General features: G+C 38.5%; 1 non-coding gene and 1 pseudogene across 1 annotated transcript; one reads left to right on the top strand and one right to left on the bottom strand.

Annotated features, from left to right (window-relative positions):
* The first annotated feature begins 56,956 nt into the window (after positions 1-56,956).
* LOC139002692 (mixed lineage kinase domain-like protein pseudogene) lies at positions 56,957-116,925 on the top strand (annotated as a pseudogene).
* LOC139004674 (small nucleolar RNA SNORA8) lies at positions 88,969-89,105 on the bottom strand. The gene has a single exon (XR_011470523.1). It is a non-coding gene; the product is annotated as a small nucleolar RNA SNORA8 (small nucleolar RNA).
* Positions 116,926-144,179: the final 27,254 nt, after the last annotated feature.

Here is a 144,179-nt window from a genome sequence, read left to right on the forward strand (position 1 = left end):
GCTTTTGAAATTGTGGAGATAATTATATTCTTATATTCCTAACCCCTGATTTTAACCATATTTCAATGATCAAACGTTGTGCAAACAGGATTAAAACATAACCGTGTTCTAATCATAATCATTTTCTCTGCTGGAGTGATTGTTTGCATCAAGGACAAATGTTTGAACTCAGTTTGAAAACAGCTCAAGAGAACAGAATAACTAGGCAAAACATTTAGCCAGGATTCTACAAAATCTGCCCAAGACAACTGTGGCCTTGACTCCTTTAGGGGATTTATTAACAGGCTCCCTGATTCATGTTCTGGAGATAAGTGTTGGTAACAGACGACTTCCTAAAGCCCTGTTGAGACATGACTCAGTAAATTGAGAGGAGTTGTCCCTGTTAGAAAACCTAGCCTTTCATGACCATGGAAACTCTTGCTTTGTCCTTTAAACCTTCTGTTTGGTTTGCTGAAGAGCCCTACCTGCATTGTTGTCTCAGCTGTGAGGCATACCAAATATAAGTGACTGAAACACCACGCATGTGGAACAGAGAGTAGATCTTTGAGTTAGTGGATCAACCAACCCTAAATGTAGCTGCTCTGCTCCCTGATCTTGAAAAAGAGAAGAACTATTAGACATGAAACTATGTTCCCTGAGGGTATACTTTAGGAATATAGCCTGAGTCAATCCAATCATTTTGGAAATTTTTTGGTTTCTTGGGGGGAAATATTTTATCAGTAGATAGAACATGAGTTTTAGTTAAGATTACAAAACATGTGTATGAGTTTTTTCACTTAACAGCTTTTTGATAGTGGGCAAATTATGTAATTTCTTAAACATTAGTTCTTCATTACAGAATTAAAATAATAAAACTACCCAGGTTTATAGATGTAATTAAATGAGACAAAGCTTATAATTGCCTAACACAGCAAGTTGCACAAATTAGGCACCAAAGTAATACAGCTTTCCTCCTCTAGAAGTGTAAGAAAAGAGAGGTCTGCATTCTAAAAGTAGGCTGACTTTTATAATCTATATATATAAAAGCTTAAATGACCGAACAACTGAACGACAGGTCAACCAGTCACTATGATGTGCACTGACCACCAGGGGGCAGGTGCTCAATGCAGGAGCTTCCCCCTGGTGGTCAGTGCACTCCCACAGCCAACCTCCCGTAGCCCCTCCTCCTAGCCAACCTCCCATGGCACCAATCAGCCCCGATTGCCAGCTAGGCCAAGAGAGCCCACCCATGCATGAATTTGTGCATCGGGCCTCTAATGATGAAATAAATAACAATACAAGACTGGTAAAATAAAAACAATATTAAACTAAAATGTAATAGAATCACCTGTCCAGCTCTGACCCACTTTCTCTTGGTTTTTCTCACTCCTCTGGAGGATGGTATGCTCTTCTCTTCAGCCTACCCATTTGACTATTATTTTAGGAAATAGTTTCAAGCAAATATATGAAGTTTAGATCAAAATATACACATGATTATGTATAGATATTTTGGAATGTATTTTTATACCCAGTGGTAATGAAAAAAATATGATAAATTAAGAAAATTAGGAATTACCTTCACATTCCTGACTTATCTAAAAGCACATATTCGTGTATTCATATTTTGTACATAAACACATCACCGCACTGTTTCAAAGTGGAAGTGTGACTGCCATGGCAGTCCCAGAAGGAGCAAATTAGTGAAATGATGACCAATGGACCTATTATGAGACTCCATTAGACATTTTAATATAGCTACTATTGAACTTATTTGCTTAATAATATGCATTTTTCTCTTAGAAAAAATTTGACTCAAGAATATTATTAGATTTATCCTGTTTTTTTATAGATATTGGCATGAACTCACTCACTTTCCTGGAAACTTTGGCTCAAAATAACTTGAAAATGGTTGCTTTAAAAGAAATTTTGGCCTTGGCTGATATGGCTCAGTTAGTTGGAGTGTTATCCAGTATACCGAAAGGTTGTGGGTTCTATTCCCAGTCAGGGCACATACCTGGGTTAGGGGTTCAATTCCCAGTAAGGGAGCATGCAGAAGGCAACCAGCCAATGTTCTTTCTCCTGCATTGACCTCTCTCTCTCTCTCTCCCTCTCTCTCTCTCTCTTCCTTCCCCTCTCTCTCAAATCAATGAGCATGTACTCAGATGAAGATTTTTTAAAAAGAAAGTTTGTTGAAATAGAAGATTTTGGCACGCATTTCCCCATTTCATGTTTATAATGTTCCCTGTATAAAGACTTCTAGCACTCCAAATCGCAAGCCCTTGAGAATTTTAATTAGTATTAACTGTTCAGCTCTATACTATGTTTCATATACCAATCATGATTGTAATGTTTTAATTGTAGTCTCAATCCTTAGATATCTATTATTTTGATTGACCTTAATTTTATTTTTAAAAGTATTGAATATCAGTTTTTAAATGGTCATTTCAAAATGTTTCATTCTAAATATGAGAAAAACATCAGAAAAAATCCAATTTAGGGACATTCTGTGAATACCTGACTAGTATTCTTCAAAATGATGAAGGTCATCAAAAACAAGAAAAGTCTAAGAAGAAACTGTCATAGTCAAGGCAGCGCGGCTACTTAATATAATGTGATATCATGTATGGGATACTGGAACAGAAAAATATTATGTAAAAATACAAATCAAAGTATGAATTTTAGTTGATAATATATCAATATTATCTAATTGATTGCAACAAATCTACCATACTAATATCAGATATTAGCAATAGGGGAAACTGGATGTGGAGTATATGGAAATTCTCTGTACTATCATTTCAAGTTTACTAAATCTAAAACTATTCTAAAATAAAGATTGAATTTTAAAAAAATGCTTCCTTTCTGCATTTTATGTTGAGTATGTGATATAAATTTAAAATCTTATAATAATGTTCAAATTCAAACCAATAAGATATTAGTCATCATGCAACAGAGAATTTCCTTGATCTTAATAAAATGAACTATCTTGTACAGATTTATATATATACTAGAGTCCTGGTGCACAAAATTCGTGCATGGGGAGGGGGTCCCTCAGCCCAGCTTGTACCCTCTCGCAATACTGGACCCCTCAGGGGATGTCTAATTGCTGGTTTAGGCCCGATCCCGCAGGGGACTGCTAGCTCCAACCACTTGCCTGCCTGCCTGCCTGATTGGCCCTAATCACTCTGATTGCCTGCCTGATGCACCTAACTGCTCACCTGCCTGCCTGATCACCCCTAACTGCCTCTGCCTCAGCCCCCACTCTGCCTCAGCCCCCACCACCATGGTTTAGTCAGGAAGGACATCCAGAATGAGGTCTGGAAGGTTGTTTGGCTGTCCGCTCTAATTAGCATATCATGCTTTATATATATATATATATATATATATATATATATATATATATATATTTGAAATATTTAAAAGGACAACCCACATGCAATATACAATTAAAGAAAAAAATGAGACAATAAAGCAAAAAAAGCTCTAAGCATTGAGAGATAAAAGTGCAAAAAAAGAGTATGCAGTTTCAAAAAGTATCTTATTTCAGGGAAGTAGAGCAGCAATGTCCAACAGAATTTTCTATGATGATGGAAGTGATTCTGTGTGTTCTATAATATGCAACCACAAACCATATGTGGCTGTCAAGCACTTGAAATATGGTTTATGAGAGTGAAGAACTGAATGTTTTATTTTACTAAATTTAAAATAGTCAGTTCAGAGTTAGCATACGAGATGAACACAAAAGCCAAAGTAAAAGTTGGGTAGACATTCCATTTCAGTGCAAGGATTCCGTATAGTTAAGTGAAAGACACTAACTATACTTGTGAAACAGTGAATAGTTTTTGGAGATATTGGATCAACCAATCCTAAATCCTGTCCAACTTTGTACTTCTTATTTGAACCAACTCATTTACTATGTAACCATCTTTTAGTTGGGATTTCTATTACTTGTAGCCAAAATCACCCAGCAAGGAAGAGATTTTTGTCTTTTTTTGTTCACTACTATCTCCCAAGTGGAACACTGTCTAGCACATAAACAAATGAATGATTCAACTGCCATTAAGTAGCTTAGGAAGCCAAATGTGTGAGTAGAGCAGTAAGTTCAATAGGTTGTTGGCATTATTCAACATACTTTACAGAGAGAATGGAGACTGCTAATTAATCTGGTAAGTAGGTTAAATGGAAATGTGTTAAGAACCTCAATTATAACATACTATAGGTCCAGTGCATGAATTCGTGCCCGGGTGGGGTCTGGCCAGCCCTCCTGATTAGGGCTGATCCGGCCAGGCCGGCCGGGGGAGGGGATGCAGGAGGTTGGCCTGCCAGCCCCGCCCCCAATGGGGGTGGGGAGGCCAATCTCAGGGCCAGCCTGAGGGAGGGGCCGTGGGCGGTTGGCCGGCTGGCCCTGCCCCCTTGTCAAACTCCCAGTCCAACATCTGGTCAAGGGGACAATTTGCATATTAGCCTTTTATTATATAAGATACTTCAAATACCATAATGCCATGCTGCCAAGTTATGCCAAGTATCCTAGAACCAAAGATAAAGAAGAATACTCTTTCATGCCTTTGGAAAGTTTATAGTCAGGTGGATAGACAAGTATATATAAAAAGTATGATCACCTTGTGATAAGTATTACAATAAAGGTTTGCATAATATTCCAGAGAGTTGAGAGAAACAAGATTATAAAAGTAAATGGTATATTTGATCCATGAGGTGGAACACGGAAAACGTTTTTTTCTGTCTCTGATTTTCTGATCTGATTTTATGACTGGTATCATGGGTACGTAGTAAATGCTAATTAATCCCATTAGGCTAAGCTATCTTTCTACCAATGCCTTGATAATCACAGTTTTTAGATTTGTGACTTAAAGTATTTTATCAAAAATACCACATTTATTATTCTTTACAACTCTTATCCACTTAAATGAATAAATCCTGAAGAACAGGAGTTGGCTATGAGGCAAGGGTTCTGAAGGGTGCCAGCATTCAACAATCGGTGCGATAATCTAAAGAAAGATGAATCAGGCGAGGATTATTCTATCTTGCCATTTTCCATTAACTCCTCTAAACTGCCTAGAGGACAAGGCCTAAGAAACAGATCATAATCAATATTGAATATCCATTTTACCATAATAAACCATTGGGAATAATATTAAGCAAACATCCATGTTTCTATTACTGACTCTTCAAAAGCTCACTCATCAAAGGTCATTCATCATCATCATCTGAACACTTACACCTAATGTCTCTCTATATTCCCCCACTAGTCTGACCCAATATTTCACTGCTCCCAAATGTTGCAAACACTTCCATTAAGTTCCTAAGAATGCCCTTTCAGTCATCAGAAAATGTGCCTATGCCCACAACATCTTCCCAAGCATTCTCTCGACTTGCTTTCTTGCTCTAATTGAAAGTTTGTTATTTCTGAGGTCACTGCATTCCGTGAAGATCTCTCAAATAGAGAAAGGTTTTCCTCCAGCATCCCACAGATGAGATCACCTCGCAGTGGTATCCTTCTTATTTCCCATTGCGAATTCCAGAATATCTATCTTTGTCCCTCAATCAGCCCAGCTGCTTTGAAGCAGATGCCATCAGCTACCCCAACTGCTGTCCCTCTTTGTGTAGGCATTTTTCAAATTCCCAGTCACTCCCTCGCACTCCTGGAAAATTTTAGCAACTGATTCATGTTTTTCGTTCCCAAACTACTTCTGTTATAATTCTCTAAAATATCAAATTTCATATATAAAATCAATCTCACATCTAAGCTGCTTAGTTTCTTGACCTCATTTTCAGTAATCTTTTGCCAGTATCCATCTCAGCCACGCAATTTTGTGGTCATAGCCTGAAGCTTCCCATTAACTATAAGAATATTTGCAGTTTCAGCCACGACTCACTGACCACATGTTTTTATCATTCCAGGTCTCTCTTGCATTCTCTTCTATCAACGTTTTGAGCTCATTAGAACTGCTAGTCCATCAACCATTCCATCACTTTTTCATTGTGCACCAAACATGCCATGCCAGTACTCCTCTTTATTCAATTTAAGTCAATGGTGAATCATTTACAATCACTACCTAGTTCCCACCCTCAACTCCCTTACACATACTTTCCTCCATGATACTAGTTGGGAAAATCCCAAAGTTATATTCAACTTTCTGCTATAACACACCTGCACTTAGAAGTGGAAAAAAATCACACAACTGCACTGATTGGTCTCTTTTAATTTATATCTAACTACCCTAAGGTCGTTTTTTCTTTAAAGCCTAGAAATCAGGTAACTCTCACTTTTCCTATATCTTAAATGATTCTTTCAAACTCTTTGTTTTCTCTTTAAATCACAAACACTGGCTTTTTATTTAAGTGGAAAACTTTAATTCCTGTTTCTTTGAATACGGAAACAGCCAGGAGAAAACACTTTCATTTCTCTAAGACCAAATCTGGCCACTTCCCCTACCTGTGCACACTCTTGTCTCTGTGGTACATGACCTGCCCTGTTCCTGTCTGAGGTCAATCCCTCCACTTATGAACCTGACTCCACCCAGTTCTATGTGGGAACTTTGATCTTAATCATTAGTTATCTTTCCTAAATATCTATTTTTCTCTGTATTCTATAATCATTTCAATAGTTATACTATATATATTATATTATATTATATTATATTATATTACATATGTATTGTAAAGATAGCATCACATTGCACTGATGACCGTTAGAACCAGGTAGAACAAACTGGCTTTTGCTGCTTGTTAGTTGGGCATCCTTTGTGAAATTATTTCTTCGTCCTTAAGTTTTCTAGTCTGTAAATAAACTTTTGCCTACCTTCCCAATAGGATTATTAAAATTTTAAAATAATTTACTCCTTGAAAAGCTCTTACAGCAGTCCCTGACCTCTAGTAAGCACTATCTTTAAAAACAAAACAAAAAAAGAAAACTTTGAACCGGTCCCTCCAGCTACCCAAATTGCTTCTTCCTTTAATACCAAAATATTTAGAGAACTGTGTTTCTTCTTACCTTCTGCACTTCCATACAAATCTTTCTCTCTCTCTCTCTCTCTCTCTCTATATATATATATATATATATATATATATAGATAGATAGATAGATAATTTGATTGTTTACAGAGAGAAACGGAGAGGGATAGCGAGTTAGAAACATCGATGAGAGAGAAATATCGATCAGCTGCCTCCTGCACACACCCTACTGGGGATGTGCCCACAACCAAGGTATATGCCCTTGACCAGAATCGAACCTGGGACCCTTTAGTACACAGGCCGATACTCTATCCACTGAGCCAAACCGGTCAGGGCCTTCCATACAAATCTTATCTTTTACCCACTGAAATCAGATTTATAACTCACCATACTTCTAAAGTCAGAGAATAGTGCTAACACCTAGTAGATGATGATGATAAATATTTGCTAAGGTAGTAATTAAATTCTGAAGTCAAGAAGACTTAAGAATAAAAAAGCGCTAGCCTGAAATATGACTGTGGGTTTCCTTTATGCAAACATTGACTTTTTATTGCTCAACTTTCTCTGATTACCATGATAGGGAGGAAAAATTATGCCAAAGATTTAGGAAAGTGGGTATAAAGGGAAGTTAGGCCACCATTTGTCTTGAGACTGGTTTTAAACTTTAGTACACATTTTACAAAACCAATACATATTATATACACCCATTGGATCAATTATTTTGTTTCATTCAAATGAATGTATTATATCAACAAGTGTATAAAGCAAATGCCCATGAATATACAATATAGGTATGCAACACAGTGAGCTTTATGGCACCAATGGGTTAAATTATAGCTTGTTAACTTTGGTCAAATGAAATCCAGCTAAAATTATCAAGAGGCATGGCCAGGCGTATTGAATGGGCAAGTAAGAACAGACATAATACAACAAATACTAAAAATATTTATTCTGAAAACCTATCTAAATAATTTAACTGCAGCCTATTGTTAAGTAGGAAAAAAACTAGCTTTATAATACTTTTTAAGCCAGAAGATATAATTGAAATTCTTTAGTGATATCTATCCAGTATGTACCATCTAATCAGTTTCATCTTAGAAGAAAATTACTTATGTCAAAAGTCATTGGTTTAAGTCCCTAAGTATATTAGGAGACACAGTGTTACTAAAAGGCCATTATTAAGTTTCTGATAAAAACTTTGTCATAAGAATTCTAATTTTGAGTTCTTGATTATTAGAGTTATTAATGAGTATTGTTAAGATTTAGACTCTGACCTCTACACTTAGATCACTGATTGAGTAGAAACGTGTTACAACCAAGTGACTCTGCCAAATTCTTTCGCTGTAGCATTACTTTGGCTTAGTCTATTGTGAAAAGCTATTCTTGTACGTTGCTTCCCGAGAATATCAATCTACTTTCTCTTTCATATGTTTTCTTGAAAATGAGGCTGGTTGAGAGAGACAAGTGTCAACTTTCACCTTCAATTTACTTCACCCAAAATCTATAAAACATCCATCTCTGAAGATAGTTATGGGTCTATATTTCAGTTTAGTAAGCCATGTCCTTCCAGTTAGGTTGATGTTACTTGCAAGTTAATCCCAGCATTATAAAATACAAGTAGAAGTTGACAGAATCTTAAACAGAATCAATTTTCTCTTTAATAGATGTGTAGATGAATTGTGATGATGGATGTAACCTGAGATTATTTACTCAGAATTTATTTGACTGTTTGAGCAATTCTTGAGCATTGATATGCAAAATTTTTCACTCTGTAGATTTTGTAAACTAAATGTTTCATACCAGCTTGATTTGCATGAGGATAAAAGAGAAGCAGAACTTATCAGTGGAATGTGTATTTAAAATGAAAATTGGTCATCCTAAACCATGATGGGTTGTCCAAGGAAGTGTCTCATCCTTGCAATATTCCCAAGCCAATATATCTGTGATGCTGTGAAAGATGAGACACGTTGTTTTCATTATATTTGTTCATTCCACAGATGATATGGAGTAACTGGCACGTGACAGGTATTTTGCTAATTACCAAAATTAAGGTGATGTGTCTTTCACCCCCAATGTCCTTCACAGAACCCTATTATTAGAAGATGTTTAAAATATTTGTTGCTATATTGTCTCCTCTTCTGTGAAGTTTAGGTTGCTCTATGCTTAGTATATTATTATATGAAATTAAATTTTTGGTCAGTTTTTTCTAAAAATCATAACCAAAGGACTTGTATGCATGCATATAAGCCTAACCAATGGACACAGACAACAGGGGAGTGATGGCAAGAGTAGGGAGGTTTGGCAGGGGGGGGGGGGGGGGTAACTGGGAGATAAGGACACACATGTAATACCTTAATCAATAAAGAAATTTAAAAAAAGAAAAAATCATATGGTGTATTATGGAGCCAAGTAAAAATTTTCTCATGACTTGAGGCTATTATGGAATGTGAGTGTCACTATACTTCTTCACTGGAGTAAATTTTTGAGAAGTGGCTGAATTACTATAACTAATGGCTTGAGGTTTTCCTCCTTATGTATGTTTGCCTGAACTGACATTTTAAATGTAGGCCAATTTGTTTTTGCAGGACTGGACCTATTTGGGTAGTCTTATGATGAGATTTGATAAGTACTAAAAAATCTATCCTGCTTCCAACTATTTTCATCACTTCACTTAACATAATCATCATTAAAACTGCTTTCTTTGAGGTTAAAAACTTCACTCCAAAATTTTGTTTTCAAATAAAATTACCCCAGAAAAAAAGTTTATTTACCTTTGATTAGTACATAATACAATTATTTTGTCAAGTAGATAAAGAATTGACCCCCTCCACTCCCCAGCCTCCCATCTCTGCCTTCACAGAATTATTATCTGGGTTCATGGGTTATGTATATATGCATGTAAATTCTTTAGTTAATCTCTTTCCACTCCCACCCCCACACCCCCAACCCCTGGACTCCCCCTTCCCTCTGAGATCTGTCAGTCTGTTCCAAGCTTCCATGTCTCTGGATCTATTTTGTTTGTCAGTTTATTTTTAATCACTGGTTTTCAGTAATTTGTTTATAATGTGTCATGGTGTGATTTTGTTTGTGTATGTTCAGCCTAGATGATCTTTTATACTGTGACAATATTTTAAATTTGAAATATTGTAATTATTTTTTTCTTCAAAATATCCCCCATACTAGTAGCCCCAATTTCATTTATTTTAAAAAAAAAACACCACCTTAAAATCATCTCAAAGGTATTTCATAAACCAAATTTTGTTTTTATTCTTTTCTCTCTTTGCAAATTATTTTGTACTAGAGGCCCAGTGCATGAGGGGTGGGTGTCCCTCAGCCCAGCCTGCACCCTCTCCAATCTGGGACCCCTTGGGGGATGTCCAACCACAGGGATCGGGCCTAAACCAGCAGTCAGGTATCCCTCTCACAATCCGGGACTACTGGCTCCCAACTGCTCGCTTGCCTGCCTGCCTGTCTGATTGCCCCTAACCACTTCTGCCTGCCGGCCTGATCACCCCTAACCAGTCCCCTGCCAGCCTGATCGATGCCTAACTGCTCCCTGCTGGCCCGATCACCCACATCTACCCTCCCCTGCTGGCCTGGTCACCCCCAACTGCCCTCCCCTGCCGGCCTGGTCACCTCCCAACTGCCCTCCCCTGCAGGTCGGGTCACCCCCAACTGCCCTCCCCTGCTGGCCTGGTCACCCACAACTGCCCTCCCCTGCTGGCCATCTTGTGGCTGTGGGTGCCACCATCTTTGAGGGTGGGGAAGTCAATCAGCGTATTTCCTCTTTATTGGCCATGGGTGCCGCCATCTTTGAGGGCAGGGCAGTCAACTAGCATATTCCCTCCATCTTTGTGACAGCCTGAGGGTCAATTAGCATATTCCCTCTTTATTAGATAGGATACTTTCTATTTGTATGCCTTCAAGTCCACCAATGTTTTCTTCTGCAATTTTTAATCTGCAATTAATTATTCAGATACTAGAGGCCTGGTGCACAAATTCATGCACAGATGGGGTCTGGCCGGCCCACCCCAATGGGGGCTGATCAGGGCCAGGCCTGTGGAGAGGAAGGGCCGTGGGAGGTTGGCCTCTGGCCCCACCCCCAATCAAAGGGGTGATAGGAGGGGGCGATCAGGGGGGAGGCCTGCTTGGGGGATGGGCTGTGGGAGGTTGGGGGAACCGATTGGAGCCCCATTGGGCTGGTTGGCTGCCATGCACATCATAGTGACTGGTCTTTTTGGCCGTTCGGGTCATTCTGGTCGTTCCGGTCATTCCACCATTCTGTTAGCTTGGCTTTTATATATATACTAGAGGCTCGGTGCACAAAAATTTGTGCACTTGGTGGGGAGGGGGGTCCCTCAGCCCGGCCTGTGCCCTCTCGCAGTCTGGGACCATTCGGGAGATAACGACCTGCTGGCTATGGCCTGCTCCCGGGTGGCAGAGGGCAGGCCCAATCCCTAGGTGCAGCCCCTGGTCGGGCTCAGAGCAGGGCTGATTGGGGAGTTGGGGCGCCACCCCCTGTCATGCACAGAGCAGGGCGGATTGGGAGGTTGTGATGCCACCCTCAGTCACGCTCAGGGTGGGGCCGATCAGGGGGTTGGGGCACCGCCCCCTGTCACACTCAAGGCAGGGTCGATGGGGAGGTTGCGGCGCCATCCCCTGTCACGCATAGAGCAGAGCCAATCAGGGGGTTGGGGCACTGCTCCCTGTCATGCACAGAGCAGGGCCCATCAAGGGGTTGGGGAGCTCCCCCCTGTCATGCACAGAGCAGGGCCGATCAGGGGGTTGGGGAGCTCCCCCCTGTCACTCACAAAGTAGGGCCGATAGGGGAGTTAGGGCACCGCCCCCTGTCACACACAGAGCAGGGCCGATCAGGGGGTTGGGGCACCACCACTGTCACACTCAGGGCAGGGCCGATGGGGAGGTTATGGCTCTACCCCATCACACACAGAGCAGGGCCCGTGGGGGGGGTGGGGTTGGGGCGCCGCACCCTGTCACACACAGAGCAGGGCCCATCAGGGGGTTGGGGCACCTTCCCCTGTCACGAACAGAGCAGGGCGGATAGGGAGGTTGTTGCCCCGCCCCCTGTCACACACAGAGCTGCAGGGCGATCAGGAGGTTGGGGCACTGCCCCCTGTCACGCTGATTTGGTGCCAAGAGGCCTCGCGGCTCCGCTGATCCCGGTGCTGGGAGGCATATTAGCCTTTTACTGTATAGGATAGAAGCCTGGGGGCTGGCTGGTTTGCCCTGAAGGGTGTCCTGGATCAGGGTGGGGGTCCCCACTGGGGTGCCTGGCCAGCCTGTATGAGGGGATGATGGCTGTTTGCAGCTGGTCACACACCCTTCAGGGTGAGAGTCCCCACTGGGGTGCCTGGCCAGTCTGGGTGAGGGGCTGAGGGCTGCTTTCAGGCTGGCGGTTGTTGACTGAAGCTCCCAACCACTCCTTTTTTTTTCTCTTTTTTTATTTTATTCTGGGCCAGCTTTAGCTCTGGCTCTAGCTCTGAGGCTTCGTATCTGGTTTTTTTGCCATTCTATAATCAAAACAATGTATAACCTCAGCTCTGAGATCCCAGCAGGCTGAAAGCTGGTTTCTGGGGTTTTGTTTAGCTTCTATATTTGTTACAAAGTTTCTTAGAGTTGCAACTCAGAGGCCGGCAAGTCAGGTGGGGAACGTTGGAGTCTGCAGTCACTGGAGCAAGCAAGCCTCATGTTCGCTTCCAGCTGCCTGGCTGCCGGCCGCCATCTTGGCTGACAGTTAATTTGCATAAGGATATGCTGATTAGCCAATGGGAAGGGTAGCGGTCATACGCCAATTACCATGTTTCTCTTTTATTAGTGTAGATATATAGAATGTTAATCTCTAGAAGTCCTAAATGTTTTATTTTATAAATTACATTTATTTTTATCATCAGATATTCTTAATGTCCTTAAATCTATTTATAAGGTTTATACTCGATGGTTACGGCATTTTTCCTGGTCATTTCCATCATTTCTGTCATATGTAGCTTATTTCTATTGATTTTTTTCCCTACTGGTTGAGTCATATAATCCTGCTCTTTTTCATGCTGGTAATTTTTTATTAGATGCAAGAAATTCTAAATTGTGTGGTTTTGAATGGTGATATTTTTCTTTAAATAGACATTAACTTTTTTCTGGCACAAAGTTATCTAGAATAAGTTTGATGCTTTGAAAGATATGTGTTTCCACTTTTTTTTTGCGGTGGGGGGGAGTTTTAAAGTAACATTTTCTACAGGGCTACTGCATAGCTCTGGCTGGTGAAAAACACAAATTCTCCCCAGACATAAGTGCACTCCAGAGAATTTACCACCTATTATGTTTTAGTTGGTGTTTTACTAATTGATATTTCATTACATTTGACTTCATGAATTCTAGTTTTCCATTCAATTAAAGACTAAGATAGTCACTTTTGCAGACCTCCAAAACTCTCACTATGCATATGCGCATAATCCCATCTTTTGGGATATTCTGCCTCACAAAATTTAGACAACTTCCTCCTTAGCCCTCATTTCTGTTTTCAGCTCAGCTATATTACTGGGCTCAGTTTAAATTCTCCTTTATGCACTGTGATCTGCAAAGCTCCCCCTCCCCCAACAATTAGTGTAAACTGGGGAAATTTTAGGATTCACCTTACTTATTTTCCTAATCTCAGGGATCAGTATTGTGCACTGTCTCTTATCCAATGTGTAAAATTCGTTCTTTTATATTCTGTCCAATTTTATAATGTTTTTGGCAGAAAGATAATTCTTATAGCAGTTAATCTTTCATGGATAGTAGTAGAATGAGAGTTTTGATGAAGGATAAGACTTCTAGTCCTCGGGGGAAAAACTGAGTAAAGAATTAAAGCAGACAATTCTGAGAAAGCATATTATAACAATAAAAGGCATTTATGGATTTAAAAAGCTCATAGTATAACAATTAATAGCACTTATAAATGAAAGAAGCAAAGACAAGTTTACTTACTGCTCAATTTTTCATGTAGGAATATTTTGTTTTAGTTATGTTCATCTCCATGGAAAATTCTATGGGGCATTCAGCAAAGCTCTGCAAGGAATCATTACCACAAAATTCCAATCTCCAACTTCTGAACTGCTTCAGGACAGGGACTTCAGGTATGGCCTTAAGAAAACCTAAGATTAGGTTCTAGCTTTTTCCTCCATCCCTTTCCTCTGCTTTTTTTTTTTTTTTTTTTTTAGGGGACTCTGTTTTCTAACCTGTTTGGTGCCTCATCTCTTAGTTCTTGTCCCTAGCTCCTTACATTGAAGCTGTACAATAGCCTGCCAAACTTTATCACAGCTCTTGACCTTAAGCAAATAGCCAGCCAGATATTTCTCCAGCAAAATGGGTTTGTTCCAAAACAACACAGAATTGCAATTAGGGATGTGCAGGTTTAATGATGAACCATGAACAAGTCCAGAGAAACAAGGAATAAGAATGCTCTTTTATGGTCTCTGTCGGAGCTATTGTAAACAAAAAGTCCATTGGAGGAAACGGAAAGTTCAATGTGTGGTGAATTATGGCAGTATCCCATGAAGTTCATCTCTTCCTTTTAGGGTCAGTAGTGTACTGTCAAGTGACATATGCCCGAGACTTCTCTCTTTCAGTCTCCCAATGCCCTTTTAAATGAGGTTTCTGTTTACTAATTTTCACACTGCTAAGCTTCCTAGTGCCACACTTAACTTATTTATTCTCTAAGAATACTCTACATTCATATCATATTTTGCAAAGGCTCCCCTACACATATTTGAAAAAGCAAACTCTGAGATAGATATTATTTTCATAGCTTCAAATACCACCTATAAATTGAGAATGCCCAAAGCAGTATGTGTACCCAAGGTTTCTCTTCTAAATTTCAGATCCCTACATCCAACACTTTTCTAAACACTTCCACTTACAAAAATTCAATATATTCTAAAGTGAATCCATCAACTTTCCTCACCAAATATATTGTTGCAAGCTATATCCTTTAATGACTAAGAGCAGGAAGGCAAGGGGTTGCTAGATTTCATTATAAGCATTTTGATATCTTCAAAAATTGTATAGATTGATTAGTTTTATAGAATATGAAAAATATTTAAAATAAACATTGAAAAAAGAAAATCTTATCTCCTGTCTTGAAAGGGAGCACAATCAAAATAAAATGAGGGTCCTAGCCCCAAAGGAATGTACTAAGCACTCTGTAGGGTGTGGAAACCCAGCCATATAATGGCACAGAGGGAGGGTATATTTTCCCCTTCATTCCATGACTACTCTTTCCCCTCCACAATAGTGTAGTGTGAAATAGGTCTCTTCAGGTTTCTCTAATTTAAATGTATATGCTAAACAAAATTTCATGGCAAGGAGACAAATCTTTCCATCTTTTACATAGTCTAGTAATGGATTTGATTTAAAAACAAACACAAATTTTTCTAAATACTAAGTGATAAGTCATATGACATGATTCCTAATGAATGAGGTACCGTGAGGAAGACAATTCCTAAGATATGATGAGGCTGATTTTTCCCCCTCTTTTTGGTTTATATAATGAAATATAAAACATTCCTTCAAGGTGAAGAATATTATACTTTTAATGTTTGTCTTATTTAGCATATTCAATTAAGACTGTCAACATTAGCAGAGTAGATTCTGTTTCTGTTATTTGGAAATCTGCTACTACAGTCCTTGAAGAAAATTATGCTCTGGTTCAAGGGAAATATTTTTATTGTTAACTATACAGAGACACAAGGGAAAGGTTGCAGATTAAGTTGATGAACTTAAATGGTCACTCTGAGTTTACTTGCTTTCAAAGACCCAAGTGAAGTAACTAAGTGTATTTTAAAGCACATGTGGTAATCGATTCTGTTTCATTTAGATGAGACAGAATTACAATTACCTGTGTTATGACTTCATCTTGAAACATTTCCGGTATTGTATTGCTTCAAGTAGTCTAAGGAGAATAGATTGTTCATCTTGAACCATTTTCTCCCTGTCGTCCTAAGTTATAGCAAGCAGTACATCGTAGTGGTCAGACCTTATGACTTGATTTAGTGATACTGTGCCTTCTCCTTTATACTAGCTTTCTAAAAGCTCACATACTTGTGGTGACTGTATTCTGTCCCTGAGACCTTTCTTCCACATAACAAATATTTCTGAACTAGTTGTATTTTCTTATAATTTATTCTTACCAACACATATTTTCTTACCTTTATTCTTCTGAAGCCAATGAAAGCAAATCAGTGTAAACAATCCCAAATATTTGACATTTTCTTTTCTAAGAACCTGGACAATTGTGACAAAGGTTTTATGCTCATATATATTTAGTTCCCACTGGTACATTTCTATTTAAACTGTAGATTGTAAACAAAGGCAACCTTATGTTTGATGGATCTCTATAACGTCAAGACCAGTTATTTTGTTTTATTTCAGTCTACAAGTGATAGTAAAAGTTCATTTTTAAGATTCTAAAGATTAGAAGTATCCAAATATGAGTTTTATAAATATTTTTAAATTTCATCTATTAAAAATAGCCTAAGCATTGTAACAGTTAAAGAATTAATTATATAAATTCAGAACTGAAATGTTTGTTGTAGGAACAAAAGTCTTTCTTAATGTCATTTTGATTTATGAACTATCTGATGTATTAACAATTTGAAATAAACTGAAATGCTTGTGGAAATGGCATTTTAGTCATTATCAAAAGGGATAAAAATGAATGGTAAGTGTTCCCTCAGTGGCCCAATCTGTGTGACCCAGACAATGTGTTGTCTATTTTAATGACAATTGAGAGTGCTGTAAAAATTGCCTGGCATTCATGAAACAAAGATAATTTACTACAGAACAGGAGATCCTCCAGATGTACAGGCTGAAGGAAATATTTGAAAAGGAAAGACATAATAAGAGGAATCAGATGACACTGACGGATGTTTTCTAAAGAGCTGTCACATCATCCTTTCCTTTGGTTTCTGCAGATGCTGTTAGAACTAATCCTGATGATGAGTGATTTTACTTAAGCGCTATCGGCAGATCAACAAGTATTCTCTCTAAATAAAGTTTCTTCCTGTCTGTTTTTGCTCTTTTTTTTTTTTTCATTGAGCACAATGCCTTTTGCCATGTTGAAGCAAAATAGCAAAAAGCAAATTCAGCTAACGAGTGAAAGACTTGCAATGCAATTATTTTTTGGTCTTACTTTATAAAATATTTAGGATTTTTTTGATTCATTTTTACGTAAAGTCTATTATTTTCATGTATGTAAAATAATAGACATTTAATATATGATTCAATTGACCTTTATGGTATTTTATAGATAATAAAAAGTAGTTTAGAACGAATGTTGTTCATAAATTTTTGGACTATTTATCACATATCCATATTTTTTTTAAATATGTTTTTATTGATTTGAGAGAGGAAGGGAGAGGAAGAGAGGGATAGGAACATCAATGAGAGAGAAACATCAACCAAACATCAACTGGATGCCTGTTACACTCCCCTCACTGGGGATCGAACCTTCAACCCAGGCATGTGCCCTGACCAGGAATTGAACCAGTTGACCTCCTGGTGTATGGAAGGATGCTCAATCCACTGAGCCACAGTGGCTGGGTATATATCCATATTATGTAAGTATATTAAATACCACATTTTCTTTATCCTTTATTATTGTGTGCTTCAGAAATTAAGCTGTCAAGTCATTAAAACATTAAACTAGAGCAGGCCCTGTCATAGACATCCAGGTAAAGTAATATTTTAATGGAATGTAGCATCTTGCCCAAATACTACATTCTAATTTAAATTTATAAAGAACCTTAGGTTCAAAATAGCTCATTTTTCAAATGAAAAAAAGCTTAAATTGATAAAAAAATATACTAATTCTAAACATTACAGAATTAACTAGTAGACTGAGCACTTTCATTTTAGCCCAGTGTTCTTGCTTCTAACTTACAAAGCCAACTTGCTTTTAGGAAGATTTTTCTACAAAACTTGAATTTATCCAGTAAATTTAAGGCACATTCATGTGTTTTGACATTGGGTTTAGACAGAGAGAAAAAATTTAAGTCATAAGGATGTTGGCTATTATTAGATGTAGGAATGGATCCTGGATTGTCCAACTTTACAATCAAAGGATGAAGGAATGTCAGGGAGAAAATCACAGTGAGGCCTCTCTAAAAGCATTTCTAGAGCAAACCAAAATAAACAATAAAAATATTCAAGGAAGAAGATGCCTTGAAATACGAAGGAAAATGGTAAGCAAAGAAACAACTGCAACTTATACTTGGTACTAACTACATGTTGATGTGTAACACTGAGTAACTAACTAAACTGGAATTCAAAAGCCAGATCATCTGAACATGGGTGTTGGCAAGGGTGGAGTGAAATAGGAGGCATCTGAAAGCATGATAAAAGTCTTGCCTTATTTGGGAAGAGGTTATAGTTAGTGATGAACTTTAGATTTTGATATTAAACTGTAATCAAAAGGAAAATATGAAGAATGAAATCAGATTCATAATTTCCAAGTCACCAAATAGAAATAAAAGTAAATGGAGAGAAATATAATAAAAACACTAAAAATAAAAGAATGGGAAAAAACAGACAAGGCAAATTTCAAACCACTGTAGATTGGTCAATATTAACCCAAGATACAATAATATGTAGGGTCCAAAGATCTTAATGGAAGAGCATTTTTTTGTAATAAAAAAAAGTTACACTGACAAAAACTATAAGGAGAAAGTAATGAATCTACAATTATTAATTAAAGACTTTAACATGGCTTTTTCCAAACTCAACAGAACAAGTTTCCCATGTCATACAATAAAAACTTTATGTAAAATTAATTTTATTTATATAAACCCACTTAAGTGTTTTAGAACCAATATTTTTAACATGGTAGACTAGACCTAAATACAATACCTTAGATTGTCCTTACCCTTCATTCATATTTAAATCCACAGACAACAGTATGGTGGTTACCAGAGGTAAGGGGGCTGGGAGTAGTAAGGGATAAACTTGCCAAATATATGCTGACAGGAGATGATTGACTTTAGGTGTTGGGCACATAAAGCAATATACAGATCTTGTATCATGGAAATGTACTCTTGAAACCTATGTGGTCTTGTTGACCAATGTCACCCCAATGAATTTAATAAAAACAAAACAAAACAATAAATACATAAGATAAATCCATGCTATTTGGTGCCATGCTGGAGTAATGAACTCTAAATTTGTTGAAGTGTTTGCTATTGTTTCTGGCAATATACTAGAGGAAGGGCATGAGTGGGCAAGAATAAACCCTACTTCAGAAATTTTCAAATTCTAATGAACAATTTTGCATTCTTTCGCAGAATGTGCACAGCATTCATGTGAATCTGTGGACTAACCAGATTCTTTACAAAGAGGGTTTTTGAAATATGTAACAGCTATAATGGCCAAATAATTCTAAATGAGAAGTCTAGCTCTAAAAGTAGTAAGACATTTTTTAGTGATATAGTTCTAATTTTTCCTCATGCTAATTAGATAAGATTTTAATCTTAGAAACAACCCTACTATGTACTATTTCTCATTTAATTGGCCCAGTCAATCTTTACTTGGGCTTTACTGACACAAAGGAATGACAATTACAGTGAATACAATGAAGTCTCACTCTTGGGGGCCAGGCCACGGGACCATTAGAGGTAAATCCATGTATGAGTCTTAGTCTGCTGGTGGTAATTAACCCCTCTTAAACTATGTCCCACATATATCTTGTTTTGTGTCAGGGAAAACTCAGTTCAAATCAAGAAAAACTTCCACAAAAACAAATGTCTTCCACATTGCATAACTAACTAACGTGACTGAAATACCTTTTTACCTGAGGAAACAGCTCTCCACAATATAGATGATTGTTATAAAATTCCCATTATCATGGGTCACACCTTGCACTAATAAGTGCACTGTAGAATTCAGAAATATGAACAACATTACAGATTTAATGTCTCTAAAATATTTATATATGACTTTACTGTCAAATGATTTCAGTAAATATAAGTAATTTCTATTACAATAAAAGGTTGAGGGTTTGATCCTGGTCTGGACATCTACAAGAGGCAACTGATAAATGTTTTTCTCTCATATCCATGTTTCTCTCTCTCTCTCTCTCTCTCTCTCTCTCTCTCTCTCTCTCCCTCCTTTTCTCTTTAAAATCAATAAAAAACATATCCTCAGGTGAGGATTTAAAAATTTTTCTAATCAATATACTAACTTATTTCAATGCAGCTAAGAAAGAAAAATATTAATTTTCAATCAAAAATCTAAAATATATATCTCCATTATTTTTGAAGAAAGGCAATTACTTTTTCCTGAATATGAAATTTGGCCAATTTTATAACAATAATTTTTTTAAATAGATTGCTCAGTTGTAAAAATGTCCTTAAAAAAAGGACATACTCACACATGCATATGCATACACTATACTTATTTTCAAATAGTTTAACATGCCTGTACACAATGAAGCCTATTTTGATATCGAAATCATTAAGGATTACTAATTATTAAGTTTCCAAACAGAACTGATCACTTTTAAACTGTAAATGTCTGAATCTTGTAGAGTAAAGCAGCTTTGGCAGATGGGTGGAGAAAGAAGAACAACACACAAAGCCGAAAGAAATGCCTGGAATGTGATGGATTTTTGGACTTTGTTCAAACACATAGGGTGGCGCCTGCAGAGGAGGCTGCAGAGAGAATGTAACAACAAATCAAATTTTGCTGTTTTAAATTTTTAAAAGCAATTGTATAACAATGTGAAATAATCGTGAATTTAGTTTCCAGTTTTCCAGTTTGTTCAAAAATAGTTCACCTTAAGTGCTCTCAGATATTTCTCTTGCCCTTATCACCGTAACCGGTTACTCGCCCAGAATGGGTTGTGTTTATAAATCATGAGATGCTTCTTCCTTTATTTAGTGGCCTCTAAAATCATGTAAAATTTATATGTGTAAGTCTTGTCCAAAATGAATCACATCTGTTTTTTTGGGAAACTGTGGCCAATTTAAAACATTCAATACAAGATGAGAACAAAAAATGCTTTAGCTGGCTTAATGGTGCAGAAGAAAAAGATACACAATTTTGACTCTATGGATATTATCCCATTATTTTTGCAGCAAAAAAAAATACTAAAACTGAAATCTGGATATATGTCACCAAGTGGCAAAGCTGTTTCAATCATGAAGTAAAGAGAACAATTCTTTCTCTCTTAAAACAAAAATAAAATCTCTCATTCTAATTGTGAATGAGAACTAGCAAGCAAAGTTTTTAGAGACCTGATATTAAGGAAACTGTCTTTGATTATAAGCAAGCTTGTTAAACAAATGGAATTATAATAAATCAGACCCAACTCAAGTAGCCTTGAAGAGCTAAAATACTTCCTTTCTGTTTATTCCATATAGTTCTTTAGAACAACGTTGTTATTTCCTGATTGTTTCTTATTTATATTTTTATGGTCTTTTATTGCTTGGGAATTGATGACTGAAGAAAATATTGTAGTAGTGGTTTTGGTAAAATAGTCTGTGTTCACAAATGTACCCCATATATAAAGGATCAAAAATATAGATTTATTTTTTACTAGTGGCCCAGTGCACAGATTTGAGCACATTGAAAGGAAATTAATTAGAAGAAATATTTTAATATCACTATTTGCCCTTTCTCTGTAATAGAAATGTCAACCAAATTCACAATCAGCAATGGCAGATCAAAACACACACATGCAGTTGGCACCAGCGAGAGCTTTATATGTGCCGCGCATGCATGAGTCAACTTAGCCTTTTATATGTATAGAATAAACTTGTTTAATTAGATCTGCTTTCTGATGTAGCTAAACTTTTTCCAGCCCAGTGAAGCACCCCAACTTCTCTTTCAGGTAATTGTCAGCAACATAGCAATAACTATCAACTCAAAGCAGATTATTATTGTAGATCACGCAGGGAGAACAAAGGGTAAAATATTTAACTGCAGCAGTGTTTGACTATATTCTACACAGTGAGAAAACCTAAACTCATTTTCAAGGTCCACCATTTCTTATTTCTTTTCACTTGGGTCAAGTTTCTAGACTTTTTTCTAAATCTCTGTTTTCTGGCTAATGAAAAGAAAATAGGATTCTACCAAGTTTTCTGTCTACCTACTCCAGGACTTCTGTGGGGATCAAATGAGATGAGGCATGGGAAAACGCTTCACAGACATTTGGTTAAAGTGTAAAATGTTTCAAGCAAGTTGTGTTCCTGGGCTGAAGAAACTCCAAGGAGGCTAGTCACTAGGGAGAGGAAGCCGGGCATTGCTACATGACATCATTACCAGGCGCCCACAGTGACCGTTTCTGAGCTATGCTGGGCTGTGGGCCACATTTTGCACCATGGGGTCTTGGCAGTGTTGACTGCAATTTGGTGGGCTATAGCTCTGGGGTGGTGGTGGGGCCTGTGTCCCTCTTGGGGGAAACTGAGTGTTGCTTTGCAGGTGCCAGGTCCGCAGTGCTGCTTCTTTGTAAGTGGCCAGTGTGCTTCACAGCAGCTCCTGCATTGAGCATCTGCCCCTGGTGGTCAGTGCATGTCATAGTGACTGGTTGGATGGTCGGAGGGACACTTAGCATATTAGCCTTTTATATATATAGATACCTTTAATATTCCAGGAAGGGGCTACTTTACAACTAGCAGTTCTTGTGGTAATTCAGGGACCCACACGCCTTTCATCTCATGACTCTGCCAGAGGCAGCATTCTTCTTATTATTATTTTTTCTTTTTTTTTTTTTTGCCATAGGCCCATCTTTCACTCTGATAAAGCCTAAGACCCTTTTTAAGTATAGCATTTTAAAAAACATAAAACATAGGTTATAAAGAAAAACAATTATATTGACACTAATTTATCAAAATGTATAAAACATATGATAGTAAATACAGAGATGCGAAAAAAGTAGGTTTACAGTTGTGAGTATGCAAAAGAGTTTATTCTTGTATTATTGTTTCTTAATTATTGTATTATTTTGCACATGAACAATTGTAAACCTACTTTTGCCCACCCCGTATGTGTTTTTTTAAACTAACATGAAATAACTAAATCTAGCAGCACAGTACCAATAACCATCATAATTTTGAAGTAGTGATGAGAGTAAACAATATTTTGAGATATCTATAGCAGCAGAAATGTGATAGATATGAAACATCTGTGATTTCAACTGGCAACCAAGTTACCAGTATTTTAATAATACAATTGGGATTTTTTGATTGCCATAAGTGAAATGCCAACTCTCAGTTAGAGGCCAGTTAAAAAATGTATCTTTTTTTCATCCAAGTTTGTGAATCTCTGAACTCTGTCCACAGGCACACAAGGACTAAGAACCTATGCCCTTGTCTCCTCCAAACCAACAGGAGGGAAAGTGGGCATGAAGAAGGACCTCCTTCTGTACAAATTTTGTCCCCCAAATGGCACACATGACTTTTTATTAGCCAGATTTCAATTCTAGAGCCATATCTAACCATGGATATGACATGAGGAGAGTATAGATTTTGGCTAGTAGTAAACAAGCAGGATTTATAAGATATTTATAAAAATCACTTTCTCCAAATCATGCTTGGACTAGGATGATGTAATTCATTAATTGAGTCAACAAATACTTAGTCATGGGATTTACCATGGAACTGCCATTGTCCTAGACCAGTGATGGCGAACCTATGACACGCATGTTAGAGGTGACACGCAAACTCATTTTTTTGGTTGATTTTTCTTTGTTAAATGGCATTTAAATATATAAAATAAATATCAAAAATATAAACCTTTGTTTTACTATGGTTGCAAATATCAAAAAATTTCTATATGTGACATGGCATCAGAGTTAAGTTAGGGTTTTTCAAAATGCTGACACGCCGAGCTCAGAAGGTTCGCCATCACTGACTTAGACACTGGAGATACTGTAGTCAATTGCTGGATAAAGCTCTTCTGTTCCTGGTGCTTTCAATCTTGTTGGAATAGAGAAGAGGGAGAAAAATGCACAGATAAGGAAGTATATAATAAGTCATATGGCATCACATAGCTGAGACACCATCTGAGATCAATAAATATTTAAGTTTCTTGCCCAGCAGGTATGGCTCATTTCTTAAGCATCACCCCATGCACCGAGAGGTCACCAGTTCCATTCCAGGTCAGGGCACATGCCCAGGGCTGCGGGCTTGATCCCCAGTAGGGGGGGTGCAGGAGGCAGCCAAACAATGCTTCTTTCTCATGGATGTTTCTGTCTCTTCATCTCCCTTCCTTTCTCTCTAAAAACCACTAAAAACATTTTTTAAAATAAATAAATATTTAAGTTTCTTGAGTCAAGCCTTTCTGTGTCTTCCTTTGAATCATGCTACCTATTCAGAGGGTCACAACTATTAAAAAGGTGAATGGTACATTCTCAACCTAAATACAACTACCAAATTCTTAGATACAGGCCATACTAAGGCACAGACTGTGTAAAAATATTTTCTAGTAGCCCAGGCAATTGAAAGACCTAAAAGGAGTTTAGATCCTATTAAATCCTTAGCTCTTTAAAATTTTCTTTTCTTTGTGCTTTCTACCCTTTAAATGTTGTTTGTTTGTTTTTTTTGTCTTTTAGTGTCCATGTCCTTTTTTATTTACTGGTTAACTTAATAAAATGTACTGGCAAAGTGGGATTAAAATCATCATTACAATAATGTAGTATATGTGTCAAATATTATTATCTGGCTCTTGAACATTATATTTCTAGAAACAAGCAGACTTTTTACCTAATATTAATACATTAATGAGTCATATTCATATCAGTTGCAAAGAAGGCAGATAAATACCTGACGGTAAATGCCCAGAAGGAAACGTATGATTCACCTTGGGGTGAAATTTTGCATTTTTTCCAAGTGGAGTTAAAGTTGAGGCTGGAATTTGGAAATAGATAGTATAGTAATTCAACAGGTAGAGACCTAAAGCAATGGCATCCCAGAAAACATTATAAACAAAGGAATAGAAGAAAAAACATGTTCTAGAAATGATGACTGTCTCAGGTTGACTGTAATACAGGGTTCACGAAGAAGAATGAAATGGGTCAAGTCTGCAAAAAGTTATAAGGGTCAGATCATGAAAGACCTTGATGTTCCGCCAAGCTTTTGGAACATCACACACACACACACACACACACACACACACACACACCACGTCCCTGGTAATAAAATAACTGATGGTAGCAGGAGGAAGAGAGAGGAAGGAGAACAACTGGACAGATCACTACTGTGAAATCCAGGGAAGAGTGGATAAGTTCCTGAATTGGGCATTGAAGACCAAGGGGAAATGAGCAGGTTAAGTAGAGAAATAATTTAGATTTAGAAATAATATGTAGCAATAATTAGCCAGATTGTTTTTAGGAATAATGAAAGAGAATTAAAGGAGTGGTGTCTGGTTGATTAACCTAGAGAGTACTGGTGCTGTTGAAATCATGGTGGAAAACAAAAACGGAGGGAAAGGAGATAACAGGCTCAGTTGGAGACATTTTAGGATTTCTAGATGAGCAATTCATGCCTGTTACACTCAGAGAAGCAGTTGAAGATGTACGTCTGAAATAAGAGGGGCCAGGGTTTGAGTCATAGGTCTCCTGGGAACTATTTGGGAAGTGTGAGTAAAATCAGTTAAAAAGGATTGTCAAATAGAACATCAATCAATTTAAAATCACCTAGGAAAGCAGTTCCACTGAGCAGTCATGACCTTCATACTAGCTACAATTTTTTTTTAAATTTAACTAAATAATAGATGAGAAAAAAGAAACATCAAAAGACTCATTAGAGTAAGGTTTTTAAAATATGTCTCCTGCTATATTTTCAGAGACAAGATTAGAGTTTCATTTTTCCTTTTATCTATTGTTTTTAAAAAAATTATGACAAGCGTGTCGTAGTCAAGAGTTTCACTTAAATATTAAAAAAGAAAAATTTTTCCCAGCCATGGTACCTCAGTGGTTGAACATCAACCCATGAACAAGGAGGTCACAGTTCAATTCCCAGTTGGGGCACATTTCCGGGTTGCAGCTCAATCCCCAGTGGGCCTGGAGGAGGCAGCCAATCAATGATTCCCTCTCATCATTGGTGTTTCTATCTTTCTCTCCCTCTCCTTTCCTCTTTAAAATTAATTAAAAAAAAAAAAAAACACTTTGGGGCCTCTCTGAGTAACTGTCATATAAAGCAATATTGGGGCACTTGTCCACTCCTGAAGCAATCACTGGCAAAGGGAAGGGGATTATCCCCTGGACCATCCTAACCTTCCTGGAGAAAGGGTGCATAGTGGCTACCTAAATAAAATCAGGATTCTCTTGAAAAGAAAGGAGGAGGAGATATTCCGAGGACAAAAAGTAGTGTCCATTATATCATGATTATTTGGGTAAATGAATAAATAATAATATCAATAATAAAAGTTACATTTGACTCTTAAAATAGCATATTATTTTAAAACTAGAGGCCCAGTGCATGAAATCTGTGCACTGGAGGGGGGGGGGGGGTGTCCTGTAGCCCAGCTTTCACCCTTTCCAATCTGGGAACCCTCAGGGGATGTCCAACTGCCGGTTTAGGCCTGATCCCACTGGGCAGTCGGACATCCCTCTCACAATCCGGGACTGCTGGCTCCCAACCGCTCACCTGCCTGCCTGCCTGATTGCCCTAACCGCTTCTGCCTGCCAGCCTAATCACCCCCTAACCACTCCCCTGCCAGCCTGATCAACTCCTAACTGCTCCCCTGTCGGCTCGATCACCCACAACTGCCCTCCCCTAACTGCTCTCCCCTGCAGGCCTGGTCCCCCCCAACTGCCCTTCCTTGCAGGCCTGGTCCCCCCCAACTGCCCTCCCCTGCTGGCCTGGTCACCCCAAACCACACTCCCCTGCTGGCCTGGTCACCCATAACTGCCCTCCCCTGCTGGTCATCTTGTGGCGGCCATCTTTTGCCCACATGGGGGTGGCCATCTTGTGCGAGGGTGTGACAGTCAACTTGCATATTACCTCTTTATTATATAGGATGCATTAGTTCTTCTTGAGTGAGTAAAGTTTATAAAGGATTTTGTCTCCAGGGTTATCACTTTGGATTAGCGTGAATCAACATTACAAAATATACACTTGTAAAATGCGTAGAGAATTGAACTGAGTACATCAGGAAATATATTGGAAGATGTTTTAATTAATTTTATGTCATATTTATACACTGAGTGGCCAGATTATTATGACCACCTGACGTTTGTAGGCAAAGTAGCTATAATTTCGTGCTGAAGTTGCTAGAGGGCCAGACCATTATAAATAGAAAGCAGGTTGTTTACCACGACAGTATAAGTGATTTTTTTCTGAAGATATGGGTAAACAACACGATTTAACAGCTTTTGAATATATATACTGAGTGGCCAGATTATTATGACCACTCCATCAGTACTTCGTTGGGTAACCTTTTGCCTTCGATACTGTGGCAATTGTAGTGGCATTGACTCCAGGAGATGTTGAAAGGTGATGTGAGGAATCTGACACCATGCCTGATGAATAGCATTGTCCTGTTCTGTGAGATTTGATGGTTGTGGAACCAGCTGCCTGATGGCTCTTTTAACTTCGTCCCACAAATGCTCAATTGGATTGAGATCTGGTAATTGTGGGGGCCACCTAAGCAAGGTAAAGTCTCCCTCATGTTCTTGAAACCACTCCTGCTCAATACGAGCACCGTGGCATGGCGCATTGTCTGGTTGGAAGAAGCCATCTCCACTGGGATACGCCATCAACATGATAGGCTGAACTTGATCAGCAATGATACTTAGGTATGTTGTGCTATTCAGACATTGTTCCACACAAATTAAAGGGCCCAAATCATGCCAGGAAAACATGCCCCAAACCATAACACTGCCCACACCAGCTTGAAGGGTTGTACTCATGCATGTGGGGTGCATGCTTTCATGCTGTTTCCACCAAATTCTCACTCTGCCATCTGCATGATGCAACTGGAAACGTGATTCATTGGACCACATGACTTTTTTCCAATGCTCAACTGTCCAATCCTTGTGTTCCTGTGTGAATTGGAGACATTTTATCTTGGTAACTGCAGACAGCAAAGGTGTTTGAACAGGCCTTCGGCTGTTTTGCTGATACTTGCTCCATGGCTCTGAGAGCCAACAATCATCCCACATTCAAAGGCTGTTAAATCGCGTCGTTTACTCATATCTTCAGGAAAAAAATCACTTCTACTGCCGTGGTAAACAACCTGCTTCCCTATTTATAATGGTCTGGCCCTCTAGCAACTTCAGTGCGAAATTATAGCTAATTTGCCTACAAACGTCAGGTGGTCATAATAATATGTCCACTCAGTGTAATATGTTAAGAATCTAAGTCCACAAGGGAGGGAGGTTGTTTTGTTTATTGGTGAATGTCCAATGCCGAAAACAATACCTTCCACATGGTTGGTTAGCTCTCAATAAATGTTTGTGAAATGAAAAAATTAGGAAAATCTTTATATCACATTAATTGTAATTTTTATTATTCTCTGTAAAATAGAGAATTCTCTCTAAATATATTTTTTTATTTTAAAAGAGGGAGAGACATCTATTTGTTGTTCCACTTATTTATGCATTCACTGGCTGCTTCTTCTATGTGCCCTGATCAGAGATCAAATCCACAACCTTGGTGTATCAGGACAGTGCTCTAACCAATGGAGCTACCGGGCCAGAGCTCTAAATATTTTATATCTGATTATTAGGTATTTAATTTCCTCTGATTCTACTTTTTTTTGTAATGTCCTTTCTAAATTTAATTATCTGTGACCTTCTCATTTGAGCTTCAACTTCGTCCAAAATTCTAGATGTAGTCATATTGACTTGTTTGCCTTCTTGACTTTCAAATATCCTGGTATCATTTGTTTTGAGTGGACAGAACTTATTCTTTTTGATAGCCAACTTCCGTGAGCTCCACTTTCTAAGAGAAACCCAAGGATTCATTGTACTAGTGTTCAAACTTGATACAATTAGCTTCCTAAAGTTGATTTTCCTAATCTTACCAACATTTCCAACTCCTTCCCTTAGGGAAAGCAATTCAATTTCATCAACTTGTGATTGTTTCCTCCAGGTTTTCTTCTGCCATTAGAGGCCCATCTAAGTTTTCCCTATGAGCAAGTACCAGATCCCATGTCTGCCCTGGGAAATGTTATCACAGTTTTACCACAGAAGACCATGCTATGAGATCTCCTTCTGTCCAAACTACCCTGTCATCAGTATTCTCAGTTTGATTGTGCCTGTCAATCCATTATCTTTATTTAAAATTGCTTTAAGTTGATTAAAGCAAACCTTATCCACTTCTTTCCCTGGTTTAGTGATTTACATGACTTTTATTAGATTTTGAATATTGTTGTTTCAGGTGTTCTTACCATATTAACTTTAATCCAATTATTCTTCCCAAATAATCCCATTGCTATAGCTTTATTTTGGGTTTATAAAGGCATTAATTTTATAGATAATTATGGAATGCTTTCTCTTTTTTAAGCCAGTTCCCAGTGCCATTCCCAGTGTCAGGTATTTTAATAGCATCCTCACTCAGGCCCTGAGATGGGTCCTTCAAATAGTCCTGATTAATTAATTCCATCATTCAAAAGGCACATCAGAGCACACTGGCACAGTTGTATGAAAATTTCCTTACAAAGAATTTGGTAATGTAATAGAGATATTCTAAATGTAGCATATAATAGTCATTGAAGTATATAAATGTCACTGTTCACAGTGGGCAATTTTATGAAAATAAAAAACATCCAACTTGGACCTGGAGAATATTATGCTAAGTGAAATAAGCCAGCCAGAGAAAGGCCAATACCATATGATTTCACTTATATGTGGAATATAATGAACAAAATAAACTAACAAACAAAATAGAAACAGACTCATAGATACAGAGAACAGACTGACAGCTCTCAGAGGGGAGGGGCGTTCAGGAGTTTGAATCTCAGAGGGAGGCTAGCGGGGTGTTGGGGAGTGGAGAATTGGAAGAGCTCAACCAAAGAACTTGCATGCATATATGCATAACCCATGGACACAGACAATAGGGTAGTGAAGGCCTGGGGTAGGGGGCAGGGAGGGCACAGGTGGTGGGCTAGAAGGGGTCAATGGGAAGAAAAGGGGACATTTGTACTACTTTCAACAATAAATATTTTTAAATTATATTTTACTAGAGGCCCGGTGCACAAAAATTTGTGCACTCGGGGGAGGGGGGCTCCCCCAGCCCGGCCTGTGCCCTCTCACAGTCTGGGACCCCTCGGGAGATAATGACCTGCTGGCTTAGGCCTGCTCCTGGGTGGCAGAGGGCAGGCCCAATCCCTAGGTGCAGCCCCTGGTCTGGCTCAGAGCAGGGCTGATTGGGGGAGTTGGGGCGCCGCCCCCTGTCATGCACAGAGCAGGGAGGATTGGGAGGTTGTGATGCCACCCTCAGTCACGCTCAGGATAGGGCCGATTGGGGGGTTGGGGCACCGCCCCCTGTCACACTCAAGGCAGGTTCAATGGGGAGGTTGCGGCGCCACCCCCTGTGATGCACAGAGCAGGGCCAATCAGGGGGTTGGGGCACTGCCCCCTGTCACTCACAGAGCAGGGCCCATCAGGGGGTTGGGGCACTGCCCCCTGTCACTCACAGAGCAGGGCCAATCAGGGGGTTGGGGCACTGCCCCCCCCCCCCCATCACGCACAGAGCAGGGCCCATCAGGGGATTGGGGAGCTCCCCCCGTCACGCACAGAGCAGGGCCCATCAGGGGGTTGGGGAGCTCCCCCCTGTCACGCACAGAGTAGGGCGAGTAGGGCCGATAGGGGAGTTAGGGCACCGCCCCCTGTCACCCACAGAGAAGGGCCAATCAGGGGGTTGGGGCGCCACCACTGTCACACTCAGGGCAGGGCCGATGGGGAGGTTATGGCTCTACCCCGTCACACACAGAGCAGGGCCCGTGGGGGGGGGGTGGGGTTGGGGCGCCGCACCCTGTCACACACAGAGCAGGGCCGATCAGGGGGTTGGGACGCCACACACTGTCACACACAGAGCTGCAGGGAGATCAGGGGGTTTGGGCGCTGCCCCCTGTCATGCTGATCTGGTGCCAGGAGGCCTCGTGGCTCCGCTGATCCCTGTGCTGGGAGGCATATTACCCTTTTACTATATAGGATAGAGGCCTGGGGGCAGGCTGGTTTGCCCTGAAGGGTGTCCTGGATCAGGGTGGGGGTCCCCACTGGGGTGCCTGGCCAGCCTAGATGAGGGGATGATGGCTGTTTGCAGCTGGTCACACACCCTTCAGGGTGGGGGTCCCCACTGGGGTGCCTGGCCAGTCTGGGTGAGGGGCTGAGGACTGCTTTCAGGCTAGGGGTTTTGATTGAAGCTCCCAACCACTCCTTTTTTTCTTTTTTTTTTTCTTCTGGGCCAGCTTTAGCTCTGGCTCTAGCTCTGAGGCTTCCGCTGCTGGTTTGTTTGCCGTTCTGTAATCGAAACAGTGTATAACTTCAGCTCTGAGATCCCAGCCGGCTATATTTGTTAGAATGTTTCAAACTGCCAGCTCAGAGGCCAGCAAGTCAGGCGGGGAATGTTGGAGCCTGCAGTCACTGGAGCAAGCAAGCCTCATGTTCGCTTCCAGCTGCCTGGCTGCCGGCCGCCATCTTGGCTGACAGTTAATTTGCATAAGGATACGCTGATTAGCCAATCGGAAGGGTAGCGGTCGTACGCCAATTACCATTTTTCTCTTTTATTAGTGTAGATTAATTTTTTTACAGAGAGGAAGGGAGAGGGATAGAGACCTAGAAACATGGATGAGAGAGAAACATCGATCAGCTGCCTCCTGCACACCTCCTACTGGGTACATGCCCTTGACAGGAATCAAACCTGGGACCTTTCAGTCCGCAGACCGACGCTCTATCTACTGAGCCAAACTGGTTAGGGCAACAATAAAGATTTTTAAAGGCAATGGGATTAAACCAAAACAAAACAAAACTCATTGACAGAGACAGGAAAGGGGGGTAGAGGGAGGTAGAAGAAGACAAAGGGATAAATAGTGATGGAAGAAGACTTGATGGTGCAGTGAACAATATGCAGATGATGTATTATAGACTTGTACACCTTAAATCTATATAATTTTATTAACCAACATCACCCCAATAAATTCAATAATTTTTTTTTAAAAAAATTTGAAAAAAATAAGAAAATGAGTATATAATGGTGACATGAAAAGAACAAAAATCTTTAATTGGTTTGTAATAGAAAGAAAAAAAGTGATGAAAGATTTGGTGAGAGCCTAAGGAAGAATTAAATGAATGGCTAAATCTACTTAACAAATTAAACAAGAAGATGGATGACAACGATTAGAAAATTATCATTTTATAAAAACTTAGAAGTGCCTCAAATGGTTTTTCATTGATTCTTTTTGTTTCTTCAGCTAAAATATTTTGTGTTACTGTGTAGGAGTTCCGAGGACACAGAGATAAATAGCATGTGGTCCTTGCCAAGAAGAAGATCACTGTCCTGGAATGAAAGATAGTTTATACATGATTTGTTTTCTCTTTTTTATTGCATGTCTACGATAAAAATAATAACGAGTATGCTGAGAATGCAAAGGAAGTTTGGTAGAGGAGTCATATCCTTAGAAATATGAGGAAATTATTCAGGAGTAAGAATATCTATGTACAAATTTTGAATGTCATCTTAAGTAAAATTGTGCTGACTGTACAAAGACAATATATTAGCATATTGCTGTATAGTACATCTCAAACATGGACTGCAAAAGGAGAACATTAGAGAGATAACTACACAGACTGTGGATATTTTCATTGAAAGTCCAGCCCCTGAAGCACAAAATCTTTGGTTCCTTATATAATGCTGCCCAGACAAATCACCAGGACACATGTCATTGGGTTGTCAGACCACAAGAGAGTGAGAGATGGATTTAAGCACAGTGGTTAGAAAGCCACTGGGTTGATAACTTCTCCCACCTTGAAGGACTATGGATTATAGGATGGATCAGCAGTATGTCTATGGTTGAAAAAAATATCTAATGCTATTTCCTTTTGGGACGTTCCCGCTATGTGTGATTCTGGTCAAGATACTTTCTCAGTGGTACCTTGACACACCCTAGTGCAGTGATGGCGAACCTTTGGAGCTCGGTGTGTCAGCATTTTGAAAAACCCTAACTTAACTCTGGTGCTGTGTCACATATAGAATTTTTTTGATATTTGCAACCATAGTAAAACAAAGACTTCTATTTTTGATATTTATTTTATATATTTAAATGCCATTTAACAAAGAAAAATCAACCAAAAAAATGAGTTCGCGTGTCACCTCTGACACACATGTCATAGGTTCGCCATCACTGCCCTAGTGTGTCCTAAATGTTCTACTGGGGATCTTCAAGGTAACTTCAGTGGAATGTTTTACTTGTTTTTAATAATACATATTAAATTACTTAGAAGAAGAATCAGATAACTTCTGTTTGCTTCAATAGTTAGTTTGTATGTGTGTGTTTTTGGAAGTTATATGTTTGAGTTTTATGAAAGGCCACTAAGAGAAACCAGCTTATGATAGCCATAGTCATACAAACACACTTTAGAACCTCCCAAAGTATTGAACACACTTTAGATCCCTAAAAATGAATTCTAGGTATCTGTAACTCCATACTATATTTCAGGTATATTCTCATCTCTCTCTAAGCTTGTTCAAAGAAAGCCTCTCAAAAGAGTTTCTTTACATTTGCTCTTTCCTTTCTCAGCAACTCTTCACTCTTAAACCTACAGTGTGGCTCCATCCTGAAGCATGGCCACAATATGTCATTTCCTTGGCAATCTACTCTTGCCAAGGTCATTCAGAATGTCCAGGATGTTAAATATGTCTTACTAGACCTCCTAGCAGCATTTGACAAACTGTGCTACTCCTGCCTGCTTGAAACACTTTTCTTCTTGGCTTTAATGACACCAGACTGGTCATAGCACCCATATCAATCATAGTAAGATTTATATATTCTTCTTTACCATGGTTCTAATTGTCTTTTTCTACTTCGATTTATATCTATGCCTTGTTTGTGAGATACCTTAAATCCTCCTGGGGAAGAGAATCTATATAGTTAAAATAAAATATTAAATATGCAATCAACAATATTGGCTACCTTATGGTTAAAGAATGGCAATATATAGCACAGGGATTATAGTCAATAATATAACTTTGTTCAGTGACAGATAGTTATAGACTTATAATGGTTATTACGTTGTAAGGTATATAGATGTAAAACAATTATGTTATATACCTGAAACTAATATAATATTGTGTCATATCTACACTAATATAAGACAAAGATGCTAATTGACTGTACCTTCGCTATGCCCAAGCCACGCCCACCAGACAATCAGAGTGACTATATGCAAATTAACCCAACCAAGATGGCAACTGGCAGCCACAAAGCTGGAGCAAGCAGGAGGCTTGGTTGCCCCGGCTATGGAGGAAGCCAAGCTTCCCACCTGCCTGGATGGCTGTGGCCTCCGCTAAAGGCAACAAAGTTTCAATTATAGAAGATAAATAAATCCCAGATACCTGATTCCAGCCAGCCTCCACTGGGAGCTTGGGTGGCTGGGGGCCGTGGCCAGCCTGCAAACTGCCAACAGCCCCTCACCCAGACTTGCCAGGCACCCCAGCAGGACCCCCCACCCTGAAGGTGGTGTGGTCAGCCTGAAAACGGCCCTCAGCCCCTCACCCAGGCTGGCCAGGCACCCCAGCGGGACCCCCACCCTGATCCAGAACACCCTTCAGGGCAACCCAGCCAGCCCTCACCCATGCACCAGGCCTCTATCCTATATAATAAAAGGGTAATATGAAAATTGACCCTAACAGCAGAGCGACTGGGACTCACTGGTCACTATGACACACACTGACCACCAGGGGGCAGATGCTCAATGCAGGAGCTGCCCCCTGGTGGTCAGTGTGCTCCCACAGGGGGATCTCTGCTCAGCCACAAGCCAGGCTGATGGCTGCCAGTACAGCGGTGTTGGTGGGAGCCTCTCCTGCCTCCTCAGCAGCTTTAAGGATGTCCAACTACAGCTTAGGCCTACTCCCTGCTGGCAAGTGGACATCCCCTGAGGGCTGCCGGGCTGCCAGAGGGATATCTGACTGCCAGCTTAGGCCCAATCCCCCAGGGAGAGGGCCTAAGCCAGGAGGTTGTCATTCCCTGAGGGGTCCCAGACTGCGAGAGGGCACAGGCCGGGCTGAGGGACCCTCCCGAGTGCACAAATTTTTGTGCACCGGGCCTCTAGTCTATATATATATAAAAGCCTAAGCAACCATTAGGACCAGACAACTGGCCGGTAGCTATGACGCACACTGACCACCAGGGGGCAGATGTTCAATGCAGGAGCTGCCTCCTGGTGGTCATTGCACTACCACAGCCAACCTCCCATGGTCCCTCCCCCCAGCCTGCTTGCCCCAATCAACCCATTCAGGACTGGTTCAGACAATCGGGACTGGTTTAGATGGCCCTGATCAGCCCCAATCACCAGCTTGGCTGAGGGACCCCACCTGTGCACAAATTCATGCCCCAGGCATCTGGTACAACTATAATTAAAAACAAAGTACCCATAACCATGGACATATTTAAATATAGTTGCATGTCTAAGTATATTATCTAAAAAGACATAAGCTGTCAACAGTGTCAAATAAAGAGCATTTGTATTTATACACAAAATACTTAAAGATGCACATAGTTCTTATAAAATAAAAAACTAGAAAGAATGAGGGAAACAATAAAATTCAGGCTTCAATAAGACTCAGAGACCACATACTGTTGAGTTCTCTTTTAAGTAAAAAGAGTCTGTTTTCTTAGAGAAAGGCCCTCATTAACCTTGAGATCCAGTAGCAGCTGCTATAAAAATTTCCCAACAAGAATACATGAAACAGCTTGATCACTATGGGCCTGTGATGTAATCACAGAACCCACTGGATGAGAGCCAGAGCAGGTAGATTAAAAATTATGGCATTGCACCTTGGCTGTGTAGGGGGTGATTAGGTTAGGTCTCTGTAGGCAAATGGAGCACAGCACTTACCTACTTACTCAAATAAATATCTTGCTTTTGAATACATTTCTCAGGGAGATTTTAAACCAAACAGTAAATGATCAAGAATTGGCAAATGGAAATTTTTAAAATAGGTGTCTCTAAATAAAGGTGAATTCTATTTATTACCCAAAAGAGAGGAAATGGATGTTGACAGCTTTTATTGTGACATTTTATTCTTTCTGAGGAGATTAGTTATGTTCAAGTCTGAAAAATCAGTGAAAATTTTGGTTGGGAAAAAGATTTACTAAATATCAGAGCTACTATAATTGAGTGTGAACAGCAAAATATCTCTTCCTTATGTGGCTTTTCCAATATTAAATATTATCTCAAAGATAATTCAATAGTTATTTGCTACATAAATATAGAAAAAAATTTCTTAAGTTAAAATATAAAAATAAATCAAATTAGAAAAAAACATGGTAATTAAGCAATGGGCATTTTTCTGCTTAATTAAAATATATCAACATGTAATATGTATCAAAATTTAGTTTTAACTGCTGGCTTTCATCTTAAAAAATTCTACTTCTAGCAATCAGTCCAATGGAAATAATTAGAAATATTCACAAAGAATTATGGAAAGGGTGTTAATTGAACTTGCTGGCTCTCCCTACATCCCCAGGCAGAGCCAGAGCCAGAGCCTCGTGCTAGTGTGGAAATACCAGGATGGAGGAATTAGGGATAGAAGAGACTGATTGATGGAGAAAAAGCTATAATATGTGTCCATTGTCACAGTCACCAACTGGGGTTTTCTCCCACCAGGGATCTCCTCAAGAGCCTGTAAAATGCTTCTCAGAACTTTACTCTCAAGGATCAACTGGGAGAAGCATTCATCCATGAGGCTTCATCTCCCACTGGTGAGGACTACTCTGCAGGCATTATCTCTCCTCTCCAACATACCGTCCTGACGGATAAGTGCCAATTCTTGGGCACTCTTGGCCTCATAGTGAGAGAATGCTATCAGCCTAGAAAACACAAATAGAACTGTCTACTACAGTTGTTGCTGGAATCAATAGTGGCAGGATATCAGAAGCACTAAAGACACTAATTATGGTGGTTATTTTTGTTAAATGTTCATAAATTGGGAAATGAGCAAATAAACCATACATAGACAAAACAGTGCTTCGTTATTTATTATAAACAGCCTATATGACAAAATATTTTACAACCAGTTAAATATGTTTTAGAAGAATAGTTAATGTTTTGGGAAATTGCTCACATAATAAGTGAACACAACAGATAATAAAAATGTGTACAGGTTGTAATCATTTGTACATATGCATAAAATAATTTTAAAATATATATTAACATATTCCCCTGCCAGTGTGGCTCAGCAGTTGAGTGTCAACCCAGAAACCAAGGGGTCTCTGGTTTGATTCCCAGTCAGGGCACATGCCCAGTTTGTGGACTAGATCCCCAATAGGGGGCATGCAGGAGGCACTCAATCAAAGATTCTCTCTCATCATTGATGTTTTTATCTCTCTCTCTCTCTCTCTCTCTCTCTCTCTCCCTTCCTCTCTCTTAAATCAATTAAAATAACAACAAACATTTATATTAACATATTAATAGTGGTTATTTATGGGTAGTAAGATTATAGGTTATCTTCACTTTTTCACATTTTCTAAATGTTTTTACAGAGAGCATGTAGTATTTTAATAACTAAAATGTCAATGCAAAAAAGATTTCATTACATAGAAGTCATTTTATATTCCCACTGTCTAGGAATCCATTCAGGTTTTGTAAACTCTGGACTCAATTTTGAATATTTTTCTCAACCAAATATTTAACATATGTCCAAAAGGCCCATGGCGAATGTGATTATCTTTGACTTGGTGATGTAGCCTCAGCTCCAGCCTCAGCATCGTTCATTGACTGACCCTACCAAGCAACACTGTGTGCTTGGAGACCACCAGAAATTTCAGTGTAGCTAAGAGCATATTCATTTACTAAAGTTATTTTTCCATGATGCAGCTAGTAGATACAGAAGAGCCAGAAATTTAAGAGAAAGAGTTGAAAAAAATTAAGCAGTCATTCAACTCCTTTTGTATGAAAACAACAACAAAAACCAAACTTACAGAATTATTCATGTCCTGAGAAAGAAGAGGTGTCTTGTACTGGAAAACCATAAAAGAAACTGTGATTACTGAGACTCCACAGTCACTTAATTTGACCCAGAACCTGATGTCACATGACCACAGGCTACCGGAGAGCATGCTACTCTCTGGTTCCATTTCTGCTTCTTTTTTCAAAAGGATTTTATATAATAAAAAACTGAGGGTTCAGAACATTATCAGTTCATCTGAACAGGTTTTATTTAAGGCATTAAAGATAGTGGAAAACCAAGAAGATAGCCCATGATTAAGAAAGTGAGAGCAACTGATTTGGGGAGCAGACAACTTACATCACAGCTAAAAGCAGCAAAATGCCAGCTGTAACCTGCTGAGAAAATGACAACAACGGAAAAGAAAGAAACTTATAGTACTTGGAAATAGAGTGGCTTTTCTTGAGCAGAGTTTAGACTAACGGTGAACTTAAGAGGGCGGGGCTGGGGGGAGAATTAGTTTGTGCCAAATTGAAAACATAACTCAAATTTTATTTTCAAATATTTGAAAGAATAGAGAATAGAGCTTATGTAGCAAATAAACTTTTTCTTTCTTCATTGTATTATTTTATAGAAGGTAAGTCACTGTATGACAGAAATGTTTGAAAGTTTCAAGAATCGATACTTTAACTTGATTGTAGAATCATATAAGCAAATTTCACTTCTTTATGGAAACCTTAAAAACTAGCTATCTTGGACAGGGTGCCTGTGCCAATCAGTTATGAATTCATTTATCCAACTAATTTTTGAACATCTACAAGGTACTGGATATCATAATTAGCTCTGAAGGCAAATATATTAAGAAATGGAAATTTTTGTTATGAACCCCCAGGATAAAAGAGGAGATCATGACATAAAAGAGGATATTGCAGTACTGTACACAAATATAAGGGTCATAAATGGACAGTAGGGTGCAGAAGTCAAGAGCGGAAACTCCAGAGCCATTTGCCTGTGTTCAATCTTTCTTTTACCCCCCACTTCCAATTTGTGTATCTTTAGATTCCTTACTTAAATTATCTCTCCATTTCCTCATCTATAAAATATGGGTAATAATAATGCATTTATATAACCTAAATAAGGGTTAAATGATTTAATATTATTTACATACTAGAGGCCCGGTGCACAAAAATTTGTGCACTTGGGGGGATCCCTCAGCCAGGCCTTTGCCCTCTCGCAGTCTGGGACCCCTGGGGGATGACCACCTGCTGGCTTAGGCCTGCTCCCCGGGGGATTGGTCCAGGATGGCAATCAGACATCCCTCTGGCAGCCTGGCAGCCCTCGGGGGATGTCCACTTGCCAGCGGGCAGCAGACCTAAGCTGCAGTCAGACAACCTTAGTACTGCTGAGGAAGCGGGAGAGGCTCCCACCACCACCACTGTGCTGGCAGCCATCAGCCTGGCTTGTGGCTGAGCAGAGCTCCCCCTGTGGGAGCACACTGACCACCAGAGGGCAGCTCCTGCATTGAGCGCTTGCCCCTTGATGGTCAGTGTGTGTCATAGTGACCAGTCATTCCCAGTCTTTCTACTGTTAGGGTCAGTTTGCATATTACCCTTTTACTATATAGGATAGAGGACTGGTGTACGGGTGGGGGCTGGCTGGTTTGCCCTGAAGGGTGTCCCGGATCAGGGTGGGAGTCCCACTTGGGTGCCTGGCCAGCCTGGGTGAGGGGCTGATGGCTGTTTGCAACTGGTCACACCCCCTTCAGGGTGGGGGACCCCACTGGGGTGCCTGGCCAGTCTGGGTGAGGGGCTGAGGGCCGGTTTCAGGCTGGCCGGAGACTGGCGCTCCCAGCCTCTCCTTTTTTTCTTTTTTTTTTATTCTGGGATTTATTTACCTTATATAATTGAAACTTTGTTGCCATCACTGGAGCTGAGAGCTGGCTCCTGCTAGCTCCAGCTCTGTGGCCACGGCCTGCTGAAAGCAGCTATCTGGGGTTTGTTTAGCTTCTATAATTGAAACTTTGCTGTTTTCAGAGCTCAGAGCTTGGCCGCAGCTGGTGGGAAGTTTGGCTTCCTCCATCACTGGAGCAAGCAAGCCTCCTGCTCACTTAAGCTGCGTGGCTACCGGCCGCCATCTTGGTTGGATTAATTTGCATATCGCGCTGATTAGCCAATGGGAGGCATAGCAAAGGTATGGTCAATTACCAATGTTTGTCTATTATTAGATAGGATATGTAAATCAAGATATGTAAAGAGCAGTGTCTAGTGTATATTAGATATTATGTGAATGATAGCTAAAACCATGAAAAAGAAAATCTTAGGTTGAGAAAAGGATAAAAGTTTACTGGGAAAAATTTTACAAGAAAGACTTAACCCAGGAGGACTCCAGGTATAACTGGGAATTGGTAAAAAAGAATCTGATCAAAAATTATTATAGGTCTTGGAAGTCATTTTTAAGCAAAAATTAATAATGAAGTCTATAAAAAATTTAAAACTAGTTTTGTGAGTGGGGTGGGTGTTTATGTGGGGATCAAGATGTTCTTATAGAACACATAGAAATATATATATATATATATATATATATATATATATATATATATATATATATTACAGCTGACTCTCATACTATGAAGATCCTAAGACATAGATTAATTAAACTTTACTATCTCTATCCTTACAATGGATTTCTATTCTGCCTCCAAACTTCAGATTTCTTAATTCATTAATCAGATATTTTAAATGTTTTAGCCACCCAGACAATATCTAAGTAAATATACTGATTTTGCTTCTAAAAACATCTATTATTACTATTGAGTCATTAAAAGATCAGACCATCTTTTGTTAAATTTATAAGAACTGGCACCAAGAATTTCAAATGAATTTTATGAGATTGAAGGCTATTGTGTGTTTTGTTGTTTGTTTGATGTTTTGTTAATCCTCACCCAAGAGTATTTTTCCATTGATTTTAGGGAGAGTGGAAGAGAGAGAAGGAAAGACAGAAATATCAATGTAAGAGAAACACATGGATTGGTTCCTCCTGTACAAGATTGGAATTGAACACGGGACCCTTTGGTCTGCAGGCCAATGCTCTATCCACTGAGCAAAACAAGCTAGGGCTACTATTGTGTGTTTTTCATCTTAGTAATTCATTCAACAAACATCCATAATGTGCTAGACATTGTATTATCTGCATTTTAATGTCTTAACTGCCAAGCTCAAATAGGTGGTAAAAAAGTGTAGGTTATACTCTACTGCTGTCAGGAGTTATGTTGATAGGTTTTATATATGAAAGTTTTAATATTGTTACCTTTCTTCAATTATTTCCAGATATTTTGGTGATTATGGGATTGGAGCACAGAAAACTGAAAGAAAATAGGTCTTAATTTGGACCAACAGCTGTTGGTTACACATGTAATTAATGGAAAAACTGTTCACTGGTATTTATTTTAGAACCAATTCTATCCCTGTCAAAGAAAATGAAAGTGCTAAAAATTCACATTTTCTAATAGCCAGTTCATTTGGCTGCCATAAACTTGTGGTTGTAATAGATTTATTTAAATTTTTATACTGCATATGTATGAGTCAGAATTTATACAGTGTGTAGAGTTTTATTTTCATTTGATAATAGTCATCTGGTTTTGATACAGATTAAATGAATTCTGTGGCATATACTTTGAGATATGAAATTGTATGTCTTAAAATATATTTGATGTATTTATATTAAGTTCAGTAGCTTAACAGATACCACAAGTTAGTCTATGAAGTCCATGGGTGACTTCCATGCCACAGTCATTTGAACTCTAACATTTTCATAATTAACCAAAGTCTGGGGTTCAGTTCTAAGTTGGTCTTTGCCCAAACATTCAATATTTGAATGTAATTAAGAAACTGAATTTTATTTTCAAGCACCTGGCTTCAGTTCCTGGAAGCTATGCTACTGAAGTCATTTGGTTTCTAAGCATTTACTTGCGGAGGGGATAATTTTTATAGAATAGTACATTTTTAGAAATATTTTAGTTTAATAGTCTATACAGCATGATTCTCTCTACACAACATTCCTTTGCCCTTTCATGACTGATTCTTTTTTTTTTTTTTAATATATTTTATTGATTTTTTTACAGAGAGGAAGGGAGAGAGATAGAGAGTCAGAAACATCGATGAGAGAGAAACATCGATCAGCTGCCTCCTGCACACCCTCCACTGAGGATGTGCCCGCAACCCAGGTACATGCCCTTGACCGGAATCGAACCCGGGACCCCCCAGTCTGCAGGCCGACGCTCTATCCACTGAGCCAAACCGGTTTTGGCACATGACTGATTCTTCAGTTTCCAAATTTCAGCCTCAATATCACTTCCTAAGAGGCCTGTCTTGAAGGATCTACGTAGCATCTACCAGAATATTATCTATCTCAAATTATTTTAAATCATTGTAATATATTTATCATATATTTAGCATTAACATATTTTAAATGTCCCAACTGTTATTGTTTTTGCTCTGTGTGATTCAGATAATTGTTTATTGAAATTCTGAAATTGTTTCCCATTTCTGACTCTGGTAAATTTTAGAAAAAGTAATGAGAGCACAGTAAACTTGTGTTTATTTTCTTCGCTGAACATATAAGGTCACAGAACTTAAACATTTAGTATTTATTTCTATTTAGTTATATATTAAAATTGATAAGAAGATTTCCAAAAGAACAAATATTATTCAAAGTCTTTGATATTTTTAAAATACTGTCTTCTTTCTCCTCTCTCCCACCAGAAACTCAATGCAACTGCTTACCTTCCTGCTCCAGAGCACTGGATATCTGCTTTTGATTGTCACACAAACCTCTCACATTCAACGTGTTCAAAACTGAACTCATCTTACACACTCCAATCTCCACCCCTAAGAACTCCTCCTCTGATGTGCCTTATATTGGGTTTTGGTATCATCATCCACCACTTCTGGGCCTAGGTCTGAGAATGATGTAAAATTCTCTCTCTTAATCCACCACTCTGTAAGTCACTGTACATATCTACATATATTTATGTATACACATATATCTATCATAAATATGTATTTGTAATTATCTATCTCCCTATCTATCTACTACATACATATTTATCTGTTACCCATAAGTCTATTTCACTCTATCCCCACCATCTTTGCCACGTCCTGGGTTCAGGTCATGTTTTCGGTATGAGTTATTGAATTCAACCTTCTGGGTTGCCCCTTTAGTTCATTCTGCCATGACAGTGATTTTTTCTCTGTAAGTCTATCTTTTCTGCCCAAGCTCCTTCTAAGTTTCCTGGATGTCTTCAGGATAAAAACTAACATCTTAAGATCACATATACAACTCTTCACGATGTTGCCCTTCCTACTTCTCAGTGGTATCTTTTACTTCTTCCCACTTTGAGCTTTAAATATAAAAATGTAGAGCTGCTTATAATATCTAACTGTACTCTTCCTTGTGAATGCTTGTACATTCATTGCTTTTTTTTTCTAAAATGATCTCAATGTTTTATTTATCCCAGTTAACTACACTTTGCCCTTCAAAATTTAGTTAAGCTATAGTTTCATCTAAAATGAGTTTTCAAGTCTCTCATTTCAGGTGACTGCTTCCTGTTTCCATAGTTTTGTGAATATCTATCCTTGTCCATATTTATTACTCTGTATTTATTGTTTTCTGCCTTTCCCATGAGGCTATGCGCTTATTTAAGAGAATGATCAAGTTCTTTTTATAAATCTCTGGTATAAAGTATAGTGTCTGGCCCAAGGTTTATGCTCAACATATGTAGATGAATGAAAAAAATAGTCATGGAACCAAGACTATTGACTTCTATTTGAAAACAAATCACAACTGGGAAAAGGAAATGTAAAAGAATTATTGGTACATTAAATTTTGTTTCAGGTTCTGCCTTCAGGAAATGTTCTAAATATTTTTCATCAATGAATGCCTTTGGTCAGTGCAGTGATCCTAAGCTATGATTGCTATTATGACCTATTTTCATATTATAAAATTGAGACACAGAGGAGTTTATTTACCTGAGAGCATACATTTTCTTACCCTGGGTTTCTCTAAAAGCAGAATATGAGACAAAGGGTTATGTGCTCAAATTTTATTAAGGAATGCAAACCAAGAAAGCAGGAGTTAGGTGAAAAGGGACTGAGACTGGGAAGGAGAGAGTCACTGTAAGGTAGCATTACTGAGCTGATCAGCACTTGGCATCAAGTTAAAGTGTTCTGGATCCCTGAGGACCATCTTCTGAGAGTCTTTATAATAAATGTATCTCAGGATATCTATACATCAAAGAAGAGAAAAAGGAAGAATGACACATGGGTTTATGTGTCCCAATGGCCAAATGTTTTTCTGACATTTTCTTCTGGGTTGGGCAAGCACCATTGTCAATATGATCCCTTGGCATTTTATGGCCATTCAACGACAGAAATAGACCAGAGAAGGAGGCTCAGGAGACACTGCGGCGGAAATGACTCAAGTAGAATTGACTTGCTTTCCTCTGAAGCCATTTGGAGCCCATGCATAGATCACTGTTGCAGCAATGGCTTGGGATGGGGTGACAGCCAAAAGCCCTGGAGAAGGTATGGCTGAAAGGATCTGCAGAGGTCTGTAAGAAAATGGATACATCCCTCTAATAAATGGTGAAATCCTCGTTCAAATGCCAGCAGTCTGACTTCAGGTCCTATAGTCAGCTTGAGAAACAGTGGCCATTGCCCAGTACTTTGTCAGAACATACGTCACAGAGCCACAAAAAATAAAATTATTGTTGAATAATACACTGGTGCCTCTGTTTCTGGCCCAACACCACAAACATGTCAAATATCTGCTCTCTTAATTGTATATTGCTTAGGCTCCAGGAAGATGCTTCTCCACATCTTTTCCTCTGTGCACTTTATCCAAAGCCATGATTGAGGGTTGTTGGGCTATGGACATAGAAGACAGACACTGACTCAAAGTATGGAGAAGATGTGATCAGCTGAAGCAACCTCAGCAACAGAAAAACACAAAGGAACGTGCCAAACCCTCTTCTCAGAAAAGCATGACAACAAATCCTACCCTACAAAATATAATTTCTCAGGGTTCCAGTTCATAGTATGGTGAATATGCATGAGGGAGCATTATATTTGCAGTAGTTTTATGTGATATGTAAGGTTATTTTCTCTGTGGCTGTCTGGATTACTACTGAATGTTATTCATAAATAGCTTTACTTTTATAAAATAATTTAGTAGGACTCAAGTAAATTTTTTAAATTAAATTTTAAAATTCAGCTGTGTATACAAGCTAGACTTAAATTCATAATATTCATTCAGTATAATTTGTATTAGTCTCATTATTTTAACAGATAATATTGAGCATTTTGGAGAAAAAAATAACTTTCTGAAGCACAAATAAAATTTTTACACTTAATTTTTACATTTGCTTTAATGTATAGTATACATCTTAATGAAAATAATTCCACTATTGTGAACTCTGAATATAATTAAATGTTATTATGTTAGTTCTTTACATCTTTAGATGTCATGAGAACACAAATTACATGAAAATCTTGCTTATATCACAATTCATGATTTTGCTAAAACAAATACAAATAAGTTTATGGAATACATATAAAATGATTGATAAATCGCATGTGTTTATTTTATACTTGTCCAGAGAGTGTCAGCCAATAAACAGACTGACATATCCAGCCATATGCATTAATAATTGAATTTAGCAATCTCTCATATTTGGCTGATTTAGTTATACAAAAACCATAGACTTCAGCATTTTCTAGTGTATTAGTTTACATGATAAAACATTTTAACAGTTGCTTAACTAGAAATATAACATTTAAATATTTGGATTTACTGTATATGTGGCCCCACTTCTACACTTGACCTGGACTCTGCAAATATCAGAGGTGATTTTGCCTATGTTGTTTTTTAATTTATCGCTGAGAAAGAGAGAGAGAGAGAGAGAGAGAGAGAGAGAGAGACATTGATCACTGTCCTGACTGGGGATCAAACCAGAAACCTGGGTATGCGCTCTGACCAGGAATCAAACCCACCACCATTTGGTGTATGGGATAACATTCCAACCAACTGAGCCATACCAGCCAGGGCAATTTTGCCAACATCTATGATAAATGTTTGTATTCTGCTCTTCCATACTCCACTCTAGTCCAGTGCAATACATACTTTGCTCTGCTCTATTCTTATACTATAATGCATTCCTAATTTGTTTCAGGGATAGGTCCACTTAGGCTATTTGTTCTACTTAAACAGTTGGTACAAAATTGACAAAACTAAGAAAGCATTTAGTCCAGTTAAATTATAGGTACTTTGAATATATCATGTTTAACCATCTACATACAGATATGAAAACAATTATAGATGACAAGAACTAAATAAATATCCCACCTTATACTGTGGTACATCATAATGCATTGAACTCTTGAGAAAAGTCCTGTTTAAACATTAGCCATCACCTCAGACTCCAGGATTTCATTTAAGTCATCTTAATTAATTCCTTCTGCTGGGAAGAACCCTGCTTTTCCTCTTCCCTAACTGAATAACTCAGGTAAATTATCTGATGCTATAAATTTCACAAAGCAATTGCTTATTACCATATTTTTCTGTAAGACAAAATGCTTTCTGGACTTGCAGAAATTTTCTTGGGTAGTGCTAACAATATTTCTAAAGGATTTTAGTCTTATTGGTTTTCATATATTTTATTTTGAGTGGATTTCCAACAAGGATATTCTGGGGAGGCAAAGGTAATAAAAAGTGATATCATTTTTCCTCAAATGCTTTTTCATCTCTGCTTTTCCCTGTTGAAGTCTGAGACTCTGGTCAGTACTTTTCAGAGACACTGCTGATTTGATACTTAGCTGTTGTTTTTATGTTTTTTTCTACCATAATTAGCATGTTATAGTCAGCAAAAATTGGAAGATTATAAAATATTTCCTTCTTGATCTCCCTGCAAAAGCCGAAGAGGAAGCTCTGGCTGCTCTATAATCACCTTGAGAGAGTGCTGTTATGGCAATCAGCCCATCTTCAACCACAAAGTAATTTAAATGGTTTTGTTTTCCCTACCAACTATATTTTCAACATTGCCTTCATCATTGGAATCTCCCATAATGTAAATAAAAATATCTTGCATTTCCTTATGGTAGAGATCCTTTTATTTTTAATCTTTCATATACAAAAACTAAAAAAAAAAAAAAACCTCCCCACTTCTTCTTGGTTCTCACAAATAATATTTGATTATTCAAAAACTCTATTTTTACTTACAAGGTATCAGCTTATTATAACACTAGAGGCCCAGTGCACAGAATCATGCACATCAAAAGTAAATTAATTAGAAGGTGGCCGGCAGGGGTCCTTTGGCCTGGCCTACGGGGATTGGGCTGAAACCTGCAGTCCGACATCCCCTGAGGGGTCACAGAGTGTGAGAGAGCACTCTGCAAAGTTGCTGTCACTCAGCAGCTCCTGTGTTGAGCGTCTGCCCCCTGGTAGTCAGTGAGTGTCATAGGGCCGGTCGGCCGGTCGCTTAGGCTTTTCTATATATAGATATTCTAAGTTAAATTCAGAAAGATATATAATGCAGTCTTTAATATATTCTCTAAAGTTTTCTATCAGAAGTTTAATATAGTCAAGGTGCATTCATCTGAGATACAAGGCCACCCCCAGGCTAACATACTTTAAAAAGTATCCACATATTCATTTTCAGGTATGCATGCAAATGAGACAAAAGATTGGCATCGTGATTAAATATTTATTTAAAAATCTGCTCGGCTTTTTGTGGGGCGGGCATATATTCTTACTGTGAAATTCTGACATGGAAGAGAAATCAGGTGTCCAGGCAGGACAGATTTCTCAAGGCCAAGCGATTCATGTCTCAGAAGATGTTCTTAGGAACTTGACCTGAGCCCAATGGAATGTGCAGGACAGCTGGGCGCACAAGCACACTGGTGAGGGCAGAGACCCCCTCTGCCCCTGGCAGAGTTAGTTCTTTAGCAAGTACATTCGACTGCAATTATTTGAAAGTTGAATAAGAAGTCATGACATCCAGACAACATATTTCTTACAAAATCTTCTTTGGTGCCAGAGGCCTGTACAAATTTCCTGCTCCAAGACAAATTGATGCTCATAATCATGATGATTTGTGACATTCACTTGACATCTTCAGGCTACAAATATTCAAGATAGTTGGTCTCAAAAGAAAAATTTTCAAAGTAAATTAAATAACTCCTTTGGAAAGGTTTAGAGTAGGGAAAGTCCGATGTCTGTGTATATGTGTATATTGTTGTTTTTGCTGCTGCTAGCTGCTCTATACATCGCATTTATTTTTAATTGTGTAAAATAGTTTAACTTCTAGTATTAATGGCATTTACTTTAAATAGCTATTATTGCATTGTCTAAACTGGCCCCTTTATCTCTGGGAAAAATGACTGCAGACAAATGGGTTGGGATTATATGTCTAAGAAACAGATTATTCTTTACAAGAACACATTTTTGGAGAGCCAGCTATCTCCAACTAAGGTCAAATTGCTTTTAAGTCAAGTGGTGGAATTAAATGACTATGAAATATTTGGAATGCAAGTTGATACTTAGAAATTTGCAAATGATACTACTTTAGAAGAAACCAGCTAAAATCAAAATGTTTTCTTGAACACAGAAGTAAAAGGGGAGGCGATATAAAGTGCAAAGCAATTGAAGTGGCATGTTCCCAGTGCCAAAGAGCAGTTTTACTCATAAGGAGTGTTAGAATAGGGCAATTCACTCAACTGTGACAGATTGTTTGTGTTGTGGTTTTAAACGTATGATAAATGCAAAGTATTTTCTAACCCAGGTTATATGGAATATCCCCAAATCTCTAGCTATTCCATCAAATATCACGAGTTCTGGATACTCTGAAAATATCCACCAAATATCCTCTTCTATACTTCTGTGATTTGCACACCCTTCTACTTATAGAGCTCTTTTCTCTCTTCTTCAGTCTAGAAAACCCCTTCTTATCCAGTAACACACAACTTCAATATCACCATAATTTAGAGCCTACCTTGACTTCTCCAGGCAAAGTAAATTCATTTTTCTATTAGTTAAATATTGATAATTATTTAATTATTGATGTTTAATTCATTTTAGCATATTTTATAATGTCTAAAAACCCCAAGCCTCAATGTCAAATCATGTATCCCATGACCACACGAAGTTCTTGTGTTCTTTTTCTCAAAACTTTCACAATGTATTTGTATATAATAGGCACTTGAATGCCATTTGTTTTTTTTTATTCTTTTAAAAAAATATTATAATAAGTATTACAAAGGGTATTACATATGTGTCATTCCCACACCCCCCGCCCTTGACAATCCCCTGCCCTCCTACCCCCCAGTGCCTTATGTCCATTCGTTATGCTTATATGCATGCATACAAGTCCTTCGGTTGATCTCTTACTCCCCTCCCTTCTGCCCCCCAACCCTCTCTGATCTTCCCACTGCAGTTTGACAATCAGTTTGAGGCAGCTCTGCCTCTGTATCTATTATTGTTCAAAAGTTTGTAATGGTCTTTATTATCCATGAATGAGTGAGATCATGTGGTATTTTTCCTTCATTGACTGGCTTACTTCACTTAGCATAATGCTCTCCAGTTCCATCCATGCGGTTGCAAATGGTAAGAGTTCCTTCTTTTTTACAGCAGCATAGTATTCCATCGTGTAGATGTACCACAGTTTTCTAATCCTTGAATGCCATTTGTTGATCCATTGCTGTATCCCTACACACAGTGAGATGTTAATAGTTTGGGACTCGCTGAATTGAACATGCTTCTCTACAGAACTGTTTCAGAATACTGACTGTGCTCATGTGTGTTTTGAATCTCCCCAAAGATGAAGCTTAAAACATCTCTAAAATGCTCTTTGGCAATTCAAACTTCTTTTGGTGGAATGCCTATGGTGGAACACAGTTTGAGAAATGTAGTGTACTGAATATAACTGAGCTGGGAATAAGAATGTCTCACTAGTTCTGAACCCTGGGCAAGCTATTGATTTCTGGGATTCATTTAATAATACTCATCCTGCCTGTTTTACAGAGAGCGGTAAGGCGACCACAAGACGTAAAGAGTTAGGTCGGTTAATGGCCATCATTCTATGTCCACCACCAAGCATAGCACTGATACACAGTGAGCATTCAATGATTTTTATTAGTCATTTCAATAAAACAGCATATTTATATACATACAAGATATACCTACCTGGATAATTATAAAGTACTTGACAAGTATAAAATAGTGTATCATAATATTAGAATGACTCACCTTAACGTGAACGTAATTTCTGAAGTTTTATCTCTGCCATTATAATTTTGGGTGACTCAAGGGAGTTTTTTATTTCCTCTTGTGTAAAGAGTCATATAATTAGCCACTCCTAATGACTGTTATTCGTGTCAAATATTGCATTAGCAATAATCTTGGAAGGAGAACAGTAGTAGAATATGAAAACATGTAGAAAATGAATGATAGGGAAAAAGTTACATTATAGAATACTATTAGCATGGATCCTGGTTAGTTTTTACATGTTTCTGTCTGGCTCAAGACTAATTACAAGAAACAAGATGGAACATTTCTGTGGCATAACAGGTTACTGACAGTGACACAACTATTTTAAGGGACTAAGAATGAATTGAGAGAGTGACCATAACAAAGCTTTTAGTATCAAAAGTATCAGTTAGGCCGTGGGTTTCTTCTAGCAGGACTTTCCATTAGAACAACTATGCTTTTCTTCTTCCCTTCCCAGCGGCTCTGTCCTCTCTCCCACTAGCTACTTAGCACTTACGCATTTATTTGCACTGTTAGATTTCTCAAACAATGTTTATTTCAATAATCTTAATTTGTGTCAATTTTTTAAAAGTATGACCTATGAGACCCTACATTTTAAGTAAAATGTTTGAGCCAGTTAGAGGTTTTGTAGAGAATCATCATTTCAATCTAAGTAAAACTGCCTACCTCCACTGTACATGATGTTTCCGAGAACTTTTTTATTTTAATCAAATAATTGATTATATCTATTATCAATTCAGGAGCGGGTTTTTAAGTACAGTATGTATTTATTCCAGAGACAAATTGCTAAAGACATCAGCCATGTATGCATTATACTTCCAGGGGTGTAACTGAAAATTTGTATGGGGAAAAAACAAACAAACAAAAAATGTGTTTTGAAAGTAAGAACACAAATTACCATCTGATTTCAAAAATACATTTATATATTATTTCTAATAAATGATAATTCATGAGAATGGAAATCAAATATTCAAAAGAAGGGGGGAAATAACACATTGTTTTTTCTGGTCCAATGCCAAAGTAGACTTGTGCAGCTGTGTGTGGTGGGGGAGTGGGGTTGGGGGAGACGGAAGGCTTTCAAAGACTCAACAGGCATGCTTCAATAAGACATCATACTGTTCTAGAAAATGCCTCAATAGAAAGGTCAGTTTTTAAAGAAATCATTCAAAGGAATAAGCCAAACTTAAAAGAAAATTTGTCTGGGATCCTAGGTAACCTTACTTCGCCCCTTCGGAGCTGACTCTGTTTCATGTCAGAAACACACCAGACAAGTGAATGTGAAAGGAAAGGGCGATTTGAGCTTTATTGGCTGATCCATCACAGCCACTTCTTAGCGATGTTTTCTCCATTGTCAACACTTCAAATAGAAACCATGATATGGATATTGCCAATGAGAGATTTGGAAAAAGCGCCACATCAATGACTTACTCCGCCTCCCGCCACTCCTCCCTCCTCCCGAAAGTATGTCCAAGCTTATTAGTCAGATACTTTAAGAGGAGTTTGAAGCAAAGTAAGAGTCCCCTTCCTGCCTCATTGTCACCTGAGGGCATCTTGGCAGTTTGCAACAAAACCTTTGATGGTAAGTTTTGATTTGGCATTCCAACTCCAGAAAGGATGTTATGGAATTTTAAATGGAAGCCATTTATCCATAAGTGTCAGTATATTCAGGATTTTACTTGAATAGTCCACTGTCTTCAAGTGCAGTAGTTAATAAACTAAAATTGTATGCTACTTTTAAAATATTTAGAAGGAAGGAAAGACATTTTTTCTCTATGTAGTGATATTGGGCATCTAAAGAAAACCCATTATTTTTATTCTTAATTCATTGCTATTTCTAGCACATCATGCTTCCCAGTACCACAATGATGAGTTTTTTTCTACATTTTTATAGATATTGGAATTTTGGCTCATTGAACTATGAGTTTTGTGTGCTTTGTTTAATAGCCAATGTTAAACTCTCCCCACACTGTTTCAGTCTACAACTCTGCTCTTAGAGTTTGCAGATACATATTGGGAATCTCCATTTCTACAATCCAGAACGCTCTACTCCCACTCCTTTGCATGCTCAGGAAGATAAGCCGAGAGAATCCAAAAGTCCATTCTACAAATGAGGTGCCATATTGTACGACTCTAACAAACTTCACCTTGCTCTCATTGGCTTGATTTCCTTTGTGAGCCCAGTCTAATCAGCATACCACGCTCAGACAGATATTTCGACAACTGAGCTATCCTTGCTTAATCACCTGATGAAGCACCTGTCATGGACTCTCATTTCCTACCCCATCTTGTTCACATACATCAGCCTTACTCCAGCTCTCTGCATAAATAATGCAGCCAAAACATAGGTCCCATTCCTGGAGAACAAGGCAACCTTTTTGGAAGAAAAACTCTCCCTGACTCTTTCCTTTATCGGTTCTATTTATTCCCAATCTGTGATTTTGATTTTGCTGCCACCTCCCAACCTAGATGCTTTTGTTGTTGTTCTGAAACTATTTAAATAAAACTGTTATTAATGACTCACCTTTTCCATGGAGACTGCAAACAGGAGAGAGCAGCTCTCTCAAATGTTCTGATTTCACTTAGAGTGAGCAAGGCCTAATTGGTCACTTCATTGTTGACTAAGGTTGTCATGACTATTGGTCTTCTCTTTCCATACTTATGGTAACCTCTTCATGGGTCTCTATCTAGATGATAATTATGGGTTGTTTTTGTTTGTTTGGTTGTTGTTAGTGCCTAGTGCTGTCTATATAATTAGGAGTTCCTCTATATGTATATTATTTTAGCAAAGATGTGACTTATTTGAGAAGACAGTAGAGAAGAAATGTCTCTCACACTCATTTATAACTCTGTCTCCTTCCTCCCCCCTCTCTGTTTCTCTCTCTTAAGAGATGGCACATATTTGGGGTCAGACAGACAAGAGCTATGTAATTTCATGACTATGTAAATTCATATTAGTTATTGCCTAGTCACTGACACCCACTAAGTCTCTTTTTCGTTCTATAGATAACAAGATCAGCACCTATCTCACAGTTTATGTAAGGAGAAAATAATATACGTGAGGCCATTAGCACTATTCCTGGAATACAGTAACTACTTGATAAGTGGTATTTTTTTCTAATCTAGGAAAGAGAATCAGTCAAATTATTATAAGAATAAACCTAAAAAAACATAAACCTGAAAAAAAAACCCATAAACCTGGATTCAAATTCTAGCTCTGTCATTTACTAATTTCCTAAGGTCTGTGTGTCTTTTTTTCTCCTTTTCAACATTTGGATAATACTTTCTGCAAAACATCAGGATGATTGAATAGGTAATAAAGATGTGACCAGTATGTCAACAAGCATGCTGTGTGTACACTGTGATCACTGAATAAAGTTTAACAGAGAGCAGGAGAAGATATAACCTTCCGCTGTCCCTGGAGTGAACACTCAGACAGCCTCCTCTGCTCTCCCTCTCATTATTAGGTAAAAGGAGATCCAAATATTATTTTACATTGAAAACACAGGTTCAATTCAGTTACCAGAATGTTTAGTCTGATAGAATAGTCAAAGCTCCAAATCTGATTTAACATGCAAGTTAACCCCTCAACCAGCTGGCACCTGGTTCATGCTGGGACTTACAAATAGTACTGGGTCTTTGGTACTTCTTCCTTCCTCCTAGCCATCTCTCTTATTTCACAGCTGCATTTCAGGATCAAAACGGGAGAGAGCAAGAAGTGACACCTGACTGCTTTTCTGCTTTCTGGTCTGGGCAGATAGTTAATTCTGGCAGCTCTTAGTAGAAGGCCATGAAAATTATGATAGCTAACGTTTCCTTTAGGGGAATTATTAAATAGTTGCTGTGGGCAATCTCTCTCATGGTTCTCTTGGTCTCATCAGATACATTTCTATTTTACTGCCTTGACTCCTGCTTCAGCTAGTCCTCACTAGATGAACATCCTTCCCCTGGGTCTTCTCATGCCTCCAGAAATCCCAAGATAGATGTTGGAAAACCTAAGATAATTCTGCACCAGGGTTCTCTTCCAGATGGCCCACAGCCAGCTCTCACACATCATCTCTTGTTCCAACAAACTAGATCACCGCCCTTTGATCCTCTATCTAGCCACTCCTCTCTTAGATTATAGATTTCCAAGTATGAGTTAGATCTGAGACATAGTCCACTGAAATTTGCTCAGGCATGAGTCAGATAGCCATCCTTTCTGTCACTCTTAAGTCCTTATCTTCCCAAACACAAAAGAGAGAAAGATTTCATAGCAAGGGAATTGCTCTCTCTGAAGAGATATCTTACCAAATCTTTTCTCTGTAGCCCCCTTTTAGACCCTTAATATGGGTGAAGGGTCCAAGACATACAGAACAAGTTCGTATGGCCCTTCTAATGGAACCCTTCCTATGGGGCAGGCAGGTCAGTATCCTAACAGCTATCCTGCCATCTATTCTGTTGTGACTCAGTTAAAACTGAGAAGGAACAAAAACTGAGGAGGAATCCTATTATTCATAAGGCATAGAGAAGTGTCTGGCACCACGTAATTTTCTGGGCCTGAGCAAAATTCAGATCCTCTTGCTCACAAATTATTAAGAATTTCAAGATGATGCTACAGAGCACTACACTGCCCATCTAAGTGTGGGGTGCTGCAGTGACAGTGCAAGTTACATGTCCATGAGGGCAGCCCTGGGAAACAGATGGTACAAATGGTCTTTGTTGTCAGTCCTTTGGTCCATATCCCGCAAAATCCCACTTTGCTCAGATGTGCCCGGATGGTCCTAGCAGCACTGAGATCTCACCGATAATCCATTACCAAAGACCCCATGCAGTATATTTGCGCAAGGCTCAAAACTGATTTCATGCTGAAACAAAAACCAGCCCGTTTAGACCAGAACAGACTTTCCCCATATTAACTGGCTGCTTCCCTGCTAAGAAAAGAGAGGTTCATTCACATACCCTTTCTCATTTATTTTTCCCCGATATCTCCCGTTGAAGAAAGCAAAGATGTGTGAAAGACATATAAAAAGCTATTACCTATAGGGGTAGCCTCTTCGTGTTCGCTTTGAAAACATAATAACAGAGGAATAAGACAAAAAAACAAAGAGCCCTATATCATCAGGAATATTAAGGATGAAAGGACACCGTGCTATCCATCACAGTACCTAATGCGTGTCATTATTCCCATTAAAGTATTTTGTATTGGGAGAAAATAAGACATCGCTTGGAAGGGGGCGGGTCGCCTTTCTAATTCAATGGCACAGAACCCAGCATCCCGGAGGTAAGGTTCAGCGGGAGCTCCTGGAGTCAGCGTGGAGATGCAGACACTGCAGATACCATCCATCTCCCTGACACACGCAGGCCTCATTGTGCGGCTGCCAGACACAGTCGGCGGAGACGAGAATGTCACGGAATACTGAAAAGGAAGCCATGCTGCTGGGCTGGTTACTGCTCTGATCTCTGAATAGCTCCATAAAGCCGCTCCGAAGAGCGTTATTCTGAGATGAAGAAATGGAGATTCGGTCCCCGGCCATGCTAGCCAATGCAGGCAGTCAAGGAGTTAAGTGGAGGACACACTGAGGGAAGGCGGAATCCCTAGGTGTTAGCCGTGATGAGGGGACTGCCTCATCTTCAGAGCAATATTGTTCATGCAGATGCTGAGTCAGATCCGCTGCCGCTGGAGATTGATGGGATCCCGGCCCCTCTCATTCCTTGAATTCTAAACCAAAATGACAGAGGTTGCGCCGTAGGAAAGACATCGCTCCATTGTCGTTGGGAAAAAAGCAATTAAAACGGCAGCGTCTGTGTAGAGCAGGGCAGAATACAGAGCGATAAACAGGAATTACACTCCTTGTTGGAGGCTTCCTCACCGATTGAAAGAGAAAACAACAGGGAGAAAAATATAGCAAGTCACCGGGATCAGGCAGACCCTACCAGGGCAAGGGGTGCTGCACAGATAAACATGGCAAACAGACATAGGGTATGACCATTTGAGGTTCTGTGACAAGGAGATGCTTTAGACCAGTCTCAGATGAGGAGCATCTGGGGCGAGGTCAAACCTGTCCCCTATCACACCTCACTGGCATACATGAGGAAGGTAGGGTTTGCTGCTACGCTTTAAAATACATGATTTGACCTGTGCCTCTAAATCTGCTTAATATTGAGTCTTCTTACAAGGATCTCAGGCTAGATAAGAATCCGCACCTCCCCCTTTCCACCCCATCCCCCACCTTTTATCTTAAACACAGAACTCCTTTCAGGAAAGAGGGCAATTAGTGCAAAATCTATCAGAAGGCAGCTCAACCTGTCCTCCTGTCTCCAGCCAGGAACTCTCTGGAAGAAGGCCATGTAATTCTCATTATTTGTTAGGCCACGGCCTATTTTTCCAGGCTGTTGTATAAGACAAATCCATTGCCTCATTCCTCATAGCCTCTCTACAAAGGAGAAAAGCAGACAGATCTCCCCAAACTCAGACAGAATACTGTGCACAGCCAAGTGGGCTGAAAAAGCACACTGCCAAATTGGCTAGCACAGCTCCACGAATCGCCCTCTTTCCAGAGTTTCAGCAACAACAACAAAGATGCTGATCCCCCAAAATGAAAGAGAGAGCGCATATGCTTCTACTTGGATGGAGTGGGGACTCTAAAAAGCAGGCAAGGGAGGTTGCCATCAAGCTTCAGGGCTCTTCAGAAGTATCACAGCGAGGTCTGGTAAAAAATAAATCCTGAAACCAAAAAACTTCATGTCAGATAAATGAATACTGAAATGGTCTAAGTTAGGACCACATACAGGACAAGGCATCGACACAGGAAGGTCCTAGGTCAAGTTCTGCCGCTAATGCATTATCAACACGCCTTTCGAGAACAATAGGGTCATTATAATCCTAATAAATAATAATAGTCACCCTTGATGAGTTGACTAAGCTTGGAACATTGCAGTGAGCCCTCTGCATGGCTTCTCTTAGCTAATTCTCAGCACAACCCTGAAATTATTCCAACTTTGCAGACCAGAGCACTGAAGTTCAGAGAAGGTCAGACACCAGCTCCAGCTGACAGCGGCAGTCAAGACTCGGGGTCAGGGCAGTCTGATGCAAACGTGTTCCCCCTGAAAATGCTTCCCCTGCACTGCAGCTGCCCTTCAAATGAACAATTATGGGCTTTTCATCCCCATTGGTGTCACCAGTACTGATGGAGTGCAGAGTAATGAACTTCTGTGACATGATATTTTTGCCCTCAGAGAATTAAAAATTCCAAAGAGGATCTTCTCTACATGAATTTAATTTTGAAGGAAAAAATATCTTGGAGATTAGCAACGATTAGGAAAGAATTGGAACAAAATCCAGTACTTCAGGTATTTCTTTCCCACATTAGTGGTTGATTTCTCTCTCTTCCCTTCATTTCTCTCTCTCTCTCTCTCTCTCTCTCTCTCTAACACACACACACACACACAAACACACACACACACACATTCATTTGTTTAATCACAGCACTCCTTATGCCAGTATGAAGGCTGACTTCCATCTGCCCTTTTTTCTCACAGACCAATAGTGAGGCATTCATACCATAGGGACCACATTCCCAGTTGCTGCAGGGCCACTGGTGGTGGCCAGGAGACTGGAAACCTCTACAGCCTCCAAACACTCCATCAAGCCAGTCAGCCAGTGGCATTTCACATAATGCTACATGATTAAAGACCATGAAGGTTAAACATTCTAAGCAGACACATATGTCTAGCAATGGTCTTTTGAAAACCTCCATTCTGAGGAACCATCTGGACATTCCAGGTGATCTCCATGCCTACTGGTGGGGGTCTCCTCCATCATGCATAATAGTTTGTGTAATCCAGCAGAGAGGGTCTGTGATGGCCCCTTTGTTTTAGCTTCTTTAAGAAGAGAGCCAAAGATTGACTTCACTTTCATCAAAAGAATATTGTTACCCATAAATGAGATTGCCTTGGCTTTGAAAGAGTGTTAGAATTTAGAACTTGTTCCTGAGCAGTGTCAGGACTTAGATTTTAATTGGCACTCTGAAGACTGAGAGAGAGAGAGAACTCAGAGAATGGACGCTAAAGGTACGAAGGGATAAGTTTCAGCTGGATTCAAGGAATGCCCTTCCAACAGCAAGAGCAGTGCTGGATTTGAACAGATTCTCAGACTGTCAGAGAGTAAGACGTTCATAAAATCCAAGAATCAGATGAGATATTACTAGTCTCTTTAGTACACTCAGTGCAAAGGAGGAAAAGGTCAGAAGGCTGGGAGCTTCAAGACTGAACCACAGAGTCTTGGACTTCAGATTCATAGGTCAGGACACTTTCTTCAGAAACAAACTTGATAAGTTCAAACAGAGACTGGATTAAAAATCTATTTGGAATGTTGGGGCGATGATTCAATGTTTAGATAAGAGAAAGGGATCAAGTATTATTTTCAAGTCAAATAATCTATTATACTGTAGCTAACTACTTGGGATAAATGGTATAATCCATGTAGGTGACAATTTACTAGATAATCTTCTTAAGAATTCTTCCACAACTTAATGGCATATACAAACAAAAGCATCATCTGTGACTTTTGAAATTTATTTTATAGTACATTCAACAAAAATCATTTAACTAGAAATCTATCTGTCCATGTATGTATGTATACATATATACTTTATATATTATATGTATGTAGATATATATGTGTGTACATATATGTACACACATATATCCACATGCAATGTGATCCAGATAGTTTTATTAAATTATCTAAATAAACACTGTGCCAGTACAGTACTTTCCACCTCTCTTTAAAGAACTAATTTCTTGACATGCATTTTTTATTATAGAGTATAAGATCTTACAAAGAATGTTTAATTTGTTTGGAAACTGACTGATTTGTGGAACGCAAAATAGACTTATAAAATGTCTCTGAAATGTAGTGCTTTGCAATGGACCACATCTTTCATCGATTAAATATTTGAGGTTTGGAACCTTCAAAATAAACTTTAAGGCCAATGCCATTCTGTGGTGTGCAATCTTGCCGAGTCATGAATATAAAGGTCAGTATGCAAAAAGGAGTCACTTAAGCAGATAAGTGAGAGTGTCGGACAAACACTTTGCTGAGATTCAATTGAGTTTTTGAATATCTATTCTGTGACATTATCAGCTAAGCAGTATTTCTCATTAAGTTTCTGAAGGATCACTTAAACCTTTCAGGAATGCTTTATTCCATTTCTGTGGGCAATTATATGCCTTATTAGCAGTCATGAATTTGAGGTTTCTTGAACAAATACAAACAGCTCTTGTGGAAGTCCAGGACCTAATATTAATTTTGTAACAAAAGAAGTAAAAATTTAGACTCAAAGAATATAATCTTGCCAGAGCTTTTAGTGTTTTATTTAAACATACATACCACATAATTTTTACTATCCTTTCCTTGAAAACTTATTTTTATGACCTTATTTGTACATAAATTTCAAATGGGCTGCAATATCTTGCCACATTCAGTACTTGCTAGAGTCAAACGCATGCTGACAGTGAAATGCTGACTAAACTTAATGTTATGTAGTCAATTTCTACTTAAATTTCTTTTTTTTTCATAATGCCATATATTCTAGATTTTACCTATTTTTTAATAAACTGTGCACAAAACTTGTTCCTAATAAAAGTTGTCAGTGAATATTACATTCTACATATTTTTAAATGTTTTGATTTTCCTAGCTCTGGTCAGATTTAATTATACTTAGAAGAAGAACTATCCTAATCCTGGCAAGATGCTCTGAATCAAGCATAGATACAAGGCCCAGAGTCATAGATCTGGATCCTGACATGCCTAATCTCAACTGCTTTGCACCCTACTACTGGTTCTGTTTCCTAAGTGCTATTGGTTGTCAATATCACCAACATCTCCAATTACATTCTCACTTATCCGGCCTGTTTGGCCAAGAAGACCATTCTCTTGGTCTTACCTCCCTTCCTTGATCCCATTTCAGCATGCAATGCCCAGAAAACTTGTGGGATGCATTAAATTAGAAAAAATAAATAAAACCCATATCATCACCTTCTCTATTATCCACAGCTGAGAGGTAGGACTTGGACCGACATGTATTTAACAGTATAGAACCCATTCAAACACAACTTCAGAATTTGAGTAGTCACTGAAGAAATGTATTCTGTAAGTGACAAATATAGAAGCCATGGCAGTTCATTCTATGGTTTTCTAGTTTTAAGTAGAGTTATTATTTACTCTCTATAATAGTACAATTTGTGCAAGATAGCACATCTCATTATACATGTAACTATTCTTGTTATTTTTATTATGGTTTTCTTTCTTTTGGTATCAGAGTGAGAAGTAAGGATCAAATCATTTGGAGTTTTTCCCCCTTATTTTTGTATCAAATGAAACTGTATCTGAATATAGCTGGATCCTGATAACTATTTACTAGTAACTAGTGACCCAAAAGCTATTGATAGCACGGAAATATCCCTGATTGTTATTGATTTATTTTTTCTAATAGTTGTTGTTGTTGAAGTAAAAGAGTAATTCAAAATAAAACTGTTTTAGTTTTTAATATCACAAATAATTACTACATCAAATAGAAGTCAAAATTGTTAATTTCATTGAAATGTCTATGCCTAACTGTACTAGACCTTCCAAAAGTGGGTGGCTTATGCAGATACATGGATACTAGTTTAATAATGTGTATTATCTCCCTCAGAGTTGGTACACTGACATAAACAATGGCTCAAAGTCATCGGCCAAACTGAAAGTGAACTAGTATAAAAAGTGCTAACAAATAAATAAATAAATAAATAAAGTGCTGACTGCTTCAATTATGCATTATTTTAGCTAGAATGATGAATATCGTATGATCCTTTAACGTCTCTATTATTTTTAGAGAGTTCTTAAGTAATGTAATGGAGCTAAGCTTAAATGATATTTTGCTGTTCAGCTTATGATTGTTTTTGATTGTTTTGGTGTGTGTGTTTTTTGCCTACACTTTGGATTGTATAAAATTCTACAGAGGTGAAAAGACCTTTTAAAGATGAAATAGGAGCAATGATAGCTTTAAAGTGATTATTTCCTGGGAAAAACACAAAGCATTTTCACTCATGATAAATGCCTCAAAAATCCCCATTATTTGATTTCTAGGAAAGGCAACATTAAAAAAGCATAGTTATAATCATATTAAAGATCAGAAAATTTAGTGATTATAAAATTAGATGACTTGCTTGAAACTAAAATAGATAGATGATAGATGATAGATAGATAGGTAGATCTATTATATATCTATAAGGGAAGAAAATTAAATATTAACTGAGAACTAATTGATGTAAATAGGTAACTGTGTCATAAATGATACCTCATATTGATCTTCCTCCACTTAGAATCTTTTTCCAAGCACTAAACCTTTACAAAATTGTAAGCCACTGTTACCAAATCAGTTCTACCATAAAGACTGTTTCCTAGTCATACTTTGTCCAATCAGATATTGTCCCTACCAACCAGACAGAAGCATGGAAACCCTGACTACTTTTACTTCTTCCCATGACTCACTAGAGAATCTAGTGATGTAGGAATTCCCCCTACATACATTCCAGAGGTCTCTCCTTTTTCTCTCCACCTCCACCCCGGGTTCCTTCCCCCTGTCTCGTTTTGTCACTGCCGCTGTCAACAGTTGCTCAAATGATGCCCACCCAAGTTTATTATCTATTTAACTCCATCAACCTCTCCCTAATAATAACCATGTTTATAAGGGAGTTTCATTGCTGAGGAGAGTGGACTAATTAGACCCTATGCAGTCACCTTCTTCCTAAAAAAGTGGACTCATCATCTTGCTACACGTGGGCGGACCCTTTCCCATCTGATTGCTATGTGTGGCCTCCAGGGGTGATCACTCTTTCCTGACTTCTTTTCCAACACTTTATGGAACTGGTTTGCTTATTCACTTTTCCCAGGATCCACCCTCATTTACTTTCACAGCTGCAGATAAATGTATACATATATTTTATAGACAGACATGAATGTTATGTTATTTTATGAGAAAATGCATTGATAGTTCAACATTCCAACTTATTTTGAAATTAATAAAATATGAAAACATCTCATCATAGTCATTTTTTCCTCACATTAAAACTACATTTTATAGGCTTAATGTAAGCCCAACCATTATTTAAATGTAACTATCAAATGAAAGCCTTCAAACATGTATTTATTTCCTTTTGGCCAAAATCAAACTTTTGATATTCAACTTGTCACCATTAGATCTCGACTATGCTTGGAAGTCTACTTTAGATTGGTCTCCTTTTCTGTTTTTAGCAGATATTGTTTAGAAACAAAACACTTCTATTCCTTTCAGGGAACTGTTACACAACAGACCAACACCTTGATGCTAAATTGGTAGGTGAGTAATTCTAGAAGTAGAGGGCTTTATTTGATGAAAGCATTTGGAGTCATGAACTGCTGTTTCTCGATGTCATTCGCTCTCTTTTTCCTAATGAGATTTAAGAATTCATTCTCATCCTCTTTTTGATCTCAGTGATTTTCTCTCTATCCCCCATGCTTCAGATTGTCACTCTAAGACATATGTTTAAATGACAGTGTTCCCCAAAGATCGAGAAACTTCCATTTGTTAAAAGATTAGCTTGTATTTATTTAAATAAACCATAAAGGAACCTTTATGGTTCATTAATCATCTTCCTTCCCTTGCCCTGTTTCTTGTTCCATTCTGGCTTTGGGGGAAAACAGTAAGCTAATAAGGATTATAATCAGATAAAGATACAAGGATAGAGTAAGCTATCACTGAATAGTGCTTGCGTATTATTTCTTTTTTGACTGTGGCTAACGCAGCACAGAGTGGTGATTCCTAAGTAATAGACTAGATGAATCTGCTAGTAATCATTATTTTAGTAGGAACAAACTCCCTGAAAAAAAAAACCGCACTTCTGAACACTTTCCATTGCAAAGTAACACAATAAATGTAAGAAAACTCATTCCCATAAACCATGTCTCCTGTTTCTTTTGTATTTTGTTTTTCTAGTTGTTGTGGTTGTTATTTACATTTTTCTCACAGAATGTTCCTATATTGAATCTAATCCTGTAGAGGAGCTTGAAGACTTGCACACAGATATTTAGTACCTGTTTTGAGTAATTTTATAACTAAAGCTGAAGTGCAGCAAGTTTAGGACTAAGAATAATTAAGAAAAAACATACCAGATCATTGGAAAGACCTACCCCAAAGATCATGTATATTTTATACGTTCTATAAAAAGTTTACAATATTGCTGGCAATTTTAAGTGCCAGTATAAAAAAGATCCAGGCACGATTGAGCTATAACTTATTCAAATTACAATGTCAAAGTTACATTATATTTTGTTAGTCCTTTCATATCATTCCAAATAATCCTCAGACAGTTAACAAGCTCTCAGATATTTTTGTCAAATAAAGTAAATCCAGGAAACTCAGAAAGTTGCAGTTAGCTTAATTTGATCACAAACATCTGTGGTTGGCATGCCAGGCACTGCCTACCTATGTCTCCAATTTAGCGCTCCATGATAGCTGTAAATTGCCCCAGTAAACAATCAAATAAAAACCTATCATTGTGAAACATTTTTCAAGTTTTGGTTTTACGTTTTAGTATAAGTTAGCCAACTGTATCTTTTTTTTTTTTAATAACTTGAAAATCTAAGCTTAGCAGAAGTTCTGTTTGGGGAAATGTGACCATTTAAGGAAACTCCCATTCTGTTGTTAGCTATTAAATTTTTACTAAGGCCTTGTCAGTACAAGTTCAGCAAAATAACTTCATTTTGAACAAATGTTATGTAACCTAAACTCAACATTAGTCATGTAAAACATGTTGCTCAAAATTTGTGTCACTCCTGTCATACAATATTCACAGTCACCCTGAGAAATGTGTGCTTTGATCCCCATTATCGAGGTAAAGAAAGTGAGGCTTAGAGAGAAGTTAAGCAATGCAATGCCAGCTGCGATGAAGCTTACCCAGGATTTGATTTCAGGCTATTCTGACTCCAAAGACATAAATCCAGGTTAAATGCAATTGATATCTCTGCTTTCTTCTTTGCTTTTCTGCCTTTGAGAGAACTGGTCAACCACAGAAAACTTCTCCTTTGTACTATAGAGATTTCTCTTTTCTAAAATATTTCAAAGCATAGATTATATTAGGGTGTTTTTTTTTTGCTCCCATAGCTTTAACGCCTAGTCTTTTGCACACATCGGTAACGAGGTATGTTTTGCTACTTATCAAAATGCCTACTTAACCAACTAATTCTAATTTTTCTTAATTTCAGAGAGGAAGGGAGAGGGAGAGAGAGAGAGAAATATCAATGATGAGAGAGAATCTTCAATCAGCTGCCTCCTGCAGGTCCCACACCGGGAATTGAGCCTGCAACCCAGGTTTGTGCCCTGATGGGGAATCAAACCAAGACCTCCTGGTTCATAGGTTGACGCCCAACCACTGAGCCATGCCAGCTGGGCCTAACTTTTCTTAGCAAACACACACTGAGCTAAATGCCATCTAGCCGTTATAAATGTATTTCAGTGACACAATTCCAGGTCACCCACCTACTTTTACTCTCTATTATGTTATTGTTGTGTTTTATTAATTTTTTTAGCACAAACAGCTAAATTAGAATTAAAAGGGGGGGGGACTTTTTTCTTTCTCTTGGTTCATGAATGTGCCCCTGATCTGTGAAAGGAGGTAAAATATTACCAGAAAACTAAAAGAAGGAAGTCAGCTGCCTGTCTGTTGAGGATGGGATGTAGCCATCTCATTTCAACATTCACTAGAAGCTTTATTTATTTATTTTTAATCATATAAATTAGACGGGAGACTATTTTTGCTATAGGTGCTATCCTAATGCTTCTTAGATTTCTTTCTAGAAAGAAGCAGGGGTCGGCAAGTATGGAGTGCCCTATCCCTGTCTTTTCTGAGGGGTGTTTGGAGAGAAAACCTGCTAGCACTTGCTTTGGGTTGGGAATTACCACAGACCTTTTAGTTGTGGTTTTGAGCTATGGATACCTCAGCAGGATGCAAGCTCTTTGGTTCCCGGAAAATGTACTATAAATTTTAGTGTTTTCATTCTGCCATTGACATACATATTGGAAATTTATTAGTTATGAACCACAAGAAAGAACTGCATTTTATAACTGTCCAGATCAATAAAATTAAAACACAAACTTTATCCAAAAGAAGTAACTGAGATTGTTTCTGAGCCAATGGCTTTCAGCAGTTGGCCTAAGAGGGAGCAGGGTAATGTTTAACCCATACTCATGACTCGATATTTGCTAGCTGCCACGTCTCTTTAATCACTCCAAAGAGAAACTTGTTCTAGTCTCTTGTAAAGAGAACTGAATACCATGTACTTTGGTTACAGGTTTTATGTTTAGTCACCAAATTCATTAGGAGATGTTTAAGATGCAAAGAAATTATGAGGAAAGAAGCAGTTGAAAATTACAGAAATAGTACCTAAAGAAGAGATAAAAATAAAGTGCCTTATGGTTGGAGACTGTAAGACAAGGACTCACAATATACTTGTGTCTCAAAAAAATTAGTTTGTCCTAGAATATTAAATGTTAAATTATCTTATACCACTAAGGAAGAAATTGGTCATAATTGTTCAGTGGAATAACTTTGGTGCCTATGAGGGAAAAAAAATTTAGACTTATGAGGAACAATTAGAAAGGAAAGTTTTATATACACTTGTATTTCCAAAAATACAGAAGTGAACAGTTGGGTTGAATAAGCATCTTCAGGGCACCAGACCATCTTGTTGGTAGAGTACTATCTTGTAAAGAATCTCTTTGAAATCTTACTTCCTGAATAAAGCTCCATGAAAACAATCTGCATGCTGTCAATTTAAATATTTAAATTTAATATAAGTTTAAAAAATTGGAACTGGAAGAATTTAAGTACCCTCATAAAATCTACACTAATGTCTTCAGGATCACTCTTGATTACTGTGGTAAACAGTCTCTAAAATAGCCTGCCATAGTCCCTGCCTTCCGGTAGTCCCAGCCTGGTGTAATCCCCTCCCCATAAGGAGGCTGGGTTAACTGACTCACTTTTTAAAAATTCCTGTCTTTTTTCCATGTTCATTGAGGTATAATTGACAAATATGTTTAAGGTATATTACTTGATGTTTTGATATGTATATGTACATTGTGAAATAATTGCCACAATGGAGCTAATTAGCACATCCATCATCTCACAGTTACCGTTTTTGTGTGTCTCTGGTGTTGAGAAAGCTTAAGATCAACCCTCTTAGGAAATTTCAAGAATGTCATGCAGCATTTAAGTATAAGTTACATTGTTGTACACTAGATTTCCAGAATTTATTCATGTGGGTTAATTATTCCTCAATTGGAAACATTAATTTTGGAGTTTAGCTAATTATATACATGTGCATATATTCTCCATAGAGCAAAATGGGGTATGAGGAAATACTATATTTTTTCTCACATGGAAATAAATCAAATAATTCCTTTGTATTTGACATTGTAAATATTCCAGGAAGAATAAGTGTTAATAATACACATTTAAAAATTTATCATGCACCAACAAAACTATTCTTAAGTAATAGAAACATAATTTTTTTAATATGCAAAGGTGAATAATGCAAAATGCTTTTTACATTTCCTATGTGTTTTAATAAAATTCAAGCGGGGTGATGATAAATGTCTGCAAAGCTTCTTGAGAAATCCATTCCTGATATGATCTCATTTGTTAAGTATTAAAATTAATAAAAAAGCAATTACATTAATATGATTAACATAATATACAGTATTCATGCTCAGTAGGCTTACTTTATACTGAATGATAATTAAAAATTGACATTTTCTTACCCAGCATACTAACCAAAAGCTTTTATTTCATCTTGAGAAGATTACATATCAGTGTAAATCCAGAGATTAGAAAACTCTTTGTAATTATACAAATTGTCTCTCTAATATCATGTCAATTTAAATGTTACATAAAGATAGAGCAAGAAAACCATAAAGTTAAAATAAACATTTAACTGCTGGGGAAATGTCCATATAAATGGCACATTGTGTTCTCTACTAAGAAAACAGCAAAGAGGTTCAATTTGTTTTTGATCAGCTCATTTCCATAGTGTGAAACCTTCTAAACTATTGAACTAGGGCAGCAGTTCTCAACCTGTGGGTCGCAACCCCTTTGGGGGTCGAACAACCTATTCACAGGGGTCGCCTAAGACCATCAGAAAACACATATATAATTACATATTGTTTTTGTGATTAATCACTATGCTTTAATTATGTTCAGTTTGTAACAATGAAATTGGGGGTCACCACAACATGAGGAACTGTATTAAAGGGTCGTGGCATTTGGAAGGTTGAGAATCGCTGAACTAGGGGGAAAGGAACAGATAAATTCAAATGTTTCTAATAAATGGTCTCACATCTAGTATATATATATACTAGAGGCCCAGTGCACAAAAATTTGTGCACTGGCGGGGAGGGGGGCATGTCCCTCAGCCCCACTTGTGCCCTTTCACAGTCTGGGACCCCTCGGGAGATAGTGACCTTCTGACTTAGGCCTGCTCCCAGGTGGCAGAGAGCAGGTCCAATCCCTAGGTGCAGCCCCTGGTCAGGCTCAGAGCAGGGCCGATTGGGGAGTTGGGGCACCGCCCCCTGTCATGCACAGAGCAGGGCAGATCGGGAGGTTGCAATGCCACCCTCAGTCACTCTCAGGGTAGAGCCGATTCGGGGGTTGGGGCACCGCCCCCTGTCACACTCAAGGCAGGGTCGATGGGAAGGTTGTGGCATCACCCCCTGTTACGCACAGAGCAGAGCCAATCAGGGGGTTGGGGAGCTCCCCTTGTCATGCACAGAGCAGGGCCAATCAGGGGGTTGGGGAGCTCCCCCCTGTCACACACAGAGCAGGGCCAATAGGGGTTTGAGGAGTTCCCCCGTCATGCACAGAGTAGGGCCGATAGGGGAGTTGAGGCACCGCCTCCTGTCACACACAGAGCCGCAGGGCGATCAGGGGGTTGTGGCCCCACCCCCTGTCACACACAGAGCCGCAGGGCGATCAGGGGTTTTGGGCGCTGCCTCCTGTCATGCTGCTCCAAGGGCAGTGAGGCCTTGCTGCTCAGCTGATCCCAGTGCTGGGAGGCCTCGCGGCTCCGCTTGACACCAGGGCAGTGAGGCCTCGCTTTTCCGCTGATCCCAGTGCTGGGAGGCATATTACCCTTTTACTATATAGGATAGAGGCCTGGTGCACAGGTGGGGGCCGGCTAGTTTGCCCTGAAGGGTGTCCTGGATAAGGGTGGGGGTCCCCACTGGGGTGCCTGGCCAGCCTGGATGAGGGGATGATGGCTGTTTGCAGCTGGTCACACCCCCTTCAGGGTGGGGGTCCCCACTGGGGTGCCTGGCCAGTCTGGGTGAGGGGCTGAGGGCCGTTTTCAGGCTGGCGGGTGACTGAAGCTGCCAACCTCTCCTTTTTTTCTTTTTTTTTTTATTCTGGGATTTACTTACCTTCTATGGCTGTCACTGGAGCTGAGAGCCAGCTTTAGCTCTGAGGCTCGGCTCCAGCTTTGAGACCTCAGCTGCTGATCTAGGTTTGTTTGGGTTCTATAATTGTAACACTGTTGCAACTCCAGCTCTGAGGCCCAGTTGGCTGAATGCAGGTTTCTGGGGATTGTTTACCTTCTATAATTGCAATATTGTTTCTTAGAGTGCAAGCTCAAAGGCCAGCAGCGGCAGGCGGGGAACCTTGGCTTCCTCCTTCACTGGAGCAAGCAAGCCTCCTGTTCGCTTCAGCTGCCTGGCTGCCGGCTGCCATCTTGGCTGGCAGTTAATTTGCATATCTCGCTGATTAGCCAATGGGAAGGGTAGCAAAGTTACAGTTAATTACCATGTTTCTCTATTATTAGATAGGATATATATATATATGGCTAATATGCAAAGGGTCCCCTGAGGAGTTCGACAGGGAGACCGGGAGTTCGATCACTCACTATGACGTGCACTGACCATCACAGGGCAGTGCGGAAAGAAGGAAGGCCCCAGCCGGCAGCCAGAAGGCCTCGATTGGCCCTGATCACCAGTCAGGCCTAGGGACTCTACCCCCGTGCATTACTTTCGTGCACCGGGCCTCTAGTTTTTATATAAAGCATCCACAATTCATTCATCAATTAGATTCCAACAAACACTGGTTAAGCACTTATTATGAGACAGATATTATAATAAGTGTGGAACAAAGGAAGACCCCGGCCAGCAGCCGACAGCCGGGGAAGAGAGCACTCTAGGGAATACAGGGATAAAGAAGAAGATAAACACAAAGAAAATGTTAGAGGTGATCCGGGAAGCATACTATAGATAATGTCATGCCATGAAACTTAACCTCAAGTACTGTATAATACAATATGAAGGTCATTTGTTTTCCAATTTGAAACTTATATTACTTTTTGGAGCTCAGATAAGAAATGATGAAGGGTATTTCCCTGCATAAGTCAGCACCTGAGTTTCCCTTTCTCCTCCTAGACATCATGCAAAAGCCACAGGGATAATAGAAACCTCTCTAACCTCATTTTCAGGGAAACTAGGAGGCAGAATTGAAATGTATGTATCGAAGAGAAGCTACATGGAAGAAATAGCAGAGAAATGCGGGAGTGATAGAATTGCGCAGCAGCAGCATATTTCCGTAAGCACCAGCAAAAAACGTATTTCCTGGAGGTGAGTGGCTCATTGTGAATTGGCAAACTAGAGCCCTTTTTTTGCAGTAATGGGAGTGAAAACGGGTCTGAGCGGCACTGATGCCATCCTGCCCCCCGCCCCAACCTGAAGTGGTTTGAATGAAAGAAGCAGAGGAGGGAGCGCTAAGTAAAATTTCCCAGAAATTTTAGCACAAAGCAGCCTAGAGGGTTATTTGTCAGCAGAGGAAAGATCATTTGGAGTATCTGACCCTATAGAAACTTCCTGCAAATAACTTGTCCAGGGAAAGTCCAATTTATTCAGTGATGAGTAATACAAATGGAAGTAGGACAGCATCTATACAAAGATAATATACAAAATGAAGCATAAAGCACAAGACAGAGTAAACACATTTGCTGTGGTGCCCACAAAAATCATGAACAAATATTTCAGCATGCATCGTAAAAGGCAAACTCTGAAATAAGAGAGAGTCTCTACTTCTACAACACCAGACTAGAATCACAAATAAAAAACTCAGGTAAAAGATGTCCAGAATATTTGAGAGCTGAGACATGGTCTTCCCACAGAAGAAAACTAGAAAAAATAATTGCGGAAATGAACATGCAGGCCATGGAGAATGGTCACTTCAAAAAAGCAGTAGTATAGAGAACAGAAGAGTAAAACATGGAAAATAAAGACTCAAAACATTAGCTATTTAATTTAGGTGAAAGTGCCCCCAATATATGCATAATCTGAGTCCCTGAAGAGGGGAAAAAAACCCCACAGAAAAATACATTTAAAAATATAATTTTTAAAAAATTAATAAAATGTCACAAAAGAACAAATACTGTATGATTTTACTTATGTGATGTATCTAAAGAAGTCAAATTCTTAGAGACAGAAATTTGAATGCTGAATAGTGTTTTCAGGGGTTGAATGGAGGAGGGAATGGGTTTAATGGGTTTAATGGGTTTAATGGGTACAGAGTTTCAGTTTGGGAAAATGAAAATGAATCTGGCAATGGATGGTGGTAAGGTTGCACAACAATGTGGATATACTTAATGTTACCAAACTCTGTGAAACTTCCCTAGCATAGATGAAGACATAGTCCATTAAAAACACTGGACATTAAAGATACAGAGACAAGCAAAGGAATCACAATACTTTAAAGAGGAAAACAAACCCTGCTGGTCTCCAATTTCTCCACAGAAACTTTCAATCCCAGCAGTCAGTGGAACAATGATCTAAAAGATACTTAAGAAGAGAAGGCATGAACATGGACTTTATATTCAGACAAGCTGTACTCAGGCCTAAAACCCACAGATAATTGTTTCAAACATACAAGAAATGTGGAATTTTATTCCCAAGAGGCCTTCTTCAGAAAACCACTAGAGGAAGAGACTTCAGCTAATTAAGAAAAGGTTGGTGAAAACATGAGAGAAAACTGGAAGAAAGCATGAATATCTTTAACTGCAAAACAGCACAATGATTAGGGTTAAGTCACAGTAGGCAAAGGTATATTACCTAGTGATAAAGAAAGAATAAAAGAAAAAATTGGAAAGAGAAGGGGAAGAATGGAAGAGGAATTTTTTAATCGTCTCTTTTGAAATATCTGGAAGCCAAAGAATGTTATTTACAGATGACAAAAGAAATATAAATACATAAGATACAGTATTTGTAATTCACCCATTTGTAATCATGCAAGAAATTAGTGCTTAAGACAAAAATCGTTGATACTCAAGAATCTGCAGTTTGGCTGGGGCAGCTCTGTTTCAGAAAGCAAGTCTGTGGGTCCAAGTCTTCTCCACATGGTTGTCATCCTTTCGAGGACAGTGAACTAGCGAGACAAGTGTGATCATATGGTTGTAGCAGAGGCCTAAGAAACACACAAGGCCTCTTGAGTTTTAGCCTTGAAAACAAGCCCTCCTATTATGGATGAAGAGAGTCAAACTTCCAATTATACAATAAATGTAATGGAGATATAATGTACAGCATGGTGACTATCTTATCTAACAAAGAGGGAGTATGCTAATTGACTGTCCCACCCTCAAAGATGGTGGTGCCCACAGCCAATAAGGAGGGAATATGCTAATTGACTGCCCAGCCCTCCACACACCGGCCTGGCAGCTCCACGTACCTGCCTCCAGAGTCCCCCAGTCCCCTCACCCTCCCAGCTGCCCAGGGCCAGCCCGAGGTGCAGGCAAGCCTCGGATGTTAGCTGCCCAGCTGTCCAGGGCACTCGAAGCTCAGGTAACCAGGGTCGGCAGAGGTTTGTGCTGCCGGCAGTGGCAGCAGCAGAGGTGTGATGGGGGCATCACCTTCCTCTGATTGCTGGGTCGCCTCCCGCCCCTGAGGGCTCCCAAACTATGAGATGGGGCAGGCCAGGCTGAGGGACCCACTCCAGTGAATGAATTTTCATGCACCGGGCCTCTAGTAATTAATAATACTGTATTGTGATTCAGAAGTTGATAAGAGAATAAATTTTAAAAAGTTCTCATCATTTGACCCAGTGATCCCACTTCTAGGAATATATCCCAAGAAACTAGAAACACCAATCAGAAAGGATATATGCACCCCTATGTTCATAGCAGCACAATTCACCATAGCTAAGATTTGGAAACAGCCTAAGTGCCCATCAGCAGATGAGTGGATTAAAAAACTGTGGTACATCTACACAATGGAATACTATGCTGCTGTAAAAAAGAAGGCGTTCTTACCATTTGCAACAGCATGGATGGAACTGGAGAGCATTATGCTTAAGTGAAATAAGCCAGTCAGAGAAAGATAAATACCACATGATCTCACTCATTTATGGGATATAATGAACAACATAAACTGATGAACAAAAACAGATCCAGAGACAGAGAAGCATTGATCAGACCATCAAACCTCAGAGGGAAGGTAGGGCAGGGTGGGGGTAAAGGGGAGAGATCAACCAAGGGACTTGTATGCATGCATATAAGCCTAACCAATGGACACAGATGCCAGGGGGGTGAGGGCATGAGTGGGGGAGTGGGGGAGCAAGAGGGGGATCAGGACACATACGTAATACCTTAATCAATAAAGAAAAAAAGAGTTCTTATCACAAGAAAAAAATTTAACTCTGTGTGGTGACAAGTATTAACTAGATTTACTAAGGTAATTATTTTGTAATAATACAAATGTAAAACCATTATATTGTACCCCTGAAACTAATAGAATGTTATATGATAGTTTATGTCAATTAAAAAAAAAGGTTGCCTAGCCTTTTTGGCTCGGAGGTTGAGTATTGACCTATGAACCAGGATGTCACAGTTCAATTCCCAGTAAGGGCACATGTCCAGGTTTCAGGCTCTGTTCCTAGTCGGGGGCATGCAGGAGGCAGCCAATCAATGATTCTCTCTTAGCATTGATGTTTCTATCTCTGTCTCCCTCTCCCTTCCTCTCTGAAATTAAAAATATATATATTTTTAAAGGTTTTTTTAAGTCCTCACCTTTCTGAGCTCATTTGTTTCTTGTAGTTCTTTAGCATACCTAGCTAAAAGCAACAAAATTATACTTCTGCGATTCTTCCTAGAACAATCTTACCCACCCTTCCATTCTACCTGGGATTATAAAATCATTAGGTATATTTAAAATTGTTCAATTTACACTAAGTGAATGTTTTATCAAATATTTTGTCACCAACATAGTAAGGAAGGTTGAATAGTGCCATAACAATGCCACCTCCAAGATGTCCATACCCTAATCCTGGGACCTGTGAAAATCTTACCTTGTATAGCAGAAGAGTCTTTTCCATGTAATTAAATTTGGAATCTCAAGAAGAGAAGATGAGGAGGACCTATGCAATACTTTCAACAATAAAGATTTAAAATAATAATAATAATAATAAAGGGAAGATGATCCTGAGTCATCTAGGTGTGTCCAAAGTAATCATAACAGCCTTTATAAAATAGAGGCAGGAGGATCAGGGTCCAAGAAGATGGTATAATGACTGAAGCAGAAATATTTGAAGAAAGCACCCTGATGGCTTTGAAAATGGAGGAAGGAGCCATGGGCCCAGGAAGGCAGGCTGACTCTAGAAGCTGGAAAAGTCAAGGAGACAGATTCTCCCAAAGAGCCACCCTTAGGAACCAGCCCTACCAAAACCTTGACTAGAAATGGTGAGACTGATTTTGGATTTTTTACTTCCAGGACTAAAAAATAATAAATCTGGGTGGTTTTAAGTCACTAATTTTTTTGCAGCAGCAATGAGAAATCAATACACATAGGTTACCAATTTCCCAAATTTGTGTAATAATTTATTTTCTCACCAATTTTCTAATGTCTTATAATAAATATGACATAAAACTTCATTAGGAGATGGAAAAAAATGAATCCACAGCAAATCTTATTCACCATCTCACCTAAAATACCTGAAAACTAAATATATCACTTAAATTTAGCAAGTCAACTCATATAAGTTCATGCATATTTAATAGTACAAAGGCAAAGAGTAAAAAAAGATAATCAAATGTTGGAAGAGAAAGAGGGGAAGAAATAGAAAAATGTATTAACTTTACTATTATTGGGAACAAATAGACACTGTTGAAATCAGTAAAAAAAAAAACAACCCAAAAAACAAGGATGTTAATATTATAACAATAGAAAAAAACAAATATTTCTAAACATTAAATACATGTGTGTACATGCATATACATACACACCACATGTACATACACCAAAATCAAAGAGACTACATTTGAAAGTGTACAAAATACATGGAGAGACAGCAACAGAAAGCGTAATAAGGATACTATATAATAAAAAGGAAATATGCTAATTGACCATCACACCTCACAAGATGGCAGCACCCACAGCCACAAGATGGCAGTATCCAGTCCCCTCAGCCCTTCCAGCAGTGAATGTTCTTGTGACCATTACCTTTTTAAAAAATCCTTACCCAGCCCTAACCAGTTTGGCTCAGTGGATAGATCATTGGTCTGCAGACTGAAGGGTCCCAGGTTCAATTCCGGTCAAGGGCATGTACCTTGGTTGTGGGCATATCCCCAGTAGGGGTGTTTAGGAGGCAGCTGATCGATGTTTTTCTCTCATAGATGTTTCTAACTCTCTAAGCCTCTCCCTTCCTCTCTGTAAAAAATCAGTAAAATATATATTTTTAAAAATCCTTACCCAAGGATATGATTATTTCTTTTAGATCATCTGTTCTCAGGGAGCAGGCCAGTAGGTGGGCATCCCTCAAGGGTCCCAGACTGTGAGAGGGCTCAGGCTGGGCTGAGGGACCACCCATGTGCATGAATTTTTATGCACTGGGCCTCTAGTATGAAAATAAAAGGACGGGCAAAAGAACACCAGGCAAATGGAAATCAAAAGAAGCAGAGGCATGATGTCATTATCAACCAAGATGGAACTCATGGCAAAAACAAAAGGGGGAACCTTACAATTCTATAAGATACAGCAATAGCTATGATTATCCATGTACTAAATAGCATAGCACTGTTATTTAGGAAGCATAAATTATAGAATATTCAAGGAGAAATCTACCAAAACACCAGCAGTTAGATACTCAGTTGATCAATTGAATTCAAGTCCACAAATATTTATTGAGTTTCCACTTAGCACTGGGAATATAGTAGTTAAAGAAAAAGACTCCTTCCATTGTGGATCTTGAATTGTTGCTGTGTGGAGAGACAAGTGAAAAATGGTAGCGGGTGATTGGTTCTATGGAGATATTAAAGTAGGGAAATGGGATCCAGAGAACTGGGGGTATGGGTTTTGAATTAAGTGGAATGTGCAAGAGAGACCTCGATGAGATCGTGATTTTGAGTAATGCTTTGAAGGAGGTTACCTTGCTAAGGGTGTATTAAGAAAGGGGCTGATGAGAAGTAAATAAAAGAGGCAAGGAGTGAATGTACTTTTTACTGTATATTTTTCATAAATTTTGAACCAGTGGTTCTAGTACCTTTTCAAAAAATTTTAGGCAAGCCAGTATGGCTCAGTGGTTAAGTGTCAACCTATGAACCAGGAGATCGTTGTTCAATTCCAGGTTGAGGCATATGCCTGGGTTGCAGTTTCAATCCCCAGTGTGGAACATAAGGGAGGCAGCCAATTGGTGATTCTCTCTCATCATTGGTGTTTCTATTTCTCTCTCTCCATTCCTCTCTGAAATCAATAAAAAGTATTTTAATTTTTTAAAAAAATTAGACTATACTACTTAGAGAAGTAGGAGGATTTGAAGAAACAAACAACCATGAGACAAAATATCTGGGTTTTGATTCAGGTCCAGTTACTAACTTGCTTGTGACTGGATGAGCCACTAAGTTCCCTGGTTTTACTAGTAGTTTCTGGATCTGTACAAATGATGAGGCTGGATTAGGCGCCCTTCAAGTCCATTTTTTTTCTTTAATATTCCATGGGTGTGTGATTTAATTCAGTGTTCACCAAACTGTGGCCTGGGAAGATAGTTTTGGAGTCTGGCCATTATTCAACCTTTTTTATCAGCCCTTCTATCCTCTGCTTCCCTGCAACACACAAATGATAAATAAGTGTTTTTCCAATTCTAAAATCACATAAATCAAATCATGTAAAGAATAAAAATTAGAAAAACTCACAAACCAGCACTCTTTCAAAGGGATTCAAAGCAAACGACAATAGAAAAAATCCTTTCAGGCCTCATTATCATCATAATGAAATCATAAATATATTTTAATATCTATTCAATGTAATTCTAAAAAAAATTACTTTTTTATTCTTTTGTACATTGTGATATGGCCTTTGGACAAGCCCCAGAAAAAAATGTTCTGTGTATCATAAAATTAAGCGCAATTGAAACAATGGGTAAAATATTTCCTTCTCTATGGCACTTGGTAATTTGTGATGTAGTATCATTTTTGTGAGACTTAAATTATGACTTCTGTCTGCATTTTATGGAATCATTCCTTAGAATAAGATCATCCTTACTTCCCTGGCAGTTTCCATAGCCATCGTAAGAGCCCTATATAAATATGTACACAAATATGGTTCTATCTTAACTGACCCATGCTATGAGGAAAGACATGAGGTAGAAGGCCATGTGTAGCCCTCTTAGAGGATGACGACTTCTGAATTCTCCTGCCTTGATGTAAATGAGCAAATAAGAAAAATAAGCAAAGTACACAAAATCTCTCCTGCCCCCTAGGCCAGCAGTTCTTCTCAAGGAGAATAAATGTCCTAAGTATGAGATCTTTCCATTTATTCAATAAAAATATTTGCATGTCACAAAATTTTTAAAAAATGGCATTTTTTTGCCCTCAGATCCAACAGGAATTTGATACCCACGTATTTCCCTTAATAGCAAGGGAAGGAGATCCTGACTGTTATAAATAGCCATTATCTCAAAATATGGATTGAATGAATTTCCTTGAGAGCAAGACTGCCACATTCAGTACCATCTCCATATATCCTCTGGAAACATGGAATGTGGCTGGTGCGCCATTTTTGTGGAGTGTCTTATGTCTTTTTCCATAACCTAAATGTACTCTTTGTTTTCCATGGAGACGTTCCTAAAACTGTGGTTTTCTTGTCTAGAAAATGATCAAACCCTTTCAACTCTTGCACCATCCTTGGAATCAACATTCCTAAAACAATAGCCCCACATATTCTCACTCCTATATAATCACAGGTTCATACACTACCTTTATTTCCCATACATGAAAGTACACGTTTTGTGATTTGTTTTTCATCATAAAATTATATAACTTCCTAATGGCAGAATGGCAGGATGGAATTTTTTCAGCCAGAAAGGAATCATGTTAATAAAAACAAGTTTCAGTCAGGGCCATAACACACGGTCTCACTTGTTTGTAGGTCTGAAACAGCTGTTGTAGCATGGGAGCCAGCAGAAGTTTAGGCGGCTTTCTTCAGAAGAATTCTGGTCTAATTATCCTCAGTTATCATGGATATCACCTGCTTTGAATTTTTTACTCTTGCTTCTTGACTAATTTTTTATTATATAATCTATTTGTTTGTATGTAGCATGTCAATGACATGTAAAATGTATCTAAATATTCTCTCTGTATTTGTCTTCTCTATTCTTATTATTGTGTTAAATCATCGTGTGCAAAATTATAGTATATCTAAACAAAAATAATGGCATATAATATTATTATAAACAATACCAAAAAATGTAATACAGCAGCCCTGGCTGGGTTGCTCAGTTGGTTGGAGCATTGTCCCATACACCAAAAGGTTGTTGGTTTGACTTCCAGTCTGGGCCAGGGCACATACCTGGGTTTTAAGTTCCATCTCTGGTGAGTGCACATATGGGAGATGGCCAATTGATGTCTCTCTCTCTCTCTCTCTCTCTCTCTCTCTCTCTCTCCTCCTTCCTCTCTCTCTTTAAAATCAATAAAAACATATCCTTGAGTGATGATTATTTAAAAAGTAATACTACAATAATGACTTAGCAAATTATTTGTCTTTCACTCAAGTATTACAAAACTAAAAAAAAAAAAAATGTGCCCCAATTTGTTCAATTATATCCCTTTTCCTTTCTCCCAGGCTTCAGTCATAGATGATTAACTAGAAAATGTCTGTATATAAATAAGTAGTTTGTAGAAAACAATGCTTTAAAAATTATAAGTTGGTCAGCTGTTCTTGGGAAATTGAAATCCCATCAATTAAAAAATTCTTTTCATTCCTGAGAAATAGCTGAAACTAAAATGTTATTTTACAGTGCTATTAAAACTAGACAGGAGTTGTTATAAGAAACAAAATCAGTCATTTTTCAAAGTAGACCAGAAACAAACACAGAAAAGTTGAACTAAGGTAACAAAAAATAGTAAATATTATGTTAGATCCATAAATAAGTCATGACATTAATCTCAAATGAACACAAATTGAAAACCATATTGCCCTGGATGTACCCCTAATGCTGCCTTATTTTCCACCCCAATATATAATGGATATGGTTTTGTTGCTCAAACACAATTTATGTGGGAAATTTTTAGGATGTATATTTCCAGGGATTTTTTGGATTTAAACTTAGGTATCTTGGTGCTTCCAGAGGTGATATAGCCCCTGAGCTATTGGTACATTAATAGTTTTTATCACTTAAAACCATTTAGTATTTTCTGGGATCTTGAATCCAGAAATTGATGAGCTGGCTTAGCAAAATCATAACTGATCACCAATCAACTGTTTTTACTTCTTAGGACGCATGAATTAGCAAAAGCCTTCTGGGGATTCCACATTATCTGCAAGAGAGCACAGCTTGTCTGGAACATCTTCTGGCTAATCACTGATTTCGTTCAAAACCCCTAGGACAGAGGGAATAAATTCCTTTTTCTTAATGCTAAAAATGTATTTTATTTAACCTAATATATTCAAAATATTGTTTCAACACATAATATTAAAAATAATCAGAAATATTTTGCTTTCTTTTTTCTGCCCCAAGTCTTAGAAATCTGGTGTCTTTTTTTAATTTTTATTTTCTTTATGGATTAAGGTATTACATATGTGTCCTTATCTCCCCCTTGCCCCACCTACACCCAGCTCATGCTCTTACCCCGCCTGGAGTCTGTGTCCATTGGTTAGGCTTATATGCATGTATCAAAGTCCTTTGCTTGATCTCTCCCCCTTAACCCTCCCCTCCCCTACCTTCCCTCTGAGGTTTGACAGTCTGATGCTTCTCTGTCTCTGGATCTGTTTTTGTTCATCAGTTTATGTTGTTCATTATATTCCACATATGAATGAGATCATGTGATATTTATCTTTCTCTGACTGACTTATTTCACTTAGCATAATGCTCTCCAGGGAATAAATTCTTGAACTTTCTTTGCCTCTGAAATTGCAGCAGTGGTCTGTTGAAGACTTGAGCAGCCAGACCGGAAGAGTTTCTGAGACGTACATAGACTTCTTTCAGGTCTACTCATTCCCAATTTAACTGCTACATGCAAGCCCCTGGATTGTGTCATGGAACTATACAGAAGAAAAAGCTAAGATCCTGCCATGTGTGTGCATGTCATTTGTGTGTGTGCATGTAATAGGTGATGTAACAATTCTAAAGAAACATCTGGATAAATGGTGAAAACTAAACTCACCCAACTTGTAGCTTTATTAATTCTAATTGGACCAAACCTGGCCTTCTCATGCATCTCTTGTTTTAGTAATGATATCTCCCAAGACAGATACATAGCAACCTTCTTAACTCCTTTGTCTTTATCTTACTATCCCCACTTCCCATGTTTTAGGTAAAAACCTAATCTAAATTATTCCCGCTAAATAATTATCTGAATGCTCCCCCTCATCCCATAATTTTGTAAAATGGCATTTGTAATATGTTCATCTTATTGTATTCCTTATTTACCTACAACCTGTGCTCCAAACTCTTGGGTATAGAAGCTAAGGTTTTTAACACCGTCTCACTGCCTCTCCTGTCTTACTTCTTACCACTTCCCTCTGTACAACTTAAGTTCGAGGCATTCTGAATTATTAAGTTGTCCTCAAATATGTGATTAAACATATGTCTTTGCATGTATTCATCTGTCTGGAATGCCCTGTTGCACCTTGCTGTATACCCTATCTGGTTCACTGTGAACTCTTGTTCAACCTTCATTCTCAGTCCAAGCATTTTTACCTTCTATGACATATTTCATAATGTCCTAGATAATAATATAGCCATTCATGTATATAATAGCATTTGTTGTTTTGTATTTCCAGAGCATTTTCAACATGATGTCATATTTATTCTCATGTCTGTCTCACAAGATTGTAAACACCTTGAGGGTAGGGGCAATATGATTTTCCACCTCTTACTGCAACATAATAAATTCAGTAAAAATACAATTACAAAGTAATAACCCAAAAAACCATATGGAAAAATGCTATAATAGTAGAGAGTTGATGGCCAATAGGGTAGTGAAGACCTCGGTGGGGGAGATGGTGTGGGGGTGGAGGGAGATAAGGGGGGGGAGGGTGAATGGAAGGTATCTGTTATACTATCAACAATAAAAATAAATAAATAAATGTTCTATAAAAATAGCTGAGTTGAGAAAATCAGGAAAAGCTTCATGGTATAAGTTATACTTAAGTCAAACATGAAAAAATGCATAGAATTTGCAAACATAGAAATGAAATGGAGAAAACACCTAGCTCCTTAGGAAACTGCATGATCAATGACAGAATATGAAAAAATATTTTTCTGTATGTGAGGAATTGGTCTGAATAGAGAATGGGGGTCAAGATGAAGAACTATAATAGATAAAGTAGAAAAGTCAGCTTGGAGAAAAGAGTGTTAGGAGCATCCATTATAAAATATTGTGTAGGAAAGTTAGCTTAGAAAGTGTATTATAAAAATTCATATACAATGTTTTTCTTTAGAATATATGAATATATTAAAGGATAAATAAATGATACAGCTACAAGTCATGCTCTAGATATAGCAAGTCATGATATATAGATACAGATATAGATATAGATATAGATATAGATATAGATATAGATATAGATATCGATATAGATATAGATATAGATACAGATAAGATATAGACATGGCATAGATATTTTGGCAAATTGAAGGCTGAGAAATGAAATAATAGGATGCCGACATAGTGTGGAAGAAGGGTTTTGGCAACCTGAACTTAGATAATTTCCATTCAAATTATGTAAAATTCTAGAAAAGACAATCTACTTAATTTGGTAACTGGTTAGTGGAAATGGAAGTAGAGGAAAGGGAAAAAACAGAGAAGAGAGAGCTGAGTCAAAAAAGCCATTGATTTGGCATCTTTTATCTATTACTTGTATTATTATTTTGCTTTCTTTGCATGCGCCAGACAAGGTTACTGAAGGTAGGGCCTTCATTATCTATTTTGAAACTCTACCACTCAACAGAGGGTAATCAACAAAATTGAATTGATCTGTCCACAGCTGGATAGTTAATGTGACTTCTGTCTACTATGGCTGCTGTCGTCTATGGCATTTAGCTGTTTTTTTTTTTCTTTGAAATTTGGATTCCCTGAGCCATGACAAGGGCATAGCTATGTTGACTTACCTGTCTGTGGTTTGTCTCATGAATGCTGTTCACATATCAATTCCATACACTGTGCCTTTCAAAGACCTGAGACCATAGCACTTAGCTTCAATATTCTTACACAGTTCAATGGCCTCTGCTGTTTAATTTTACTGCACTTGGAGGGGAAAAAAGGTGCTATTGGGGGAAGCACTGTCTTATTGTAACTGTAAATACACTGTTTTAGGCTAAACTTAGTGAGAGATACCATGTTTGCCAACAAATTATTCCTAGCCAAAATAGCAACAATTTTGCATCCATCTAAAGCTCTAAATAAAACACTATTTATCTTTCAATAGTAAAATGTAAATTTAGAAAACCAAGGGAATTAAGGCACTGAATCTTTTGTGTCCCCTTTGTTTCTCTTTATGAAAAACAAGCTGTGCTATATTAAGTATCACCTTGAAAAAAAAAAAAAAAAGAAGAAATGGCAAAAATATATGTGGCTACCACTTTAAAAAATCCTATTAGCTACTTTTTGCAGGTGTGTTCCCTTTTCTTTCCGAATGGTTTTTATTATAATTTAGACATAGAGAAATTACATCCTGAAATATGCCTGTTCTATCTAGAACAGCTATTACAAAGCTTTCTAAAAACCCTTGTAATTCTTAGGGAGATATGGAGGTTGCCCTTTGAACCAGCAATTTTGGCTTTTCTCTCTCTGTTTCCCTGGCAAATTCTAAAGAATTGGAATGCATGTGTCCATCATGATGTATTTTGAATTTTTAAATGTCAACGTTTTTTAGGGAATTGTCTTTCCATAAAGCGGGTCGTTGCAAAGACACTTGTGAATTATTACTGTCCTTTCTGTGTGTCTACCCAGGACAGGATCGCCTGTTCCTATGGTTAATTCGGTCAAAAAAAAAAAACAACAACATTGGATCTGCACGTTGGACCGACTGGCTAGTGATCTGACTGAATTCGCAGCCCCCGCGGCTGCCCTGGCCGTGCGTGTCCATCCCGGCTTTGTTTGCCTGCTGGCAGCATCGGCGTGGAGCACACACAGCATATGCCAGGTGGCCGTGTATCTGAGGCAGAGGGACGGGAGAACAAAGCAGGAAAGGCTTCCATTTGGACAGAAATGCTTGAAGCCATCCGACTGCCAGTCACATATTAAAGAGAGAGGAAAATGCAATGATGCCTGAATGCACTCGCTGGTAAACAACTTCAAGCCCGAGATGCAGATCACAAATCTTCCTGCGCTGCTGCTGACACGCTCAGCTTGAGCGTGGCTGCAGGAGACAAAGAAACCCGCTCCAAGAGGAAAATAGGAGAGGCGATCCTCACACCGGCCTTCATCTCTCTCAGAAAAACGGTGTAGGGATCTATTGCACCAGAACCTGGGTGTCCGTATGTCAGAAACCTGTTGTGTTGAAGGTGGGGATGGGGGAAGAAGGTTCTAGAATGCCCTGTCCATTTTTTTCCCCTATTTATCTCTGCCCTCCACTTGGTACTTACCCTACTGCTCGCCACCATCTTCCCCACACACTGCAGCATAGAGTGGGAAGATGCAAATGCCATCTCAGAAGTATTGGGGGCTACAAAATATTCTTTTAGAAAGGAGGCAGGATGGCATGGGTTCCTGAAAAGGGGAGATGTATGATTTCTCATATAAATAAAGTATTGGCCCTACATCATGTGTTAGGATAAGTAGCCTGGTTTCTCTGCCTCATTTTCTCGGCCACTCATTTACTGAGCAGCTGCTACAGGCCAGCCAGCGTGCTTACCTTCAGTTTAGTATTGACAATCTTCCCAACAGTGCTAAGCCCCCTAGTGCTGACTTTACAGATAAAAACAGACACTCAGAGCAGTTGGTTAACTTGCCCAGGCTCACTCAGCTAATTGGTGCAAGAGAGAGTGAGGCCCCAAGATTATCTGATTCCCAAACCTGTGCTAATCAACTTCCTGCATAGATAAGTCACTTTGCAAGGCTCTCTCAGGTGCTCTGGAATGTCTGCAAGCTGTATTCTTTAATCAAAACAGCATGGGTGTTCTAACGGAGTAATTACTCTCACTATTTAGATGTTAGAACAGTAAAGCTCTTAGCAGCCACGTGACCCAAAATTCAAACATGGGTCAACCTCAATATCTATCTCACTGCTCGTTTGAAAGCTCTACTGATCCGAACTCAAGAGAGTGTAAAGAGTTAGTGCTACTCTTCCTGAAGGTCTTATGTTATCTTGAAATCAACCAAATGGATACACCTAGGAATGGACTGTATCATCATCATAGGTCTTTGTATATTTGAATATTTTGTTCCCTCTGCTAAGGAATGAATTTCTGTCTATTACATCTGACAAATCCCACCCCTTTGATCTTTCACAATCTCGTCCTAAGGATGCTTTTTGGACACACGGAACTACTGTTCCTTGCTGTGCTCCAACAAGCCCTGTACTCACACCAGTATCGGAGCGTTTTGCCGTGGGGCACTGGAGTGTTACTTGTCTCTGCAGTGGCTCCTCCAGGCGACTATGATCTCCCAGAGGACACATTTGTATCTTGTTGCCCTTTGCACTTCCGGTACCCAGGTCAGTGTCCCATCATAATAGGCATTCAAGAGCATTTGCTATGAGAGTCTATAATTAAACGAGGCAAGAATGAGAAGCCATCAGAAAAAGACGTAGGTGTGTATATGTCTGTGTGTTTAAAAGCCAGTGTGGGGGAAAAGGGAGAAATGCCATTTATATTGAAGGGACAAAGTTATATTACCCCTTATCTGGCTTTTAAGGGGATTCTGCTGAGCTAAAAATCCTGCATTCGTAGGAAAGCTTTACCTGAGCTGCCAGTACCGTGTAAGATTATGAAAAGAAGGATTTTAAAGAACCTATTTACTTTGTGTCACGCACCGCTTGCTGTTTGCATTCCACTCTGGTTGAACATTGAAATGAGACAAGCCTTTATCACCTTTGTGTCTGGTCACGTCTGCCTCCCAGCCTCCCCTGCTAGCACAGCGACACAGTACCAGGCTGTAAACACAGCAGCAAAATGGTTCAGGAAAGGGAGAAGGGGGGAAAAAAGAGACCTGCTTGGGTTCATAATTGGATGAAAATATATTTAATGAAAACATTTCTATTGGTAGCAGGCTTTTTATAATTTCTTCATTTCTTTATAATTAAATTTTCTAAAATGCAGACATTTGGCTTTAAGTATCATATTGGCACCGGATCAGTGCCGTTTGCTTGCCAAGCTTAAAAGGGAAAATATAATGGGGAAATACTGTAATTTTATAGTTCTTGTAAAAATGAGGAAATCACAACCCTCACAAAAACCCCAAAGAGGATGTCCCTAAATCTTCCCACAGAGAGACCAAGATACGTGTTTTCAGTTTGGAGGATGACCTTGGAAATCTATTTGGGCTTTATTTTCGTTTTCCGGAACATCACTATAGATCCACCTCAGCAAACAGATGTGCAGAACATGAACTGAATGCTCATTGGCTCCGCAAACAGAGCTGAGGGTTTCAGCTAATTTCCATTTTTATTATATAGCATGACTTTTGCTTCTTTGTTCTCTCATAATCAACTTCAGTCCCCTCTGAAAATACCCTAACTGATGGCTTCTAACCGGGTTAGATTGTGTGAGCTGAATGGAGACTTATTTATGACAGCCTTATCCACATATGCACCTGACATACTTTCTCTCTGTAGAACAACAAATTGGATTTTTCAAGAGCAGGAGAGAAGTACAAGCTTCTTCTAATAAAGTAAATATGATACCACTTGTGTGTAAGAGACTCTTTTGAACCAAATTAAAAGTGCATTTTTGAGACATTCAGCATAGGGAACTCAACATCTGCAACCTTGCTAAAGAACAAATTGCACCAGGGTCCCCGGTGATGGTGAGGAAGACTATGTCAGAGAATAAGCACTGGCTCATCTTCCTTTGCCCACAGAATCTATTTCCCTCCCTTCTCTGGCTTGTCTGCACTTGCAATAGTTAATTTGGTGTGTCAACCTGACTAGACTAAGGGATGCTCAGAGAGCTGGTGAGACATTGTTTCTGGGTGTGTCCATGAAGGTGTTTCTGGAAGAGATGAGCATTTGAATCACTAGATTGAGTAAAGCAGGTAGGTGGTCCTCTCCAATGCATATGGCTATCATCCAGTCTGTCGAGGGCCCATGTAGACAAACTATTGGAGGGCCTGCCTGAGCTGAGATATCTGTCACCTCCTGCCCTTGGACATCTGGACTCAATGTGGGATTTATACCATCAGGTCTCTCACCCCATTCCAATCACAGGCCTTTGGACTCAAACGGATAATAATACCAGCTTTCATAGATAGATAGATAGATAGATAGATAGATAGATAGATAGATAGATAGATCCTATTGGTTCTGTTTGTCTGGAGAACCCTAATACAGTGTTCATACAGATTAGATTTGGCCAATGATATCATCCTCAGGAGTAGAGGATGGGAGGAGATAAAAATCTACATTGCCTCCCTGCTTTGGTACCACAAGTGTGGGCGTGACCACATCTCTCAAAATTAATGTTCTCTTCTGAGAGCCCTTCCTCCATGGTCCTCACTCCAGTAGTCTACCATAACTCTGTGGCCTTTCTGTGTCCATTAGGCTCCCTAATATTGCTAATATTGGGGTGCTTCACAAACTCTTGTTTGCTAACTAATCCCTGCTTACAACTTTATGTGTTACTCTTTTTAAAAAACTTTTCATATTGCCGAAACCGGTTTGGCTCAGTGGATAGAGCGTCGGCCTGCGGACTGAAAGGTCCCAGGTTCGATTCCAGTCAAGGGCATGTACCTGGGTTGCGGGCACATCCCCAGTAGGAGATGTGCAGGAGGCAGCTGATCGATGTTTCTCTCTCATCGATGTTTCTAACTCTCTATCTCTCTCCCTTCCTCTCTGTAAAATATCAATAAAATATATTTTTAAAAAAAAAACAAACTTTTCAGATAAGCCATCTGAGATGAACCCAGGCTTTGTAAGAATCCTAAATGATGAAGAAAGCAAGTATTTTTTTTTCTTTTAAGAAAATGGTGTCTTGAATAAAATAACTCACTGGATAGCCATGGATTGATCAATTGGCTTCCAGTAGGAAGGTCATAGTGAGCAAGGCTGTCTGCCTTCTTCACCTTTGACATCCATGGCAAAGACTGAGAAAACACCAAGTGACTAAAGGCTTCATCCTCTAAGGAAGTTAAAAGAGCTGTCACACCCCTTCTAGATTCTTTAATGAATCTGCTAGGCTGAAAGGAAATGATTTCATACCAATGAAAGCACAGGGGCTGACTCATCCTCCTGGATGGGGCACAGCATCGAGTCAGGAGGAAGCCACAGAGAAGTCCTAACACAACCTGACTCCCTTTCACTCTAAATGGCAAGTACAGGCTGGATTCCAGGACATCTTAGCAGAAGAGGACGTTTTCTAGGACATCTTTTTGCTCAGAAAATAAGACAGCACTCAAAGATCATCTAATATATTAGGAGGAAAAAGGACTTAAAGGAGCTCTCACTGGCCAAATCAGAAGATCGTGACCTCTAAACACATAATGATAATCAATTCATTGAATAGAATAAAATGGGAATCCTGAGAGAGAGAGAGAGAGAGAGAGAGAGAGAGAGAGAGAGAAGGGAAGGAAGAAGAATGAAGTTAGGGATGAAGGGAGGGAAGAAAAAAAGGAGTGATGGCAGGTTGCTCTTTCTTACAGTACAATACCAACTAATAAGCATATAATTATGGAGTTAGTAACCAATCTTTAATAATCAATGAATGCTAAAATAGTGAGTAATAATTTGATGAAGAGGACGTTTCAGTCTCATAGAATCTCACCACAAATTACTTCTTAATTACTAAGTGGAAAATGGCAACTTCACTATGGAGAAACCTAGGTAATGCCACCCCTACCCAAAAAAATGAAAGTTAATATCTTCAATATAGGACAAAGCACTATCCCTTGTCTCCTGATATAATGTACTAGGAAGAACACAACATCTTTTTTGTGATAACCTTGCCAAAGCTGAATGAATGACTATGCTATTAGTTCAAAAATCTTGATGCAAAGAAATCATTCTCACTTTCATGTTGCTCAACTGACAAACTTTTCAATCTAATGTGTTGGAAAATACATACCTGTTGAAAATCTGTAAGATGAAGCATTTAGAGGGGAATCTTCAAAGACTGTTGGCATTCCAAACTAACTGTGCCTAAGGGCATAATGTAAAACTTAATACCATGAGATGACTATAAGTAGATGAGAGGGCTGGAGACATGACAATTAAAGAAGAGAACAGAAATGAAAGGCAGAGTGGATTGACAGAAGACCATGGTTCTTCTACTCTTACATCTTTTTTTTCTTGTTTTTACTATAGAGAATCCAGATCTTTTGCTTAGATATTTTATTTTATTTTGAATCTATGGCAAACCTATTAAACATTTTTTCTCCTATTTTTCTTCTCTCACACCCTCAAACTGTCACACATATTCCAATACCCCATTGGTTCTATCAGATAGTTAATCTGCCAAGATTTTAAATTTGTTCATGAGTTTTTATTACTCTTCTAACATTTGTCTTATTTAACCCTAGATCCCAGTTATTGGTAAAATCCCTTCTTACATCAGTGTTGCTATTGGTTGTCAAGAGGTTTCAGTATTATTTGTGTTTCTCATTTTCTGATTGCAAGGATTTCAACATATTTTGTATTATTCCTCTGGATTGGATGCCTGTTTTTGAGTATGTATACCAATTTTGCTATTGCAAATTGTGGGACACTTTAACCTTAATCCCAAACCCACCAGAAATACTTTTTAAATAAAAGTAAAGGGGGTGGAATCTTTCACATTTTTTTTAAAATAGTGAAATCATAGACACTGTGTTTTATCTCTTCCTTTAGATTTAGAATGATAGGTACAATCATATATCAGAGGCTTTGTTAGCAAATACTGAAACATTCATAAAATATATATTGGCACATATACCTTTTTATTTATTTTATACTGTATCAATGAAAATCCAGGTTTAACATGCATGAAGCCAAGAAAACCAACAATGCCAGATACTGAATTTATATCATATTGTCCTTTGAACACCCAGCAGGAATAAACTGCTGAATGTAGACACCATGCAGTGCAATACATTTGTAATTAGTACTCTTGATACTTCTGTTTAAAAGGAGGTCATGGAGATGTTTTCTAAACATGATCTTTTGATGAAAAATAGATATATTTAAAGAATTTATATGAATACAAGCATGCCCTGGTTTAATAAGAAAGATTTCAAATCAAAAGCCTTAGATGTAGAATACTATGAAAGAACCAGATGCCATGAGTTTGCTAATTGTACTCTAGTATACAGGTTATTCAGGACTCCTTAATTATTATTATTATTTTTAGAACCTGTAAGAGACCCTGAAGACTGAGGGATTTTTCCACGGTGGCACTCACATGTCATTATCCCCATAGATGTTCTTACCCTCTTTTGCACACAACCTTAACCCCTAACTCTTCCTCCTGAAGAATAATTCTTGCCTCTTCTGAGAACCATCCTTGACCAACTTTTCTCTGAAATTGGCTAAACTTCATCTAATGCTCTTCTGCTAAAACCCTATAATGAATCCCATCCTCTTTCTCAAGATTTTTCCTTGAGAGTCTGTCTTCTCATGTCCAGCATTTTTTTAAATTTGCTTATGCTAATGGTATTCTGCTTACTTTTCTTCTGCAAAATGAACCTTGCGTGTGCGTATATTGGTATATGTATGTGTGTGTGTGCCTATACTAAAAGAGTTTTTCACAATGTTTTAAAGTGAGTGAAGTGTTTAGCCTTAATTTTTCATTTAATCATTACAACAAAGGATGAATTTCCTCACCTGCGTTAGAAAAGGAAATCTAGGTTTAGGTATGATATATGGTGGAGGAGAACAGAAGATTCTCCATGTAGTTGGGCACATGGCAATCCTAGTCCCTAAAACAGGAAATTGGGAAGTAGGACAAGGTTTGAATAAAATGTGAGTTCAGTTTGGACATCATGAGTCTGAAGTCACTCCTCTGAGATATCTTAGTTCAGATGCAAATAATTGGATGTATGGTCTGAGGGTCAAGAGTTAGATTCCAGAGATTGGAAGTTATCATCGAAAAGATAGAAATTGGAAATCTTGGCCTAGGAATAATCCCACTATGTAGATTAGTTTTAAAAAATGAATTATAAATATAGTCTAACATAGCTCAAGGAATCTTAGATCATATAACACCTGCACAAATAAACATAAAAACCCTGGTATGATTGTTCTACTGAATCCTCTTGCAATGAATGCAGTAAAGGGGCCATAACAAAGAGCTTGTTATCATTACTATAACAGTGGGCCTACAACATGCTTAATCATTACAATCAACCTTCCTTTTCCTACAAATTATAAAGAGTCCTGATCTCAATCAGATTATGATGTGTCACATTAGGATTTGTGAAATGGTCACAGCTGTACCTTTTGTAAGTTATGGACTTAGAACTACTAAAATCATATGTGATTAAGTCAATTATTTTCATTTCCTGGCCTAATATCTTAGCCTACTTCAAGGGTTTGGCTAAAGACTGAATTTGATAATCATCCTTTAAGAGACTAGACTTCCATTTTGAAGAGGCTTAAATCTCTGATAAATAATATAATGAACTGATTAACTATTTCATAATCCTGCCAATTCCTAAACCAGGATTTAGATGGCCCATTTGAAAGAGAAGGTCTCCTTAACATTGAAATCCTTCTACTGAGAACTCTAACAATTTACCATATTCTCTATTTAATCCCATAATCCCCTAGTTGCTTCCTGTTGAGAGCTTGGGTCCCTTTGTTTCATTTGCATTTTCCATAAGACACAACTTGAGGTAAGTTTTCCCAGGTTCTATGGTGAATTTGGCTCTCTACAGCAAATTTCATGAACTATAGAGCCTGCAAATATTTCCTATGAGTAACTAGTCATACTATTTGCAGAATGTACCTCAGCCAGCAATTCGGGATCAGCATCTCTTTGAGCTGAAGGTTGTATCTTGAAAGGGAACAATATCTACATAGGAAAGCTGAAGGTTATATCTTGAAAGGGAACAATATCTACATAGGAAATTTATCAAAGACTAACACTCCTCTTCCAAAATGCAACAAAATAAATTTCTATAAGAACTTTTCATTCAGACTGTAACATTATTTTATTAATTTTGTATTAATTTATTACTTTCAAAAATCAATCATTTATAATACTTTAAATTTCTTTTCAGATTATAAAGACAAAATAATTTCACAGAATTGTGTACTTTTCCACAGACTCCTTTTAACTCATTCTCGTTTCATTTTGCAAAGCCTCAGGATGGCTGTGTGCTAATTTTGCCAATTGTTTCCCTCCAGATCTAATTAGTCAAGGTCACTCAAATGGTGCTCAAGGTCTTTTGCTAACTCATATTCCAGAAGAGTTTCTAGCTCTCCTCTAAAATGTGTGTGTACTTTCTCCAAAATTCTGCTTGCTTAGCAGGTTCGTGTTTATTCTGTATGGCCAACCTAAGGAAGCAGAAAAGCCAGAATTATATTTCAGACTTTCCCAACTGTCAGTTTTGTACTCAAACAAACTAGTCATTGCTGTCCCTCAGAAGGAAAGCTGCCTCTCACATATGAAGAGCCTTCCTCTTGGAAGATTCTGTGTCTTACAAGGTTGTTTTGAAATGTTGACGTAACATATAAGTAAAAAAATTCTCCAAGCAGATTAAATGCATATATAAATTTATAATAGCCCACTAACTCCAGTTGGCAGAGTTATAGCTTTAAGATAAGTGGCAAAACACTTTCCAAAGAAGTTTGGAGACTCTTTTTTGTCTTTCTGCCAAGTTCTCCCCACTGAATCTTACGCACTGACTAATGCATATGCTTGTTTGTGTGAGATTCCAGGGAATGGTGTCCACTAAGGATGGTCGGTGAAAAGACTTTCAGCAGAGGCCTATGTGAAGTCATTTCTTGGACAGGTTTTAGCTTCTGCTATATTTCTAATAGTTGTTCTGTTGCATATGCATCAACATTAGCAGAATAGGAGTGCTGTAGCTTTTAATTCATATGTAGTAAACTCAAATATGAACTATGTTTTATAATTTAAAATATTCATTATGAAACTATATATATATTATATATATATAATCATAAAATCTCTATTTAATCAATTGGTTTTCATCTTTTCCAGTATTTATACCTCACCTCTTTTTATTGATTTATCAATATTACAAAATATTTATTCGCTACCTATTATGCAAATGTAAAACTTGAATTCCAAAATTTCTGTCTTCCTACTGACCTTCCTACTTCTGACATGCAATTTTTTTCTTCTGCATTACACGTGTTTACAGATAATGTTAGTATTCATTGTTGCTAAATATTTCATTATATAAACATGCCAGAGTTCTAGTGTTTCGTATTCTTGAAATAATTACCTCTATCTATTTTAGCAGTTTGTGAGCTAACATAGATCAGTTCAAGCACATTCATGAGAAAATATATCAGATGTCAATTCCAGTCACCTCTGAGATTTTACCATCACAAGTAAGATATAAATTCAGAACTGCCTGAAGTCCTATCTCCATGGCTTCTAATATCATTATGGAAAAAAACACACCCACACAGTTAAGAATATACCATGTTGAGTCCCACTTCAGTTTACGTAAAAATTGGGGACAATAAACATATATATTAATATCAATGATTGCCTTTTAGGATAGGTATTAAGAAAGATCTTCATGAAAAACCCATTTACATATTTTATTTAAATGTTGCCATGTACATATTCTTTTCAATTGAAAGTTGCAATTAGCTTAAAACATGTCATCTCCTTGTAGAGTTAGTATTTTTTTTAAGAAATTGTGGTGGTGGTTCATTCTGTGAATGACTAGCTCTGGCCTGTGATTATGATATTATCCCCTATTTTTCTACCAAGAGAAGAAAGAAATAGCAAATGGAACACATGTAGGGAGACAATGTGGTATCCTATTTGTAGACACCACTAGTTTCCAACCAATAATTTTTTTTAAGTATCAAATAGACATTCAGGTAAGCTTGATGACTCATCTATAAAATTGAAATCATAGAGTTTGTAATTCCTAGAAAGGGTTTCAGAATGCCTATGTTTCTTTAACGTAATTGCGTTCCTGTGGTTTGAAAAGGATAAATACCTACTGTAAGGTCTAATTCTCATCACAAGTAGCTAATTTATTCATCTGGGTGTGTCTGGCTTGAGTTATTGAAAAATTATCAAAACTTAGTTAGTACTTAGGGCTTCCAAGTAAGCAGAACTTTGCTACTGAACTCACTTCTAAGCTTTAGTAGATTTGCTTTACTGAAAAAGAAAGTTTATGCATTTTAATATTATTTTATATCCCTTCTTAATTTTTTCTGTCTTGCCTACTGGAATAAATGTCTCTCAAAATAATCAATGAAATTTCAGTTAGACTATTTGTCTCAGTGCTGTAGGAATCTCACTTAACAAAAACTGTCCCTAAAATGTTATTGAAATCTTTCCAGAATCAATAGAAACAGAGATGCCTCCTTTTGCCTATGGTTCCAGGATTCCGGTATAAAACCGCTGCCATTTGCACCGTACGCTAAAGACAAGCTGGATGTTTGCATGAAAGCCAATATGTTCTTACACTGCTTTCTGAGACAAGTAATAATCAGTCTGTCATCAATGTCATGCTGCAATCAGGCTTTGACAAGGTTTGCAAATAACGTGAAAGGAATTGCTCATCCCTGAACGCTGCAGATCAAAACCAGACCTGAACAAAAACGAGAAGTCTGCTGCGCGTCAGCTGCACAGGCTCTGGGAACGTGCTGTGAATAAGCAACAGCAGCAGCAGAGGGAGCGGCCAAGCCCTTTCCCCACGCTCACCCTCCATTTTTTCTTTTTTATGGAGAAGACCTTTTCTCAGCTACCAATCCTGGAACATCACTGCGGTGATATAGCCACCTAAGCCCAACCTGATTGGAAGTACTAGTTGTATTATTCTGAGGAATGATTGGAAAAGCAAATAACACATCCATCCTGGGGTGATTCTGTCTCTTAACTCATGGGCTGGAGTAGGCAGGATTTCTGATCAGACCCGGCACTCCCATCAGTGAGAGAACTGTGTGCACATGAGATTGAACCACCAGTTGCTTTCTTTTCCGGTCCTCCCTCCTCAATCCTTCCTACCCCCCAGAGGAGCTGAGATGTGTGTTATTTATCCACCGCTGTACCTGACACTTGATAATCTGAAGGCTTGCACATTCATAAGAAACAAGCTAACCTTATATACCTTTGAGAATGGTTATAGAAGTTAGACTTATAAAACTTTGAGAACAAGATTATTAGGAAGGAAAAAAAAAAAGATTTTTAGAAGTGTCAACTGATCAGAGGTCTGCTCAGAGCTTCAAACGTGGATGTACTTCATGTTTGTGCAAATAGCTGGACAGCACACGACATATGGATTTAAGCATTCATGATTTGTGCCTAAGCATGAGCATAGATTTCAGATGTGAATTAATTGTTGATCTCATGTTAGCATAACAGACTAAATGTTCAGTTATTTTGTTGTTTTTACAAGAAACCTTGAAAACCAGGTGCTACTGAGGGACATTCAAAGTTAAGTGAGGATGGTCCTGGCCAGGTGGCTCAGTTGGGTGGAGTGTCATCCCATACACCGGAAAGGTTGTGGGTTTGAGTCCCAGTCAGAGCACATACCTAGGTTGGGGGTTCAATCAGTCAGGATACATATGGGAGGCAAGCTATTGTTGTTTCTCAAATTGGTGTCCTCTCTCTCTCTCTCTCTCTCTCTCTCTCTCTCAAATCAATTTTTTTTACAAAGCATATCCTCAGGTGAGGATTAAAATAAAAACAGTTAAGTAAAGATGGTAAGGAAAGGATAAAAGCAAATGCATCCTAAGCAAAAAGTCTACATTCCCAAAAGAAAGGCAATGTAAAGCATATTTAAGATCCTTTTTCATGTTATTACAGTCATTTGAGACTATGGTCCATATAGTCATAAACAGAATTGTCCAATAAAGTGTTCATTTAATAAATATATTCTAAGCACCATAATATTGGCTGAGTACCACCTTAGACATTATGAGAGATAAGCAAGATGTATACTACAAATTAAGCCTTATGTTTTCAAGGAGTTTATAATCTGGTTAGGGGGAAGATTCTAATGCACATGAATGTAGTCATAACTCTTTGAAAGTGGATAATGTAAGCACCAAAATATGAGACAAGAAGCACTCATGAACTACACTAAGGATCTGTACTAACAGATATCCATAAGCAATTTCTTTAACCCATAATTGTGTATCCCCCAACTTTCCCAGACTTCTGACCTTACCTGTTACCATTTAATTATAACCCAAGTATATCATAATGAATACAGAAAGTCCAGATCCCATCTCTGCTGTTTATGAGGTCCCCATAATGTGGGTTGCACTTATATATTTGGGCTGTTACTTATCACCTCTCAATTTTGACCATAGAGCTGGGATTCTTCAGCTATTGCCTCTGTCCATCTATCATTGGATATGTTTGTTGATCCTGTTCTGTCTAGTCAATTTCACTCCAAGGCAGGGATACATACCCACTCTTTGGCTTCCCTATAGCAGTATTCCTGGGATTTACTGGTTTCCCAAAATGAACTGAAGCCTTAAGGATTGTATCAAGGAATTACAATGCAGAAAATGAAATTTAAAATTGGTTATAGGCCCAGCTGGCATGGCTTGGTGGTTGAGCATCGACTTATGAACCAGGAGGTCATGGTTTCATTCCCAGTTGGGGTACATGCCCGGGTTGAGGGCTCAATCCCCAGTGTGGGGCATGCAGGAGGCTGCCTATTAATGATTCTCTCTCATCATTGATGTCTCCATCTCTCTCTCCCTCTCCCTTCCTCCCTGAAATCAATAAAAATATTTTTTTAATTGGTTATAAAGTAGCATGTCTCCTGGAGTGTATCACCTATGCCTGCTCTTTTTGTCCAAGCCATGAGGCAAGGACCTTTTACCGTCCCCTGCAATCAGAGACCTTTCTCTCCCAACTGCCTACATCTCCAAACCTCCTTTCTCTCGTTTCCTCGTTGCAAATCCCAAAATCAGTTCACATGGCAACATCTCAGAAATGAGGCCCTGCTCAGAATAAAGCCCGACTTTGATATAATTGACAAAGCCCTTTAAAGTCTCTCATCTAGCCCTAACCAGTTTTGCTCAGTGGATAGAGCTTCGTCCTGCGGACTGAAAGGTCCCAGGTTCGATTCTGGTCAAGGGCATGTACCTTGGTTGCCGGCACATCCCCAATGGGGAGTGTGCAGGAGGCAGCTGATCGATGTTTCTCTCTCATAGATGTTTCTAACTCTCTATCCCTCTCCCTTCCTCTCTGTAAAAAATCAATAATATATATATACTTTAAAAAGTCTCTCATCTTAAACATTTCTTGCAGAATAAGCTGTAAATTTGATGCACCACAGAGGAAAACAAAGACTCATTTCTGTGCTTCTAATAATCTAATATGATTAGCAAGACTAGGTAGACCCTGAAATCACTTGTTCTTTTTACACTAGAGTCAGTAATATTCAAGCAATGCCTTGATGATTTGTTGAATTCTGCTTAAAAATACAGTAATGCTTATACATTTTAAAAATTAGTCGTTGAACTACACAAATTTACCTTAAATTTTAACAATTTCTATGTCTGCAATTGCTGAAAGAATCACATAATACAGATACAATATTTCCTGTGGAAAGAAGGAATTCTAAATCATTGTCCATTTTATGATTGAAGCACAATTATTAATTTATAGTAAATTTTTAAAATAATTACATTTCTGGAAACTCTACAGTCTTATGCAATGTCAGAGGTCAGTGATACAAATTTGTGTACAGTCCCACTATGTGATATTGAGGTCATAAATAAATATACTTATTCTTTCCTTATTTCCTAGATTCATTGTCATTTTCTTTTCATGATAGTACTGAGGGGAAAAGTTAAATTGCAATTCTCATTAGAGAATCATCTCCCTTATGAAAAACTAAACTGTGATTGCAATTTAGATATTTTGAAGAAGCCGTAAGATAGTCTTATTCCAAAATATTAATTTAAGTACTGTGTTTCTCAATTTCATTTCAAATAGCTGAACAAGCTTTCCAAAAAATCCTGAAAAATAACCAATTTTTTTAGGAGATTCAGAGGTAATAGGGCACAGAATCAAAGACAGACTTCTGGAAAGTACATGAGAGATCTCCAGATAAACTCACATTATGAAGTCATTTGTACAATAAGTATTTACTAAATGTTTACTAGGGAAGGTGCTGTACTGGAGCTGGGAATCAATGATGAACAAGAAAGCCAAGTATTGACCTTCAAGGAGCTTGTACAATAATAGAAGAGACAAATGATGAACAAGGACACAAATAAACAAAATAATTACAGATTGTACACAGTGTATTGAGTACAAAGAAGAAGATGTAAACAGTGTTATGACAAACGGAAAACAAATTCAAATGTCCTTAAATGTATGAAAAAATCTAAATTCTAAAATAGAAAAAAGATTGAAACTACTGACAGCATTTTTTACCTACATTAACAATGATTGAAAAGTTTGATAGCACATTCTACCATCCAGACTGAAACAAAGAGTATTTTGATTGTGAATGTAAATTAATTCATCCCAGATGGAAAGTAATCTGGCAATATCTATCAATGTAAAAAACACATAACTTTTGACCCTTATTTCATAAATTGGAATATGGCTCATAAATTTGTTCTCATTTGTACAAAATGATGCCATGTACAAGGTTATTCATTGCAATGTGTTCTTAGTAAGAATAATTGGAAAATATCTGAACATTCATTACAAAATACCAATTTAATAAATTATACTACACACATATAAAATATGTATGACACAGAATGAGAACATAGTCTTTTGTTTGTTTGCAGATATGGGCCAGTTTCCAAAAGTGTTAAGTGTAAACAATTAAGACAGTACAGTGCACATACTATGCTAAATAGAATGTATATATCTTATTCCTGTATGCCTAAAATATCTCTGAAAGTGCATTGGGAAGAAGTGTTCTTCTTTATGTACATATTCATATTTCTTTTTGTACCTGTAAATTTTAAACTAAGTGAATGTGAATTTGTTTTAAAATATTTAAATATTTTTGTAAAGATAAAAATTCCAAGTTGTATCATCTATTCTGGTATTCACATTGCCAACTCTTTAAGCTTCAGGGTCTAAGAACAAAGTTTTTGAAAAATTCATTGATTATGTCAGATTCAACTAAAAAACACCCATTAGAACATATTAAGTTCAAGATACTCTGCTCTTGGGACATAAAATTAAAATATAGCCCCTGTCTGTCTTCAAGAGAATATATTTCAATGGATGAACTAGCTATTTCTGCAAAGAGTAAATTGTGATTAGAGTAATTAGTAGGAGTACTAAGACTTTTAAGTTTTATTATACCTTTCAAAATTCTTTCAGTTTCCATGAAGTATTGGGTTTAAATAATTACTAAGTTTTCCAATGTGTTATTTATAAAATACAGTTTATTTTATGTAAATCCCTACAGTATTGTGGGGTGTATCCTTCCAATATTATTAAAATACTAGAGGCCCGGTGCACAAAAATTTGTGCACTGGCAGGAGGGGGGTGTCCCTCAGCCCCACTTGTGCCCTCTCACAGTCTGGGACCCCTCGGGGGATAACGACCTGCTGGCTTAGGCCCGCTTCTGGGTGGCAGAGGGCAAGCCCAATCCCTAGGTGCCTGCCCCGCAGCCTCTGGTCTGGCTCAGAGCAGGGCCAATTGGGGAGTTGGGGTGTCGCCTCCTGTCATGCACAGAGCAGGGCAGATTGGGAGGTTGTGATGCCACCCCCAGTCACACTCAGGGTAGGGCCGATTGGGAGGTTGGGGCACCGCTCCCTGTCACACTCAAGGTAGGGCCAATGGGAAGGTTGTGGCGCCACCCCCTGTCACGCACAGAGCAGGGCATATCAGGGGGTTGGGTCGCCTTCCCCTGTCATGCTCAGAGCAGGGCTGATGGGAGGGGGGTTGGGGTGCTGGCCCCTGTCACGCACAGAGCAGGACCAATCGGAGGGTTGGGGCGCTACCCCCTGTCACACACAGAGCTGGCCGATCAGGGGGTTGGGGCACAGCCCCCAGTCACGCACAGAGCAGGGCCTATCAGGGGGTTGGGGAGCTCCCCCCTGTCACGCACAGAGTAGGGCCAATCTGGGAGTTGGGGCGCTGTCCCCTGACATACTCAGGGCAGGGCCGATCAGGGGGTTGGGGGCACCCCTTGTCATGCACAGAGTAGGGCCGATCAGGGGGTTGGGGAGCTCCCCCGTCACGCACAGAGTAGGGCCAATCTGGGAGTTGGGGCGCTGTCCCCTGACACACTCAGGGCAGGGCCGATCAGGGGGTTGGGGCACCCCCTGTCACGCACAGAGCAGGGCCCATCAGGGGGTTGGGGCACCCCCTGTCACGCACAGAGTAGGGCCGATCAGGGGGTTGGGGAGCTCCCCCCTGTCACGCACAGAGTAGGGCCAATCTGGGAGTTGGGGCGCTGTCCCCTGTCATGCTGCTGCAGGGGCCGTGAGTCCTCGCGGCTCCGCTGATCCCAGTGCTGGGAGGCTTTGGGACTCCGCTGACCCCGGGCCCTGAGGCCTCGCAGCTCCGCTGATCCCGGGGCTGGGAAGCCTCGTGGCTCCGCTTGATGCTGGTGCTGAGGGGCCTCGCAGCTCCGCTGATCCCGAGGTCAGGAGGCCTCGCGGCTCCACTGATCCTGGGGCCCTGAGGCCTTGTGGCTCCGTTGATCCCGGGGTGGTGAGGCCTCACTGCTTGGCGGCTTTGGGGCTGTTTGGCTTCGCTCCACCACTTGGAGCCTGTGTATGCAACTTAACCGCCATCTTTGTTGGTGGTTAATTTGCATATCACCCTGATTAGCCAATGGGAAGCATAGCAGAGGTACGGTTAATTACCCTTTTTGTCTTTTATTAGATAGGATTCTATATAATAAAAGGCTAATATGCAAATTGATACCTCAGGAGTTCAACCAACCGGGAGTTTGACTGCTCTCTATGATGTGCGCTGACCACCATGGGGTGGTATGGAATGAAGGAAGGCCCCAGCTGGCAACCAGCAGCCAGGGAAGGAAGACCCCCGATAGGCCCTGATCACAGGCCAAGCCTAGGGACCCTGCTTGTGCACAAATTCCATGCACTGGGCCTCCAGTATGTAATAAAGTCTATTCATTCCAAGTATATGGAAAAGGAATTCTAAAGAAACCTGCACTGAGCACCTATCCTATATAATAAAGAGGTAAAATGCAAATTAACCCTCACGTCCTAACAAGATGGCTGCCTACAACCAGGCCAGCAGGGGAGTTAGTGAGGGACAACCAAATGACTGAACAAGCAGGCTGCATGGGGTGACCAGGCCAGCAGGAGTTAGTGAAAGACAACCAAATGACTGAACAGCAGGCTGTGTGGGGCAACCAGGCCGGTGGGGGGGGCTGGGGGGGGCGTGAGGGGTGACCAGGCTGGCTGGGGTGGGGGGGGCAGTTGGGGGCAGCCAGGCCACCAGAGGGGGAAGTTGGGGGTGACCAGCCCAGCAGGGAGAGGCAGTTAGGGGCAATCAAGCTGGCGGGGGGGGGAAGTTAGGGGTGTTTAAGCAGGCAGGCAGGTGAGCAATTAGAAATCAGCGGTCTAGGATTGTGAGAGGAATGTCCAGTCAGACCAGCAGTCGGACATCCCCCGAGGGGTCCCAGATTGGAGAGGGTGCAGACTGGGCTGAGGGGACCCCCCTCCCCATGCACAAATTTCATGCATCAGGCCTCTAGTTTAATTATATTTACTGTTAAGATTACACAGAAACTTTTTCCAGTCAAAAATCTGTTTTCCACAGAAATTACATAGAATATACTCCAAATAACAGGGCTAGTAGATAGATTAACTATCTTAAAATAACTCTTGATTAGTCCCATTTACTTTCTATTATCTATCACTTTATTTTACTCTTATAATTTTATTAAATGCTTTTTAAAGTACAATGACACATGCAAACTACGTGTTTTTTATTATTGTTGTTTAAAGATGGACAAGCATGAGATTAATGGAAGATCTATAATATCCCCCAAAGCAAGAAAGAGAAAAAAGTGAAAACAGACATGAGTATTCAAAACACAACTACAAAGATAGAAATAAGAATATCATTTAAAAATGATATAATGGCAATAACATATGATCAAATAAATCATTTATATTTCCTCTTTACATTTTCTCTTTGCTTCAGAAATGGATCCAGAATCTATGGAGCTTAAAGTGTATCTAATCAGGGAGTGTCTTTTTATGAATAAAAGTAGTATATCTACCAATGCAAATTCAGATGGGGGCCCTTGCAAGTGAGAGACCCTGAAGCTTAAGTGTCTTTTACTCCATAAAATCCACTCTGCTTTTCTTTATATATATATATATATATATATATATATATATATATATATATATATATATATTATTGATTTTTTACAGAGAGGAAGGGAGAGAGATAGAGAGTTAGAAACATTGATGAGAGAGAAACATCAATCAGCTGCCTCCTGCACACCTCCCATCGGGGATGTGCCCTCAACCAAGGTACATGCCCCCGACCCGAATCGAACCTGGGACCCTTCAGTCCGCAGGCCGACGCTCTATCCACTGAGCCAAACCAGTCAGGGCCCACTCTGCTTTTCTTAGCAAACAGAATTTTCTTTAAATTTCATTCTGTGGTTTAATCTGAGTATTAATTTGGAGGAAAGGATGTACATCTCAATAAAGCCACAGGTAAGTAATAGAAGACAGGACACTGGGATGGGGGTTGGGGGAGGGAGTGTGTGACGGCATGTGCCGGGGAGTAGGGGAGGCCCGGGAGAGGTCAATGGGGGAAAAAGGAGACATATGTACTACTATTTGTAATACTTTAATCAATAATAAAAAAGACGTTTTCCGCCCTAATCGGTTTGGCTCAGTGGATAGAGCATCGGCCTGTGGACTCAAGGGTCCCAGGTTCGATTCCGGTCAAGGGCATGTACCTTGGTTGCGGGCACATCCCCAGTAGGGAGTGTGCAGGAGGCAGCTGATCGATGTTTCTCTCTCATCGATGTTTCTAACTCTCTATTCCTCTCCCTTCCTCTCTGTAAAAAATCAATAAAATATATTAAAAAAAAAAAAAAAAAGACGTTTTCCATCTCATTGTCCAGATTACACTCCCTTTTTTTTTTTTTTTTTTAGGGTTTCTTCTTTTAAGAGTATAAAATTAAATCTGCCATGTCAGATTCAGAACAGACCAGAAATTTCCACTCACAGGACAATGCATCTTAAAATTCAAGTTACATCCTGCTCTCTTAGCCCATGTGTGGAAATTCAACAATGATTGTTTTCATTCCTGACTAGTGGTTTGCAGTAGCAGTCCTTACAATGAATTCTCCCACCACTGAGTATTTATTAGTGAGAGCACACAGCTCTTTTCTAAGAGCCCCCTTCCTTTCCGCCTGAACTGCATAGATATGCTGCATTTCCCCTGGTAATAAGGAAAAGGCAGACATTTCTAGGTTTTTTCTTTCATTATGGGTGAGGAGACAAACCGCCTCGACTAAGTCTGGTAACCATGTTATCTAACTCTCAAACCTGGGAAAATGATGGGGAAGAGATGAGGCAGAAGTTCTGAGAAGCATCCCCTGGTTATTGTTGCTAGGGCAACTGCTACTTGGCATCCTCCAAATAGTTATCGTCTGTCACACTTGGGGTATAATTCACAGGCATGCAACGCATCTGAGTGGATTGGAAATACAAATTGGGGGAGGGGATGAGGATTCATGTAAATAAAGGAGAGCATTTTAAATAGGCACATAAACAATAGTGTATGCCTAATATTTAGGAAGAGAAGACAGAATAGGCATAGAAAGAATACAATTTTGAAAATATGAGTGTCACAGCTAAATAGTGGTGTTTTTCTTATTCCACAAATTAGACTCTACCCATTCCCAATAACTGTCTACCCATCTGCCTCCTTTTATAAGAATCCCTTCTTCCTCCAAATATTAGTCTTCTATCGTATGACTTCAAACTAAATATATGGAAAGATTTAGATGTCATTTCCTTTTCATAATTCTTAAGAGAGCAAAGAATATTTTAAAACACCATTTCGTTGTTTACCAGAATGTCTGACTCAGAAGCAGAACTGGCTTTGTTATAAGAGAAGATGAAGTATTTATTACCCAAATAATCTTTGACAGAAACAGCCATGAGCCCTGAAATACCCTTGGTTAAACCTAAGTTGCACATCTCATTTCTATTATGCCTTCATTTCTTAGAGCCACGGTGTCTGCTTAGTCTTTCTAATCACTGTTTCTTCTTCTAAACATGATAGGAAAGTTATTTTATATATTGGGGGGGGGGTACTACTGCTCAAATCATACAGCAAAAAAAAACCTTAAAATATCTATCATCATCGTATAAAACCCCAACAGTTTCAACCTCCTCTTAGCATTTGCTGGTGTCAGCATCATTAAAAAGCAAAGAAAACTCACATTAATGTATCACATTTACAAAATGAATTTAATAGCAAATGCATTTTTGGAAGCAAGTGGGAAGAAGGAAAAAGAATTTTAACCAGATTGTACCAAATTATTTTAATAGAGTATAGTGAATTAAAGAGGCAGGAATAAACATCAAAAAAAGCAACAGTTATTTGATTTTTTCCATAACATGACATTTTTCTTTCCTTTGAGCTTCATGTATGTTTTATAGATTATTTCTGAAATGTATACCAGGAAAATCAAGTAATGATTTCCAAACATTAGAGATTTTTCCAAAAGTTACTGTATTTGCCCAGCCTGCATGGCTCAGTGGTTGAGTGTCAACCTATGAACCAGGACTTCACAGTTCGAGTCCAGGTCAGGGCACATGCCTGGGTTGCGGACTCAGACCCCAGACCCAGTGTGGGGAGTGAAGAAGGCAGCTGATCAATGGTTCTCTCTTATCATCTCTCTCTCTCTCTCTCTCTCTCTCTCTCTCTCTCTCTCTCTCTCTCTCTCCCTTCCTCTCTGAAATCAATAAAAATATATATTTTTAAAGAGTTACTGTATCCTGTATCCTGCCTTAGAGTGAATAGATGCCTGGACCTTCAGACATAACTGAGAACTTGGGGGATGATACATGGGACAAAACTGAAAATCATCCTCTGAAAATCCTCCTGCTAGGAAGAGTCTATCCTTGAGGTAACATGAATCACGGAACCAAGAGTTTTGCCTGGTTATAAGACTTTAGCAAAAGGGCAGAGCATCCCAGATCTGCAGACCCCTCACTATGTACAGTGGCCATAGCAGCAAGGAACAGTTATGTGACACAGAACAGTTTTTGAAAATGTCCAGTTAGGGCTCTACCTCTGGACTTTTGAATGTTTGACAGACCCTTGAAGACTAACAAATGAGTCCAGCATCTTTGCAAGAAGCTAAAGTACATGCATTATTAGTAGATGAGGGTAATCACCTTTCTAATTAATTTAGACAGGTGTCTGACCGCATGTATACTCATAAGCTAGTGAGGCAGAGAAAGTTCAAATTTCTAAGTGTCACCATTTTCAAACATAAGTAATTTTGGCTTAAATTATTCTGCATGCTTGTTAATGGCAGTTCAAGGAGAAATTTGGTTCCTCTATAAGTTGTTTGCAAAGCAACAAAGAGGATGTAAAACTTTAAGAAAGATTATATTTTGAAATCTGATCCTAAATAGGTTATATGGATTGTTCTTAGCTTAATGCACAAGAAACAATCCTTCTTTACCTAAGTGTTTTGTGTTTTTCATGATCTGTTTTAATTATCTTTTGTCCTTATAAGTTATTATCTGAAATATTGACAATCCTTTGAAAATATAATTACTCTACTTTTCTGCTAAGAACATGCCAGGTCAACAGTTGTTTTGAGCTTCCTTTGTTCTTTTTCTGTCTGTGTTTTGGGTGTTTGTGGGGTGGTGCATGTATCAAACACTTCTAATAGTAATACCTCTTAAAGGAAGCTACAATTCCAAATAAGGGAGTGGAAAAATAACTTCTGAATCCCTTCTGAAATGAGAGTTCGAAAATAAGCCCTCTCTATAGTGTAAAATAATTTCCTTGGGGGTTTGCATGTACTGGGAATGCAATAAATTTAATTAGAGATTAAATTGAAAGCTCACTTGATCTGTTATCCAAGAATATGCAAAAATGGCTTGTATGCCCCAACAGACAAATTCAGTCAATAAAACAAAATAAAAGGTATGGGTCCTTCTATATTGTTAAGTCTCTTGAGTCCACTTGTATACTTTTACCTGGAGAATTCCTATTTATTATGAGTTGAAATCTTATATCTCTGAAACATCCATTAAGCCTACTGTTTTTCTATGAAGCATCACAGAGAAAGTCTACCACTCAACCTATATAAGATAACTTCAATATTTTAAAGTAGTCATTATATGCCCTATTAGGGGTCTCTTCAGTTTAATGTTTCTAATGTTAACTATTTTTTTTCTGTACCCTTCACCTCCCATGCCATTCTTCCCTTTATTTCATCCAATTTGTCGTGGCATGGTTAAATTGTGATGCTTCAAATTGAATGCAAAGTTTTAGATATCAACTAATCAGTATTCATGGTTTACTCTTTCAATAAATACTTAATGAGCACCTGGTATAAACCAGCTATTATAGTAAGGACTAGTGGTTAAACAAGACATAGAAGTCTTTACCTGTCTTAGAATAGTGCTGGAACTGCAGTAGAGATAACCCTATTAATACTAAATCACAACTATGATAAATTTACAATAAGAACAAAGGGAATTAAATGTCTTTCTCTGGACATTATAATAATACTCCAAAAAATCTAAAATTATGCTGGTATTTGTAACATCCACAACAAAATTTTAATTAAAATATACTGTAATAGCTGGTTTGCCTCAGTGGATAAAGCATCAGCCTGCGGACAGATGGGTCTTGGGTTGGATTCCAGTCAAGGACACATAACTCGGTTGCTGGCTTGAGCCCCAGCCCTCGCAGGGGCACATTCAGGAAACAACCAATTGATGTGTCTCTCTCACATCGATGTTCCTCTCTCTGTTTCCTCCCCTTCCCTTCCACTCTCTCTAAAAATCAATGGAAAACTATCCTCAGGTAAGGATTAACAAAAAAATAAAATAATCGTATCTAATAAAGAGGGAATATGCAAATTGACCATCACCCCGAAATGGTCAAGATGGCTGCGCCCACGGAGGAGGCAGGGATTCTATAACACAAGATGGCTGTGCCCACAGCAGAGGCCGAGTTCCCATAATGAGCCTTAAGGAGCAATCAGTAGGGACCTGAGGCTGTGTGGCACTGGGCTGGGGCAGCTGACCTGAGGCTGCACCCCCCACTTGGTGGGCTTGACAGGGGACCTCAGGCTGTGCCCCCTACCCAGCGGGGCTGGATGGGGGACCTCAGGCCATTCCCCTCACCCATGGGGCTTGACAGGGTACCTCAGGCCATGCTCCCCACCCACGGGGCTTGACGGGGAACCTAAGGCACGTCCCCCGCCCCAGCCCAGGCAAGGGGACCTCAGGCCGAGCCCCCCACCCTGGCACCGGGCTGGGGCACCTGAGGCTGTGCCGCCCGCCCAGCGGGGCTTGATGAAAGACCTCAGGCTGCACCCTCTGGCCCGGGCCAGGAGACCTCAAGGCGCACCCCCAGGCCAGGACGGGGGATCTCAGGCCACACCCCCGACCTGGCAGGCCTTGATGGAGGTGGGGCTGGCCAGGTCTGGATCTAGCCCACTGTGGGTGGGGCTGGCCAGGTCTGGGTCTCGCGCATTTTCGAGGCATACGTGGGTGGGTGGGGACTTGACTGGTTCCCATGGCATGTCCCAGACTCTGACAGGAGGAAGATTTTCATATAAATTTTACTAATTTTCTTTCATCTCTGACACTTCTATTATAGAGAAAGGGCAAATAGCAATATTAAAATATTTTCTCCAATTAATTCCCTTTTAATGTGCATGAATTTCATGTACCAGGTCCCTAGTATAATATAATGTTAAAAAAAATAGTGGTCATTCATGTTTTCATATAATTTACTAACAAGGTCAGTCATAAATATAGACACACCTGCTATTGAATTTCTCAGAATATGAGAAAGAAGCAAAACCAGAATAAAAACATTCCCTTCTTCCCTGATTATCATCATAAGTGTTAATTCATCCGATAATGTTTTGAGAATAACATTAGAGAATGTGTGAAAGTGCTTTAAAAAGAATAAGCCACAATGCAAAGGTAACTATTTGTTTTCATAAAGAAAAGAGAAATTGTGATTAGAGCCTATATTGAAGAATAGGTGTTGATTGACTTTGCCACCATAAACAGCTATGAAATGGTGTTGTCATGAACAGATACTGCAGGTTATAATCCTTAGAAAAGGAAACACATGCCAGGTGAACTTCATATTTATGTCAGCTTCTTATTGAGGTCACTTTCCAAACTGAGCCATAAAGAAGTGGAGAAAAATACAGAGCAATAGTATGCTGGGCAAACAGACAGACATCAGGAGGGTTTGGGGCTGCTGAGGTGTTTGAAATTTATGAGCCAGACGATTGGGAAGCAGAGACAAGTGTAGAGAAGGAAGTCCAGAAATCTGCATGGAGTCTCTACTGATTCTTTTGTGAAATAGTAAGCTGCATCTGCACAGGGTGTGGCATCATGGGATCTGAAAGATATCTGAACAGAAGTCGAATGAAAAGGTTTCTCTGTGCTGACAGTACTAGAGTTCTAACCAGTCAGAGTAGATAAACCTCGCTGAAAAACCAGACTTCCATGTCCAACTTTCAAAAGTCCAAGTTTTAGGAATAGGGCTATTCTAGACATTTCCAAGCCTTTACAAGATCATGCTGATCTGTGAGTAAATTAATTACCTGCCAGTACAGAACTTAATATTGTTTAAAAGAGTCTACATATTTTGAATCTCAGCCATGTAACATCCACTTTCAGTATACAAACAAAAATGCTAGACATGTGAATAAACAGAGGAAACTAAAGAATAGACAGTCAATAGACACAGACACAGATGTCACAGATAGTAGAATTATGATACAGGGGTATCAATAGAGCTATAATAAGTATAGTCAATAATTTAAAGGATAAAAATATAACAAATAAAAATATGTAAAAAATCTTAGTAGATAAATGATAACTATAAAAATATGTTCTAAAAATACAATATCTGAAAGGAAAAAAATCACTAATTGGGCAGCATGCTGAAAAAAATATCAGTGAATTGAAGATAGGTTTCAAAAAACTATGCAAATTGAAGCACAAGCTGTAAAAAAAAAAAAAAAGAAAGAAAGCCATAAAAGGCCTCAGTGATCTATATACAGGTCAATACCAAATGCAGATGAATATGTGTAAAAATGTTTTTTAAGCCCTGACTGGTTTGGCTCACTGGATGGAGCGTCGGCCTGGGGACTGGAGGGTCCCAGGTTCAATTCCGGTCAAGGGCATGTTCCTTGGTTGCAGGCACATCCCCGGTCGGGGGGGGGAGAGGGGGGGTGGTGTGCAGGAGGCAGCTGATCGATGCTTCTCTCTCATCGATGTTTCTGACTCTCCCTCTCGCTTCCTCTCTGTAAAAAATTAATAAAATATATTTTTTAAAAAATGTTTTTTAAAATATCAGCCACATATCCAACAACATCAAAGAAGCACTGTTCAGATAAACACAAAGAGTACTTAGATATGTCATTATCTAATGGCTAAAACTCAAAGACAAATAGAAAATTCTAAAAGCAGCCAAATAAAAAGACATATTATGTATAAGAAAAATATACACTCAAGAACTTGGATGATTTAAAAAATCAATTTATGTGAATTTCTACAACAGATAAAACTAATGGAAAAGGAAGAAAGTTCCTAGGATGATGAAAGTATTCTGTCTCAAAAAGGTATGTATGGCTAACACAGGTATATGCATCTGTCACACACTCTACATTTAAAATTAGTGTAATCCTTTATATAAAAGTTATACATCAAAAAATGTAAAAATAGGAGGTAGAGTCCAGCAGGAATGGCTCAGTTGGTTGAGTGTTATCCGGGGCACTAAAAGGTTGCTGGTTCAATTCCCAGTCAGGGAACATACCTGCATTGTGGGTTAGGGAGCATACGGAAGGGAGCATATGAAAGGCAACCTATGAATGTTTCTCTCTCTCTCCATCTCTCTCTCTCTTTTTTTCTCTCTCTCTCTCTTTCCTTCTCTAAGCATGTCCTCAGTGAGGGTTTAAATTTTATTTTCAAATAGGAGGTAGAATTATGTTAGGAAACTACTAAGAGGCAGCATATTGCAAAATTTCTGGGAAGGTCAGAATCAAATTATGTTTATTCTTTTTAGTGACCACATTACTCAATTTTGTCCACTCTTCCTCCATATAAAAAGTTCCTCTTCTTCCTGTCAGTCAGCAGATAAATATTTGATGAGCATTCATTATATACTAGGCCCTGTAATCTCAGGTTTCCTATGTCTAATATGTTATGGCAGATAGCCAGCCAGTTAACTGGATTACAAATTGTTTGAACTTAGTATGTTTCCTTTTCTTTATGATATGTAAGAACACTAGAAAAATTAATTGAAAGAAAAAAATCAACTGTTCAGAAATTTTTCTGTCAGTGATAAGACAGTTGGGAAGAGATAATTTTTGTTTGAGCAATTCCTAGCCCACATGAAATAACTGAACTCTTACAATCTTCATGTTGAATTCTTTTCAACTCCCAAAGAGCTTTATGAAAACACAAAAATAAAATCCTATATAATAAAAGCCTAATATGCTAAGTGCCCGGCTGGCTGTTTGGCCATTCAACCAATCAAAGCATAATATGCTAATGATATGCTAAAGCCACTCAACCACTCGCTATGATGTGCACTGACAACCAGGGGGCGGACCTCAGACTGGTAGGTTAGCTTGCTGCTGGGGTTTGGCTGATTGGGACTGAGCGAGATGGGCCGGACACGCCCTGGAGCCCTCCCGTGGTCCCTCCCCAGCTAGCCAACCTCTTGTGTTCTCTTCCCTGGACCTGATCGTGCACCGGTGGGGTGCCTCAGCCTGGCCTGCACCCTCTCACAATCCGAGCTGAGGGACCCCCACCGCACCCCCTGCCTCCCCGAGTGCACAAATTTCATGCACCGGGCCTCTAGTAATAAAATAAAATAAAAACCTCATTGAGAGTAGAATGTTACTTCACAGAGCCTGCCTTGCTGGCAGTTTAAGCATCCTGGGAAGAGCCTGATAAACATGCAAATTTTGAATCCAAATCTTGAAAATTCTGTTTTAGCAAGACTATGCAGCCAGGTTCTTACCATAGCATTACAGAGAGCTAGGTTTTATAAATAAATACAAAAAAAAAAAAAAAAAAAAACTCTGTGAAGAAAGAGGAAAAGTCTATATGTAAAACTACTATAGACTGAGAGTTTGTGTCTGGCCCCTCAACCCCCACCAAACTTAGTGGGTTGAAATCTAACCCTCAAATGAATGGTATTTGGAGGTGGCGCCTTTGGGAGGTGATTAGGTCATGAAGGTAGAGATCCTCTTTTAGATTAATGTCCTTATAAAAGAGACCCCTTGATGACTTTTTCCACCATGTGGGGTGAAAGACAACAATCTATGAAGCAGGAAGTGGGCCCTCACCAGACAGTGAATGTGCTAGCACTTCCATCTTGGATGTCTCAGCCTCCGGAACTGTGAGAAATGAATTTCTATTGTTTATAAGGCAGCCAGTCTAGTTATGGCAGTGCAAGTGATTAAGACAGAGATCATCATAGGTAAAAAAAAAAAAGAAAAAAGAAAACATGGCTGTCCGAATTACTTCTTTTTCCAGGATTCAAACTCCCTCTTGGTTCTCTTGTCTTTGCTTCAGCCTCCAGGGGCACTGAGTAGTCTCCTTGCTTCAAGACCCAGAAGTGGACAAAAATTTCTTTCCCATCTAGCTCCTTGCTTAACAAAGGAAAGCTAAATTTTGAAAATAACTTTTATAAGCATTAAGGAGAAAGTAAAGGAAAATAGAGAAGATGCAAATAGAGAAGAATAGCAGTGTAGAAAAGGATTCTCCTAACAAAATACAGATTTCTGATCCAAATATAGTTGAATTAAAGACACAAGTTAACTGATCTAACTTACTGAGATTCCGGCCAGGTTTTGCTCACTTCCTCCAACACATTCTACTGATTAGAGATTCATTTAGGTTTGAGAGGAAAGTAAAAAAACACTCCTTTTAAATTTGCAAATTACTCTTTAGGGAGGTTAACTCTATCATAAATTTCATTTAGATAACCCTATGTTTTTCTTTTTTTGCTTTTTTCCTGGTACAAAGCTGAGATAATTGGGGAGGAGCAGTGTTGAAAAACAAGTTTGGACCAAGAAACACAGGTCAGAGTCTAAGCTTTTAGCAACTTCTTCTTTTTTTTTAATATATATATTTTATTGATTTTTTACAGAGAGGAAGGGAGAGGGATAGAGAGCTAGAAACATCAATGAGAGAGAAACATCGATCAGCTGCCTCCTGCATACCTCCTGCTGGGGATGTGCCCGCAACCCAGGTACATGCCCTTGACCAGAATTGAACCTGGAACCTTTCAGTCAGCAGGCCAATGCTCCATCCACTGAGCCAAACCGGCTAGGGCCGTGGTCGGCAAACTGAGGCTCAAGAGCCACATGCGGCTCTTTGGCTCCTTGAGTGTGGCTCTTCCTAAGCCTTAGGAGTTACCCTAATTAAGTTAATAACAATGTACCTACCTATATAGTTTAAGTTTAAAAAATTTGGCTCTCAAAAGAAATTTCAATCGTTGTACTGTTGATATTTGGCTCTGTTGACTAATGAGTTTGCCGACCCCAGGGCTAGGGCAACTTTTAGCAATTTCTTACATGTCCATGCTGCAGGCCCCAAGTGCCCTTTACAAAACAACTAGTCCTTCTCTTCTTCCACTCAGAATCTTTCTTCGGCCCCCCACACTTAAAGATTCTCTCGCTTCTCCAGGCATTTTTAATTGTCTATTCCTGGCCTCTTCTGAACAGTGACAGAGTTGGCCAGTCTGTGACCTGGTTGTAAATGACTCCCCCGTACAGTTCCTCTCATTTCATTGGCTTCAAGCTCTCATCTTGGCCCAGACTCCCAAGACACTGCACTACAGCTTAGTCAATGCTGCAGGGGCTCCTCCTTGTCTGGAAGTTGACTCAGATGCATGAGATGAAATGCAGATCTGGATAAGCAGAAACGCTAGCAGGGCACTGAGTGTGTGAGTAAGGGTTGTGTCTGGGGACTCTAAGTTAGAAAGAAATAAAGAAAGTGAAGTGGAGACAGTTAGAATTTTGTCAGACACTGGGAATTACATCTACCCACATCACATATCAAATCATTTGTTTTGTCTGATGTCGTGAATGCCAGAGGTTTCTGACCTCAGGGCTATTTAAGTTATTTTGGTTCCCCACACACCTCTCTGTTTTTCCTCTCTTACCTCAAATGAATTTTTTTCCTACTCGAAAGATCTAATCCTTGGCTTTCTGCTCTTCCCTTGCTTTGCTCTATTTAAATAATTTTAATATGTTTTTATGGATTTCAGAAAGAGGAAGGGAGAGAGAGAGAGATAGAAACATCAATGATGAGAGAGAATCATTGATCGGCTGCTTCCTGTAGGCCTCCTATTGGGGATAGAGCCAGCAACCTGGGCGTGTGCCCTGACAGGGAATGGAACTCTGACCTCCTGGTTCATGGGTCCACAGTTAACCACACCGGCTGGGCTGTCTTTGCTCTATTTAAATCATTCTTCCATTTATACATTTTCCAGCTCTGTCTCTATGCTTTTGATGTCTAACTCAGTTGTGTTTGTTCAGCACTATTCCTCCTACTCACTGTTTTCCTTGCAAACAAATGTCACTTGACCTGTGGCTTCCAATAGCCACATTCCTCTTGCTGATAGAATTATTTGCTGACAAATTTATTTGAAAGACTTTATATCCAAAGCATCTGTTTTCTGTTTTCCAGTGTCTTACATACTGTCATCTGGTTTCTGTTCCTGCTTTATCTCCATCTACATTCTCTCTTAGACCTTTGCTGCATTAAAAAGCTATGAAGGCTGCTTCATGGGAAACTGTGGAAAAGCTCGTAGTAAACTTCACTCCTTCCTGTGTTACTTAAACCTAGTAGGGCAGGGTAGATTAAGAAGGAAAGTAGTAGTAGTAAAACTAGATAAAAAATTGAAAAGCTGCCTCTTTCCTGGTTCACGTTAAAATGATCCTACTATATCTCAGATACTTTTGTAAATGCTGGAGAAATAAAGGAGGGAGAAAAGAGATGGGTTGTTTAATTCTTGGATAATTGACGAATTCTTGAAAAGAATTCAAGACACTGAATCTGAGTCACCCTCTTCCCCCTCCCCTCCCATGAACTTGAGTTCTAAAACTCCATTTGCAAAGGCATAATAGAAATATCTTTGCCATATCTTAACATCAATAAAGCTAAACTCATTAGCCCCTCTTCAATTATCTCTGAAAAGGTTGTTTTATGTTATAACCCAACATTTTGACATATTTTTATCTCTTTCTTACATCCCTTCATGTATAATCAGTCACCAAAACTTACATTTTCTGAGGTCGGAGTACTGCACTGGTAACACCTCATAGAATTATTTATTGAGTTTGCTTTGTAAGCCTATATAGTTATGGTCAGTGGCATCATTTATGTCAGAAAACTAAAATTTAGGGTTAAGATCACTAAAAAATACAAAGTGGGATATTTCACGTTGAAAAAGAAATGAAACCTACACAAAAAAGATTTAACAATTATGAAACTTTTAAAACTTAACAAAAAGGAAAATAAGCATTTTTTAAAATCATAAAACAAGGGAGGATTTTAATAACATAAAAAGTAAACAATACTGCATTTGAGAAGCAATACACATTCAGTTGAAACAGGCATACAACATTTACAAAGGATGACTACGTACAAAGTCACAAAGGAAGGCTTGAAAAGTAAAAATTAACAAAACTACTTCATGCATACAAGATATATTCACTATTAAAGCAAATAAAGATAAAATACACTGATCTTACAAATGAAAAAAGCCATAATTTAGAATGCAATAAAAATAAATTACCAGAAAATGAAATTAATGACAGATAAAATATATTTTTCATAAAAAATATAGAATAGCCACAAATTTACTCAGTCCACTTACTTTCAGTTTTTCTACATACCTATTGGTGGACCAAAAATAAACCATCAGTAGAGCAACACAGGCTCAGAGATCACTCTTTAAACTGAACAGATCTTAAAATGTCCTACAAATCAGTATGAACATGGTAAAAGGCCAAACACAAAAATGAATCAGCTGTATTAACATGGAAGTCACAAAAAAGCACAAATATTCAACACATGAAAATATGCTAATAGGCCCTGGTAATCAAGATTATGTAAAGTAAATTAATAAGACCTTTTAAAAAGTTTGCTAACATCGAGTCTTAAGGGGACTTGTAGGGAAAATAGGCCTCCATGCTTTGGTGATGAGAGAATAAATTGGCAGAGCCACTTTGGGAACAATTTGATACTATCCCTTATAATTACCCAGGTACCAGTGAACCAGATACCATGTCATCTTATGCTGTGAAGGAAAACTTGCCTACTTGCACCAAGAGACATATACAAAGATGTCTATTTCATGGCGTTTATAAAAACAATAAATTAAAGGAAAAAATAACCTGAAAGTCCTCAGTAGGAAAGAATGAAACACATACTATGGAATACAGATTAAAACTTGTTAGATCTATTTCATTAACACATCTTTTAGAATGAAAACAAAATCCCCACAGTACTCTATAGGGAAAATACATTTCAAATGCAAGAAGGTAGTTTCATCAGATGGAGATGTGAAATGAAGAAAAGAAAACCAAGCTGGGAGGTAATGGTCAAAGGGGAATTCACTTTATTCTAATTTTTTTAGTTTTTTAAAAGGAGAATATTCTCACGTACTATTTGTATGGCTAGGCAATTGTCTTTTAACAAGATTTCCAAGTATGAAAATCACTGGTTAAAAGGGAATAATAATAGCCCTGGCCAGTGTCGCTCAGTTGGTTAGGCATTGTCCCCTGTACCAAAAGGTTGCCAGTTTGAGACCCAGTCAGGGCATGTGCCTGGGGTTTCGTGCTCGATGGTCAGTAGGGGGCATGCAGGAGGCAGCTGATCAATGTTTCACTCTCACATCAATGTTTCTCTCTGTATATCCCTTCCTCTCTCTCTCTCTAAAAAATCAATAAAAATATATATAAGGAAATAATCATAAATGTTTTTAATAATTTTGTTAGTCCTGGGCAGCAAGCCATCTCTACCTTACATGAAATTTCGGGGAGACCTCTTTAGCCATTTAAATCACAGACACGCTTGAGGTTCCTGTAGGCCAGTAGTACATACGCAGGAGATTCTGGGACTTTAACCAATTTCATCAGTTTCTCCCAGGTAAGGATAAATTGGGGAACACCATCATTGTTTGTATGTGTCCAAACAATGTGAAATGATGCAAGACTTCAAGAAACAGTGTGAGCGAGCGTCTAAGGAGCCTGCTGTAGCCTCTGCAAGAGCTCCAGGCCCAAGAAAAGGGGAACCTGATCCCTGGGGCCATCACTGCCCTGAACAGTTTCCATGCTGCCCTAGAGGAAGCTAAGAAGCAGATAGATAACGTTAGCAATAAATCCTATTTCCATACGTTTCTAACATCAAGGAGGGACAACGGCCTCTTTAGAGATGTGAACAAAAGGCTGAGCCATGTCCTCCAGGAGCTCTCACTGCTGCTTCGGGTGCATCAGTGGGTGCCTATTTCAAGCATCAGCCAAGAAGCATGGGGACAAGAGGATCGGCAGGATGCAGAGGAGGACTGGCAAGTCTTCCAAAGTCTAAGTGGAAGTGAAATTATCAAAACGTCAAAGGAGCACTTGAAAAATGATGTGGAAAAAATTAGGAAGCACCACTTAGAGAAATGAATAACAAAATCAAGAGGTTTAAGAAGGAGGGGCTTTTAGAACCTGATTGGATCCGGCTAAGGAAAAATAAATTCAGCAAAGTTTTTAAAGGAAAATACCACCAATCTCCAGTGGCCATAAAAGTACTCAACAACGTCCAGGCTAGAAACACTGGAACAGGGAGGCATATTTTCAATCATGCGATCAGAACCATGAAGAAATTTGATTCTCCTAACATCCTGCATATATTTGGGATTTGTATTGATGAAACAGTGACCCCACCTCAATCCTCCATTGTCATGGAGTACTGTGAGCTCGGGACCCTGAGGGAACTGCTGGATCAGTAAAATGACTTCACATTGGCCGAGCACATCGTCCTGGCCGTGCGGGGCAGCCAATGGCTCATACAGGCTGCACCATTCAGAAACCCCCGAACCCCACAGAAACCTCAGCAGCAGGAGCTTCCTGGTAACCAATGGCTACCAAGTGAAGCTTTCAGGATTTGAGTTGAGGAAAACACAGACTTCCATCAGCAGGACAACTAAGAAAAAAAGAAAAGAGAAGAAAGCACAGAGAGTCAGTTCCACAGCATACATCTCACCTCAAATACTGGAAAATGGGTCTGATAAATATAACATAAAAGCTGAAATATACAGCTTTGGAATTGTCCTCTGGGAAATGGTCACTGGGAAGATCCTGTTTGCAGGCTGTGATTCTAAGAAGATCCACCCGCTGGTGCCCATGGACCAGCACCAGGAGCCACTGGGTGAAGATCGCCCTTCACGGTTGCAGGAGGTCATTGATGATCACCAGGCATAGGAGCCCTCCAGGCGGCCCTCTGGTAAGGAAATCTCAGAGAAGCTGTCTATTTTTTATAAAGCTGGGGACTCAAACAGAAACTAAGGAGTCCCTGGACAAGAACCTGGAAGAGGCGGAACCTGGGCATCTTTCCCTCTCCTAGCCTTTGGCATGGAGTTCTTTGTGAGTGCAGGGAAGAAGCACTTCTCTGTTACAAAGAGAAAACAGTTCCACCCATGCAGAGCACATCCCCCTCCAAACATTGTCAAATATATGCCTTTGGTAGTCACTGTGACAGATGTTTTGCAAAAAACGTATCTCTCTCTGTCTTGACACCCTTAGCACTGTGACTTTGAAGGTCCTCCCATCGCAAAGTGGAGTCTACACATGAAACTAATATACTATCATATGTCAATTATATTTCAACTAGAGGCCCGATGCACAAAAATTCGTGCAAGATTAGGCCTTCCTTCCCCGGCTGCCAGCACCGGCTTCCCTATGGCACCCGGGACCTGGGCTGCTTTGTTCTAGCCACCCGGGCTGCTTCACTCCGGCCGCAGCCACCCACCCAGGTTGCTTCACTCCGGCCCGGGCTGCTTCCAGCCGCCACTGCCACCCACCCGGTTCCCCATGATTCCCTGTTCGCCATGCTGCTATCAGAGCCTGTGGGAGGGGAGGGGAGGGATCAAGAGGTGGTCAATGCACCGCAATGGTGACTGGTCCAGTGGTCGTTTCAGTTGTTACGCTTATGGTCCCTGGCCTTTTATTATATAGGATGGAAAAGAAATATTCTCTCTTACAAACTGAAATGTTTATAGATGATGCAATTACATATCTGGTTGCAATTTTGAATATATCTGGTTTCATTCAAAATAATCCAGGGGGAGGGGAAATAATTATAAAGAAAAAGTTAGCTATGAGTTGCTAACCATTGAATCTAGATGATGGGTATATAGTGGTTCATATGCTCTTTTCTTCTCTTCTGCATATGCTTAAAACTTCCCACAATAAAATGATTTTTTGAAAGGGAAAAGAAATAATAATAATTTTTTTAGTCCCGTTAATTGTTCCTCCTCAACCCACGAAAGGTTCTTTAGAGAGGTAACAAACCAGGATTTTCATCTGTTGATCTTATACTGGTATTCACTTACGGCTTGTCTGTCTTTAATAGAATGGAGAAGAGCACCTGATCATATAGAGTATCATAGACATAAACTTCTAATTAAATGATAAATTGGTAAGCAAATAATTCCACTAAATATTTTGAATGGGTGTATTGAAAAGTTCACAAAATCCATTTCACATTTTTTGGTAGACTGAGTACCCATTTAATGTATCATAATTGTGAGATTATTTCATAGGGAAAAGAGATAGATTATCTTAAACAAGCAATTTATTGCTGTGTAAAACGAACATAGCTGCATTTCAAAATGATTGTAATTGCCAAATAAGTAAAATTTCAAAGCAAGTAAACCAGTATTTCTTCTCTTTCTAGCTTTATATGATATATAATTGACAAATAAATGTTGTCTATATTTACAGTATACAAAGTGAAGTTTTGAAATATGTACACATTGTGAAATGATTACCACAATCAAACTAATTAACATATCCATCATTTCTGTTCATATATTTTAACCACATGAGTCTTTTAGGAGATTTCTTTATAAGCATTCTGTGGCTGTTTTTAGTAGCACAAACAACTATCATGACACATGTTATTTTAACAGTTACAATGTATTGACAAAGTGCTATGGGATTGAAAAAATAAAATGATAGTTGTAGGAAAATGACAAAACAAATTAGATGAGATAAATTAATTGAGTGACTACTGTAATTTTTCTTGAATAAAGAAATAAATCAATGCCTAAGTAAGCAGCACGGATGATTTGATTTTGTTTTAATTGAGAAAATTTTTTAAAGAACATTAACAAGAGAATAGTTGTTCTGATAATGTCATAAACAAAAAGCATAGGTAAGAACAAAGTACAGAAAATGTAATATTAAATTGGTAACCAATTTGCAAGTAATTTGAGAAAAGAAGAGAGTACGTAGTAAATGATAAATATAAAAGATGTGATAAACAATAAAGGAAAGAAACGAATTCTTAAATAAATGATTTTGGAATGCGACCAACTCACTGAGGGACTCAGAAATTCATTCAGGTTCAGCCACCACCCAGAGACCCCTGACAGAGATATAACTGGAAGTACAAGATCAGGGTATCAGCAGGGTTAGATGCTCTCAAACCTGTAGGAGAGCATCCTTCCTGCTTCTTCTAGCTTCTGGTGTTTGCTGGCAACCCCAGGTGTTCCCTGGCCTGTGCCAGCATGATTTCCCTCCCTGCCTCCCTCTGCACATGATCTATTCCCCTCCATGTTTGTGTTTCTGTCCAAATCTTCCTCTTCTTATATGGACACCGGACATATTGTATTAAGGGCCAGCCCTAATGATCTCATCTTAACTAGGTTATATCTGCAAAGACCCTAATTCCAAATAAGGTTTCTCCCTCCCCTCCCCTCCCCTCCCCTCCCCTCCCCTCCCCTCCCCTCCCTTTCCCTCTCATCTCCTCTCCTCTCCTTTTTCCTCTCCTCTCCTCTCCCAAAAGTGAAGCCCCCAAATGAAAAGGCACTTTCTGCTGCAGGGTTAGAAAAGTTTTGTGTGGCACAGCATGCTTTTTTTTAACATTAGGACTAAATCTGAAAAAAATGGAGCCTACTGTCATCATCAACCATACATTTTCAAAAAGAGTATGGACAACCCTAGCCATTTGGCTCAAGGGATAGAGCATCGGCCTTCGGACCAAAGGGTCCTGGGTTTGATTCCATTCAAGGACACATTTACCTTGGTTGCAGGCTCCTCCCCGGCCCGGGGCCTGGTCAGGGCTCCTGCAGGAGCAACCAATAGATGTGTTTCTCTCACATCAATGTTTCTCTCGGTCTTTCTCTCTCTCTTCCACTCTCTCTAAAAATCAATGGAAAAATACCCTTGGGTGAGGATTAACAAAAAACAAAACAAAACAAGAAGTGAGGGAAACAGACAAGACTGTGGCCCTGGGGATGGATTTAGAGTTTTCTGGCCCATAGGTCCTACAAGACACTGGACTCTTTCTGCCTCGGTGGTCAATGTATCCTTGACACTGAAGTTCACACTGAGAGTCGAACCTTACCATCATGTATGTATGCTCCAGCTCACAAAATTCCTTCCTGGTAGGAATGTATGGTCATAAGATATTTGGTCAATATTTCTACATCCCTTTTTTAATCTATAAAATAAAGTAAATAGACTAGATAACTACCAAAATCTATTTCTACACCAATAATTTGCATTCCTTTTTTGCAAGAAGTCATTAATTATTGTGACAACCCTTGAAACCCCAATGACATACATTAACTACCCTGATTCAAATTAAATTAAAGATTTTAGATATTTCTCCACCTTCGAAGTGGATCATGGACCTTCATATTCTCCTTCTCTACTTCCAGCTCTGTTTTGGCATTGCCATTTTCTTTTCTAAGATAGTTAGGGCAATAGATTATTCTATCCAGGGAAATTAATGAGCTTAGTGTGAAGCACAGAGGGTAGGAAATAACCATTTAACAAAAGAAGAGAGAGGAGGAAGTGAGGTCATACACGCCTAATGCCCATAACTTTTAAAGATGGAAACCAGCAATAATGAGGTGTCAGAAAGGTCAGATAGATAAGTACTGAACTGAGAGATCACATGGGCACTTGAGACTGTAAACGGACTGCGTGCTCTCTGCCAGCCCCCCCCACCCCCCGACCACAGAAAGATGCCTCATGCTCTGCTGTGCCTTTGACAACTCCCCTTAGCCCTTCTCCTGCAGAGTCATGAGTAATAACCCCAAAACCCCTGCAAAGACATCTCTCACCCCCACTGTGGGCAGGTGCAGTCATTCAAAATACACACCAATTCCACAGAGAAAAAGACTTCCCAACAGCATTGCAATTGATCTCCTCGCTGCTAAAGTTAAATCCACCTGACCTATATCCACGCACAGATTAGCTCAGATGGAAAACTGAAAACTAGTGACAGTGAATCATGCAGTGAACCCAGGAGCTCATAAATAAATAATGTTCCTGTGGGTAGACAACTCGGAGTTGAAATAAGAATGTCTGATATAATGAAAAACAGAAAGGTTAGAATCAAACTATAAACTTTTGGGGGAACTGATGTAAAAATTGTTTTTCAATATCTAAAATATATCTTCACTGTGGGTTAACTAAGTGAGGGAGGTTGCATCAGTAGCCACGTGATGGATAGAACCTAGGTTTGGGGAGTTCAATAATTCTGTTTGATTGACTCCATACAAAGATAAAATAGAGTAATTATTATAAAGTTTAAAGATGAATAAGCTAAAAATAAACCTTTATTTTAGCTTCCCCCCAAGTCCTAATCTCTGATAGTAACCACAGTTACAAATTGGTAGTCCAAATATATATGTATATGTAGACATACATATTTAAAATATTTTTATATTTATATTTCATACATATAGTTACTGGCATAGATGTATTTTATCTATACATACCACATGCTTTTGATACAAATGAGTTCATATTTTATACCATTATGCACATTTTTTTTCATTCAATATAGTCCCACTTCCTGGGGTTAGATGCCAGCTCCAATGCATAATACCTATGTGACCTTAAGATATGCTGCTCACACCCTTGATTGAGTGGCTCAGTTGATTGAGTCATCCCATACACTGAAAGGTTGCCAGTTTGATTCCTGGTCAGGGCACATACCTGGGTTGTGGGTTTGATCCCTAATCTAGGCACATCTGGATGGCAACCGATGGGTGTTTCTCTCTCACATCAATGCTTCTCTCTCTCTCTCCCTCTCTCTCCCTTTCCTCCCTCTAAGCATGTCTTCAGGTAAGGATTAAAAAATAAATAAATAAATAAATTTAAAAAAACATAACATTGGATATTTAAAAAAGATATGCTGCTCACATTCTCTGTGTCTCAGTTTCTCCATCAATAAGTAGAGATAACAGTGGTATCTACCTCATAAAGTTGTTAAAAGTTGTTAATAGGATTAAATGAAAAACTGTATTATAAGATCTTAGAATAGTGTTGGCAAATCAAAGTGCTGTGTGTTAGCTATCCTATATAATAAAAGCCTAATATGCTAAGTGTCCAGTCGTCCAGTCATTCGTTCAACCAATCAAAGTGTAATATGCTAATTATATGCTAAGGCCACTCAACCGCTCGCTATGATGTGCAATGACCACCAGGGGCAGACACTCCAACCAGTAGGTTAGCTTGCTGCTGGGGTCTGGCTGATCGGAACTGAGTGAGATGGGCTGGATTGATGCCCTGGAGCCCTCCCATGGTCCCTCCTCAGCTGGCCAACATCCTGTGTCCCTCCCCAGTCCTGATTGTGCACCAGTGGGGTCCCTCGGCCTGGCCTGCACCCTCTCACAATCCAGGACCCCTCAGGAGATGTTGGAGAGCTGGTTTCGGTTCGATCCTGCAGGCCAGGCTGAGGGACCCCACTGGTGCACGAATTTGTGTGCCAGGCCTCTAGTTATATTGATAATCATCAACATCATCATGATCATCTTTATCATCATACATAGTGGATGGTGTGGTACTCTGATTCAAGTCACTTCTAATTATTTATAACCATGCCTCTTACTGTTAGCTGCCCTTAGTTACAAGAGACTACCAGGCACAAACTCATATTCCAGAGTGGAATTCATAGCCAATGATTGGCTGATGTGGGAATATCAGTGCTCAGCCTCTTTAGCTTCAATTAGGACAATTTTGAAAGGCCATGCCATTTCCAGAGCTCTCTGTAGGCTCAGGAGCCAGTTTGCTCACTCCTATTTTCTCCACTCAATTTATACTTACAGATGTAAATACTGAGACCACTCACCAATGAATGTGCTTCATACAATTTCCTATCTCAGTTCGTTTCCAGGGTCTTCCAATCTAAAATAGTCAGACAGAGAAAGACAAATACATATGTAAGATATCATTTACATGTGAAATCTAAAAGAGATCTAAGGCATAGAAACAGGAATAAAATGTTGGTTTCCAGGGATTAAGGGGTAGAGAAAATGGGGAGATGTTGGTCAAAGGATACAAACTTCCAATTATAACTAAGTTTCAGAGATCTAACATACAGCACGGTGACCCTAGTTAACAATACCTATTGTGTACTTGAAAGTTGCTATGAGAGTAGAGCTTAACACTCTCACTGTAATAACAACAATAACAAAATGCCAATTATGTGGGGTGAAGGATGTGTTATCTAACCTTTTTGTGGTAACCATTTCACAATACATATATGTAGCAATTCATCAAGTTATATACCTCCAATTTACACAATGCCTTTGTCCATTCTATCTCAGTAAAGCTGGAAAACACACACACACACACACACACACACACACACACACACACACAGCTAAGGCTCCAGCTTAGAGATAATACCCTGAGAAAATAAGATACCATCTTTCAGGTTGTGGCACACAACATAAATCAGTGACCACCACACTGTGCTATTTCTTGGTAATTAAAATAGTTAAGTCTATAAAGAGGCCAAGTAGAAGCTGAAGTGGCACTTTTTAACATCATTCCCAATAACCCACTTGGGAAATTTATCTTCCCATCTTTGCAATGTACACTCTACGCGTCCAGAGGTCCTCATGCATGGGACACAATGGGAACCTCATCAAACCTTATGCTGTGGCTGCCACCCAGTTACTCTGGGCTCCTCACTCTAAGAAGCCAGCAGGTAGGAAGAAGAGTCATCATCCTAGCAGGGGTAACCGATGCTAATAATCAGGAGATATGGCTTTCGGGTGCTCTCAGGTCCAGTTTTAATGTTAAAGGCACAAATATAGAACCATGATGTACAAAGGACTTGGTAACCAGGGGCTCGGTTGTTTCATGATTACAGGTCTAGGCTATCCTTGCAGGTAAGACACCTGACCCGCAGACATGTGCGGGCATTCTATATATAAATAGAATATAGACTGGATTCTGGAAGTGGGTATGATGATTATTAGTTATGGACTCTAAATCACCTGCTTCATTGAGGGCCGTAATCCATTTTACTAACGATTTTTTTTTAAGTTTTTTGAGGAAACTTGACCAATCATAACCTTGAAGAAGCATGCCCCAAATGGGATGAACTTACCAGAAAAAAAATAAGCAGATCTGAGCAACATAAGGGGAGGATTGCAGTGTATAGCACACTGCCCAGATCCCTCCTCCTGGTCAAAGAATGCAGTTATAATTACATTGCAGGCCATATTTTTCCTCTCCCTAATCCTGCCTTTCTCATTTCCTCACTCCCCAGTAAATATTCTGCATTTGCTTCTTCTCAGAATGTTTCCTGTGAACCTAACCTAAGACATCATATTATGAGTATCTTTCTATGCCAGTAGATGAATATCTGTCTCATTAAAATCCCTGCATATTTTCTTATTGTACATATAAATTATGATAGCATCATTTACTTAACCAATGAGTTAGGTAACTCCTCAGGCAAACTAAACTAGAACTCATGGTGACAGAAAGTACACATCACAACAGCAACCAGTGAGTCAAAAGTTTAGCCTCGCTGTTCATCGCTTAAGATGACTTACTGTCATTCAAAATGTTTATGGTTTATTTATCATAACTGGCTCTTTTTAAAAAACAGGCTTTATATTTGCTGACTGGGTTACATGGGGAAATCACTTATCCTGTGTGGAAAAGTATTTCTTTGATGCTATTTTATTGCATTGACAGCTGATAGTAAGTGTATGTGAGTAAATGGATAAGTAAGAATACAGCAGAACTTGTATTCTTGAGAAGAAAATATAAAATTTATGGTAAAGCAATTTTAAAGAACTGAGTTAGGTATTTAAAAATGCAGTTTGTAAACAGCAAGTATTTTTATTTGTAGCTTTCATTTAAAATCTGCACTTTAGTTACTTTCCCACTCCTGAAAGATCAATGATATCTGTGTTTTACTTAACACTCCGGTGTGGGGTGAATTTCCCGCCAAAATATAAGCTGGCGCGGGCAATTATTTAGGTTTCCCGCGCAAAATCAGGGATTTTTATGATACCTATTACCCCAATGGGTATGAAACGGTTCGCATACGCAGGTAGGTATCTTTGTGAACGGCAAACAAACAAATATTTGGTAATACGCAGTTACAATCGGCCCGAGTTTACACGTTTCCCGCACTCCACCGCAAATCTATATGAACCAAGTTAAGACGGCTCCCGCGGAGTACGCGCAATTCACGCGAGCCGACTTAACTCGTTTCCCCCACTCCAAGTGTTAAAAGTATCAGAGAGAAACAGTCTTTGAAGGTCTTTAGTGCTGCTCAAAATGTTCCTATGCCCTTTTATTAGTACACAAAGTTTCCATTACTCTCTATATATCAAAGATGTAACTTTTATCTCTAGTTCAAGAACCACATGTACAATTTTTCCTTCAGCATCTCTATTTACATAGCTCAAGTTAGCAAGATTTTTACAAATCACATATCCGATCAAATATTAATACCAAGAAAACATAAATAACTTCTAAAACTAAAAAAAAAATGGACAAAGGACTTGAATAGATGTCTCTCCAAAGAATATATACAACAAATGGTCAATAAGCACATACAAGGATGCTTAACATTACTAATCATTAGAGAAATACCAATCAAAACAACAATGAGATACCACATCATACCTATGATTGATCTTACATGAGGTACTTAAAGTAGTCAAAATAGAGACAGAATATAGAAGGGTGGTTGCCAGGGGCTAAGGAGGGGGAGAAATGTGGAGTTATTGTTTAATGGACACAAAGTTTCATTCTTGCACAATAAGAAGAGCTATAGATATGGATGGTGGTGATGATTGTACATTATGAATATATTTAAAACCACTAAAGCAGGCACCTAAAAAAATGGTTAAGATAGTGAATTTTATGTTTTATATTTTACCAGAATAAGAAAATTGGGAAAGAATCCGATATAAGAAAAAATATAGCAATGTTCTGTAATCATGGTTTCTCTCTCTCCCCTGTCCTCTTCCATATCCTTAATTTCTGCAATGACACCACCATGCATCCGCCTACACAGATGAGAAACCCAATATTCACCCTTGAATTTTCTCTTTTTCTCACCTTTTATATCTAATCCTTTAATTTTTTTTAATTAAACCTTGTTGTCTCTCTGGAACACCTGCCATCTCTCCCCATGCTATAATTTCTATGAAGGCCTCAGATGGCAGTGTTGCCGGTACTGGCTGCAGTAGTATCGATGAATTGTTATATCATAACATTAAACATGAGCACTTTTCAAGCTTCTTCGGAAATACTTTCCAGAATAATTTGGAACAACCACTCATTTTGGGATGAAAACAAACCATATTGCATGAACAAAGTAACCATTTGAAATAGGACATGTGATTCCTTGTTGAAATTTTTTATTTGAATTATGGTCTAAAAGATGATTACAGAAAAAGTAGGAAAAAAATGGAAGACTGACCTTTGATGTTTTTATCTTTTAAAAATGTTTATATTTCTATGTATATTTATATAGATATAAAACTGTTTTTATAGAGGCAATTGCAGCTACCTCAAATATCTTTCCATCACTATCGGCTGTAAAATAAATACCTCGTGAGAGGGGTTTGGTCAAAGATGCACATGAAATTACAGACACAATTATCTCTAAAGAATCCCAATGTGGAAGGTGAAAATATGAGTTAATAATGGCAATTGAGGCCGGAAAAAGTATTTATTATGACCCTGTCCAAATACACTTTTTAGAGGCTTTCCATTTTTCTACTTTAAATTTGAATGACTCCTTTTCCATTGTGATTAATGTGATGCTTTGGTAAATATATTACTTATTCTATGCTTTCCAGCTGCCCAGATGACACATGTTTTTAGATTTAAGGTTGAATTTTTTTATTTAAGAAAAACAAGAGCTAGATTTAAGGCCTGCTTCAACATTTTTTGAATGTTCAACCTTGGAAATCTAAACAATGTATTGTACTTCTTTGAGCCTTGGCTTCCGACTATGTAGTTGGAACAATAGGAATGCTAACACCTACTTCAAACTGGTTATTGTGAGGGTAAACAAATAAAAGTCACCTCTCAGCCCTTATTACTCAGGCACTCAGTAAATAGTAGCTCCTAATGCCATTAATACTAAGCATTTGTTTTTTGTTTTTTAGCTTTTGAATACAATCACGGGTAAAATTACCCTGTTAAACTTTGCAAAGCCAACTAAGCATGATTTATAGGAACAAAATGAAATACAGATTGAGAAGATTATATTGTTATTATTATCTACAGGAGACAGTGGTTTCTAGGGTCATACTAAGGTTATTTTATCAGAATGAGGTGATAGGACATGAATTCTAACCCATTGCAATGAAGTAGTGAAAGTTCAAATGCAACAGTTTATGGCATATCACTGATACATGAAATCTGAATCTGAGATGTTAAAATTGAATAGGACCATAGAGACAACATAAACCATCCTTCTCATTTTCCAATCTCTAAGGACCGAGACTTGAGAAGTTTACTGATTTCACACAGAGCAGACTAGCAGAAGCAAAAGTAGAAAATAGATATTTTAAACCTCCATCCCAGTGCTCTTTCTAATGCTGCATCATGCAAATGAAGAGAAAATTAATCCCCACGTTATCTTCTTATTTTACATTCCGAGTGTTTTGGATAGAAAATATCTAGATTATTTTGGAAACATCATTTCAGGGATATAAACAGTTGGCTATGCTTTCCAACATCTTAGAGAAACTTAAATGTTGGTTAAATTTCTGGGGGAAAACTTTACTTAACTGCACCCACATAGTTAGGTACCTGGGAGGAGGCATGTCAGCCTCATCCAGCATGTTGTTTCAGTAAACACAGTGTCTCCATAATACAGACTGTTTTGGTAGTTGGTGGGAAAAGCTATGTGACCATGAACCTGCTCTCTAAGAGGATGTGTTCTAATAAGGAAACCCATACATAGATAGATGAATGCATTCATCAAAGAAGGTGCTGAGATATGGGTGCCTGCAAAGTGTCTGAGGATATAAGCATCAATATTTACCTGTGGTCAAATTATTACTTATCACATAGACTTTCAGGTCAGGAAATTAATAGAAAAAAATAGCCATATGTCTATGTAGATAACAATAAAACTACCATCACCTTAAATTTGTTTCTATCAGGGGGAAAAAAAGGCTGTTGGGAAGTAGTACTCTGTTCTCAGAAAAACAAAAATGTGCTGATATTATTACCACAACCTTTCATTATTCATCTATACTCCTTTGGGAAAACAGAATGAGACTATTCTCTAAACCTACAGCTAATGTAATTTATATTCCTATCTTCAGAAAACACACCCAACTATAATAAAAATGTTATTTTCTACACTTTCTCTTTCTCAAAATATGAAAAGAAATTCTAACCAAGAACAAAAGAGAAAGTCAGGCAGCTGTTTGGACTATTACTGAACAGTTATGATGCTCATCATTGTTTTCTTTTCATGATAATTTAAAATACACCGTGCCCTGTAAAGCGCACTGGTAAATGCAGCATTTTAAGGAAACTTTGGACATAAATACATAATATTTTATTTGAAAGAAACACAAGGAAAGCGGCCAGATGCCACAGCACAATTTCCTCTTGTCTTGGGAGGGAGAAGCAGTCCATTATTCCAGAGTAGACAAAGGAGTGAATGAGATGTTCTGAGGCCATACTGAGTCATATCTCATTAAATCACTTTAATAAACAAATTTAATTATTTTTCCTAAGCCAACATTAGCCGTTTTGTAGCGTTTCATGCTCTTTGTGAGTCTCTATTTTTATTCTGAAAAAAATATAACAGTTATTATGAAAAAAAAACAGTTATGAAAAAAATAAGACTTCATATAATAACTAATAATGTTGTTATATCCCCTTATTATCTTTTAGGTCAATGAATATAACAAAATATTTATATTCATTCAACTAAAAGATAATTGATATGAGCATTTAAAACACTTTTGGTTTTTTATACTTTATTATAATTGAAGCCTTTTAGAATCCATCAAAATATTAGAGAAACTACACCAAAATCAGCATATATCTAAATAATTTTGCAAAAAAATTTCATTGCATTTATCTTATACTCTCAACACTCAATGTGTGTATTTTTATAAAACATCCTGGTGAAGGAAATAACTATGAAGAAAAATTTGATTAAAGAGGATTTACACACAACACACACACACACACACACACACACACGCACACACACACACAGCCAAGAGATATTTTCACAAAAATGGACACTGCTCTCAACTTTGTAAAATCAGGATGAGGGGAAGATTGGGCAAAAAGCATAAATCTTAAATTCAAGTGGGAAAAAAGTGAGAGGGTGGAAGACAGCACTAGGCTGATTTGCAAATTGAGTTCTGTTTTGAAATTAAGATTTAAATAAAGAGGAAAGTGATACTTTTTCTTGGAGAATTCATTAATTCAACAATATTTGTGAAGCATCTACAGGTGCTCTGCACTGTTCTAATTTATGTAAGCATAGGAAAAAATAAAAAAAGACCCCTGTTTTATGGGCTTTATCTTATAGTGGGTAGAAAGGGACAACAAACAAATTCAAAACAATCTCTGCAGCAGGAAGAAAAATAAAGCAAAATCTAAGAATCAAGAATGTGACTACAAGTTGTAAATATGTTATGTTTGATAGTGTGATCAGAGAAGGCTTTTCTAAGCAGATACTTGAGTGAAATGAGGGAGTGAAACTTGTTGATTTATGGGGCAAATGGAGATAAAGAGATTTCTCTTATGAAAACCAAAAAAATGTATATAGGTAAGAGTTTTTAAATTAGAAACCAGATACAACTCAAGAACTTTTAGAGTAAATTTCAGTATTTGTTAAGAAATGAAAATACCCATCATCTAAATAGAGATTTAAAAGTCAGGTTGTGGCCGAAACCGGTTTGGCTCAGTGGATAGAGCATCGGCCTGCGGACTGAAAGGTCCCAGGTTCGATTCCAGTCAAGGGCATGTACCTGGGTTGAGGGCACATCCCCAGTAGGAGATGTGCAAGAGACAGCTGATCGATGTTTCTAACTCTATATCTCTCTCCCTTCCTCTCTGTAAAAAATCAATAAAATATATTTTAAAAAAATAAAATAAAATAAAAGTCAGGTTGTGGATAACAATTAAATTGTGATAAAACAAATTTTTATAGAAGCAATAGTAGAATTATGGTAGACATAGATACATAAAAGTCATATTAAAATTAAATAAAAATTCATTTTCTAGATATATATAAATATATGTCCATATGTTTATACATAAATAAAATATAGGAATATATATTATATGTAGAAGTAGAAATAAAGAACACATTTTTGTGCTTTCAGAAACAATGATTAACTATTCCAGGGTGTGTGTGCTGATTTGTTTTAGGACCAATTTTCTCCTATCCTCTCAACAAATGTTAAAATACATGTTATTTTTTTCATCTTTAAAAAAACATGCAGTGTGAGGCTGAGAGACAGAGAAGCATGTTCTCAGCAGCTGTGCGATGCTAGCATGTTGTGAATATTCAACAAATATTAAGTGACATTGAAATATGAATTGATGGATAATGAATCACTTTAGGGAATTATCCTGCCAAAATGTTTTGGAAGATCCGTGAAATGTTTGACAAATCCAAAGAATCCCAAGGTTTGCTTTTGCTGAGATTTATTTATTTATTTGGGGGCTGGGAGACCGGCTCTGATTTTTCATCTGGCTCATTATGTCCTTCTGTTACAGAGTAATTTATGTCCAAATCATATTACTTTAACTTTTGTGAAGCAATTGAACTTCTTAGTGATTATATAATTGGAAAAAACAGACCATCTAGAAAAATGGACTCTTTTTATTAAGTACAGAAATAAAATTAATTAAGCCAAAACTTCATTATGGTAATGGGATCGACAGAGATGTAGGGAATGAGCACCAGAACAAGACCCAAATGTCGCATTTATATTATTATAACTAAGAACATTATCTTATTTAGTATTTACTTAAATAAGGGATAAAATTCACAATTTATAAAAATGTTTGCCACTATTTTTGTCTGGTTATATTCAAATTAACAGTTCAGATCTGTGCCTAAAACCTTGAGGGTGATTTTAACATAATGATTTCAATATTATCTCAGTATAAATACCAAAAAGTTTTAGTCCACTTCCTGCCATTTTAACACCTCTTGACACATTTGTTCTGTGTATACCCATCACTAGAGTAATGAAAACCTTCTTGCAGTGCTTGTAATATGGAAAGTGTATGGATTAGTCAGGATCTTTAAAGTTGCAAATTACAAAAGCCAGCTTAAGGAAAAGGAGATTTCTCTTTAAGATACAGGGAATGCTAATAGTAGTGAAGGGAAGTAATGCAATCAGATGTCAGGTAGTGATTATTGGACACTGGGCCCATCCTCTTACCACTTCTTGATTCTGCTTATCTCTGTGTACTAACTCTATCTCTCTGTTTTTCAGTATTCTATTTTGTTTTCTTTTCTTCCATTCAATTTCTACTACATGATAGCAGAAAAACAGAAACACAACTATACAGTACATAGTAGAATTCAAGCCATAGTGGAGAGATGAGCTCCCATGATCCTAATTTCTAATTCTCAAGGAAGTAACTTGGGCCCAGACCAGGTGCGGTGTCCAATCATTTCTAAATTATCTCTACTCAAGGACTCAGGTGTCATTATATGAATATGGCAGCTATGTACTTATATTATGGGTATGAATGGTTTGAAGTATGAGTAATTAAGTGGTTCGTTATGAGTTGGGAGATCTCCAAAGAAATCTGCTATATGATGTAAGTAAGGTTTTATCTAAAAGTCTCTTTCTCAAGTACTTTACTCTTCATATTCACTATAATTTTCAGGACGACATGTTTCCAACTCATCTCTTAAGACTTCATCTTAATTGAAAAATGATCATCAAACAAAGCAGTCCTCCTAGAAATAATACCTATAAACTGATAAAATTACAGACATAACTAGAGACTGATGTACAATAGGCAGATTTTGGAGCAGAGCCAAAGTTGGTCAAAGTCATCAAAACAGACTAGATTCTTCATTTTGTTTTTTGTCACAGTGACAGTGGTATAGCGATGATTCAAAGGCTGATAGAAAGCCCGGTGACTTACTAGCTAAAGGAAATAGGGCTAAAAGCACAGGGCAACTGGCGTTTCCAGAGAAGAGAGGAAAATAGAAAGGAGAAAGCCAGAGAAAGATACCAATTTCTGCGCTTAAACTCAGTCCAAGTCTCTGCCCGACCACTAAACCACATCGAATGGGACAAATGGAAAGCAGGTTACAGCTGTGGTTTAAGGAAGTGATCTGAGATCTAAGCCGCCCCCCACCGCAGACATGCCTGCTTGCACTCTGAGTCTAACTAAGATAATTGGCTGTTAAAACAAGGGCATCAACACTTTGTGCAGCAATATAACAGAATCCAGATTGTCCACAATGTAGTACTCAGATTGTCCAGGATGCAGCCCAACATTATTCACATATAAATAGCCAGAGAAATGGGATCCAGTCTCCAGGGAAGAGACTATATCCAAATGCCAACCCCAAGATTAGAACATGTTGGAATTTTTAGACAGTATTTTTAAAAAGCAGTTATCATTATGCTCAGTGACATAAGGACAATTAACCTTGTAAAAAATAAAAATATAAGGTATCTCTGCAAATATTGAAAACTGGAAATTTTGTAACTGGAAATTTCAATACCCAAAGTAAAAAAAAAAAAAATCCACTGGATAGGCTTAAGAGAAATAAAGATAAAAGGGTCAGTAAATTTGAAAACATATTAATAGAATACATCTTATCTGAAGAAATATACCCCCCACAACAGACTTATTAATTTCTAAAAGAGAAAAAACGAGTAATTACATATTGGATAAAATGGCAGATACCACCTTAACCAAGTAATAGAGTTAATATCTGTAGTAATGAGACACAGTGACAACTTCTACATCCTAATATAATACACTGAGAAGAGTTTTGTATCGCTCCTATGGTTTTCCTTCTAAAAATGAATAAGCTGAATTTAATCATAAGAAATATCAGACAAACAAAAATTGGGAGGTAGCTACAAAATAACTGGACAGTACTCTTCAGATGTATCAAGAATATGAATGACAAAGAAAGACTGAGAATTCTTCCAAAATAAGAGACTAGGAGAGATTACAACTAACTGCAATGTGTGACCCTAGATGGCATTATGGTCCAAAAAGAGGACATTAGCAGAGCAATTGATGAAATTTGAATAAGATCTGTAAATTAGTTAATATTGTGATATTATATAGTTATATGTGTAAGAAATGTCTACTCCATATTTGTAATATCAATGCAATCCCAATCAAAATTCCAGCATATTTTTGCAGAAGTTGACATGATGAATCTAAAATTTTTTATGGAAATGCAAATAAACAAGAATAAACCAAAGCATTTTTAAGAGAGACAAAATTAGAGAATTTAAATGTTCTGATTTCATGACTTACTATAAATATACCATAATTTTGAGAATGTAGTATTACAGAAAAAAATGGATCTAAAGATAAATGGAAAAAAATAGAATTCAGAAATAGATCTGAACATAATTGGCCAAATAATTTTCAAAAAGTGTATAAAGGCCTTTTAATGAGGGAAAGAAATGTTTTCTCCAAAACAATGTTACAACTGGATATTTATATGGAGGAAAAAAGTGAACATTGATTCTTACCTAATACTATACAAAACAACAAAAGAAGGATTGCTATACCTAAGTATCAAAACTAGAAAATTCCTCATAGATGTAAGGGAAGAAAGTCTTTTTGTCCTTGAGAGAGATAAACATGTTGGAAAGAACCCAAATGCTTCAATAATTTCTTTAAAATTACCAATTAAACTTTATTAAAATTAAAACATGATGCCAAGCCGGCATGACTCAGTGGTTGAGCATTGACCTATGAACCAGGAGGTCACGGTTCTATTCCTGGCAGGGCACATGCCCAGGTTGTAGGCTTTATTCCCAGTGTGGAGCGTGCAGGAGGCAGCAGATCAATGATTCTTCTCTCATCATTGGTGTTTCTATCTCTCTCTCTCCCTTCCTCACTCTGAAATCAATAAATACATATTTTTTAAAAATAAACATGAAATTCCAAAATGAGCAACAAGTATATGTTTATACAACCAGGAAGCCACCCACCCCAGACTTTCTTCATAATTCTTTCCATCTTTGAGGCCTTGTTTGCCAAATGCCCAATTTGGTAGATACCGCCAGAGCAATTTCTTCTCCCTAGTGACAAGAAGCGATGTTCCTGGAGCTAGGTTTACCTGTGCATTGTATGTTTTAAATTGATAACTTCTTTCTAAGCTTAAGTTAGGAATGATTATTTCTTGTCAATATATATAACATCCTCACTAAGGTTAAACCATATGGCAGTCATTTGTACAGAACATACAGAAATTAGGAGGAGATAAGGAAGAATAGATTTTCTGGTTCCTTCTATTTGACCACTTAGCATGACCTTGTAGTATAGCTGAAAATCCAAACCATTTTCAAAGAAAGGGAGATGGCTATTCTCCGAACGTAGCAGTAAATAACCTCAAGATGATCTAAATTAATATCAGTGGAGGGAAAACCTAAATTAGGTTTTAATACAGCTGGTTGTACTCTTGGAGAGAAGATTTCCAGCAAATGACAACATGTTCAAGAGAACCCCTCATTACATCCCTGACACTCTCAAGGTATTTTTCCATTCTTTGGCTCAACAGCAACTCACAAAGCTTTTGCACAAGCAATTTTTCAAAGCCTTGTAATTCTTGTAGATGTGTATATAATTCCCATTTTTCACTCTCTTTATGTTAAGATGCCAGAACACGGGGGTTTCTGTTTTTAAATAAACATAATTTTAACGTCACAGAATCCTGCTGAGTATTTCTTAAAGGTTTCTTTCCCATTTGCTTAAAAGCTTTACACTGTTTTCCTAAGAGCACCCTATTCCAACATTAAAAGGTTCCAATTAGATATGTAACTCCAAACCCATGAATTCTGAGAGGATTCTGAACTTGCCAAAACAATTTCTCGTTAGACGTGATACTTGAATTACACACTCCCACTGCATATTTAAAAGCCTTTACTATAAAGGTTTCCTATAACAAAAGGGAGATGAAAAGATACTGTAATTATTCACAGAACATATTCAAGCCATCACTGCTGATGAAATATGATATCTACGACATTCCTCCACTGTAAATAAGGCAGGGATTCAAGGGAGCGCTGTTGGCCACAGAGAAACCCATTCTTCTCCTTGTTAACACATAAAACAATAGCTTTCATCTCAAAGTACTTTGCCTCTCAGTCTACAACACACTACATCTAAACTCTTTCCCCACAAAATGTAAACTGCAGGTCAGTTTCAGCTTTTCAAACTTTTAACTCAAGTGGAAACTTCGGGTGCCTTCTCTCTAATGACATGGCCCTGGCAATATTTTTCCCACCTGGAAAACAAAAGTGGCTCTTCAAGCGGCCCCATGCTCTTCCGTAGCTGGGCCTGGGCTGGGAAAAGAGCTGAGAGGAAGGCCAATTCCTCAGTGAGGGCTGACCTCGCCAATCTGGAAGCTGTCCTAGTTCTTCCTTTGAGGTCTACACTGACTCTCAGTGTTTGGGGTGTGGTGGAAGGTAACAACAGCTCTGAACTGGATACCAAACACTGAAATTAGAGCGAAGCACGCACGATACCTCAATGCAGTTTGCAGCCTGCAGAGGGATGCTACCCTTGCAGTCATTCCGATAAGCCATCCTTGAGACTGCATGTAAACGTATTCTGGTTACACCAGACATGCAATGCTGGCAAATGGACAGACACTGGGTTAGCGTCCATTGGGGGATGCTTTCCAGAGTAGCTGCCCTTGCCGCTGGCAATCCTTTAGAAAGGGCGCCCGGCACGCATGGCATCTCGTGGTTCACTAAGGCCTCTGAGCTGCCAATGCAGTTGTTAGGGCTTTCAAAAGCGGCATGAGGAGCTGCAGTGCCCGGAGATCTTTCCCCCGATCTCATTGCAATGGAACTAAGGTGTAAAAGTGGGGGGAAGGTGGCAAGTTGACACACAGGCCATTTCTCGTGGGCCACGGCGCTACATGATTTTTCCCGCAGCCGATGGTGTTATTAGTCATGACCTCGACAGACTTAGAAAACCTGCATCCATTTCAGCCGCTTGTTGAAAGCACACAGAACTGCTGAAGATAAAATTTCCAAGAATATATTAAAACAAAACTGCTAACTCCGCCAAATTTCCTACACACTTGGAAAGCCTGTAAAACAGCAAGCCAACATTAATACGCAGAGAGAGGAGTAGGGAGTAGAGCTAAGTAGAAGCTGCTGTTTAAATGTCAAGGTTTTGAAATTAGGTAGGGAAATGCCAATTGTCTCCAGTGGCCACAGTGTCTCAGCTTACCTTCAGGTTATTTTTAACATTGAGAATTAACATTGCAATGTCCTGAATGTATCGATTTCACTGTGTTTTTTTTTTCCTAAGTTGAAGAAATAATTTGGTAAATAAAGTTAAAATTTTCTGAGAAACTGCCGTGTGTTCCAGTTGTATTAAAATTCCATTCCAAATACTCCCCCAAACTGAAAAATATCGTATCTACATGTAATGGAGTAGATAGCATGCAACCAGTACTGATATCATGTAATGTGTGAATTGTTCCATATCATTGTGGCTTGTTCCAGGCACTGAATTTAGACCACATTATTTTTATCTACTCCTCACTCAGTTTCAAATATACTCCTTCATAGCTCAAAAACATCTTAATTCTATCCGTACAACTTGAGGGAACCAGTTCTTGGCTGGTTCCTATCACACTTACAGATGTAGGTAGTGTGTCCTCTCATAAAGTCACTGTTAATTGGTTACAAAAGGTGCTCATTTAGCAGAACCAAAAACTACATCCTCACACAATTTACTTTAATAGTTAGTCTAGGAAAACATTACAAATTAAAAATATTTCATTATTCCACAAATAACAAAATATCATTCATCGAACAGCTGTTGGTACTAGTAGTACAGCAGATTTAAGGACTTTTATTTCTATCTTGTATCTTTCTTGAATGTTGTGGCAGGTTTTACACATTTGAATTGCTCAACTAAGATGACTAACCTTATCATATATGTTTTCTTTTTCTCCCCCCCTAGAAACCCAGACCAGAGGTAGATATTAATTCTGTGGAGCTTAACTGAAATCAAATTGAGGAATTTTAGGTTTCCTTCATGAGACATGGCCTTTGCCATTTAAATAAGCATCAACAGAATATGTCAATCACTTGACATGGTATCCACTTTTAATAACTACCTAAATAATACTTCCATGTGATTAATCAGCTTTCAAAAAAATTTCTTAATACTGGGGAGAAAATGCTGGAGAAAAAATAGAAAGTTCTTCTGTGAATTAATTCACAACATAGATTAAGAAAACAGATTATGAATGAATTCAAATATTAAAGACTATTAACAGCAATGTACCAATGGCCTTTATGTTTAAGGAGTTGATATAAAAAATGAGGCTATTTTGGACAGTAAGGACCTAGATTTGTGAAATTTGGATTTTCTGAAAAAAAAAAGGGGAAAAAAGGAAGGAAGAAATAGCAATTGTCCTAATCTTGAATGGGTTTACTAATCTAGATGTCAGATTGTGTCAAATTGCTATTTCCACCACAAATATGAAATTACAAACACTGTCATAGAGAATAAGCATTTATATGGGAATCCCAAGATCTGTTTAATAACCCTGGTCCCGCCTCTCACTAGTTGTTGAGTTTGATAGTCTTTCATCTTTGGCCCATAATCTTTTTTGCAGTTACTGAGCTATCAGATCTATCAGTTCCCTTCTAAACTTAAAATTCTCTGATCTCTCAGAAGACTTTAATTCTGCTCGGTAACCAAAGGCTTGTTTTAAGTATGGCTAAAGATTGTGTTTATGATTACATGTTTCTTTCTTCAAAACTATTATATTCAATGATGTTTTGGGGGAATTTTGTCTGAAAGTAGATAAAGGAAAGAGAAGATATAAGAAATGGATTGGCTTTTGGTTCACCCACGCTTATGCATATGAGTATGCATGTTACGTGGTGTGTGCATTTTGTGTTCCTTCATTTGCTTGTATTCTTTGTTTCTTGCCTTTTTCTGCTTTATAACATTACTTACTTTCAAACACTTGAAAATGCCAAAAGAAACACATTTATATGAAAAGATTTTTCGAAACATTATTGCCAACCTTAATTCGAAGCTGGAGTTTAGAAAATCTTCACAGAGCCTATTTTAATGAGGTTTCCAGCTTTAATAAATAGAGTGTGGTTGCTTAAGTGAAATGACCTGCCAAAACTCTCTTAGGTTCATCCGTGGTTACAGTGAATATTAAAAATATTGAATAATAGATTGAAGCAAGGGCATAAGCCTTGGTCTAAAAGGCAGAGTGGGTGCTCCTGTCCTTTATTTTAAGAACAAGTCCTCTCAGGGCATATGTAGAAACAACTAATAATTCTTATTAAGTAACAATATTTTCTGCAGGTATAATTCGTGGTCCTTAACATTTTTCAAAATTGAATTGGCTTAGGTTTTGATTAAAAGTATTTATTTCAGGCTCTGTGAGTAAAAGAGCTTCAGTCAAAATGATGATTTTCTAGATTGCTAAAACAAACTAGCTTTGTTCTTAAATTCTTAAAAAAATATGAAAGCATATTTGTTTCCAGATGGAAGATAATTAACACCAAAAAATTGCTTTATCCATAAACATGGTTCCTTCTTAAGTTTCAGTAAGGTCACCGAAATATGTAAATTCCCTTACAACAAATTAAAATAAAACTGGTTTTGAAGAAAAATTAAATAAATAAGAACTAGTTATTTTTCTTCCTTTTATTCAAATCATAGAAAAGATGGGCATTAGAGGTGGAGAAATTCTGTCTTTGTTATTCTCATTATTTCTTTGTGCAAGATGTTTGTAAGAATCAGGCTGTCTAGTGACAAAATTATGTGACAGTCTGCATAAATATGCTGCATATATGTGAGACTAGTTATGAATGATTAGATTGTAGTTCAAAGTTAGAATGTCTTTATTTTAGAAAAGCCTATGACGAGTAAGTGAATGGGATTGTCTGTGGCCGTGAAAATAGTTCCAAATTAGACTGCCAGTATCGAGAGGACGTAGGCTGAGTAACATTATTTACCTCCCTCCATTAATGACAGGCACTAAAGAAAAGACTCTGCATGCACACAGCAGTATAAGTCACCACTAAGTATGGCGTAACTTATATTATTTCTGTTCAAGCGCATTTAAGTGTCAATTAATTGCCTCCATTGCAAATGCACACCTTTCCCCCAATTATCAAATTAAAATTTGAGCTGAATCAATGAGCACAATGATAGTTTAATTATATTAAACCCCATGAAATAAACAGTGAGGAAGTGGCTGTGCAGATGGGCACCTGAGTCTGTCACCTCCAGGCAAAGCCAATGACAAGTTATCATTCTCTTGGTAAATAAAACTGCTTTATTTTACTGTCACTGATGTAGCCCTACTTTTAAAGAGAGGAGAATGGGTTGAGATAGAGAGATTTAAGGGAATTACAGAAGGAGAAATTGCAGACACAGACGTATTTTTTTCTAAGGGCACCAGGTGTTTTAAATGCCACCAGAAGGGTGCTGCAGGCAATTCCATGCTGTCCAAGATAGCTTGGCATAGATTATCTGAAAGCTTTTGTGTCTTTTCAGCTTTTGATTAAAGGCCAGTGTCAGGACTCCTCTGGGCTTTTGCTTGGTACAGTAAAGCCGAGGGATTTTTTTTAAGCTGCTGCCAAAAAGATGCCAGTTAGGATAATTACATTTCAATTTAAATTGGTAATTTTATGAAAATTTAAACCAGAATAGGTGTCGCCCAAATCCCCTCACTTTCATTCCAACCAAACATACACACACACACACACACACACACACACACACACACCTCCTGTTTGGGGAGAGACAATGACAGCGGCCCACCAGAACCTTCCCATGACCCAAAGATATGTGCCAGGAATTAAACAGATGAGAGAAAATTGAACAGAGCCCGTTTTCTCTGTCCAAATGTATTTTCCAGCTTGGATTTATCACTCGTGTGCACTGGAACCATCCCAGGGCATCCTAGCTTGCAGTGCCTTTTTATTTTTCCCTCCCGTGGAAGCCAGCAAAAAGAAGCTTTAGACCATAACTGTACTGTTTAAGTCATTGTTTCCCATTCACAGGCAAGCTCTGTATTTGTTAACAGAATGTAGAAAGGGAATCAAACCTACTTAGAGTCTCTCACCCTCTTGGTGAAAGGAGTGGGGACACAAGTGGCTACGCGAACCCTGAATTTGCTGTCTGCCACTTTCTTTTTCCAGGACACATACGCAAGCTTGGCAGCACCAACAAAGTGGAAGTAATGTTCCTTTGTTTAGAATGCAGTGTGTACGAACATTTACATAATAAAATACACACACAAATAACAGATGGTGAAGAGCCACTCATTTCGCCACATGTTGTAAGCACGATACCCGTTCCTTGATGATCTCATTTCTCTTACTTCTGCCTACAGATGTCTACCAGCTATTTAACCTCGGGGGTTATTCAGATGGTAAAAGGTTTGAAGACAGGCACAAATCTGTCTACAGAATGTTCCTCTCCCATCAGGTGTAAATGCCCTTTCTGGATGAAGTTGGCGATCCAAAAAAAAGCTTTCCTCTGTCTAAAGGACCGATTAATGCACCCCTTTTTCAGGAGCTTGTTGGGGAGGCATTGTCTACAAAAGAGAACAGTAAACACTGTCAATATGCTGACTTTTAAAGAGGTCTTTTCCCTCTAACCTTTTGTTCTGAGCAGAAAATGGCTTATTAATAATCCTCGTTATTAAATGAATAGCCTTCTTGTGTGGATGTGAAGGAGGGCCTTCTGAAATGAGTGGAAGTCGCCCAGATGCTGTTTGCTCACATGTCCAATCTGTAATTAGAGTTAAGCCTCAAATGTGCGGTAATAGATACGTTGTATAGATTTAACTGCCACTTCCCTCCCTAATTTACACTTAGATAACACTTTTCCTCCCAAAAGCACAAATTACATTCCTTTTAATTAGCTCCCAAAGTACTTTAATAAAGTGCATTGAGAATACACATTATTAACCTATTAATATATGAACACACATTATGCAAAAGCTCATAATCATTAATTAAATATTGTAACAAATAAGGAGACAGCATTATCATACCCATTTTACAGAAATATAAATGCAAGTTAAATTATTTGGACAATGACCAATCCAGAATAAAAATCCACATTGCTCTCTCTAGTATTCATCATTCCTTCTAAGGACATATCTTGGACTCTTTTATTACTTTTTAGAGAAAGAGAACTATAATTTTTAAGCAACAATAGTAAAATAAAAAGGATGGTTCATTTAAATCAACTAGCACTTTAACTTAGGGAAATCTCATAGTTTAACAGTTACATATATCTTTCATTCTATTTACAATGCTTTAATAAGAATTTAGTATCCACACAAGAATAAGTCAATACATGTAGATATTAAAGTAATCTGCCTAAGATTAATATCTTAAGGAAAAACAATAAACTTTATTTAAAATGACTGAAAACAAACAATATTTTCCTTCAGAGAATACCTACATACTTATATATTCAGAAATAGTCTTAGTGACTGGGTGAAACATGAATGAAAACAAAAAGAACAGAATGATTTTTTTTGGGGGGGGGGGATAAAAGAGAATTCATTGAGACATATTCCTGAGGGCTAACTAAGGGATACTTGATGACCAATTGAACACAGGTATTTTCTAGGTTAGCAGATGATCCATTGACAATCAGAAGGAAAGAGAGGTTACAGAATAAGAAAGGAAGGACAAGAGAATAAAGAACAGAAAAGAAGAGGCTGTAAGAAGGTTAGAAAAAGTGATAAAAGGGTCTTCTACCTGAGAGGAACTTTAGGCAAAGGAAGGAAAATAAAAGCAATGAAAAGCTTGTGAGAGCAGAAAAGCAAAAACCAAAGTTAATAGTCTGACAGAATTTACCAGCAAGCACTATATCAGCTGTTCACTTACACAATCGCAGGCCTTATGGGAAAACAAAATGAAACAACATTGCATGTCGGAGGGTAGGTACCCAGAAGATTCCACTTGCTTATTTTAGTCACTTCAGGGTGGCTTTTCTTATGTGTCAGTGCAAACAACCCTTACCTAAACTGGGTCTTTCCCATCTTCTCCCTCAGTTTGTATAGCTCCACATGATTTTGTCACCAAAACCATCTTTTTTTCTGTTTTCTTTTAGCTGGTATAGCCAACAGTCAGGATAAAACAGCTGCAACAGACTGTTTCTTTTGGTTTACACATAAATCAAACTATCGCCAGCCATTGATACAAGAGATAAAAGAAGTCCTGGGTTGTGACAATGATATGCCAAATGCTAAATAAAATGCCAGTTCTCAGCTTCTGGATTCTTCTATGGCACCTTCCCAGAGAATAAGCAAGGAAAGCCAGACTTCTGTAGGATACACAGGGGTGGGCCAAAGTAGATTTACAGTTATGAGTATGCAAGAAGACAGAGTTTATTCTTGTATTATTATTTACTAATTATTGTATTATGTTCCGTACCACACACTGTAAACCTACTTTTTCTCAACCATGTATATGAAAGTCAGCAGAAATTGTGTAAATTCCAAATCAAAGATTGAGTTCCTTTATTAATTTTGGAGCCTTCCCAAGGAATGAAGCCAATCATCATTTTCCTCTCCATGGAGTTTAGGGACTCCTAGCAGGAATCTTTATATAAGTGAAATCATATGGAATATGGAATTTCTCTTTCTGACTTATTTCACTTAGCACAATACCCTCTAGGTCCATCCATGTTGTCACAAATGGCAAGATTTTATTATTTTTTATGGCTGAGTAATATTCCACTGTATAAATGCACCACATCTTCTTTATCTATTCACCTAGTGGTGGATACATAGACGCAGAGAACATTTTGATGATTGCCAGATGGGAGGGGAGTTAGCAGGATGGATGAAAAAGAGAAAGGGAGGTTATGTAAATGCCTAATCACTATATTGTCCATATGAAACTAATGTACTATTGTATGTCAACTGTAATTGAAAAATAAAAGGCATTTCTTGGCAGATGTGCCTTTCCTGTAGTTACTGCTCTCATAGGCTTTCGGTCACTGCTCCCTTTCCTCACCCCTTTAGTCTCAGGAGTGATGATCAAGTCTTCCCATTTGCTAGTCATTAGGTGTATTTCACCATACTTTATCAGGTACCCTTGATGTTCTTTCTCCATGCCACTGTAACAAAATCTGTCCAACTCATTTCCATTACCCTATTTTGAATGTGCTTCCTTCTGGAACACTGACCGATACTTGTTTCTTTTCCTTAAAATACTCAACGTCTATCTCATGGGCCTAATTCAGTAACATTTATGAAACTAAGTAGAAATCATAAAACAATAAAATTTTAAAATAGTAAGAATAACTGCAATTTTCTTTTGTTAATCCTCATCGTAGGATATTTTCTCCATCGGTTTTTTTGTTTGTTTGTTTTTTGTTTTGTTTCAAGAGAGCAGAAGGGAGGGAGAAAGACAGAAAGAAACATCTATTTGAAAGAGACACATCAATTGGTTGCCTCCCAAAGGCTCCCCTACCAGGGCCAGGATGGAGCCTGCAACCAAGGTACATGCCCTTGATCGGAATCGAACCCAGGACCCTTCAGTCCACAGGCTGACGCTCTAGCCACTGAGCCAAACCAGCTAGAGCTAACTACAATTTTTTTTAAATCACCCAACCTAAGCCACAAGACCTGTAATTATCATTTCTTCCTTATGAGACTCTACTAAGAATCTTTCAATGTTGTGCCCTCTTATTTCAGTCTAAAACTAGTATATTTTGATTCCCCCTTAAAAATTAGAATAAGCATGAATGCTTTATACTTATACTCTTTTAAATAATCAAGTGTTACACTTTTTTCCATGGTAGCTATTTAAAATTCCCCTGCATACATAGTTAAAATTATGTGAAAGCAATAAAGCATTTCATAATTGCTATAAAGTTTCTGAAGCATTTCTCTATTAGTAACTTTAAAACTACGAGTAGAATAACATTTGACATCTGAAGTTTTGCTTTCTCAAAAATATCTCAGCTACATTCCACCTGTCTGTTCATAAAAATCAAACATAAAATATTCTTTCTCAAGAGAGATGAATGACTTGCTCCCTTTATCCTTCATATCATATTAATGACTCTAC

This window comes from Myotis yumanensis, unplaced genomic scaffold, assembly GCF_028538775.1.
Source record: "Myotis yumanensis isolate MYYU_CA2020_CCGP unplaced genomic scaffold, mMyoYum1.0.hap1 SCAF_2, whole genome shotgun sequence".
In the NCBI taxonomy this organism is placed as follows: Eukaryota; Metazoa; Chordata; class Mammalia; order Chiroptera; family Vespertilionidae; genus Myotis; species Myotis yumanensis.